This window comes from Balaenoptera physalus, assembly GCF_965194825.1.
Source record: "Balaenoptera physalus genome assembly, chromosome: 3".
NCBI lineage: Eukaryota > Metazoa > Chordata > Mammalia > Artiodactyla > Balaenopteridae > Balaenoptera > Balaenoptera physalus.
Window position 1 is genome coordinate 83181589 of NC_138890.1, and position 144179 is coordinate 83325767.

Below are 144179 nucleotides of genomic sequence, written 5' to 3' on the forward strand. Positions count from 1 at the left end.
TGAAACAGCACTGAATACTGATGGAATGTAATGGGGACAGGTGATATTCTGAAATACTACTTGAGGATGTGGTTTCCCACATGTGCTTGTACCCCAGGCCTTTCCCCCATACAGGCAGCTCAGCCTTGCAGTATGTATGGCCTCAGGGAAGGGCTGCTGCAGCAGACAAAAGATTTCTTAGAATATCATCAATAACTTTGGGGGAATTCGAGGCTCTCTGGTTTCAGGACTAGATATAGGCCCCCCCTGGTTAAGGAAGAAGGAGAGTTGAGGGGAAGTGAGGGGTGCATTAACATTGTATTTCTGAGAAAGGGGCCCTGCTCTCTGCTGCATCTCTGTGATGGTTAATTTTGCTTGTTAACTTGGTTAGGCTGTGGTGCTGAATTATTTGTCAAACACCAGTCTGGATGTTGCTGTGAAGGCATTTTTAAAGTTGTGGTTAACACTTACAATCAGTAGACTTTAGGTAAAGCAGATTACCCTCTGTGGTTTGGGTGGGCTTTATCCAATCAGTTGAAGGCCTTAAGAGTGAAGACTGGGGTTTCCCAAAGAAGAAGGAATTGTGCCTCCAGACAGCAACATAGAAACCTTGCCTGAGTTTCTAGATTTTGGACTCAAGACTTCAAGATCAACTCTTACCTCAATTTCTAGTCTGCCAGCCTGCCTACAAATTTTGGACTTGACAGTCCCCACAGTCATGTGAACGAGGCCATTAAAATCAATGAAAATATCTCTCCGCTCCTCCCTGTATGTATGTATATGTGTGTGTAGATAGGTAGGTAGATAGATAGATACAGGATATCTGTCTATATCTTTATCTGTCCCGTGAGGTTCTCTTTCTTTGGAAAACCCTTACTAATACAAACTTCTTAAAACTTTCAGAGAAAAAATGGTAACTGAAGTGAGTGAAGTAGGAGTGACAGAGACAATGGTGAATGAGGGACCCAGCCTCCTTCTAAAAGGAGTGATGTCTTCTCAACCCCAGGCAAGGGTTCCTGTGTGGGAGTGGAGTCTGGTGTTATCAGACAATGTGATTAATTAAGAGAAGCCAAAACCTGAATTATTGTGAGAAATCACTATAGAAAGGATTTTGTAGAAGAGGTAGGTTTTGAACATTCCCACAGAAGTGCAATCTACCCTGAAGTGTAGGAAATACTGAGTTTGAAGCCATATAAAATAAGCACAAGCCTCCCTTTACACCCGGGGACCTCCCTACCCAAAGAAGAAAATAGGTCCCATGAGTTTGAGCCTCTTTGAAGAAAATAAATAAAGCTAAATTTGGTCAACTGAGGCATTTGTTTTTATTTAATCACCAAAATGTTTCCTTTTTTAAAAGGGAGGAGTGAAGAGGGCTCACTTTCCATTGACTTCATTTATGTCATTTTTAAAGAATCCTGTCAGATATATTTTAAGAAGTCTTTTAAGTGAATAGCGTTTCATGAAGACAAGGTAACTTCCTGAAACTTCAACCGAAGTTATTTCCAACTTGCTACTTTCAAAGGGCATCAGAGCTCACAAAGCAGAGAGAAGAAGCAACAAACAACAGAAGTGAAAAGCAAGCCTTTGCACGTAGGAGGCAGGCTTGCATGGAACATGCGATTATGTGGCAGGAGGTATGGATGTGAATCATGAAATTGTATAGCAATTTTTTCCTAGGAAAAAAGGTTCAGTGAAACAGACAAATCTATCATTGAAAGTGACATAAATGCTGGTTAGTATTATTGAACCATAGAAAGCTCAACTGATTATGATTTTTTTCTTTTAAAAAGCAGCTAATTGCCAAGGATATAGTTCCCCCTGCTTTTCAATGCATTCTGATGTTAGAGCAAATTTGATGATTCATGTAGTTGAACAAAAACATTTGTTATTACATAAGAGGAGGAAAATCATTAAATTATCACTGGGGTGTCTCTCATTTCCTAGTTCATTATGCAACATGGGAAGTACCTTGAAGTTTTCTATTCTCTTAAGAGTGAAAAATATCCTTTGGCTGAAATAGTTTTAGGTAAACCATTTGTACTAAGAATTCACCAAAAATAATAATACCCTGATTCTGGAAACCTGCCCTGGAATATGCTGAGTGCCAGATGGCACTAGACACAACAATAAAAGACAGTAATTTCTAATGCAGTAAGTGAAATGCTCATTGCAGATGCCACTAGCTGCAGGGCCACAATGGCTGCAGACGGGGTCTCTGGGAGCTGTGCTTTGTCGGTTCTCATTTTCCACCCCCTTCAGCTTGCTCTTCCAGAAGATTGCAGAATGAAACAGGATAGTGGTTCTTAACCTTGGCTGCAAATCACCTGGAATCACCTGGGGGAGATTTAAAATATATATTGAGGCCTGCTCCTATCACCAGAAATTTGCATCTAATTGGTCTGAATTGTGGCCTAGGCGTCAGGGTTATTTTTAAATCTCTCAAGCTATTTCTAATGTGCAGTCAAGGTTAGGAGCCACTGCCCTGTTACAGAGCTCAGGAAGTTGTGGATTTTAGAATGCCAGAGCTTAAAGAGAACAAATTCCTTGTTTTATAGATGAGGCAGCTAATGCTCAGAGAGACCAAGTGGTTTGCTTAGAATCACACATCTTTATTAACAACAGCGTGGTGACTAGAACCCACCCTAATGTTTCTTTCTGTAATGCTCTACCACACAGGCTTTGGTTGTTCGGCTGGTGAGAAAGTAGGGACTTAAAAGTGTTTGTGAAATTGTCAAAATTTTGTGTAAGGAGCTACCCAGTTCCCCTATACACAGGACCAGCCACAAGTTCACCACTCAAAAATGTTGTTCTGGGGTGTTGGGTATCTAGTCTAGATAGAGTCAAATCTCCTAGCCTGTTCGGGCTTCCTGTTTGAAGTTAAAATGCCAGAGACTCATTAAAACCTGTGTGATTAAGCTCTGCCCTTTGGTGAGGTCCTTTGTCTTTGCAGACTGCCATGCATGGCCTTTGGTCAGAGCAAACCCCCTGGTTTTTTATTGTTCTGCTGGAGTCAATCAATCAACAAATGGCGTTGAGTACCTGCTAGAGCTGAGGGTCTCTGCCAGCTGCTTTGAGCAGGAAGATGCAGGACATAGTTGCTATTTACAGTCAACATATGATATGAATGAGGGATAAGGCATAATGGTAAACACCTTTTCTTGCTTGCCCAGCATCTCTTGCAGAATCACCCCTTCTCATTCTCAGTTCATGTGTATGTGGGCAACCCCACCTCCAGATTTATGGCTGGAAGTAACCCCAGCCTTGGCCAAAATAGCCTGAGACTAAGGCTAGGGCAAGTGATGCAAGCTGAGCCACACAGGGACAGCCCCAAATCTTACTGAAGTGATGAAGAAGAGGCTCCAGTCTGTGCAATGACCCCAGTGTTCCAGGCAACCAGAGCTGAGGGAAGAAAGACAGGAGCACTGCCCCAGTGGCACCGTTCGAGCCCCTGGATTCAGGCTTGCTCAAAGTCCCCTGACTTTCCTGAAGACCCAGGGGTCCCCATGTACATAAACCATAACCTCCCCTCCTCCTTTCTTTCCTTGTGCTAGTTGGAGTTGGGTTTTTCTCCCTGTCGACTAAAAGAGCCCTAAGACATGGAGCTTTACGTCAGACCACTTGAATTATTTGCACAGTCTGCTCCCATTCATCTCCCGGACGTCAAACCCCCCATTCATCTCTTGGACGTCAAACCCCGCTGAGGTTTTAGGCCAGCATGAGTGCTGATAAATTGGCTGTGCTGCCAGACCTGTCTAGTGGCTATTTTAAGGTCAACTTGTTTTCAGTAGCTGGTAGAAAAACCTGGGGACATTTGTTTGGTGATATGTAGACTAATTTGATTTTTACTGGTAATACCCTCCTTTGATGGGGCTCTGGCATCACAATAACCACCCTTGGTAAGATTTGCCACTTTTTTGTAAAATAAATTCACCATCTGCCTGAATACTAACCAGAGGGCCAAATTTGGAGCATCTTTTAATTCTTTGGCTATTATGTATATTGGGTATAGTTGAATATGTGACTTGGGACTTCAGCCAGCTTTTCAGTTCATAATTCTATGCTGCAAAATGGTCTGTAATCTTGGGTGTGTCACTGATGGCGTTACTGAATAGGCAAACTCAGCCTATGATTAGGGTGCCAGAAAGTAAATATTTTTTGAAATATGTTTGATATTTCAAAAAAGCATCAAAATATGCACAATAGGAAATACTAGAACTTTGTTGTCATTCTACTAATTTTGTGATTTAGAATTGTGTTAGTTTTCAATTATGTATCAGTAGGGAATGGGAAATGTATCATAATTTAGCCTCTGGAGGTTTTAATCTGTCTCTAAGTGCTAAATAGCATAAAAACAAGAACTGGAGAAGAAAAAGGTTTACCAGCGTGGGAAATGAGTGTCCAAAGATGGGGGAAAAGGGATGGGCCATAGACTCTTTAATCAGTGGGCTAAAAATACTTCTTAGTAAAGAATGTTCTAGAAATGTGCGAAAGGTTTGCATTATTTTATGTAGAAAGAGGAGTCTCAATTCTTTTGTAAACAGTTTGAGGTTTCAAAGATTCTTTGGCTTTCTAACTTATTTAAAACATTCATTGCTTCATGAATTGGCCTCAAGCATTCCTTGGTGAATTATTTATGTGATACTTGACTGCTGCTGCAGGTTTAGATCAAGCCACAGCTGTATAAACAAAGACTATAAACCTATGGGTTGGATTTAGCAGGCACTTTGGTCTGTTTAATGCACTGACATTTCAAATTGTGTGTCTACAGATTCTTTGCAGAACAACCACTGAAGGTGACAGGGCTGATTTCTAAATAGCCCTAAAGACAATATGTGTGTTCTAAAGAATGGCCACTGAAGAAATGGGGACTGGGGTTTTATTTACACTCAAAATGATGGAGAGAAATTTCAAAGAGGATGGAAGGGAGTTAAGATGGCTCAGAAAGGAAGGAGGTTTCAGACAGTCTTATGTTAGTGATGCAAACTCTTGTATTTTCCACATAGAGTGAATGATTAATAGCAGTAGTTTATCGGCCAATTGTGAAATATTGGGATTTCCTGCCTCTATATTCTTTTTTAGATAAGATTTTAGATGACTGTTTTTGTTTGGGCTCCCCCCAACCAGACCTGGAGAGAAGGCTGAGGTTAGCCAGCTATTTGGGAGTGGATCCCAGAAAACATCTCTGAAGGGCTGGGACTAGGAAAACGGGATGAAAGCCGGTAATAAGTGGATTACCACTGCAGGCAACTGCGGCCGAGTCCTACCAGGAACCTTCAAGTAAGTGAGTAGAATGAGCTTTACAACTTTCCCAGGGAGGGTCAAGGAAGTTGAGAGTATTTATCCATCAACTCTGCTCTGTTGGTTGAGAATTGCCCCTGGGGTCTTTGAATGCTGAAGAAAACTTCCAGGCAGAAAAGGAGAAAGCCTTGGTGCTTTAGATGAGAAGCTGTCAGGGGGCAAGGAATGGGTCTAACATCTTGCAGGTGAATAGATCAAGAGAAGTATGGGGGAGGCGACATCAATAGGGTCAGTCACACTGGCCATTTTTATATAGTTGGAAAACAGATTTGTCATGAGAAATTCTAGTTATTTTTTCCAACAGGAAGTGGGTCTATTTGTCTGTTTCCTAAAAAGGACTTAAGTGCAATGATTTGGGCAGGTTTCCCAGTCCCACCCTCTAGTAACATTAACATGACATGTGAACAGAACAGTACTAGAAGCCTGGCTAAATTGTCAGAGTACCTCTGTGATAGGAAATATTATGAAGCCATTAACATCATGCTTTTGGAATTTTTAATAACATGAAAAATACTAAGTGAAATGTTACTGCTAAGTGAATCAGGTTGCGAAACTACAATTTCAGTTACGTGAGAAAAAAAAAGACTAGAAAGAAATATACCAACATGTTAATGGTGTTTATTCCTGGGTGGCGAGATAATGGATAATTTTATAACTTTGTGCTCTTTTCTTCATTTCCCAAATGTTCTGTGTTGAACTTTTTTGCCTTTTTTCTGTTTTTGTTTTTTGTCTTTTAAGTCAATGTGTTTTTGGTTTTCTCCGGATGATCAGATTAAGTGGGGAGCTTGCTGGGTAGACAGGTGGGTTTACTCTTAGGCTTGTTGGTTTGAACACAGGAGGCAGGCTGTTACTCAGCTCTGTCTTTGCTGCCCAGTTCCCCAGGGCATTCTGACAGTCTCATTTCAAGGTTAGCTCATGAGACTTTTCTGCATGAACTCGAGAGACGAAGAGGGCAGTTCACAGGTGCAATCTACCCAGCAAGACTCCTGCAAGGGCTGTAGGGAGCCAGTGGCTGTTACCTGCTTGGGTCAGAGGAGACCGCTGGGCAGGCAGTACCTGGGAGGGGTTATCTATGTGCCCTTTTTGGGTCAAGCTGAGGAGCACATCCTGGTTCACTTTATGCCAATTTGTTGTCCTCAGTTAGCAGCCATCCAGGCTAGTGGTGGTCACAGGCAGTGCATTCTCAGCCCCATCTCGGAATAAGCATGGTGCTGGGGGTGGTAGAGGAATACAAACAAAGAGTATCCTTAAGGAGGTAATATTCCAGAGGGAAGGTTTTGTGAACCATTGAAAATGATTGATCATGTAAAGAGGATGTGTTTAAAGACCAACATAACATACAAGTAAAATGTGTGTTAGGATTTCAGGAGGTGGTTGGGGAGGGCTGCTCTAGGAAAGAGTCGCTGTGGACTGGAGTGGTTCGGGAAGGCTTTTTAGAGAAGGTGGTGCTTTGAATAAGGGGTCACTCATAAAATGATGAAGATCCACCGACTTTTGTCTCAGGTCATGGATAGCCCTGAATATCTAGAAGTCCGATCATGGTTCTGCCTCAGATTCCCTTTGTGTCATCAGCAGTATGTTTCCTGGTCCATAAAATGCCAGCATTCACACGCCCCTGCCCTATAGGCCTATTAAGATGAGTAGCTGATGGTAAACATCCTGGGAAAATTTGGTGGTACTGTTGCTAAAGCCTTAAAAATGTCAGACAATTAAATAGAGAGACAGGCACCAGTGGGTCCTAGAGATACAATACAATGATAGTGATAGAAAGCTCAGGTATGCTTGAAGTGGCAACCAGAATCAGCAAGTTGATTCAGGAGTAATTTCTCGTCTTGGGTATTCTAGTTACAAGCTGACTACACAGAGGTGGAATCAATAGAGGCCTATTTATTCAATTCCTCATTTGTGCTTAGCACTAAGTTGGGTAACGTTAGGGGAATTTCAAACATCATTAGCGAGAGTGTTGTTTTGGCAACTTTAAGGCACACAGACCTGAATTGGAAGCTACAATCCTCAGGAGTGCAGACGCTCAGGTAGATTTGTATCGCAGAGGTCACAAAGCCCTCGGGAAGAACCCTAAGAGAGGCTCACTCTTTCCCAAAGATCTGATTCATCACATCTTTGAGCATAAGAAACCTTTATGCACTTACTTGTTCCATTAACGTGAAATGGATTCAAGCGATCAGGAAGCCGTGCACCAAAAACAAACAAACAAGCAAAAATAATAGAGAACTGACCCTAATTCACACAGAGAGCGTACATTTCTTCCTGTTGAACTGTTTACAGTATGGCTGGACCTCCGTTGCCCACAAGCTGCGTAAATACCCACAGCCAGTTCTCCTGCCCTTTGGGGCTGGGGCAATCCTGCTGATGAAGGGACCAAGGAGAGGCCACGGTTTACTTGGTCAGGTCTGGCTTTCCGCAGGGCCTGTGTGGCTTTTTGCTCAGCAGTGAACCATTCTACCCCAAGCTGCAAACCACCTGATAAGATTCCTTATAATGAACCTGGAGTAGAAAAACAATAAGCAAACAATAAAAGCGAGGCCACAGGAACACATTATTAACATTTCCTTGAGGTGATATTTGCAACACTTTTGCAAATATTGACTCCTAAATATGAGGGTGAAAACCAAACCTGGTTTAGAGCTGGGCCAACCATGTAAAGTGCTGGGTACTCCCTTAGGCAGTTTTTCCTTGGCCCGGGGATCAAGCCTAGAAATGAACACTCCTTTATATGCAACCTGTAGTATCTTCCACACCCCATCTAAATTCAAAAAGGGCTTTCTCTTCTGGCTTATAACAGCCTTTTCTCCCAGCCATTAGAGACATGAGGAGGCAAGACCGGCTGCATGTGACCGACTTATAGAAACAATCATTCTATTTTTAGTTTTTTAAATTTTATTTATTTATTTATTTATTTATTTTTGGCTGTGTTGGGTCTTCGTTTCTGTGCGAGGGTTTTCTCTAGTTGCGGCGAGCGGGGGCCACTCTTCAACGCGGTGCGCGGACCTCTTACTATCACGGCCTCTCTCTCTGCGGAGCACAGGCTCCAGACGCGCAGGCTCAGTAGTTGTGGCTCACGGGCCCAGTTGCTCCGCGGCATGTGGGATCTTCCCAGACCAGGGCTCGAACCCTTGTCCCCTGCACTGGCAGGCAGATTCTCAACCACTGTGCCACCACCAGGGAAGCCCACAATCATTCTATTTTAACATGGAAATGTACTGTTTTCTTTCCACTCTTCCTTTTTTGTCTACACTAAAAGGACCTAACATAAAGTCTCCTCTCTTCTTGGGAGTGTTTGCTGATCAGGGCCTTCTACCCCATGCATTTGGTTTGTTCATCCTCAGACTCTGGGTAGAGTAGACCAAAACAATTATCTTAAAAGAACAGAAAAGAGAAGAAGCAAGTGCCTTGAAGGAAGCTGCTTAGTGGAGAGGAGGTTCTCTTGTAGCAGAAGAGGAAAGAGGTCAGTGGGTTTCTGGAGGAGGGAGTGTGCCCGTCGTTTGGTTCAGGAGTGTTGTTGAGTCCAAGCTCTTACTGCTCACCACACAACACGACAAGGCGTTGGGACAAGGAATAGCAGCTTTATTCAGAAGGCCAGCAGACCAAGAAGATGGTGGGCTAGTGTCCCAGAGAGCCAGATTGCCCGGATTTGGATGCTAGTTTCTTTTATAGAGCAGAGAGGGGGAGTTGAAGAGATAAGGTAAAAAGTGATAAGTTGTTGCAAATATTTCCTGGTTCCAGCCAGACTCCAGAGGGAATGTGTTAATTTCTTCTTTCCTGCAGCTCTTCACAGGTGGACTTGGTCAGGATGTTTCCTGTGAGCTAAACCAAGGTATTTTAGCTTGACACTCAGGCTTGGGAGGCAGGGTTCCCCGGAGATGAGCCCTTATGCATACTTTAAGCTATAGGCAACATCCCTTTAGTGATTAACTTGTAGCAAAAGCAGTAGAATACAAAGATTAAAGTAAAAGAAGGAGATCCAATATGGAGTCAGATTTGTTCTTCCCTGTCAATGGAGCCCAAGGAAGTGGCTAATCCTCAAGGAAGAGGGTTGTATGATGTGCCTGAGGGGATGGGGACACAGGCTCTGAGGTTCTCGGTCTTCGCAGCAATTTCTGTGCCTCCAGTATGGACAGAGCAGCCCTCCTCAGGGGTGTGTGTGTGTGTGTGTGTTTGTGTGGGTGCGTGCACGCGCGCACAGCCGCCCAGCAGAGTGGTGCTTCCAGGTGGCACCCAGGTTGATTCACAGAAAATAGAGAGATGTGGTCCTTCTTGCACATTGAAGTGGAAGAGGCAACTCTGAGCATTTCCATCCAGGACCCACATCAGCCTGGCCTACACATGTAACTGTTACAGAATCTCTACCTGGCACACTCAGGGGCTCACCCAGATTTTGTGGGGCTGAATATTTAATCGGGAGAAGGGTGCTTCTTTAAGAAAAAAAATAAATTTATAAACATAAATTAGCTAGAGAGCCTTAGAAGGAGCCTTTTGCAATTGAGGAAATCTGAGCTTATGCTTCACTGGTTTTATGATAAAACCTCCTCTCCGTTATTACATTTTGTCCTGGTTGAGCCCTGGAGGGCTTTTCTCCCACCATCCATGGACATCCTTCCTTCTCTTGAAGGTATTTCACACTCTCTGTTTTTGCCAGCTTTCCATACTGTCCAAACCAAGGGAAGATCTGAAAATCATGTACACAATTTGTTTATGTGAAGGCTTACTCGCTCCCTTAACTAGGTTACTCAACCTTTAATTTAAAAAATCTCTTATTGCAGAATGAAAGGTTTTACTACTTTGATAATCTCTCTCCCTGCCAAGTCTCAGCCTTACCATTTTTAAAAGAAAATTTTGGTATCGGCAAGCAGTCCAGAAGATTGGGAGGAGGGAGGAAGGGGACTTTGTACCAAACCTCACTGGAACTATTTATCTGGGTCTTGAAGGGAGACTGATTTGCTCTCTTGATCCTGAAAGCAAGTATAGCTGAGTCTCTCTCCTAAAGCACAACAGATTTTCTAAGATGGTTGGTTTTCTCAGAGCTGAAAGAATACTCAGGTTCACATAAATGGTCTACATTCTCTGAATCTCCACAGTGGAGAGATGAAGGTGCACAATGGAGTCTTTTTTTCGGTGGCCTTTGCTAGAGAAGGTGCTAAGAATCCAGTTTCACCAAGATGTAGGATCATTTCACTGAAGACATGCAAAGACTCTAAAGAAAATGCTAAAGAAATTCTGAAGAAAATTCCAAAAGAATTCCAAGACATTCTGAGCATGGTGTTTATGCCACTCATTCAGACACTTGGTCTCATTTGAACAAGGAAATCTCATTGTTTAGGAATTAGGCTTCACATATATTTAAAGAAAAATACCACAGAATGTTTAAAGGTGTAGTGCTTTATGTATAAAATGTCATTTTCTTTAGTTGACATCTTCTAATCTTCCTTGCATTGGGCATAATGAGTAAAGGAACAGCAGGATCTTGCATTGGTAAAGGAAGCGCTTGTACTTGTTTTCCACATTTGGGTTTACAACCTTGCCTCCTTTGTTTTTTCAATGCCTTCCTAAAAAACAACGGAAAATCCCAAGTCTTCAGAAGAGGATTAGAAGGTCAAGAAACAGCCTTGGCCTAAGGTGAAAGAGCAGTACACAAGGAGTCAGGAGACCTAGGGCCTAGGCTCCCTTCGGCCACTGGCTAACCAGTCTGGGAATTTGGTCCACGTCCCTCAAGCTGTCTGCCTTGATTTGCTCATTAGTGCCATGAGAAGCTGGGCTAGGTCATCCCTCAAGTCCTTCCCAGCTCTAGTGTTTGTTTAATGATTTCCCTTTGAGAATTCCAGAGCCTTTATATAACTCACAAGGCTAAGAGTCCATTTAGGGAAGTACAGGGGCCTCAGCTCTGCTCTCATCACATACAACTAGTCAAGCTCAGAAAGATACTTTGGCCAAAGGTAGTATGGGAACAGTCTGTTCAGACACAGACTGGGGAGAGCTAAGAGAATTCATCATCCTAGGGATGCAGGTATTGGGATGGGGCTACTGTCCAGCTTGGGGCTTGATAAAGGAAAACTGGCTCTTGGTTAGAATCCTAGTGTAAAGAATAGGTGTAGAGGGAGACCCAAAGCCAAGGGTGGGCCAGCTCTGCCACGAACATTGTCCTACCTTTGGCCAAGTCACTCGCCTCTCTGGGACACTATTTCTTTATAGGTGTGAAGGGAGGGTAATAAGATCAGCCCTGCCTTGCTCAGCAGTTTTGATAAGGTCAAAATACATATGGATGTAAAAGAGTTTGAAAACTGTCCAGTGACACATAAATAGAAGGAATGTGATCAGCTTTGAAAGATGTTTCTGCCCCTGTGGCCGGCCTAGGGAGGAAGCAGGGCAGGGGAATTTCAGCACAGGGATGACGGGGGAAGAGCCTGGGCCAAGGGAGGAGAGGCAGGATTAGGTAAAGAGCAGGCCTGGAGGACTGGTGAATACAGGGAAAGCCTCCTATCCAGCGGCCAACTTCAGGCTGGGGTAGTTGGCAGCTCGGGCCTACTGTGTCCACTTCCAAAGGCCCTCTGTTTATTGATGGTGGCCTTCCTGCTGGAAATGTCTGTTGCACTCTTTCTTCTAAACAGAAAATGCCTGGCTATGGGACCACAGGGGCTGATACCCTGACGTCCCACCCTAGGGCCCTCTTGCCTTGTGAGACTCATGAGATCCCTGTTTGGTGGCTCCTGGCAGCTGCACAAGAAGCAGGTACCCTGATCACTTCTCAGGAGGGGGGTCCATAGACTAGTGAGGCGGTGACAGGGCTGAGATAGAAACCAGGTCAAGTAATAGCAATAATGATAATCATAGTTACTATTTATGGAGCACCATGTGCCAGATGCTGAGGTAAATGTTCTACATACATTTGCTTGCTTAACTTTCACAGCTTCCCAATGAGCTTGTTATATTTTTTTTTTTTTCCAATTTAGAGAGGTTAGGAGAGGTCGTGAGACCCTAAATCTCCTAGTGTACCTTAAGATTTTTTTAATTAAAAAATATTATTTAAATATGGTTAATTTACAATGTTGTGTTAGTTTCAGATGTGCAACAAAGCAATTCAGTTATATATATATATTTTTTTTTTCAGAATCTTTTCCATTATTGGTTATTACAAGATATTGAATATAGTTCCCTGTGCTATACAGTAGGTCCTTGTTGTTTATCTTTTTTATATATAGTAGTGTGTATATTTTAATTCCAAACTCCTAATTTTTCCCTCCCCTTCCTTTTGTAACCATAAGTTTATTTGCTAAGTCTGTGAGTCCATTTCTGTTTTGTAAATAAGTTCATTTATATCATTTTTTTAGATTCCACAATATTTGTCTTCCTCTGTCTGACTTACTTCACTAAGTATGATAAATCTCTAGATCCATCCACGTTGCTGCAAATGGCATTATTTCATTATTTTTTATGACTGAGTAATATTCCACTGGATATATACACCACATCTTCTTTGTCCATTCATCTATCAATGGATACTTAGGTTGCTTCCATGTCTTGGCTATTGTAAATAGTGCTGCTGTGAACATTGGGGTGCACGTATCTTTTTGAATTACGTTTTTCTCCAGATATATGTCCAGGAGTGGGATTGCAGGATCATATGGTAGCTCTATTTTTAGTTTTTTAAGGAACCTCCATACTGTTCTCTATAGTGGTTATACTAATTTACATTCTCACCAACAGTGTAGGAGGGTTCTTTTTTCTCTGCACCCTCTCCAGCATTTTTTATTTGTAGACTTCTTGATGTTGGCCATTCTGACCAGTGTGAGGCGATACCTCATTGTAGTTTTGATTTGCATTTCTTTAATAATTAGCGGTGTTGAGCATCTTTTCAAGTGCCTCTTGGCCATCTGTATGTCTTCTTTGGAGAAATGTCTTTTTAGATCTTCTGCCCATTTTTTTAAAAATATTTTATTTATTTATTTATTTATTTATGGCTGTGTTGGGTCTTCGTTTCTGTGCGAGGGCTTTCTCCAGTTGAGGCAAGCGGGGGCCATTCTTCATCGCGGTGCGCGGGCCTCTCATTATCGTGGCCTCTCCTGTTGCGGAGCACAGGCTTCAGACACGCAGGCTCAGCAATCGTGGCTCATGGGCCCAGCCGCTCCGCGGCACGTGGGATCCTCCCAGACCAGGGCTCGAACCCGTGTCCCCTGCATTGGCAGGCAGACTCTCAACCACTGCGCCACCAGGGAAGCCCCTGCCCATTTTTTGATTGGGTTGTTCTCCTAGCTTATCTTCGTGATAGAATTGACTTTGAAACCACTTTGTTTGGACACTAAATCCTATTCTCAATCATTGTACTGTTCTGCTTCTCCTGGTTCCACAGATTCTTATCAAGTCAGCCCAAAGTTGTCTGGACTTTAGCAGAATCCCAAAGTGATGATTGAGTCAGTTCTGAGCAGTTAAGAGACCAAGACACAACAGTGACCCAAAAAGGGCCTGATTTGGTCCTTTCGGGGGGACAAAGGTAAAGTAAATAAAACCAGTAGTTCTATACTGGTGTAGGAAAAGTGAGATGCCCTGGAAGGGACAGAAGTGATTTGTTGTTGACCATTCCAGCCAGTGGCGTGCTGATGCCACCTTGCACTGGCTCGCATCTGCCTTCAGGAGCCAGTTGTGTGCATCTCCTTCCAACTCTACATTCAGCCAAGTTAGATTAGCTTGGTCTTGGCCAAGGTGGGAGTATTAACAGTGTGGAAAATGGCAAACACTACAAATCAGAGTTTATTTCTCTGTAGAGCCAGTTGTTAAACATGTATCTGTACTGATTCTAGCCTTGTTTGTCGTTTTTTTTTTCTCAGTGAATTGTAGGTCCCTATAAAGTGTTGTTTCTGAAATGTGGTGTCTAAAAGGAAGTCTTAATTCTACATATGTAGATATTATACGTGGATTAAAGGAGCCATTCTAACATGTGCAGGTGAAGACATCACTGAAAGTGGCTCCATAACTAAACATGCTCAAGACAATTGAATAAGAGTGGCAGGACTTTGCTGCCGGTTCCAGAAGAGCATCTTGCTCTCAGAGCTGCCATCTGGGCCTGCAGGGGAAGGGATCTGTGGTCAGTTTCCTTTGGCAAGGTCCGGTGGCTCGGATTATGACAGTGAGACTGCGTGCCTGTGTGAATGACCTTTTCCTTTTTTGCATTTAAAAATAACCTACCAAAGATAGCATGGATAAATGAATTGAAGCACGGAGCTGAACGGATTCATTTGAGAAAAATATTTTTTCAGATCACCTGTCTTTTCAACTACATGTGCCTTCACTGGATATGGCACTTACAATGTTATCTGTAGAATCACCTCCCCTGATTTTCCATAGAAATGGGAACTAGGAATAGAATGGAAAAGTAGAACTACAGGTGACCTCCACATCTCAGTTTTCCTATTGCTTCCCGAGTCTCTCGTATTAAGCCTTTTGTCTGAACTGGAGGAGAAACGTGCATTTCAGCTGTTCTCCCAGCTCCCTCCTTCCTCCCTCCATGCAAGGGCTCCTGGGGAGGTGGAAATGTCTATTAGACACTTACCCTGATGTCCTTTAACTACAGTTATGAGAGAATAGCACTAGACAATCTCTCTTACTAAGGTCCCCTCTAGTTCAAAGAGATTCTGTGCCTAAATAACCGACATCCATGGGGCCTGCAGCACAGACAGTCCCTTGAAATGTGCCGTTCCAACTGCTTGAAGGGGGGACTGGGTTTCAGTCCTAGTTCTCTGGCCAGTTCAAGACATTTTTTTCTTTCTTGATCTGGACTTAACAGGTAGAAGGATACCTTCCCCCAGATTCTCTAGTAAAGTAGCAGCCAGAGCTGTAGTGGAAATAACAAGAGATAAAATTAGCCACCCTGAGCAGCCGAGAGCTCACATGATGGGGTCGGGGAGCGCTGGGCCAGCTGGGAGGCGCTGCCTGGCGCGGTCTTGCTTCTGTTGGGCTCTGCGCCACCCTGGAGGGTCTTACATAAGACATGTCACAGCAGCCTGCCCCTCCCTGCTGGGGCAGTTTGCAGGGCACAGGGTTAGCTGACCAGAGCCAAGCTCTATTTCTGGAAGGCAGAAAGTTCAGCTAAAGGGTAGCCACTGAGAAGATATTCGTTTACTCCATTGAAGGGAGCAGACACAGAGGCTGCTAGAGGGAAAATTATTTTAGGAGATCATTTTGTACAGATACGCCAAGAACATTTGGGAGCAGAGCAGAGGAAGAAAGCAGAGCGTGAACAAACTTGAAAAGTAACTCTGTTCCTCTGTTGTCATCCCTCCTTTGGCTACTGCACTGATTCAACCCCAGGATTTTAGAAGTATGATTTATCCAGTAAGTCTGCCGAAACAAGACTGTATGATTTCATCTTTGCCACCCACCTAAACTTATGTTTGGATGCACATTATATATAATATATTATACAGTAAATTATGATCATTCAACATCCTGGGAAACCTCTGTTAGCCAAATAAATACCAGATCCCCATGTTGGACTGGACATTTGTTATTATATTCAGGTCGTGGGGAGGGGTGTTGCTATCATGAATGCATTTATCCATTTCACTGCCTCACTACGCGATTAATTCCTTCAAGACAGAAGGAAATACGAGGTGTGGTGATAATGTGGCCAATTAAGGAGAAGTTATTTGAACTCATGTCTTTGCTGGTGGTGATGGGTGTGTGTGTGTGTGTGTGTGTGTGTGTGTGTGTGTTGGTGGAGTAGGTGTGTATCGCCTATCGGAAATGACAGTTTTGAAGCGGTGTAGGTCCAAAGCTAGGAAGGGGAGAGCCAAGCTGGGATCTAGGGACAGAGGTTAAAAACTAGCAACCAAGGCAGGCTGAAAGCAGGGACACTGAGGCATGCGGGCAGGGAAAAATCCAGAAGGCAGAAACCAAATCAGGAAAGGGCTATCTGACAGCAGGAAAGAATAGAGAATGTGAACCAGGAAACTGGACTTTAATGAGCCCCAGGACATTCCTGAAGCCCTAGGGTTAGCAAAGAGAGTGCACGCACCAAGGCCCAGAGCGATTCTGTCTGAACAGTTGCACCACTTGATATCTGATATTGTATATTCAGGCAAGCACCCAACATTTTTGGAGGACACATCTTGGAAACTGCTTTCAGAGACAAGTTTTTGAACAACGCAAGAAAAAAATATCATACGTTTTTTGTGAGTGATCTTATTATTTTACTCTATTTAAGCAGAGGGGTGCAAGACCAAATTTGTGCCCGGTGGAAGACGGATGGGTGCCTGGGAATGCCCATTGCGAGGCCATCGCAGTGGTCCAGGAAGAGATGATGGTGGCCTTGACCAGGGTGGGTGGCTGGGGTGGGAGATGGGGGCTGGGGATGCAGAAAAGGTGACAGATTTGAGTACTAGTTAGACCACCGGCTGCTAACTGAAATGCCTACAGGCTTTTATATGTGTTTTACATTTTTCATACTAAGTTTATTTTAATTGTGAGAAAACAAGAGATGGAGAGCTCCAGTAACTATGCTGGAAACCTCCAAATTAAAAGAGACTTAAAAATAGATAGCTAGTGGGAAGCAGCCGCATAGCACAGGGAGATCAGCTCGGTGTTTGTGACCACCTAGAGAGATGGGATAGGGAGGGTAGGAGGGAGGGAGACGCAAGAGGGAGGAGATATGGGGATATATGTATACGTATAGCTGATTCACTTTGTTATAAAGCAGAAACTAACATACCATTGTAAAGCAATTATACGCCAATAAAGATGTTAAAATGAATAAATAAATAAATAAAAGAGACAAACATATTTACCAGTTGCAATACAGGGGCCTTACTTGGATTCTTTGTTCAAGCAAATTGTTAATTATGAGACTTGGAAAGTTGAACACTGACTTTTTGTATTAAGGAGTTGTTATTTTTACATGTGATAATGGCATTGTGGTATTTTTTTAAGAGTCTGTATCTTTTAGAGATATATGCTGAGATATTTATAGATGAAATCATATGACTGGAGTTTTCTCCAAAAAATATGGGGGAGTGGGAAGGAATTAGCTGAAAAGAGATTGTCTCTGAGTTGAATTTTGTTAGAGCTGGATGATGGGTTCATGGGGACTCGTTATTCACGGAGCCAAGGCCTTCCTTGTGATGACAGCTGCTAGTGCCATGTGCCAGAAACTTCTCAGAGCTACATGTCTGCTCTGCTTGTATGGATGAACAATGCTGTTGCTCTAGGATGAAGACATCCAAATGCCCACTTTAATAGAGAGATGAAACAGAGCCACAAGAAGGTGGGAGTTGTAGAGGAGCTTTTTTGTTTGTTTTAAATGTATGTATCCAGCTCTTTCTGCTAAAAGTTGAAAAGAAGAAGCATTTTGGAATTTATCAAGATGAGTAATGATGTGTGGGAGAAGCTAGTTGCCCCCTTTCTCTTTTCCTTCCTTAGAAGCTGAACCCTAATTGTTTGGCAGGCTTCATTGCTGCCTAAACATTTCCCAGCCTCCTTGTTATAAGGTGTGGCCATGTGATTTAGTTCTGGTCCATGAGATGTAAGCAGAAATGTTATGTGGATGTGTAAAACAGAGAGCTAGTGGGAACCTGCTGTATAGCGCAGGGAGCTCAGCTCGGTGCTCTGTGGTCACCTAGATGGGGGGGATGGGGGGCAGCGGGAGGGAGGTCCAGGAAAAGTAACACAACACTGTAAAGCAACTATACCCCAATTAACAAAGAAAAAAAAGAAACGTTATGCGGAACTTTCTGGAAGGCTCTTTAAAGGGAGCTGACTCATCTAGGAGGTGTGTCCCTCTTTTCTTCCCTCTCTTTTTCTTGCTGCCTGGAATGCAGGTGTGAGGTGTAGAGCTCCAGTAACTATGCTGGACCACTGAAAGTGGAAGTCACATACCCAGTGTGGCAGAGCAGAGAGAAAGAAGGAGCCTAGGTCACTGATGACTCTCTGAACTGCCTGTCTCTGGACTTATTTTTCAAAGTGAAAATATACTTTCATGTGGTTAAGCCAAAATTACTCTAGAATTTTAATTAGATGCAAAGAGCCTAAATGCTAATTAATACAAGTAACAGATTGTTTATTGTTAATAAATAAAACATTAGTCAAAAATAAAAGTGTATAGAGTTGTTTTTTCAGCAATTCCAGTCAGGATTTCACCCTGTAGATATGCACGAAGATATAGTATTGTTTGCAAGAGCAAAGAGCAAACACTACAAGCAACCTAAGCATCCATGCATGGGCACTGGTTACACAGACAAGCCTTTAGTGGGTATCAGGGAGCCAGTCGAACAGTGAGATCTGTGTTGCTGTGAAAGAGCCTCAGTTCTTATCATTCAGTGAAAATGAGTAAGTTACAAAGAAGCATGTGTAGTTTGATCTCTTGTGTAAATTATATAAATATAAATTATATTATTATATATTTAATTACTATATTTTATTATACCATATATAAATTATATATGATCTTATATAATTATACGTATGTTTTATCTATTTACTATATTTTATTGTACCATATATATGAATTATATATATAAATTGAATTGAAAAAATGAATTATATACCATATATAAAAATTATATATACATATATTATGTATATATGTATCTGTATACATATATACATATATATGGTATAAGTTATATATGTATATATATAATTTTTATATATGGTATATGTATAGCCATATATATATATATATATATATATATATATATATATATATATATATATATGTATATATTTTTTTCACCTAGAAGGAAATAAAAATCTGCTAACTGAAGGAAGAGAGGGCCAGGGAGTTGGTGTGGGGAGAGGCTTTTATTTGTCACTGTATATATTTTTGTACAGATTGAATTTTCTCTCTACAGTCTTTCTTTATATTAATAAAAGAATTACTTCTAATAGCACACATTCTCTCCAAGCCTAATTTTATAAATTAATAGCACAAAGAGTTTGACTCATTAAATTTCCTTCAGTATCATTATCCTAATATTTAAGGTATAGACTGATTTCAGTCTGTACTAATTTAAATGGTTACAATAAAGGTATTATTGTCCCCCTCCCATCTCCCTGACACTGTCCTTCTCTCCCTCTTTCGCCCTCTCTCTTTTACTCCCACTCCTCACCCTCCTCTCCTTCCCCCGCTCTCCTCCTTCCATAAATATGTAATATTACTGACCAAGGGCCTGGTCTTCCCAAGGCGCATGCAGAGGATCGGGGAGACCAGAACACAGGAAAGCATCTCCCCAGGAATGGCTGAGCTAGCTAGGGATTCTGTCCACCAGTGCCGGGACAGACACAGATACTGAGCACACAGTCCTGGGAACTCTCAGTGGCCTCCAAGTGGATTTCACCAGGTTGTTTGTTTGTTGCAGATGAATGAGGTCACATGTGCTCAGATAGGAGTTGGCACATGTCCAGGAGTTTATTTACTTAGGCTTCAAATGAAGGCAAAGGTTTATTTTGACATTTTCCCGTAGCATCAGAGCTCTGCTTACGAGAGCAGGATGGGAACACAGCAGGAAGACAGCAGCAAGACAGCCATGTGCCACGAGGCAGCTGGCAGAAGAGGTGACATTTGTTTCCAAGGGATCTCAAGGCCCTGTGAAGCCCACAAGAGCCGCACAATTGGTGTTTTCAATTTTAGAACAGATATTTCTACGGGAAATGGTAGAAGTTATATATGTATATATATATAATTTTAGTTATATATGGTCAGGTTATATATGTGGTCAGGTTAGTTCCTGACCACATACTTTAATGATAAAATCTGAACCTTGGCAACCCCGTGAACCAGAAAGGATTACCGTAGGATGATCAAGAAAACTCATGTCTAAAGAATGGCAAGTTCCACGGTTGCTTCAGGGATGGATTCTCACATAGATTAATATGAGTTGATAAAGTCTGAGAGATGAAGGGAGGAGCATGGGGGAAATGAGGGGTCTAGGAATTTGTCACTAGACCAGGTGTATTGGTCCCAACCATTTTGGTTTTGAAATCCATGCCTGAATGTTTGGTGGGTGATTTCAGGCACAGTTAGATCCAGGGCTCTCAACAGTACGTGAAGGACTTTTGTCACTGCCTCTTTCCCTCAGCCCTGCTTTCCTCTGTGTTAGTTTCATGCACAGTCAGGCATTCCCTACATGTTGGCAAAGGGTTACCAAAGGGTTCCATCTACCAGTTTAGCAATCCTGGGGTCGAATACCTTTTTCTCTGTATTTCTAACAATGTCAGGGCTGATTTTCACTGCTCAGTTTGGGACACATGCCCATCTCTGAACCAATCACTGCCCCTGTTATCTTCTAGGTCCAGACCTGGTACCCAGGCCTGGAGCCAGTCACACCAGACTGGGGAATGGGAGGGGAATTTCAAGGGAAAATTAGTGTGTTGTTATCTATCAGAGGCAGGAGGAGATAGATGACAGGCAATTAAAAACCCCCTACACTGGCATAGACTGCCTAGCTTCAAGTTTTTTTTCGGTAGTAAATGAAAGGGAGAAGGGGGACTACCAATGTACCCCCAGTATATGATCCTTCTTGGAAATGATAGAGATCACAGGCTCCCAGACTACAACCAAGGCTTTGGGGCTTACTCTAGAGTTTTTGGGTGTCTTGTAGTTTTCCCAAGTATTGGGGTTGAAAACAGATTGGGACTAGAAAACATAAATGTGTTCTTCGAGGTATTCTCCAAGCCTGGATGAATACCTGGTCTAGGATTTTCCTCAGAAAGGTAGAATATTAGAAAACTTTTCCTAGGGGCTTTATAATTCCTCCCCTAATCCTAAGGAGTCAGCCTGTTTTATTTTTGCCATTGTTCCATTATTGCCTCTAATTAAAGACTTCCAAAGCAGTGAACAAAGGGAGAGCTGGACTCATACTCAGGAGTTCTGCCCCCAAATCAGGGGGCTCTTCTCTGCTCTGCTGTGGGTGGGTAGAAAAAGCAGTAAAGAACATTGGTGCCACCTTCCAGAAATGGCATGTTTGAAAATAAATCTTTGTAAGACTGAGAAATGTTGCCTTTCTTAATACACAGATTGAGTGGAGTCTACAGAGACTTGGAAAATGCTGGATCAGAAGGCAAATGATGTGGTTGAACCAAGCAAGCAGAGAAAAATGCAGCACTGCCAGCCCTTTTCACCATGTCGGAACATGAGAACTAGGTGAAGACAAGTAGCTCACCTGCCAATTGTTTTTCTTACTGGGGAGAGAATATTCTGGAACTCTTCCTACAGGAAAGGCCATCAGGCATAGACCTCTTTCCAAACAAACATTACTAGTAAGGAGGAGTGGTATAGTTTGGAAATGTGAAGAAAGAAGAGAAAGGAGTCAATTTTGGCTGCAGGAACAGCGCAGGTGATTGCCCGGGGGAGAAGCGCCAGCTACAGACCTGTCAGTTGAGTCCCCCTCTGAGCACGCTGGGAAGTTTTCACAGAGCCTCTGGTCATTCCTCATTCCTTTTACTGAGGACGGTTCAGAAAGTCCAGGTTAGACAAACCCTGTGCCTCCTTCTCAGTTCCAGAACATGACCCAAAGAGGAAGCAAGATCTGGAAATGTCAACAGAGGTAACCCAGTTGACCTGCCACACATACTTCCTCACCTACAGCTACTGGAAAGGGCCATCCTACCCACCATGGGACTGGACCAGGAATGGCCCCTAACCAAGCCAGGAACCAACTGAGTGACTCTTTCTGAAATCGGAGACATAGCTAGAACTGCCAACATGCTGGAGGAACGTAAGGAAACAGATGCATGGAACGTAAGCTGAGGCACCAGGGCGACCACTTGCTGCACTGGGGACCCTGAGCCTGAGTGACGAGCACTTTTCTGTTTTAGACCCACTGATTCGTGTGTGTGGACCCCCATAGGCTTTGGAGCCTGTGACCCCTGTGCTAAGTAAGGGAGCTCAGCTCTGGCCGTGGAGGGTTTCTCAGGGATCCCAGTTCCTGTCCCTTCTGAGGTCTCATTTATTAGTTATCCTGAATTCCCAAGACTTTTTCATACATAGAGTGAGCACTCTCTCTTCTCCCTGCTACCCTCACACAATACACAACTTATCTGAGCAAAGTTGAGTGGGTTTCAGACCCAGCTGCCAAACGAGCTTTCGGTAAAACAACTTCTGAGCATTAACCTAGCAGAGGCAAGATGCCATGGGGAAGGGAACTGGAGTGTATGGCACTTCATTTCCATACCTTCACCTGGAGCCATTGGCCCCTCTAAAAAGGTCCTCCACACACCTCCTCGGCGGCCTCCGAACCCCTGTTAACATAGATTCTTTCAGGCTTCACCCCACCCCAGCACCTGGGCGTAGCTAACTATGTCATGGAGACATCAAGCTATAAATGACTTTTTGCTCCTACCTTCTCACTCAAGTTGTCAACTTGTATGTTCGGGAGATAGTTTTAGATATTTGCTTGTTTTTTGCGGAATTTTGGTGACCTCACTCACTGGGTCTGTGTATAGATGCCAGGAGAGGAAAGGGTCCTCACGGTCGGCACTCAGAGACCTGGGTGTTTTGGGGCTGTTGCCCAAGGAAGTGGGTGTGCAGCATGCTTTAAAGCCATCGTGCAGTACTTTGCTCTCTTCTGTGAGTCAGTCATGTGCTGTCTAAAATAGGTGTTGAGTGTGGGCGGGGCAGTTCAAAGACAACAGGACTCATCGAGTTTATTCCCAGGGACAGTGCGACCCCTCATACAAAGGCTTGATGAGGCTCCTTTTGGCTGTTGTAAGGGTCGGATTGAGCATGCAAACCCACTGAGCTGACTGGTTCAGCTCGGCCCTGGTGATCCCCACATACAGCTGCGTGCTGTGTCTTTAGGGAGGTGGGAGCAAGTGGATTTTACCAAATGTCTGGACGTGAGGCAGGCGCATACTTGTGGCTGGGCTTTCCTAATAAACCCTACAGTGTGTGGTTCCCTAAGAATGCACAAGCTCACCAATGGAGCTTAAGACAGGCACGCTAGGGATTTTCACACTTTTAGAACATGTGTTTGGAGATGAGGAACCCTCCCCTGCTCTTGTATGAACATGTTCTCATGTTGGTCATGTGAACGTTTAACCAATAGCTCAGGCTGATACAGGACAATCGGCTGAGTTCTAAGGCTACCCATGGCCCTTCCTGCTCAGCTGGCTGTTCCATGTTAGATCATTGAAAGGGTCATCACATGACTATCAGCAGTCACACGTGAGACCTGAGGAAAGGCGCCTTCTGATTTGAAAAGGCCATGTGGTGATGAGCAAACTCCAGGCAATCTGCAGCTGTAATGCATCAGGGCACGGAATGGACACCTTTTCTGCAGTGCAAGGAGGAGGGGAAGTAGTTGTTTAGAAACATTGCAAATACTGGTGCAAGAAAAGCTAGGAATTTCCAAGGATTACATGTGGCAGGTGCCTGTTGTGTCAGAGAAAACTTTTAGAGATCACTCTGTAGGGGGCGAGGAGGAAGGTTTGCTGGACTAACAAAAATACTTGCTTTCCACCCAGCCTTGCCCTAGGCAGATATGTGGCAGAAGGTTATCCTTCAACTTCCCTTTCTGTACCATTTTCTTGACCTCGCTCTTAGCTTTCACATCCCATATCACCACCATCCATGCTGTAGGCAACCATCACTCTCTCTGCCCTCTTATATCCCTCATTTTTATCCTAGAATAAGTATTAGTCACTGTGTTAAGGCTTCCGAGATGATTCTAAGCCTTACTGTTAACTGTGAAATATTAGAAGAATGTGTCCCCCTTTTAGTGACCATCATCAGAAGAGGAAGGCCCTGTGGACAATAGGAGGGCTTTTGTACTTTCTTGACACTGCAAATCATGATTTAAGGCAAACTCTGCTTAAGGCAAAGACAATAGCATATCCAGCAAGAGTCCAGAAGCAGAAAGTCATCCAAACAGGACAGTGTCCCTGAAAGGGACTCACATTTTTCTTATGTGTTGCTGCTTTATTTGTTGTTATTTTTGTTTGTGTTAATTTGTTTTTTAAATTATATTTTGTTTTAGTTTGTTTTTTGAGAACTTGACATTTTCCCTCCCCTGGTGCCCACAGCTGTGGGAGCAGCATTGGCTGACCCATGGCATCTCTTTGGGACTCAGGAGTCACTACAGCTTCCAGGTAAGATTTCAGGTCCTGAGGGTCCCTCCCTACTGCATTTTGGGAAGACATTTTAAGTAACAAGAGAGCTACTAACAAACTACAATATAGTTGAAAACTTTGCTGTCAGATGGTAGTTATATACAGCCTGAATCTCACCTTGTCATCACTTGTAAAGGCTACCTCTGAGCCCAAGCTCCCAGTACATACAGATACGTCATCTGATTGCCTTATTGCTTAAATTTGTTAACTTGTGAGAGCAATATCATGGAGACTAAGTAAAGGAAGATTCTAGGATTGTTAAACTTGCTAAAGCTTTACACCAGTTCTCAAATGATTTCTGAAATGATCATATTTGGAGACATATTGCATGCAACGTTTCCACCTGTTAGAGCCCCATGAAATGGCCATTCCAAATGGTAATCCAGGAAGTGAGTCCTATTCTTGCTAGATGAAAACCCCATTAAGACTTCATTTGCTTCAAAGTAATTTACCTGGACCTCTTTACTTACCTGAGTTAATGGTTCTTATCAATGTCCCAGTGCTCAAGGGATATAGTAGACATTGTTTTTCTTTTTTTATAAGGAGAAAAAAAATATTGAGAAGGCAGAACTACAGCTCGTTCCCTCTGAGTGTGGGTCTGTTCTTTTTTTTCCTATCACAATTCTGTCAATTCTCTTGCCAATATTTTCTAATTTCTTACTTAGTTCTAAAGATTTTCTTCTAATTTATTCCACCCTCCAATTCGATGTCCCGCCAAGTGACAATTTCCCATTCTCCTCCCAGCGTCTTTCCAGTCAACATCTAACTTTACTTCCTCCTCGTTTCTTTCACCCCATGACTTCTTCTCTTACCCATAATCATAATTGGGTGGGTTTTTGCCATCCATGCAACAGTGGCTCAGTGGGATATCTGATAAATTCCCAAAGCCTTACAGTTTGACAGTAGCCAAATTCTGTATCCACATGGCCTGACCTCCTCTTTACTAAACACACATTCTCATTACCTATAAGTAATCCTAACCCCTTTGGAGTCCTCCACCACCACCACCAATTTTGAATTTTTTTTTTCCAATCTCCTGACATTATGAAGATTTCCTCAGCTTGCTGAAAGGAGAGTAGTCCTACTGTGTCATAATATTCAAAGTTCTCTTATACACATCCCCCATCTTTTCTTCTTCCTAATACCTACTCCCCACCTGCACTCTATTCAAACTCATTTCATTCTGCATACCTGGTGTTTTCCTATTCTTTGCTGGAGAAGGCATCACTGTAAAGCTGTCTAGATGATCAACCACCAAAAATGTGCAAGGATCTCACAAGACCATGATCATAGGCCTAATTGGAGAATAACGACATCCCACAATTGCACATAAACATGTTCCCATTTCAGTTTATGTAAGTTTATGTCAATTACTAATAGAAAATTTAGCTGTTTTTTAGAGAAATGCATTGTGTTTTGGGTTACTTCATCTTCAGAATCCATTTAATTGGCTTTTTCCCAAATTTTTAGTTAGAACTAAACAAAAGCTATTGTAGACTAGAAAACATCAAACAAATATATCATGATTTCATTGCAAGTTGGTTTCACAACCTGCATACTTGAAAAATGAGCATCACCAGCTGAGTTTAAATACAATAGAGATATCAGAGCTCGACCCACTGGCCACGCAGGAAAAGATATTTATGTAAGCAAGCTTCCAAAAATCAGTAACTAGAGTGACATTTGATGTGGCATTTGATAAACAACACAGGTAAAATGAAAAGTGTTAGTTATCCATGGTGATGACTAATGATAAAATAATAATAAAATATCCATTGCTTAAATATTTCCATGTGTGGGAGAAAAAAAATACGACAAGGAGGGCAGAGCCTTTTGTGATGAATGTTCCAGCTGGTGAGACTGCCAGGTGGTTCTGAGTCTCTGTTGAAAACTGTTTAGAAGGCTGGCCCTCTCAGAGGAAGTCAGCTCTGCTGCTTTAAGGTAGTGGTTTACAAAAGCCAGGGAGCTTTGAAAATACAACAAACATAGCAATAACCATGGCCTCCACCCATGATAACCAAATAAAAATATCCAGGATGTCCACGTTCTGTCTTAAAGCTCCCAGCTGATTCTAATGTGCACTCAGAGTTGAAAGCCATAGCTCTAGGCCTGATGACTCATGAATTTTGAGGGTGGACAAGGAAATGTGGTTCCATTTCAGGGTGGTGGACTAAGTATATCGTCCAGCATCTTCATTCCTGCAGCAAGGGCCTTAACTGATGATCCTAAGTAAGAAGTGAAACTTTCAGTGAACCAGAAACCAGGATAAATCCTAAAGTATGGGATGTACACTGGCTTGATGCAAAAACACAGAGCCCAATCTAAAATGTGTACAGAAGACTAGTGCCAAAAAGGTGAAGGAGCACCAATACTCCATCCCCAAAGGTGGCAGACACCCGAAGCAGGAGGGTAACAAGGACAATCAACACTTCGGTCCTTGGGGCACTGCTGCAGGAGGGACCATCAGTTCATCCTCTACTGATGCCTTTCCATCTGCTCTTGAGCCAAACAGCAGTGACAAAGTGTCAGCCTCCAGGTAGGAGTCATGGCCAGGGAGCCCAGATGAGACAGATATGGCTCTGTGTCATGAGGCGGGGAATTGGGCACCAGACCTGAACACCCCAGAGAAATCTCTCCCAGTGGCTTTTCCTTCTTCACTGTCCCTGAGAAAAGGCCAGAGGACAATTTAGACCAGCAATCTCCCCAAGAAGATGACTACTCATTGACAGACAATGCAATTTAATGGAGAATCTCAACCATACAGATTACAGAGACAAGATCACCACACATATGAAGAAGACCAACACTACAAAAGATTACAAACTCAACAAGATGGATGAACTAACAACACTCAAGCAAGATAAATGATAGAGCAAGCAAAGCAGGAATTAAGAATAAGCATAAGTAGATTTTTCTGATAGATGTGTGAGGATAGAGCAGTCACAAATAAATCAACTGGAGGTCATGGAGATTAAAATTTAGTCCTTATAATAAAAAACTGAATAAGCAGATGAAACTGATATTTTTCCTGAAATTTAATTTTATTATAGTAAAGACTAATGATGTCTTATAACCTAGTGACTAGTGATAGTTCATAAGTTTAGTAGTTTACTTTTTGGAAAGCATATAACAATATTCAAATAAGACATTATAGAAAGTATTTTAAAGAATGAAATGTTTTCTGTAATTTTTAAAAGGCTTGGTCCATTTTGAAAAATTGACAATGAATGAAAAATTAAATCAAAAGAAAGAAAAATAAGTTTTCCCCTCAAATACATAAGAAACACTTGCTGGTATTTGCATTTTAAGTGCCTGGAGTAAGATGGGCTGAATTTTTCAAAGGCAGTAATAGCTTGTACAAGGACTTGTTTCATTTGATTTAGCACCAACTAAAATAAAAATAAATATATCATTTAAGTTATAGTCTGGTTTCTCCTCCATTTCTCATACTGCCCCACTACTCCAGGGCACAGTACATAAGCACTCATTCTCAGATTACACACACTGGCAAGATTTTTTCCCCTTAAGATAGGATGTCAGCGAACGCCAGCAGGTATCAACTTCTTTGATCAGGAATAAAGAACTCCACCTTCAGCAAATTCAGTTACTTTCCTGGTCCTGTCATATAAAGCCTTTCTATTGCCACATCCGTTTACTAATTATGATGGTTATTTCTGTCAAGGAAATTTCCCACCAGGCATGCTTGATCTATTTCTATTTCCTAATGATACAGTATTTTATTTTATGCAGTATCACAAGTTTTCTTCTATTCATTCTTCTTTTTAAAATACTTTGTTACTCACCAAGGCATATCGATCAAAAAGAGAACTGGCAAGTAGATCCTAAAACACACTTTTTTTTTTTTGGCCGCATGGGATGTGGGATGTGGGATCTTAGTTCCCCAACCAGGGATTGAACCAATGCCCCCAGCAGTGGAAGCGCACAGTGTTAACCACTGCACCGCCAGGGAAGTCCCCTAAAACACGTTTCTTAACCTGAGTAACATCTGAAAACATAAGACGTCAATTACATTTTCCATTAAAGAAAATTCATTCAATTTTGGTGCTTGTACAAGAACTTACAATGTCAATTTCTAACATGTTATATCCCTCAGTGAACACGTATTTTCAAAAGAAAACAAATCATATCAAAGTAATACTTTCCTAAATTTTTTTTATAGCAAATTGAAAATTCTGAGTAAACTGAAGGTATGTTTAACAACAAAAGTAATATAGCTCATACGGCCTGCTTATAGGTTTCTTAAAGACAACAGTAAACTCGCATTCTGCAGTGGACTGGTAAATCCAGTTATTTTTATCCGGAATTTTATAGAGGTAGCATCTCACAAAACCACATCCCCTGTGCTAGAAATGTCTTTTTTGGTATCTGGCTACACAAAAGCTTCTGATGAAATACTTTCTGCAAATTAGTATAATGTTAATTTTTTACTTTTCCAGAAAAATATGAAACCTTACCAGTCACTTATTCTTACTGAACACAAATTAGATTACTACCAGTTGCTCTTGTACTTTTGGTCTAAAAGAATTTTTTAAAGTTTAGACATTTTTAATGTTTCTGAATTGCACACTCATAGAAGACAGCTGGATAAAACACACTAGACAATTTCAAAAGACAAATCTTTTTTTTATTAATTAATTATTTTTGGCTGCGTTGGGTCTTCGTTGCTGCGTGCAGGCTTTCTCTAGTTGCGCAGGCAGGGGCTACTCTTCGTTGTGGTGTGCAGGCTTCTCCTTGCGGTGGCTTCTCTTGTTGTGGAGCACAGGCTCTAGGCTCGTGGGCTTCAGTAATTGTGGCACTTGGGCTCAGTAGTTGTGGCGCATGGGCTTAGTTACTCCGTGGCATGTGGGATCTTCCCGGACCAGGGCTCGAACCCGTGTCCCCTGCATTGGCAGGCGGATTCTTAACCACTGCGCCACCAAGGAAGTCCCCAAAAGACAAATCTTAGTATTAGACTCATTTGGCATATCCTTAATATCCCGAATAAAATCCACAGAAGTGAAACTAATATAATTTTCAAAGAATTCATTCATGGTGGGGTCTTAGAACAAGGAACTCCATGTGAAGAAAGGAAGAGTTCTGCTCATCTTGCTAATCACAAGGATTTTTCCTCATGGGGTAATTGAGTTTTTTGGTGTCTCTGTGGGACTTTTGTTTGCAGGAAAGCATGCATACAGGACCAGATCTGATTGGTTTCTGTTCCAGAAAATGTTTCCAACACTCCCTTTTTCTCGTAATATTCCAGGACCGGTTTTGTTTGGTCTTCGTAAACCTTCATTCTCTTGATAAGTGTCTCTGGTTTATCATCCACACGCTGAATGAGAGGCTCTCCAGTCACATCATCCACGTCGACTGCTTTGGGAGGGTTAAATTCGAGGTTGTAGCCGCGGCCACTGGCTGGATGAATCCAGCGAGCCGTGAGGCGTTGCCGGATGACTTCAAAGGGCACGTTCAGGTTCATCACCAGGTGTACCTGATAAACTCTATCCAGGGTTTCAGCCTGTGTTAAGTGTCCTGGGGAAACCACACAACAGCCAGTTATACTGGGTGAAATTTTTCAGCTCCTGGAGGATCAGCCGAGTCATGAGGTCGTCTGGGATGAGCTTCCCCTGGGCCATGAAAATGTTGGCCAGCACACCAATTTCTGTGTCCCTCAGCATGTTGTCTCGGAGCACGTTCCCGCTGGAGAACTTCTTCAGCTGGAAGTGTCTGATGATGCGCAGCGCCAGGGTGCGCTTGCCGGAGCCCGGGGCGCCTATGATCACGGAGCGCAGGAGCTGCCTTTACGCTCCCATGGCTGCTGAGTGAGGCCAGGGCCAAGCCCACGGTTGGGCTCCTGGTTGGACGCCGGCTGCGCCTGCGCGCTCGCTCCCAGTCGCGGCGGCCCGACGTCGGGGGCAGAGCCACGAAGAAGCGCCGAGGGCGAGAGGGCGTAACCCACGCGGAAACGGACGGACGCTACGGAAGAAGTACGTATGCGTGAGTTGAAAGATTGAGTCAAGGAATTCTCCCACAGTGCAGTGTGAAGGGCGGAAGAGGTGGGAGGTGCGAAAGGAAAATGAAGAAACAAAGTGTAGATTTAAAGTTCCACCTTTCACAGGAGGAAAAGGAGAGGAGGGAGGGATACAGTACTTAAAGAGATAATTAAAGACAAGAATTTCTGGAATTAAAGAATGATACAAGTCACGGAACTAGACAGCGGAACAGTTCAGACCATCTAGAAGCAAATGTTGGCAAACGTGTAAGTAGGTCTCTCACATTCCGCTGGTGGGGTGTCCCCACAGCTGGTTTGGAAGGCAACTTGGCAGTGGCCATTTTTTAAAAAAATTTCTTCTCAGTATCTTCCTTAGAAAAACACTCTCAAGTGACAAGAAGGCTATAGGGTGTTCATTTCAGCCTTATTTATAACAGCAAAAAATTGTTAACAATTTAACTGTTCATTAATTAGAGAATAGCTAAGTGAACCTTAGCCATACTATGGAATATTATGTAGCAGCTAAAAAGACAGATCTCTATGTGCTACCATGAAAAGATTTCTAAGACGTTGTAAATGCAAATAGTTGCAGAATGATACAATTTAGGTTAAAGAAAGATGTAATTTATGTTTAAATATAACTATTAAGTGAACTGGGAAGCTGGGTTTCAAGCAGTGGAAGGACATGACTTGATTTTTGTTTTTAGATGATTGCTCCATCTGCAAGAAGGAGAGCAGTTAGAAGGCTATGTCAATAGACCAACAAAGAGGTGAGAAAGTACTATTTTAATTTTAATTTCTACAATATAAGTGAGATTGAGTATCTTTTCATTTGTTTATGGACCATTTGCACTTTATTTCCATGTAGAATTTTTAAAGTGACAATTACCTTCTAATCACTTCCCTGGAAAAATACTTGGGGTTTGGTTTACTCAACAAGATGTGAAACAGATCCTCAGCTTTGTCTCAGGTGGTACAAGTGCACTGGTTTAATACAGCATCAGACTGTGCATCATGTGGCGCTACTCTAATTAGAGGCTGCTGAGCCTCCAACCCTGCATCCGCTTCCTTCTCTAACCATTTTTTAAAAATAAATTTATTTATTTACTTATTTAATTTTGGCTGCGTTGGGTTGGGTCTTCGTTGCTGCATGCGGACTTTTCTCTAGTTGCGGCAAGCGGGGGCTACTCTTCATTGCGGTGTGCAGGCTTCTCATTGCAGTGGCTTCTCTTGTTGCGGAGCACGGGCTCTAGGTGCACAGGCTTCAGAAGTTGTGGCCCGTGGGCTCAGTAGTTGTGGCTTGCGGGCTCTAGAGCGCAGGCTTAGTAGTTGTGCCACATGGGCTTAGCTGCTCCGCGGATGTGGGATCTTCCTGGACCAGGGCTCGAACCCGTGTCCCCTGTATTGGCAGGCAGATTCTTAACCACTGCGCCCCCAGGGAAGTCCCTCTAACCATTCTTGAGCCACTTCATTTCTGAAAAAGTTCCATAAAAATGATGTGATGGCTTGTTCTCATTCTATGAGCAAGAGAAAAAGCTATTTACAGAAAAAAGATTTTGGGATTGGAAACCTAATTTCTGTATTTGTATTTTATGGTAGCAAAGTAGAACTGCTGCTCTGATTTCTCAGACTTAAAAAAAAAATAGTTTTTGCTCTTTTAGATCTTTAAGTTAGTCATATAATCTCTTTTATTGTTGCTATATTCTGAAGAGTTAACACTGAATACATAAGGTGTTTCAAAAGGTATATGAATATTTAATAGAAATTTAGCTCATATCTTCCAGCAAAGGAAAAAAAAATCATGTTATAACTTGAAACAGTATTTTGCAAAATACTAACTCCTTTGCATAATAAAACAGTACATTATGACTGTCTTTTAGGATAACTAATTATATACACAAAAAGTGATCCTGCCAAGGCCTTTCTATCCTACTAGATAGATTTAACCTTCTAGTGTATTCAACCTTTAACTGAGATATCTAATTTGGTACCAGACTCTGATCACAGAATATTTTAGAGGAGTGTCTGTGGAGTGTGGTAGGGTTCACTTGGCTGTAGGTGTGAGTGGGAGAGGATGTGTCCCAGAGCAGCTTAGAGCAGGCACAGTCGGTGCTGGCCTGCTGGTAAGTGTCAGACACCTAGAGCACACTGACTCACTTTTGGCTCCTGAGATTACCTCGCCCCTTCCTCCTTTTCCAGACTGATGTTGAACAAGCCACTTGGGACAAAGGGTTATAAAACTTACTCTTAATAGCATCTGGTAAGAGGTTCTTTGACCAAATATATATAAACCAGTAGTAGCCAAGTAACATCAGACAATACATTTGATCTCATTTAGCAAAAAGCATCCAATGCCAACCAGATGTGATTGTGGAAGTTTATGGAAACTTTCTAGATATTTTCACAGTAATGGAATCCAAATGGCATAGCAGTAAAAGAAAAACAACAGGGGCTCTTCAGATTATGCCGGTTTTTATAGTACTAATCATTCATTCGTTGACTCAACAAACTTTAATCAGGCATTTATCTGTGTGACCAGTTGTTCTAAGCACAGAGGATGCAGCCTATGAGATAGAAAGAAGCCTGAGTGTCTGTTCCTGTGCCATGACCTTCTCACGGGTATTATGGGCCAGTGTTTCCCAAGGTGTGACAGTTGCTTCTCTGGAGAATGTGAGATAAGTTTAGGTCTCTGTGAAAGAACATTCCCCTCCCCCACCTCCAGGTTTGATAATTGTGTTTTATTTTATTTTTAAAACTATTTTATTATGAAAATTTCACAGATACCTAAAATTAGAGACGTAATGGTGTAGGCCCATGTACTCTAGTTTCAACAGTGATCAACCTTTTGCTAATCTTGTTCTATCTCATATTTTTTCTTGAGTATGTTAAATAATAACACTTTTAAATTGTAATGAAGAGTATGTATGTTTTAATGTGCATAAGAAAAATATAGCTAGCACATCCAACCTAATACTTCACAGTGTTCTTGCTTAGGACAAAACTAAGCTATAAATTTGTTTTAAAACTGTTACACAGATAGGGCAAAGTTCAACGAGGGCGAACATGACTGACTAAAAGACACTCCCCTTCATCGATTCCTTCCCTCATTGAGGCTGGGATGGTTAGAAGTGATTCCTTCTTCTATAGGAAATGCTTAGCACCATGTGTGACACTTAATAAGCACCTACAAAAGAGAAGCTAATATTGTGTTTGGGAGCCATCTTTGATTCCACAGAACTGGTACTTGCCAACATTTATGAAGCACTTACTGTGTACAGGCACTGCGGTGGGAGATTTACATATGTTATCTCATTTCCTCTTCACAGCCGCACTCTGAGTAGATGTTATGATCTCCATTTTTGGAATTAAAAATCAAGGCTCAGAAAAATGAAGTGACTTAAGGTCACCAAGCTATTAAGTGGCAGGGCTAGGACTTGAGTTGAAAGCCTGTTTTCCTCCAAGGTCCATCATGTTTTCCACCCATTTCCCAGGACAGCCAGGGCCTACATCCCCACCTCTGGGAAACAGCTGGGGAAAGAACTAGATATGTGGAGTTTGGAGGCTTGGTGTAAACCTGATTCTTCCATTTGCTAAACTTGTAACCTTAAACATTTCATTTCACTTTTTCTGGCCCTCTGTTTCTTGTGCATACACTGAGGACAATAATACTAATTACCCAATATTCGAGCACAGAGTACAATCATTTATATGGAAATTTGACACCATGGGCACTAAATAAATGTTTGTACTGTATTCACTAACAGGGAATGTGTTCCCATGCCACTAACAGGGAATGTGATTTTGAACAATCCCCTTCCCTCTCTGGGTCTTGGTATCCTCAGCTGTAAAGATGATGGTGTAGGCCCTTAAAGTCCTGCTAGGGATAGTTGGTCCACAATTGTATTCCAGTTGAACCACAAGAAATATTAGTGACTGAAGTTAATGGAAGTAACCAGGTAAACTTCCATTCAGTGTGATTTTGTTTATAATTATGTATACGTGTCTTAGTCTGATTCCTTAGAAAGCAGAGCCAGACAATGACATGTTGCTGCTGCTTTGTTAGAAGGAGGTACAGTGCCAAGGAGCAGAGGCCAGAGACCTGAGAGACACAGGAGTGAGGCAGGGAAGGAGGGAGAGAAATTGGAGCAGGCGTAACTGAGCTGGTTGCCACCCAGTACTCCTGGTTGCTCTGTCTTAAAGAAACAGCCTCTGAAAAGCTGCATCTCAGTCTTTCTGGAGTGAAAAAAAAGAGAATGAATTTATCTACCAGTTTCCATCTCCTGTTTGGCAACACCTTGACCACGAGGTGTTCATTCCTCTGCAACTATGGGTTGTACAGTTCTGGGCTCTGGGGCAAGATCCCTTGTGTCCCACATCTCAGTGTGAACAGGGAGGCCCAGGATGAGAGGGGTGTGGCCTGGGCACGAGGCTGGGCTCTGAGAAGTGTACCTGCAAGTAGTTGGAACTGGTAGCCATGGTGGTATTTGGAACAAGAGATGGGAGGCTGAGAGGACCTGCAGTGGTGGAGGTGTGTAATACAATAACTTCTGCCCCATTGACTTTTTTTTTTTTTTTATAAATTTATTTATTTATTTTTGTCTGCATTTGGTCTTCGTTGCTGCGCGCGGGCTTTCTCTAGTTGCGGTTAGCGGGGGCTACTCTTCGTTGTGGTGCGCGGGCTTCTCATTGTGGTGGCTTCTCTTGTTGCGGAGCACGGACTCTAGGTGCGTGGGCTTCAGTAGTTGTGGCTCGTGGGCTCAGTAGTTGTGGCTCGCGGGCTCTAGAGCGCAGGCTCAGTAGTTGTGGTGCACAGGCTTGGTTGCTCCGTGGCATGTGGGATCTTCCCAGACCAGGGCTCGAACCCGTGTCCCCTGCATTGGCAGGCAGATTCTTAACCACTGCGCCACCAGGGAAGTCCTGCCCCATTGACTTTTAAACAGAATCTGAAGGGGCTTACTTATAAAATAAGGACGGTGAGGAGGAGGAAATAATTCATAGAAATATGAAAAAGAAATGACCTCAGATTATTACCTGCAAAGGGAGGATAATAATAGTACTTATCCATAAGGTTGTTGTAGTGAAAGAATGATTTCAAGAAGCTAGTATTCGTAGAGCATTTAAAATATATGTGGTATATAAAAGCCGCTATGCAGATGTTTGTTTTAAAAAAGAAAATATTTAGCCACATGAGCTTTGATGGTTTCCGTAACTAAGCATTACATTTATCTCTAAGCTTTCTAGCAGTTAAGGAAAAAGGGAAAGATGGTAGTTTTCATAATTTACATTATCTGATCAAAATGAGCCTGCTAATTCTGAAAGAGAGCCAGGAGTCTATCTGACAAGAAAACCTAAAGGGAGCTGATCCCAAGGGACATTAAAAAGCAGAATAAGTAACATTTTCAAAATGATTACTTCGGTAAGATGTGCTGAGGAATGTCTCACATGGCTAATTCATTCACTGATATTTTACCAGACACAGTATTTCTGGGAGCTAAGATAGAGAGGTTCAGATCTGTAGCCTTCTGATGTGTTACCCTGAATTAGTGGTTCTCAAGCAGGGGCAGTTTTGCCCCCCAAGGGACATTTGACAATGTCTGGTGATATTTTAGGTTGTCACAACTTGGGGATGGACGGTGGTAATGCTGCTGGTCTCCGATGGATAGAGGCCAGAGATGCTATTAATATTGCGTGGGATGTACATATACTAAAAAATCTTGCTGGTTATCTGAAATTCAAATTTAACTGGGAACCCTGTGTTTAAATTTGCTAACTGTAGCAGCTACACTTCCTACATTGCACAGGACAGCCTTCCACAACAAAGGATTATCAAGCCCCAAACGTGAATAGAACTGAAGGGGGGAAACTCTGCCCTAAATGAATATAGATCTTTGCATACTTTCCTGGAGCAAGGGAGACATAGTATGGACATTAAGATATCTTTTGTTTAAGATTAGTTAGCTGACAGTTTCAGGTCCAAACCTCTGGCCTCAGCCTAGCTTATTTATATCTGTGATGCTGACAGAAGCTTGAATCCTGTCTCCAACAAACAAGTGTCAAAGTGGACATTGCATAGGCAGCTTCTTGAACACTCCCATTGCTCTTTAAATATCTCCTCTTCGTGGCACTTGTCACCTGGTGCCTCATCTGGTTACCTGGAGAGATTTATTGCATAAGCACTCAGCTAATCTGATGTTGAACAAGGTGATTCAGGCAGGAAATAGAGCATGCAGTACTTGAGGGGATTACATTTTAGTTGCAGAAGTCATTCAAGGGAAGGATACCCTAGGAAGGCACTGGCAATCCTGTCTTCATGTAAGAGTCAGGAAAGGTTCAGGGGTTGACTGAATGACAAGCTGGGACAGAGAGCTGGGTGAAATCCATTTTCCAGAGGAGGGGCCCGTCTCTTGACTGAGCGGTGCGGGTGGGCCATGGTCAGGCTCCAGGGAGACATGGTCTTTCCACGGAGAAAGCGCAGGCAGGTGTACATCCCTGAAAGAGGATAGCAGAAAAGACTTGGTGGGAAGTCAGGATTTTAATCCCCCTCCTCTGCTTCTCTGGCGACCTATCACCAAGACTCATGTCATACTGCTTTCTTTGGTTTTATTAGACACTCCTACATGTAATAGAAGCCAAATAATTCCCCCATGGTATACATCATAAAGAAAATATTCCCTAAGTAGAGCTGGAAAGGGTCACAATTTAAACTCCCTCCTGAAAATATCAGTGAGTTTACCCCTCACCTCCACCTGCCTCCCAGGCCTGGCATGAGATAAATAAGGATTATTGGGGTCTTCAGTTGTCCAGAGGATACGCTTTGCATTCAGCAAACTACAGAAATTGCGTTACAAACCATGAAAAGGCACAGAAAGGGGAAATCAGCTGCCAGCTGCTCTCCGGCTAAATTGCTTATTTAAGAGGGTGGAAGATGCTCTCTACTCCGTGCTGGCTCACCTGTGGTTACACGAACACCTGTCATATTCTTAATCCGCATCCATCATTTTTGGCCTCTCCTTAGTCATTTCTTAGGTGTGGGGAGATGGCCTCTGCATTTCCAATTCCATGACTCAGTAAAGAAAGCTGAAAGCAGAACCATGCTTGGTATGATGTAATGTAATAACAGACGTTCACACCGGTGACCCTGATTAACCCAGAAAGGATTCAGTTACACTTACTGTTCTCTGCTCAGAGGGCAGGGAACTTTATCATCTACTTTTCAAGGCTTGCCATCAAAAAAAATTGCTGAAAGTAATATTTTTTGTGATTGAAGCGTTAGTTTCAATTTTCTGAAAAATTGACCCCCATGGTGCATTCCCTTATCGATTTGGGTTGGGAAATAAGGTACCACTGTACTTTCATAATGTGCTGCGACTCCCAAAGGTACAGGTGATTTCTCATTGGCTTCATTTTGAGTTGGAGGGTTCTTGATGACATACAGTCATTCTTTAAAAAATAAACTTTTTTTGATGGAATAATGTTAGATTTGCAGAAAAGTTGCGTACGTAGTACGGAGTTTTCCTGTGCCTCATCCTCCAGTTTCCCCTGTTATTAACATCTTACATAACCACCATACATTTGTTGCAACTGAGAAACCAACCTTGGTACATTGTATTAACTAAACTCCAGACTTTATTTGAATTTCACCACCTTTTGGATTAATGTCCTCTTTCTCTTCCAGATTCCAGTTCAGGCAACCACATTACATTTAATTGTCATATCTCCTCAGTCTCCTCTTGTCTGCGACAGTTTCCTCGTCTTTCCTTGTTTTCTGTGACTTTGACAGTCTTGAGGAGTACTTGGCAAGGTATCCCATAGAATGGGTTTGTCTTTTGTTTTTCACATGATTATAAGTTTCTGGAAAGGATACCAAAGAGGTAAAGTGCTCTTCTTGTCACATGATATCAGGGGTACATGATACTACCTGACATCTCTGGTGATAGTAAATCTTTTTGCTTGGCCAAGGTGGTGTCTGCCAGGTTTCTCCACTGTACAGTCAGTACTTATCCCTTCCCCTACTATGTCTAGCCTTAGGAACTGAGTCTAGCCTACCCTTGGGAAGGATGGGGTTAGGCTCTACCTCCTGGAGGGAGAGTATCTACTTATATTATTTGGAATTCTTGCATAAGAAAGATTTCATACAGCCATTTTAATGAGATATTTTAATAAATATATATGCCAGACTCCCAGGTTTAGCAGATGTTAACATTTTGCCAAATATGCTTCAGATCTTTATTTTAAATAGATTTAAAAAAATTGTTACAGATATGGTTGAAGTCTCCTTTGTATTTCTTCGTTAGCCCATTCTTCCTTCTTCCCTTCAGGTAACAATTAACCATGTTTTTACATATATGTGTATATCCATGAAAGGATTTTCCATATTTATGTTTCATTGTGCAACCTGCTTTTTTCATTCAACTTTCTGTTTCTGAGGTCTATCCAGGTTGAAGCAGGCATATGGGAAGGCATCTTTATCTTAACCAGTAAATTGTCTCCAAATCACTTTATAAATTGGATTATTTGTGGAAAAGTTTCCTGCAGACTGTTAATCCTCCCCATGGTGTGTGAATTTGTGGAAAGTGAAAGATACCTCCTAACCTTGGTCTTAGAAGCTGGGCTGGGGGTGGGGTGGCTTCCAGAAAGGTGAGAGGGAAAACAGGAGCTAATTACCCTTTTTGATGTTTCCTACATTCTCTTTCTACTGGCTGTCCCTCTCCTTATTCTTTCTATCTGGCTACCCCTTTCTCCAACATCTGTCTCCTGACTTCCCACCTTCCCACCTTCCCCAGTGTAGGTGAGTCTTCAGACCAAGTACCTGATAATCAGTGAGGATGACTGGAGATGGCCCCATCAGCCCTCTAGAGACAGTGCAAGGCACTATAGGACTGAAGGTAATAGGGTTTCAACACCTGAGCTCCAAACTCAAATGTCTTATGACTCAAACTCGATATGTTTCAAACTAACCTTTTCCCACAAGCTGTTCTTCCACCAGCGTTCCTAACTTCCGTAGCCATCCACTTGCCAAAGTCAGAAACCTGGGAGTTGTTCTTGACTCCTACCTTTCTCTCTCCCGCTAACTCATGCCCCAAGTCCTATTATTCTTATTTCCTAAATAACTTAATTCTTCTGTTTCTCTCTAGCTCCATGCCACCACTCTCATCCAAGTTATATTAACTCACACCCAAATTACTGCAGCACGTGCTCAGCTGGACGCCCTGCCCCCAGTCTTGCCCCCTCCAATCTCTCTTCCTTCCACTCTGCAGGCTAGAGAAATCAAGTCATATTACTCCCCCAGCTCAGCCTTCCCCATTGGCCTTAGGACAAAATCTGAGCTTCTAACAAGATTTACAAACCCCCCAAAGCTCTCTTTTGCTTATGCCTCTAGTCTCACTTCCTACCCTCTTTGCCTCAGACTTTATTGACCAGTCATAACCAGTTTCTTTCACTTTCCCAAATGCACTGTGCTCCCCGAACTCTGAGGCCTTCACACATGCTCTTCTCCCTTCCAAGGATATGCCCTAATCCAACTTTAGTCAGCTTTCAGTTTGTAGCTGAAATACTCCTTTCTGTGCAACAATAACTCTGACAAAGACTTTCTTCTTGACCAAACTTTAGACAGCCTCCTCTGAGCCCTTTTTTTGACTAGACCTTGTCCTTGGGCCCTGTCCTTAGCCTGCTGAGGCCAGTTTTCTCAAGAATCCTGCTAAGACAGGTTAGTGAGAATCCCCCCTTCCTGGATGTCTGACCACCTTTGATATCTCATCAAGTTCCTCATCCCCCACCCTTGATGTCTAAGTCCCTGGCCTGCCTTTAGCAAAAATCCTGTTAGGCCAATTTAGCAAGAATCCCTAACCCTTGAAGTGTCCTCTTAGTAATTTTCCATCCACTGACCTCCCTCACTCTGCTTGTTGGCTGTGAACCCCTATCTGTCTATACTGGCTTTGGAATTGAGCTCAGTTTTATACTGAAGTCTCTTTCCCCTACTGCAGTAGTTACTGAATAAAATCTGCCTTTACTACCTTTAACTGGTGTCTGGCTTTATTTCTTTTTAGCAAGACCCCTAGACTATGTTAGGGTTCCTATCATACCCCTCTTCTACTTCCCCTATCATGATTCTCATTATACTTGATTGTGACTTCTTCTGTAATTGTGTTTTTTAATCTCAAGTTTCCTGAGAACAAGGATTAGGTCTTGTTCACCATCGTATTCCCAGCATGGCCCAAGACTTGCATGTGTAGGACACGATCATTGTGGAATAATGGAATGAATTTTCAGAGTTGCTCACTTGCTCATATGGAACGTTCCACCGTGACAGGCAGTTTCAGGTAGTGTGATACGTTCCGGAGGTAGTGTGGTGGGCCCTCGCCATAGATGAAATGAATCTGTGTCTACTTCTGTACTGTTAGGCAACTCTTTCCTGGGTCTGGTCTGCCCTGGAGCAGAAACACTGAGCTGACTTTCTCTAGCGATGTCTCCAAGTGGAACTGGCAGCTGCCTAACTCATTCATTCACTCAGGCAGACTCTCTCATCACAAGTGCCTAAAACCCATGATTGTACATTCTATGTTTGTTTACCCATCTTTCTCTCTATTTTCTGCCTACCACAAAAAATAGACTAGACCTAAGTTAATCAAATTTAATGCTCAGGCACAAAAGATGATTAAGTTCTTTATTTAATGTAACCATTCCTTATTTTACATCTGTCTCTCTGCTTATTTATTTCATTGATGCTTGGAAGTAATTGGTTTTGATACATTTTGGCTCACTGATAAAGAGTGTAAGACACATCTTAAGTTTGATTGGGGGCTCTGTGCTATCTTGAAACAGAGATGTGGCTGATCATTTTCAAACAGAAATATCTTCATTTTCTAATCTATTTTAATAAAGTTTGGAATGTGGGCAAACAAGACGGTGATTACATTAGGTAAAAATTATCTTTTGTCAAGCAAATAGGTTAAAAGCAAAAGACTATTATTAATACTGATATGAAGAGACCAGAGGGACCACCTGTGACTTCTTCACAGACCACCAGTACTGCCCTCCGAAGGGGGGAAGGTCTCATTAAAACTCCTCTGACTCATGAGGCTGTGTCACAGTTTTGAATGTTCATGGAAAAGGGAATTCTATAACCTTCCTGGCAAACCCTTCTAGGTATTAGAAATGCTGACTCTAGGAAACCTGAGTCTATGGATTTTTCCCTTAAATTCTTCATGCTGCAGGTAAAACCTAATTCTGTTTATCTTTTTGCAGTGTAGGAGGTAACAGAAGCTTAAAGATGGTAAATTACTTGCCCATAATCTTATCTAGTAAGTGGTAGACTTAGATTTGAACCTAGGCCCGACTCTACAGCAGCCCCTCTTTTGTTCTTAGCCATTGTACTGCCTTGCCCAGTTAATGAGATGGTTCAGTAAACAAGGTCATTCAGTTCCTTAGCTAGCTTGGATTAAAGATAGTGCCTACTATTGGCCGTAAACCTGTGTGACTCCAGCTCTATGTCCAGGGCTCAGGTGATCGTGAGGCACCTCACAGGCTCCCTCTGGAAATAGTGGAGATGGATGTAGAAAACTGCTGTGCCGCGTGGCCCAGTGTGGTTCGGGAACAAGCCACAAAGCTCTGGCACTGAGCATCCCAGGCCTTTGGTGCAGTTTTACGCTTCATGTTACTCCATAAATTTAGCTCTGACATTTGAAGAGTGGTAAAGGCTAATCTGAGTTTGAGACTAGTAACTCTGTCTCAGATCCCTTGTTTATAGATGAGGATAATATAGTTCTAGTAGGATCAATGCCATATTACATGTGAAGAGGTTGGAACAGGGCCTAGCGAATAGTAAGCTCTGAATAAAGCTTAGGTATGAAAAATATATTTAAACAGTTGCTATTATTTTTGTTATTATAACAACATGAGAACAAAGTGTTTAAACACAGCCATAGCCAATTAAGCAGTGACTAGGCCCTCTGTACTGAGGTTCCTGACTGACCAGTGACTAAGCCAGTAAAAGATGGTGACCCCAGCAGCTGCTGCTACAACACATATGCTTACACAGGTGACTAGACACCTTGAGAATTCTGTGTATTCAATATAGCTCTTCCCAGAATTACATACACTCTTTGAGAAAACGTTAGTGTTTACTAATAAAAAAATACTGTATTTAACTCTTGTCCCCAAAGCCTTACTTTGTAGTACTCCTGTTTATTTACTCTTGGGTTTCTGTTTTTCATTTCAGCCCAAGATTGTTTTCATTAGTCTTATATTTATTCTTCACATTTTTAACCATCCTTTTTACTGAACTCTTATTTTTATATTCTTCTTACTGAATTCATCTTCCTTTTCTCTCTTCATTTGTGTAGTTTTATTTGTTTCATACTCTGACATTTAATCTTTCATAAACAGTTCTTACATATAGCTCATCTGTTTTTTAACACTTCTTAAAATAAAACTTAAAACCTTTGTTTAAGTGCCTAAATGCTCAAACTGCACAGGATTATTTTCTTGCTGTAAAACACCTAGAAATGCATAGAATTCTTATAGGCACTTGTCCAGCCTTTATTAGCTTCAAAATACTGAACATCTGTTTAAAAGTTATAATTGTAGAAACTCTATGTTTTACTTTAAAACATGTAACAAACAAAGCTCAGAAATGCATAACATGATTATGAAGTGTCCCCTGACATTGTTAGCAGTTCTTTAATTAACAGACATGGTCTTATGAGCTCACTAGATACTTGCGCATTCATTAGCTGGAGAGGTCCCATGAGGAACTGTTTCAGAGGAATTAGGAGGATGCACGTCTGCGTTCTCCATTGTCACCTTAGCCCACAGGTAAAGCTGATGGGGTTCCCCTTCCGCCTTATACACAGACACAAACACGCCCGCATGCCTTGGGCTATCCTGAAACTTTCTCCTTGAAGACCACATTAGATGTTCATCTTGATCAGATTTTATCTCCCCGTAAAGGAAAGGAGGGAGACTGTGTCACACAAACGTACCCACACCCGTGTCTGCAGCCGCCCCCCCGCCAACGCCGACAGCCCTGTATTTGTGAATGAGTGTACGTGCATGGACCGAGTGGGGTAGAAAATACCTAGAGGGAGTTTGTTAGGAGGAGAAACCACATGTTTCAGTTCTTCCTAACATTCTAGCTGCTGATGAATGTAAGGCCACTGTCATTCATGTCCTTATCTTTCTCTAAGCAAAAACCCTGTCATGAAAATGACAATGTGACCCGTGCAGCTGGACTCATGCAAATATAAAGAGGTTATTGAGAGGTTAGGGCCCTAATTTAGGAAGATTTAGTGGGACCTGCTTACAGGACCTTCTGGGTACCTTGCTAGCGCATACACACTAATCATGTACATCTGCCCAGGGCCAGCTGCCCACGCGGAAGGTCCTGAGTGTCCACATGGTAAGTCAACAGGTGGCTGCCACCTCCCAGGCATGTAAACGCTCTACCTCTTTTAGCTGCTTCTTCTGGCTGCTGGTAGCAGGAAGTCGCTGCATTAATGCAGATGCACCCTAAGTGTCAAGGTTGGAGAAATAACAAGTATCAGAAAGTGAAGGGTTTTTCAGAGATTTAAAGTTCCTATATGAACTAACGTTGAATTTGTAGGAAATTTTGCTTTGGAGATTGAGGTAAAGAGAGTCTGATTTCTGAAGTCTAACTATGACTCAGCAAACCACCACAGGCACCAGATATCAGAGGAATGCACCCCTCGCTCTTTGTCAAGGCCGCAGTTGGAAACAGCTGCTCGGTGCAAATTTATCTGGATGATCACAGCATCAGAAAGAGACCCAGGTTTATGTCAGGACCTGGGCCAGAGACCAGCGAGACTTTTTTCTAGGAAATGGCTGCAGCGCCAGCAAACTTTTTGTACGAGATATAGAAACAATACAACGTCAAGCTCTGAAATAATTGTTTTTTTTAAAAAAGCTCTAAGACTGTTTTTTCTTTTTTTAAAAAAATCTTTTATTTATTTATTTATTTATTTTCACTCACACACACACACACACACACACACACACACTGTATTTTATTTTTACAAGAGATAGGCTGACACCAAACATTGTACATGGATGACCACAACAAAAGCAACAATGATTGCAATTACCAAACATGAAACACACTCATACTATGTCATAATATTGACATTCAGTCCAGTAATCCTCCTCTGTAACAGCTCCTTTACTTTGCAGTGAAAATTGATTTGTATATTCTTTGCCTCTGAGTCCTTGTGGGATTTTTTTTTTTTTAAATTCAAACAGAAAGTCACAAAAATTACACTCATCCTCATCAGTTCACTCAGTCCCATGTAATTAATTTTTTTTTTCATCTTGATCTTTTGTTAGCACTTTTATGAGTTCATCAGTTTTTCATTAGAGTTCTGAAAGTGCTTATTCATTCAGTTCAGCAGTACAGTCAGTTACCAGAAACCTGTACTTGTCAGAGTCTTTTCCATGAATTTCTTGAAGATGAAACCCTTTTATAGGAACATATTTGCAGAAGCATCAGAGTACACCCAGAACTGTCTGTAAATGACAAAAGACTTAAAAATGACCATGGTTAAAGATTTGATGAAAGTTCATAATAATGCAGTTGACAAGAAAATTAGTTATTTCTGAGATATACATTTTAAAGTAATAACTAGGATTATGACTTATAACATTATACCAGAACATATAAGATTTTTAGAAATTTCATGTAATGTCTGAAACATTTATATTAACATATTTCCATACAAATAACCCAATGAAAGTTTAGTATTAGTTGTTTTGTTTGTTTGTTTTTTTATACTGCAGGTTCTTATTAGTCATCAATTTTATACACATCAGTGTATACATGTCAATTCCAATCGCCCAATTCAGCACACCACCATCCCCACCCCACCGCAGTTTTCCCCCCTTGGTGTCCATATGTCTGTTCTCTACATTTGTGTCTCAACTTCTGCCCTGCAAACCGGCTCATCTGTACCGTTTTTCTAGGTTCCACATACATGCGTTAATACATGATATTTGTTTTTCTCTTTGTGACTTACTTCACTCTGTATGACAGTCTCTAGATCCATCCACGTCTCAACAAATGACTCAATTTCGTTCCTTTTTATGGCTGAGTAATATTCCATTGTATATATGTACCACATATTCTTTATCCATTCGTCTGTTGATGGGCATTTAGGTTGCTTCCATGACCTGGCTATTGTAAATAGTGCTGCAGTGAACATTGGGGTGCATGTGTCTTTTTGAATTACGGTTTTCTCTGGGTATATGCCCAGTAGTGGGATTGCTGGGTCATATGGTAATTCTATTTTTAGTTTTTTAAGGAACCTCCATATTGTTCTCCATAGTGGCTGTATCAGTTTACATTCCCACCAACAGTGCAAGAGGGTTCCCTTTTCTCCACACCCTCTCCAGCATTTGTTGTTTGTATATTTTCTGATGATGCCCATTCTAACTGGTGTGAGGTGATACCTCATTGTAGTTTTGATTTGCATTTCTCTAATAATTAGTAATGTTGAGCATCTTTTCATGTGCTTCATGGCCGTTTGTATGTCTTCTTTGGAGAAATGTCTATTTAGGTCTTCTGCCCATTTTTGGATTGGGGTGTTTGTTTCTTTAATATTGAGCTGCATGAGCTGTTTATATATTTTGGAGGTTAATCCTTTGTCCGTTGATTTGTTTGCAAATATTTTCTCCCATTCTGAGGGTTGTCTTTTCGTCTTGTTTATGGTTTCCTTTGCTGTGCAAAAGCTTTTAAGTTTCATTAGGTCCCATTTGTTTATTTTTGTTTTTATTTCCATTACTCTAGGAGGTGGATCAAAAAAGATCTTGCTGTGATTTATGTCAAAGAGTGTTCTTCCTATGTTTTCCTCTAAGAGTTTTAGAGTGTCCAGTCTTACATTTAGGTCTCTAATCCATTTTGAGTTTATTTTTGTGTATGGTGTTAGGGAGTATTCTAATTTCATTCTTTTACATGTAGCTGTCCAGTTTTCCCAGCACCACTTACTGAAGAGACTGTCTTTTCTCCATTGTATATCTTTGCCTCCTTTGTCATAGATTAGTTGACCATAGGTACGTGGGTTTATCTCTGGGCTTTCTATCTTGTTCCATTGATCTATGTTTCTGTTTTTGTGCCAGTACCATATTGTCTTGATTACTGTAGCTTTGTAGTATAGTCTGAAGTCAGGGAGTCTGATTCCTCCAGCTCCGTTTTTTTCCCTCAAGACTGCTTTGGCTATTCGGGGTCTTTTGTGTCTCCATACAAATTTTAAGGTGATTTTTCTAGCTCCGTAAAAAATGCCATTGGTAATTTGATAGGGATTGCATTGAATCTGTAGATTGCTTTGGGTAGTATAGTCATTTTCACAATGTTGATTCTTCCAATCCAAGAACATGGTATATCTCTCCATCTGTTGGTATTATCTTTAATTTCTTTCATCAGTGTCTTATAGTTTTCTGCATACAGGTCTTTTGTCTCCCTAGGTAGGTTTATTCCTGGGTATTTTATTCTTTTTGTTGCAATGGTAAATGGGAGTGTTTCCATAATTTCTCTTTCATATTTTTCATCATTAGTGTATAGGAATGCAAGAGATTTCTGTGCATTAATTTTGTATCCTGCAACTTTACCATATTCATTAATTAGCTCTAGCAGTTTTCTGGTGGCAGTTTTATTACTGGAAAAGTAGAGATATTCTTTCTTTCTATAGTTGCTGTAATCTGTAGCAGGCAAGGGAAGCTGCAGGGTTCCTAAAGGTTCTCTAAGGGAGTCTGTTACAGTTCCCCACTTTTGTGTCCATAGGACAGAGAAACATTAGACAGCAGGCTACATAGGGGCTTACAGAATCATGGTTCTCAAACATCCAACCTAACCACAAATCTGTTTCTATATAATTGGTTGAAAGTTCATTTCTTAGACTATGCAGTCTTTTCTTGAGCGATTTGTAAAGTGAAATCTTAACTTCACCTATATAGAATTTTTCCTGTATTTCGTCCAATCTACTCAATATCATTGAATCAGATCCCTGTCTTGGAAGAAGGACAAAGGGAGATGGGAGAGAAAAACAGTGATGTTGGTTGCCAGGTGTTTTGGAAATGGACCAATATGCCTAAAAGTTCATTTTTCAGAATCAATCTTGGAGATAACCACTAGCTACTCTATTTTATCAGATAGCTTTTGCCACATAATAAACTGCCTCCAAAGCTGTGGGTTAAAACAATAGCAATTTGTGTGGCTAACAATTTTGTGGATCAGCAATTTGGACTGAGCTTTGCTGGGCAGTTCTTCCGGTCTGGGAAGGCTCAGTCGTGAGTCTGCTGGGTTGGCCGGGAACTGTAGGGTGGTTCCAGGTTGGTCAGCTTGTCACTGCTTTACATGGTCTCCAACCTTCCAGCTGGCTAACTTAGGCTTTTTCACATGGTGTCTGGATAGGGATCTGAGAGAGAGCAGAATTGTTCCAGGCCTCTTCAAGGGACTGCCTTGGAACTGCACAGCATCATTTCCACCACATTCTATTAGTCAAAGCAAGTCACAGGGGGTACTCCGGATTCAAGGGCTAGCCTGCCTGTTGATGGGAAAGGTTGCAGTCACGTTGCTAAAGGCTCAGGTACAGGGAGGGGAAGAATTGTAGTCATTTTTGCAATCTTTTACACCTACCAAGTAAAAGTAAAGTGGATCCGAATAGTTTTATCCATAGATGAACTTCCCATAGAAGAAAAATGGGCTGATAAGTTGTACCTTATTTAAAATAGTAAGCAGTCATTCTTGCTAGTATTGACACCATCAAAAGAGGAAACACAAATTCTCAGTTAACTCTAGTCTAGCTTCCCAGATTTTATAGACAATAAACGTAAGGCCCTTCCACTTAATATAATAACTTTTGTTTTATAACAGTTTGTGTAGATGTTGTTACAAGCTGGGTTCTTTGGTAGGTAGGCTCTGAGGTGGAGTGTAGTGTGAAGGATGTTTATTAGATCCCATCCCTGGGATCAACACCTGTGGGAGAGGGAAGGTGGATCAGAGGGAGAAGTTGAGTGGCCATGCAGGTCCACAGCCTCCGTCAACCCCATGGAGAGCTCTGGATCTGATACAGCCTGTCAGAGTTGTCCCAGTTTGGGCCAGTGTGGCTGGGCCTTTGTAAACAACCCTTCCTCCATCAGTGACTGGATGTGGGCTTCCTCTGGGAAGGACATGACCTTGGGCAAAGTGGCTTTCTGCAGCTGAGGCATCTCTGATGGTGCCAGTGGATGAGGAGTGTCTGCTGACAGCAGTTCTGCAGCTGAAGGCCCTGCCTTGCAGATGCAGCACAATGCTGATGGAATTATGGTAAGATTCAAGCTACACACCGCTGATTTCATCTGCAGGAGAAGCAGCATGGGCACATAACATGATGATATTTATTGACTCTTGTTTTCCTCAGAGGATTTCAAATAGCTTCATGAAGGGTCTCTGACTCACAGCACCGCTGAGTTCATTTTGCTGCTGGAGCTGAGCAATATGTAGTGGGCTAACTGAGGAATTAATTAGCCGTCATGCAAGGCTGCTTTCATGCGTGTTTCAGGCTACCTCCTTCTCCTCCTCCCCCTTCTCCTCCCAAAGGAACACTGATTCCTGCCACTCTACCCTCTGGCCAGCAATTCTTGGCCATTGGGGATGTGGGTTTTCTCTCTTCTTCTGTCTAGATTACAAGTTACCCACATTGTCAGCAGGGAGTGAATTGGGGCTGAGGGGGGTCAGGGACCAGCAGTTGAACCTAACTCTAAGGTAGTCGTATCCATAAAAATTAAAGCTCACCAGATAGATCATTTGGAACTAATTGTATTGCAATAATCACATTTTTCTTCTCTTTGTGAAGGAATAAAGCAAGCTTCCCTGGTGAATTTAGAATAGGATTTGATTTTTAAAAATTGGATTTGCATACGGCCATTCAATCATCTGCTGCACTACAGCTGGATTAAGAGAGCCGTAGCTGTGCTTCCTGTCTGAATATGGGACTGCCCTTTTAAGGGCCTTAGAGTGGTCTTTGTAAGAGTTTGACCAGCCACAATGGGAGGCAGTATTGCCTAGTAGCTAAGAGCCCAGATGCTGGAGTCTGACTGTTCCGACTCTGATGCTTTCTAGATGTGTGTTCTTGGACAAGTCAATCTATCAAAGCCTCAGTTTCCTCATCTACACAGTGGAGACTATAACAGATGTTCCCTCCAGGAACAACTATAAGAATTCAGTAAGGTGATGCCCTTGAAGAGCCTGGCATAGGCCCTGGCACCAAAAGTGTTAGCTTTTCTTCTTTAGGAGGGGGAAGATAATGATAATGGTGGGGGTGATGATGGTGAGGCATTTGGTCTTTGCCCTCTGTCACATCGCCCTTTGTCACATCCCCACAAATCCTCACTCTTTATGGTCTAATTAATCTGCTAATTCTTTGAAGCAATAGGTAGTGGATAGATGTGAAAGAATGAAGAGGAAAGAAATGTATTTTTGAAAAATATCTAAAATACAGATTTGCATTTAAAATAGTAAGGTAGCTTAACATGAATTAAGTCTAGGAGAATTACCTAGAAATAAACCACTATGGCTACCTCAGTGATGCCTGAGAGCAGATACCCAAGACAATAGAGGGAGGTATGTATTTATGGGGTGGTGGCAACACCGGGAGTGAATTGCTTGGGTTTAGGACCAGGGGGTGGGGAGTGGGATCAGCAAGCAGAGCCTAGGGCCCGTGGTTTGTGGGCACGTGGGAAGCACACAAAGCCACAGGCTTCTCACTTGTCGGCTCCACCAGTGTCTAGCCAGCAGTGACTGATGAGGGGGCTGACAGTGCACAAGGTAAACTGAGCAAGGTTTCTAAATAGAAGGACTTTTGATGTAGTCCACGAAACCTCAGCTCTTCTGTAATAAGCTTTGTCCACTGGAGCAAGATTTCACAAGAGGGTGGTTTCCTCTTCCTTGGCCTCAAGTCACAACAGTTTGTTGCAGAGAGGGACATTGCTGAATTTATAAACCAGAAATATAAAGATACTTGTTTTTAAAGTGTGGGTTAGCTATGAGCTTAACATTCTACAGTGGAAAAGAAGATCTCTGTCTCTGGCAGTAGTGATTTAGTAGTGTACTTCTAGATTTGGTAAACTGCTATTTAGTTGGCCTGATAAGGATCTGGTGTGTTCTGATTAATCACTCTGCCTTACTGAGTTATTTATCATGGTTATACTCAGGTTACCAACTTTCCAAGAACTAGAATTCAGCGAAATGCATTGACACTGAAGCAAGTAAAATGAGTTTACCCTTTCTTTGGCAATTTACAAGAGCTTTAGGATCTTCGAGGACCTCATTGCTGTCATTATCACTGTGCAGTCCTACAGGTTAGAAGATGTAAACTGTTGGGCCCAACATATGCCCTGAACCTGTCTCGTGACTGTGTCCTCAGTATCTGATTCTGGACAGCTGCTACTTTTTTGCAAAAGGACGTGCTTAGGGAACTACTTCCGGTTGTTTGAGTCTTCTGCTTGTCTGGGTTCTGAGTCAGTGGGGTTGTCCTGTTGGAGAAGCCCTCAAATATCTGCCATCCCCGAGACATGCTAAAATGGAGCTACAGGCAGAACTCCTCTGGAGGGAAAATGTTGATGGGAAATACTTTGCCTGGGAACTCCAGACCCTTTGCTCTCTCCAGGCCTGGTGACAGGCTTGAATATGGGCTGCCTGATGTTTTGGTCTGATTTTGATGGCCCCTTAATGAAAGTAGCCTGAAGGACTTCTTAAGTCATCAAAGAAAATGTAAATCCCTGTTCAGCTAATTAGTTCATGGCCATAATCAGACATGATCTATAACCTCTAAGGGCCTTATATCAAAGTCTTTTTGTTGTTTTTGTTCCAGTTGTTTTAGTCGTCTTTAAAAGGAGGGAAAAGCTCTCACTGAATTCTTGATCCTACCGTGTGTACAGTTTAAAACAAGGAGACTGTTCTTGGATAACGTTAAATGGATTGAATTCAAGTGGGAGTCCGGGGGGGCTTTGAAGAACACACCAAGTGTGCAGCTGTTCCTTTTAAAACGTGTGGTTTGGGACTTCCCTGGTGGCGCAGTGGTTAAGAATCTGCCTGCCAATGCAGGGGACATGGGTTTGATCCCTAGTCCGGGAAGATCCTACATGCCGCAGAACAACTAAGCCTGCGAGTCACAACTGCTGAGCCCACGTGCCACAACTGCTGAAGACCGCACGCCTAGAGCGCGTGCTCCGCAACAAGAGAAGCCACTGCAATGAGAAGCCTGCGCACTTCAATGAAGAGTAGCCCCTGCTCCATGCAACTAGAGAAAGCCTGCGCACAGCAATGAAGACCCAATGCAACCAAAAATAAACAAATTAGTTAATTAAAAAACAACAACAACGACAAAAGCAAACAAACAAAAAAAGTGTGGTTTGCCCAGACACAGGCTATACCACCCATCACTTGGCCTGGCGCTCTCGGGTGAGCTGGCCAGGCTCTTCCCCAGCTAGACAGCCACGGGAGCAAACTCCTCAGCGCCCTTCCTTGGTTCCCATCCTATCTCCTGAGCACTTCTCTTACCCTATCTGCTATTCCTCTCTAGTTCTTGACCTTCTTGGCATCGTAGCTTTTGCCTCACCTGTAGTTTCTGGCCTCACTCTTGCCCTTCAGCCCTGGTGCTTGGTGACCTGCCCTTGTCACCTTCCATGTGCTCTGGTTTGCACTCACGCCTAGGGTTACCTCTCCTCCCTGCTGCTCTTGGTCACACCTTCCTCCAGTCCTGCTGGACCCTGGGCCCTTGCCCCGTGGCTAGTGCATATGTGTGTGTGCGTGTACTCTTGCCTCAAGAAAAAGGTACTAACAAACTTGTTTTACCACAAACACCTTTTAATGGGTTCTAAACAGCTTTTACCAGTTCTGCAATATGTTTGTTCCTTAATTCTATAGGTTCAACATTTTTGGTTATTGATAAGTTGGCAAATATCTGTTGAGACCTACTCAGTATCTATTGATGGCTCGGCATTGAGAAGTTGCCTTGTTACCTTCAGTCTTGAAGAGGATGTAAGGGCCATCTGGCTGTGAGGTCTGTCTCCCCACACTTAGAGGAGTTGACTACACTTACCTCCGTGGTTGAGATAGACCATTTTCCCTCCTAGTCCACATGGGCATCTCCTGAAGCTGTCAGAAGAGAGACATTGTTCCCGGATAGACCATTCTTCATAAAGTGCATACACATTGTCAAGTGCAGAAACAGGAATTTTGTGTAGAGTATATTTATGTCAGTTGAAAAAGCAAGGGAGAAACTAAATATATAGTAGCTCTGGAAGAACATGCAAGAAAATGATAGCATAGAATGCCTCTGAGGAAGTGAACTGGGCATCTGGGGAGTCAGGTGAAGAAGGGAAAGTTCACTCTTTGTGCTTTTGTAACTTCTGAATTTTAAACCATGTGAATATTGTGGCTGTTTTTTAAAAAGAAACAAGTAAAATCTATTTTTAAATGTTAAGTCCTCAAAGAGGAGGTGGGAGAGTGTTAGAATATGGGGAGCCTGCAGTCCTGTGCTATAACCTGGAATCTTGAGCAAACTGATGAGAGAGGTACACAAGTGTAGATACAGAAAGTGAATCCATAGGAAATCAGAAGAAGGAAGCAGAACTCAGCTTTACAGGATTAGGTGTGGTTGTTATTGTTGTTTTTTCTGAAAAATATATTAAGATACCTCTCACGAATGTGCATGTGCTGGGCCCCCTTGGTGCATGGCTGGGAAGGGCCAATGACAGGCCAAAGTAAGATGCTAGAGGGAAGCATCTAGAAAGCGGTATTGAATCTGAGTGGTTTATCCAGCAGAGATTGCCAGCTGCATTAATTCTGCATAAACGCAAGTGTGGGTTTCTGTGAGGGCCCAGCACCAATTAGGGATTTGAAAACTCACAAAGTGTTTAATTTTGTGAGGCTCGTTTGAATTTTAGGCAGGAAGATATTGGGTTTTGATGATATCCTGCACAGTATCTTCCTTAATGAATGTCTGTTCTCCTCAAAACAAAATAAATTTGTGTTCCCTGGTATAAACAATAAATAATGTTCACAGAAAGTGCCTTACGATATTGGCCAAGGCTTTGTCTACAATCTGCTGTTTACATTCCCATCACTTTTTCTTGATGGCAAATGAGCTTAATACAGTGAAGAAGCTACAACACAGTCCTGTGCAGCCCACAGAAGGGAAGTCACAATTCACCAAACACCCAGTTTGGTTATCAAATTTGTAAATCAATGACAACAGGGCACCAGCACTAAAACTCTTCAAAGCAATTTACAAATGTTAAAAATTAGAATTTACTTATTAAGGATACTGAAAGCTGTACTGTAATAGCTTCTATGCACAGTCTTTAAAACCTGGGCTTTTTTTTTTAGAAAAGCAAAACATGCACAAGATTTATTCTTTGGGTCACGTTTGATGGACATTAAAAAGGTTCATACCCAAGTAGTCTTATTGCAACTCTAAACCATGGGAAATTGGAACAAAGGCAAATCCCTGAAGTGGGCAGAATTCTCTGCTGAGCTAAAATCAAATGAGCCACCCCTTCTGGGATCACAAAGCAGGACCAGAGCGCTTCATTTTGTTTCTCTCCTTACAGTCAAGTTGAACATGTTTGGCTGCCAACTCATCTTCTTAGTTTCACAGATTAAGCAATTTACGTGGATTACTTCATTAAATCTTCACAACTACCACTTGAGTTGTAATTATTCTATTTTATGGATGAAGAAGCTGGGACACAGAGAGGCTAAGTCATTTGCCCAGAATCACAACGTGAGCCAGTGGTCAGACCTAGGCAGCATGACTCCCAAACCTGCATTCTAGGTACCAGATTAAAGAAAAATACTTGTGTTCAGTGGGATCATTTTATATATACTATGTTTAATAGAAAAGTATTAACCTTAACTATACTTGAATATTAGAAGAAAAGAAAACTGTAGTAAACTTGGGTGGCCATGTACAGTTGTGCAAGTGAGTGCTGCACAACTGCAGGGGCCCATCCATGTTACAGCCCCTGTGAAGGGCACCTGTTAGTGCTGTGCAGTGCAGAGCATACACAGGCACGTGCCATGACCCTGAGTGCCTGAAGGATTGATGAACTTTGGGTAACTATTTCTTTACCATGAGCAATATTAGTTCCTGAATGATCCCTATAAAGTTAGGAAAGTTGATTATAGAAAAAGAAAAGCAGGAGAGGGAAAGAGATTATGTAAACCATTAAGAGACTGGCAAATTTATTTTTTAACTATATGCTTCAAATTTGACAGACAGTGAGCTCATTCTGCTATGAGAAACTTGGTAATTTGAATTATCACTATCTTCCCACATCTCTTCCCTCTATCTTCTGGATTTTGTTTGTCATGTCATTATTTTTACATGATCAAGATTTATAGTATTTACGATGTGCTAGAGATCATAATTCCCACAGTCACTTAGTCTTAATCCCACATCTTAATGGACCACCAGACCTTATATCATGCTCTTTCCATTATTCATATTGATTAATTTCTTAATTGGCCCCCAGATTATCACTGGGTACCTATAATTTTGTGATTTTAAGTATTTCTGTGGGATGGATTCCAAGGACTTGGAATTCTTGGGTAACAGGAGACACGCATTTAAAAATTTCATAGGCATTGTCAAATTGGTCTCTAGAAAGGCTGGACCATGTTACGCAATCACCAACAACAGTCTTTGAGAATATCTTAATTTTTATGCCCTCATCAACCTTGAAGATTAACACTTAAAATTTTTCTTAATTATTCGAAGGATTGAGAAGAGTATCCTACCCCAGTACCTAGAGATAGTGACTATTCATAGTTTCTTGTATATTTTCCACAACATTTTGCTGATATACAAGTATAAAATGTACACACACACACACACACACGCGTCTTTTTTTAACATAAAAGGGCATATACTATACAAACTGTTCTCCATCTGGCTTTTTTCCCCTTTAATGATCTTACAGAAAATTTCATATCAGCACAAATACATCTAATTTTTAAGAGCTGTTACAATATGTAGTTATAGATTACTATAATATAGCTGTTCCAGTATTTATTCAGTGTTTTATTAATGGTCTCTTAGGTTGTTCCATACTTTTACTTCAGAAAAATGCTGCAATTAATACCTTTTATCTACATCTTTGAAAACATGTATGAATATGTCTTTTGACTAGATTCCTAGAAGTAAAATTTCTGGGTGGAAAGGTCTGTGCATTTAATATTTCGACCAATATTGCTGAAATGGCCTCTAAAGAGAGTGCACCATTTGCAGCTCCCCCAGCAGTGCATGAAATTGCCTGTTTACCCACAGCCTTTGCAGAATAGTGTGGTGTTAGCCTTTTGGAACATTGCCAATCTAGAAAGCAAAACACATGATATCTCAGTTTAATTTTAATGTACACTTGTCTTAAGGATGACAAACATTTTAGCATGTCTAACAGGCATTTATTTGTATGTCTTTTTTTGTGTCTTTTTCTATGAACTCTCTTTTTATGTCCTTTGCCCATTTTTCTGTCGGGTTTTTGGTAACTGCTATTTCTTTTTGATTTGTCAAGTTATTTATGTATTGAGTGAATTAGCCTTAGTCATCTGTTTTAATATTAGTTCCCATTTGTAGTTTGTCTTTTGTCTTCCTTTGATGTATTCTTGACCATGAGGAATTTCTTTTTTTTACTTTTATGTAGACAAATTATAAATAGTTTGTTTCTAGGTTTTGTGTCTTCCTTAGAAGACCTTTTTAAAAAATTTTTTTATTGAAGTATAGTTGATTTACAATGTTGTGTTGATTACTGCTGTACAGCGAAGTGATTCAGTTATACATATATATATATTCTTTTTCATTACGGTTTATCATAGGATATCAAATATAGTTCTGTATGCTATATAGTAGGACCTTGTTGTTTATCCATTATATATATATAAGCTTACATCTGCTAACCCCAAACTCCCACTCCATCCGTCCCCCAACCTCCCCCACCTTGGCAACCACCAGTCTGTTCTCTGTGTCCATGATTCTGTTTCTGTTTCATAGATAGGTTCATTTGTGTCCTATTTTAGATTCCACGTATAAGTGACACCGTATGGTATTTGTCTTTCTCTTTCTGACTTACTTCACTTAGTATGATAATCTCTAGGTCCATCCATGTTGCTGCAAATGGCATTATTTCATTCTTTTTTATGGCTGAGTAGTTGTATATATGTACCACATCTTCTTTATCCATTCATCTGTCATTGGACATTTAGGTTGTGTCCGTGTCTTGGCTGTTGTCAATAGTGCTGCTGTGAACATAGGGGTGCATGTATCTTTTTGAATTAGAGTTTTGTCCAGATATGTGCCCAGGAGTGGGATTGCTGGATCATATGGTAATTCTATTTTTAGTTTTCTGAGGACTCTCCATACTGTTTTCCACAGTGGCTGCACCAACTTACATTCCCACCAACGGTGTAGGAGGGTTATTTTTTCTCCACACCCTCTCCAGCATTTGTTATTTGTAGACTTTTTAATGATGGCCAATCTGATCAGTGTGAGATGGAACCTTATTGTGATTTTCATATGCATTTCTCTAATATTTAGCGATGTTGAGCATCTTTTCATGTGCCTATTGGCCATCTGTATGTAGAAAGACCTTCTTTATTCCAATATTGAAATTTAAAATATTTCATATTTTCTTCGAGTGCTTTCATGGTTTCATTTTAAAATATTTAAATATTTGACATCTGCTACTTATTAGGAGTAAGGTAGACATTCATTTTCTTTTTTGTTCCCATTGTTGGCCTATTGAATATTGAATGATCCATCTTTTCCCCACTGCTTAGAAATACTACTCTCAAGAAAATTATAGAATTTCCATACAGTATCCTTTCAACTAGTTTCCAGCCTATACATACTTTGCTCTTGCCTGTCCTCCATCTCCCCAGCCATGGTGGCAACAGTATAGAGTCGAGTGGAAGTTTTACTTCTTATTAATTGGGTATTTTAACAGTCTAGGACAACCTTAGGATATTTTTTTTGAGAAAATTAAAACTAAACATCCCTGTAGTACAGGAGTCCACCCATTTCAGACAGGGGGCAACATCTGTGCCACTTGCCCAGAGCTCTCCTTCTCTTCTTGGTTTTTTGTTTTAGTATTTTTTTTTTTTTAACATCTTTATTGTAGTATAATTGCTTTACAATGGTATGTTAGTTTCTGCTTTATAACAAAGTGAGTCAGCTATATGTACACATATATCCCCATGTCCCCTCCCTCTTGAGCCTCCCTCCCTCCCTCCCTATCCCACCCCTCTAGGTGGTCACAAAGCACCGAGCTGATCTCCCTGTGCTATGCGGCTGCTTCCCACTAGCTAGCTATTTTACATTTGGTAGTGTATATATGTCCATGCTGCTCTCTCACTTCATCCCAGCTTACCCTTCCCCCTACCCGTGTCCTTAACTCCATTCTCTACGTCAGCGTCTTTATTCCTGTCCTGCTTCTAGGTTCTTCAGAACCTTTTTTTTTTTTAGTTTCCATATATATGTGTTAGCATGCAGTATTTGTTTTTCTCTTTCTGACTTACTTCACTCTGGATGACAGACTCTAGGTCCATCCACCTCACTACAAATAACTCAATTTCGTTTCTTTTTGTGGCTGAGTAATATTCCATTGTATATATGTGCCACATCTTCTTTATCCATTCCTCTGTCGATAGACACTTAGGTTGCTTCCATGTCCTGGCTGTTGTAAATAGAGCGGCAATGAACATTGGGGTACATGACTCTTTTTGAATTATGGTTTTCTCTGGGTATATGCCCAGTAGTGGGATTGCTGGGTCATATGGTAGTTCTATTTTTAGTTTTATAAGGAACCTCCATACTGTTCTCCATAGTGGCTGTATCAATTTACATTCCCACCAACAGTGCAAGAGGGTTCCCTTTTCTCCACACCCTCTCCAGCATTTCTTCTTTGTAGACTTTCTGATGATGCCCATTCTAACTGGTGTGAGGTGATACCTCATTGTAGTTTTGATTTGCATTTCTTTAATGATTAGTAATGTTGAGCTTCCTTTCATGTGTTTGTTGTCAATCTGTATATCTTCTTTGGAGAAATGTCTATTTAGGTCTTCTGCCCATTTTTGGATTGGGTTGTTTGTTTTTTTGATATTGAGCTGCATGAGCTGCTTGTATATTTTGGAGATTAATCCTTTGTCAGTTGCTTTGTTTGCAAATACTTTCTCCCATTCTGAGGGTTGTCTTTTCGTCTTGTTTCAGGTTTCCTTTGCTGTGCAAAAGCTCTTAACTTTCATTAGGTCCCATTTGTTTATTTTTGTTTTTATTTCCATTTCTCTAGGAGGTGGGTCAAAAAGGGTCTTGTTGTGATTTATGTCAGAGAGTGTTCTGTCTGTGTTTTCCTCTAAGAGTTCTACAGTGTTTGGCCTTACATTTAGGTCTTTAATCCATTTTGAGTTTAGTTTATTTTTGTGTATGGTGTTAGGGAGTGTTCTAATTTCATTCTTTTACATGTAGCTGTCCAGTTTTCCCAGCATCACTTATTGAAGAGGCTGTCTTTTCTCCATTGTATATTCTTGCCTCCTTTATCAAAGATAAGTTGACCATAGGTGCGTGGGTTTACCTCTGGGCTTTCTATCCTGTTCCATTAATCTATATTTCTGTTTTTGTGCCAGTACCATACTGTCTTGATTACTGTAGCTTTGTAGTATAGGCTGAAGTCAGGGAGCCTGATTCCTCCAGCTGCATTTTTCTTTCTCCAGATTGCTTTGGCCTTTCGGGGTCTTTTGTGTTTCCATACAAACTGTGAAATTTTTTGTTCTAGTTCTGTGAAAAATGCCAGTGGTAGTTTGATAGGGATTGCACTGAATCTGTAGATTGCTTTGGGTAGTATAGTCATTTTCACAGTGTTGATTCTTCCAATCCAAGAATGTGGTATATCTCTCCATCTGTTTGTATCATCTTTTTTTTTTTTTACTTTATTTTTATTTATTTATCTATTTTTTAACATCTTTATTGGAGTATAATTGCTTTACAATGGTGTGTTAGTTTCTGCTTTATAACAAAGTGAATCAGCTATACATATACATATATCACCATATCTCTTCCCTTTTGCATCTCCCTCCCTCCCACCCTCCCTATCCCACCCCTCTAGGTGGTCACAAAGCACTGAGCTGATCTCCCTGTGCTATGCGGCTGCTTCCCACTAGCTATCGGTTTTACATTTGGTAGTGTATATATGTGTTTGTATCATCTTTAATTTCTTTCATCAGTGTCTTATAGTTTTCTGCATACAGGTCTTTTGTCTCCTTAGGTAGGTTTATTCCTAGGTATTTTATTCTTTTTGTTGCAGTGGTAAATGAGAATGTTTCCTTAATTTCTCTTTCAGATTTTTCTTCATTAGTGTATAGGAATGCAAGAGATTTCTGTGCATTAATTTTGTATCCTGCTGCTTTACCAAATTCATTGATTAGCTCTAGTAGTTTTCTGGTAGCATCTTTAGGATTCTCTATGTATGGTATCATGTCATCTGCAAACAGTGAAAGTTTTACTTCTTCTTTTCCGATTTGGATTCCTTTTATTTCTTTTTCTTCTTTGATTGCTGTGGCTAAAACTTCCAAAACAATGTTGAATAATAGTGGTGAGAGTGGGCAACCTTGTCTTGTTCCTGATCTTAGTGGAAATGGTTTCAGTTTTTCACCATTGAGAGCAATGTTGGCTGTCAGTTTGTTGTATATGACCTTTATTATGTTGAGTTAAGTTCCCTCTATGCCTACTTTCTGGAGGGTTTTTATCATAAATCGGTGTTGAATTTTGTCGAAAGCTTTCTCTGCATCTATTGAGATGATCATATGGTTTTTATCCTTCAGTTTGTTAATATGGTGTGTCACATTGATTTGCGTATACTGAAGAATCCTTGCATTCCTGGAATAAACCCCACTTGATCATGGTGTATGATCCTTTTAATGTCCTGTTGGATTCTGTTTGCTAGTATTTTGTTGAGGATTTCTGCATCTGTGTTCATCAGTGTTACTGGCCTGTAGTTTTCTTTTTTTGTGACATCTTTGTCTGGTTTTGGTATCAGGGTGATGGTGGCCTCGTAGAATGAGTTCGGGAGTGTTCCTCCCTCTGCTATATTTTGGAAGAGTTTGAGAAGGATAGGTGTTAGCTCTTCCCTAAATGTTTGATAGAATTCGCCTGTGAATCCATCTGGTCCTGGGCTTTTGTTTGTTGGAAGATTTTTAATCACAGTTTCAATTTCAGTGCTTGTGATTGGTCTGTTTATATTTTCTATTCCTTCCTGTTTCAGTATAGGAAGGTTGTGCTTTTCTAAGAATTTGTCCATTTCTTCCAGGTTGTCCATTTTATTGGCATATAGTTGCTTGTAGTAATGTCTCATGATCCTTGTATTTCTGCAGTGTCAGTTGTTACTTCTCCTTTTTCATTTCTAATTCTATTGATTTTAGTCTTTTCCCTGTTTTTCTTCATGAATCTGGCTAATGGATTATCAATGTTGTTTATCTTCTCAAAGAACCAGCTTTTAGTTTTATTGATCTTTGCTATTGTTTCCTTCATTTCTGTTTCATTTATTTCTGATCTGATCTTTATGATTTCTTTCCTTCTGCTAACTTTGGGGGTTTTTTGTTCTTCTTTCTCTAATTGCTTTAGGTGTAAGGTAAGGTTGTTTATTTGAGATGTTTCTTGAGATAGGATTGTATTGCTATAAACTTGACTCTTAGAACTGCTTTTGCTGCATCCCATAGTTTTTTGGTCATCATGTTTTCATTGTCATTTGTTTCTAGGTATTTTTTGATTTCCTCTTTGATTTCTTCAGTGATCTCTTGGTTATTTAGTAGTGTATTGTTTAGGCTCCATGTGTTTGTATTTTTTATAGTTTTTTCCCTGTAATCGATATCTAGTCTTATAGTGTTGAGGTCAGAAAAGATACTTGATATGATTTTGATTTTCTTAAATTTACCAAGGCTTGGTTTGTGTCCCAAGATATGATCTATCCTGGAGAATGTTCCATGAGCACTTAAGAAGAAAGTATATTCTTTTGTTTTTGGATGGAATGTCCTATAAATATCAATTAAGTCCATCTTGTTTAATGTGTCATTTGAAGCTTGTGTTTCCTTATTTATTTTCATTTTGGATGATCTGTCCATTGGTGAAAGTGGGGTGTTAAAGTCCCCTACTATTATTGTGTTACTGTCGATTTCCCCTTTTTTGGCTGTTAGCATTTGCCTTATGTATTGAGGTACTCCTATGTTGGGTGCATAAATATTTTCAGTTGTTATATCTGCTTCTTGGATTGATCCCTTGATCATTATGTAGTGTCCTTCTTTGTCTCTTGTAATAGTCTTTATTTTAAAGTCTATTTTGTCTGATAGAGAATTGCTACTCCAACTTTCTTTTGATTTCCATTTGCATGGAATATCTTTTTCTATCCCTTCACTTTCAATCTGTATGTGTCCCTAAGTCTGAAGTGGGTCCCTTGTAGACAGCATATATACGGGTCTTATTTTGTATCCATTTAGCCATGTCTTTTGGTTGGAGCATTTAATCCATTTACATTTAAGGTAATTATCGATATGTATGTTCCTATTACCATGTTCTTAATTGTTTTCGGTTTGTTATTGTAGGTCTTTTCCTTCTCTTGTGTTTCTTGCCTAGAGAAGTTCCTTTAGCATTTGTTGTAAAGCTGGTTTGGTGGTGCTGAATTCTCTTAGCTTTTGCTTGTCTGTAAAGGTTTTAATTTCTCCGTCAAATCTGAATGAGACCCTTGCTGGGTAGAGTAATCTTGGTTGTAGGTTTTTCCCTTTCATCACTTTAAATATGTCCTGCCACACCCTTCTGGCTTGCAGAGTTTCTGTTGAAAGATTAGCTGTTAACCTTATGGGGATTCCCTTGTATGTTATTTGTTGCTTTTCCCTTGCTGCTTTGAATATTTTTTCTTTGTATTTAATTTTTGATAGTTTGATTAATATGTGTCTTGGTGTGTTTCTCCTTGGGATTAACCTGTATGGGACTCTCTGCGCTTCCTGGACTTGGGTGGCTATTTCCTTTCCCATATTAGGGAAGTTTTCAACTAATCTCTTCATGTATTTTCTCAGTCCCTTTCTTTTTCTTTTCTTCTTCTGGGACCCTATAATTCGAATGTTGGTGTGTTTAATGTTGTCCCAGAGGTCTCTGAGACTGTCCTCAATTCTTTTCATTCTTTTTTCTTTATTCTGCTCTGTGGTAGTTATTTCCACTATTTTATCTTCCAGGTCTTCTCCGTTCTTCTGCCTTAGTTATTCTGTTATTGCTTCCTTCTAGAGAATTTTTAATTTCATTTATTGTGTTGTTCATCATTGTTTGTTTGCTCTTTAGTTCTTCTAGTTCCTTGTTAAACGTTTCATGTATTTTCTCCATTCTATTTCCAAGATTTTGGATCATCTTTACTATCATTACTATGAATTCTTTTTCAGGTAGACTGCCTTTTTCCTCTTCATTTATTTGGTCTGGTGGGTTTTTACCTTGCTCCTTCATCTGCTGTGTGTTTCTCTGTCTTCTCATTTTGCTTAACTTACTGTGTTCGGGGTCTCCTTTTCGCAGGCTGCAGGTTCGTAGTTCCCGTTGTTTTTGGTGATGCCCCCAGTCAGTAAGTTTGGTTCAGTAGGTTGTGTAGGCTTCCTGGTGGAGGGGCCTGGTGCCTGTGTTCTGGTGGATGAGGCTGGATCTTGTCTTCCTAGTGGGCAGTACTGCATCTGGTGGTGTGTTTTGGGGTATCTGTGACCTTATTACGATTTTAGAGAGCCTCTCTGCTAATGGGTGGAGTTGTGTTCCTGTCTTGCTAGTTGTTTGGCATGGGGTGTCCAGCACTGGAGCTTGCTGGTCGTTGAGTGGAGCTGGGTCCTAGCATTCAGATGGAGATCTCTGGGAGAGCTCTCGCAGATTGATATTACGAGGGGCCGGGAGGTCTCTGGTGGACCAATTTCTTGAACTCGGCTCTCCCACCTCAGAGGCTCAGACCTGACACCTGGCTGGAGCACCAAGACCCTGTCAGCCACACGGCCCTTTCAGCCCCGATTCATGCGCTTCCCACCACTCCACCAGCTTCTGCCTCCACGCCTCCCTCCCTTTCAGTTTGATCTTTACTTCCTACACCGGGTGGTGGGTGGAGGGCAGTGCAGAGGATGTCAGCGGGCAGCTGCCCCGCCACATCCTCGTCCGCACCCCCGCCAGGCTTGCCAGGTCCCTCCCAGTTACGGGGCAGGGTCCGCAAAGACAGCCCGACCGCCGGACGGACCCACAGACCTGGCCAGGAGGGAGGAGGCGGAGCAGGCATGGCTCTCTTTTTGTTTAGAGCCTGCTCTCCAGTCCCGTGCCTACACAGCATCATGCAGCTGCAGCAGCTGCTTGAAAGCAGGTTGTGCATGACAATTTATATCAATCAAGCTGTAGAGAATGCTGAGGTCTTTTATTTTATCTCCTGGAGGTTTCAGGGCAGACAAAAGAAAACGATCAACTGGAAGTAGCTTGGCGTTTCTTGATAGACTCATGTAACAATTCATAGTCAAAAAGACAGTTCAACTTTGCCATAGCAACAAATCCATTTCCTCCAGTGAGGTAGGCCCTGGCAAGGTTATTAGCTGCCCTCATAGCTCAGCATACACTTGGCCTCCGGGCTGCAGGCTCTGTGTGAGGTGCCCTATGCAATTCCAAATTCAGGCCCAATGAGCTCCTGAAGTGTCATTTGGATTCCAGGCTTGTCAGATGGTCCCAAGGCTCAGTCCTACCCCAAGGAAGTCACTGAGTAGGTGGTGCTTCTCCCCGTCCCCCTCAAGGGTGATGCTCGGTTTGGGGGATGTATGGGGAGGCTGCAACAGCCTGGATTCATCCGTGCTCCTTGGAGAAGGTTTTTCTTTTCATGGAGCAGGCAAGGGCAAAAATAATCTAAAGCAGGAAAGAGAGGAGTCCAGAGTGAGTAGAAGAGAAGAAGTTCAGAGCATCTAGGGCCTTGCATGGGAGCCAGTCTCTCTGCTTCTCCAGAGCATGACCCCCTGCACCCAGCACCCTGCAGAATGGGCTGAGGGCAAGGAAACAACTCTCACTGCCCCAGCCTGACCCCCTGCACCCAGCACCCTGCAGAATGGGCTGAGGGCAAGGAAACAACTCTCACTGCCCAAGCCTGACCCCAGACTGCCACTGCCTTCTCTAGAGCTCTCCAGCTTCTCCCAGAGGTAATGCAGCCCCTCAGGTCTTAAATAAAAAGATGACTGCTGTTACTGAGGAGAAAGAGCAACCAGAAATCTCCAAGGACTCAGGGAAGAAAAGGGGTGGCCCTCAGCCCAGGCGTGAAGAAGGGGTAGGCCTTCAGCATTATTTGGGCCCAGCCTGATCCTGCCAAGGCCTGGAGAGTAACAGTCCAGTTCAAGTTGGAGGTCAGACATTCAAGAAGAGCCCCAGGAAGGAGGTTAGGGAGAAGGACCCAAGATCCTGAGAGTAAGGCCTCCTCCTCCACTTGACCCCGCCATCTTCTTTCCTACCATCATCCTCGCCTGAGGTTATGCCTGGGTGAGTTGGAAAGTTAAGATTCTTTCCTAGGGGGTGGGAAGGAGACACTGAGCAGAAAAGGCATCAAGGAGCTAACGCTCTGGGCCCCAGAGGCTTCTCCTTCAGTCCATCTAAATGTGACAGAAGCTTTCCTTCTTCATTCTCTTTGCGTGTAGATTGACTTCTGCCCTGTAAGATAGTATTTTCCTTCTTGTGACAGGCCTCCTACGTATCACTCCCTTCCAGGCAACCAACCCACTCATTTGGGGGAGGTTATTTTTGTGCCCAATTTGCTTGTTGGAAACTACTGTGCTTCAGTGTGTGCAGTGCAGATGGAAAGGAAAACAAAAAAATCCAGTTCTCTGCCTTGGTGATGAGAGTGGAGAATCAAAGCAGCATTACTTGCAGCTAACAAACATTTAGTGGTGAGGGAAGAGGTGAGGGAGGAAGGGTAGAGGGCCAAAGGTCATGGCCAAGATATGTTTCCTCTACTCAGTATTTGGTCTAGGTCTGGCCGTCTTTCTATACACCCGGTTCTGTCCTCCAGAAATAGTTGGGGTGACCCCAAATAAAAAACACTAAAAGCAAATGGGGTGCTTCTTTAACCCTTTGATGAGTTTAAAGTTGTCTTTGCAGATCAGTTACAGTCAGAGCAATCTATAGAGAAAACTTTTTTTTTGAGATGATGAGACTTAGCACCATGATATAAAATTGACAAATTGACATAAAATAGCCTGGGATTTTGTGAAATGAAAAACAACAGAAACATTAGCCCTTTTGTTGTTAAGGAAATGAAAGAAATGGAAAGGGAGAGGCCACTATGCCTTGAAGAGGGAAGTGCAGAGTCTCCAAGTGCATGCTGAGAACCATGAAATACTCTGCCTGAGCATGTAAGAATGTGGCTGTAAGATTCTCTGCACAGAAGTACTTTCTTGACATGCGAAGCATATGAAGTAAACAGATGGCCGTGGAGACCTCACCCACTTTACACTGTTCTAGTAAATACTATGAGAAAACACTTGGAGCTTAAACATTCTCCCTTCCATGACACTGCCCACCATCTTGGAACATTTAAAGCAGTGCCTATGGGAAGTTCAGAATGAGCTGGAAAATTCCCTGCCAAAAGGGGAGCACTCCAGCTCCAGAGCACTCCCACTTCCCTGAGCTGAGTGACGTCAGCTCCCCTACACTACACTCTGCAGAGGCAAGGGAGAGGAAAGGGGGTGGCAGCAGCAATGAAAGATGGTCTGATTTCAGCCTTTTGGTATCTATCCCAGGATGCAGAAGCCCTCCCTGTGTGACCATCAGTGGATGAAACCATTAGACAAAATGTTGATGGGAAATTTTACAAAGGAGTAATTAAGATACACCCACCAGAACCCATCAGGCCCTACCTGATGAAACTTGACATCTGTAAGGGTAGGACAACCGTACATGTGTCCCATGGTATTGTGCACTAGGAAATACACAGCATCACCTATCACATATTCTTGCCAAAAAAGTTAAACCTAAATTCAATCAATCCTGTAAGTCTAACCTGTAGGAACAAAGTTAATTGATCCTATCAGGAACCAAACAGTCAAAGGCAGATCATGGAACATTCTACAAGACAGTTGGCCTTGTTTTTTTCAACACATCATTGGGATTAACAGGTAAGAAAAAGAAGGAAAAGGAGAAGATGGAGAAGGAGAAGGATCTGCTCTGTATTAAAAGATACTTAAGGGACAAAATAACCAAATGTAACATATGGATCTTATTTGGATCCTGATTATAACAAACTGTGGAGAGAATATTTGAGATAATCATGGAAACTTGAATATGGACTGCCATTAAGTAACAAGGAATTATCATTAATTTTGTTGATTATGATATTGGTGTTGCAGTTATGTGAGAAAACGTCCATAGTTTTAAAAGCTACAGCTTTTAAAGTTTGTAGGGGTGAAATGATAAGGTATATGATATTTGCTTTAAAATACTTCAGAAAAAAAAGGATAGGTAAGGCAAGAGTACTGTTTAGAATTCTTATGAGGTGCTTTTATTAATGATTTTATATACATGAATATACAATGTGCACCAGTAAAACACATTTTCTCTGTGAAACACACATGCACAATGAAAAACATGTTACGCCTGTTATTACTCACTTAAGCAGGATAAGTGTTTTTCTGAGTCACTGGTAATAGGTCTGTTCTTTCTCCGTCTTTCAAAATAACCAAAACCAAAAGAACTTCTTTAGGACAGAGATGGACGGCTCACATACAAAGAAATATGGATGACTTTTGAAAAATATGATTTCTTTGAAAACCCACTGATTTCTAAGAAGCTTAAGGAAAGTTAACCTCAGATTTGCCCCTTGGGACAAAACGGGGCTGGATTCGGTCTGGTGCCCAGGCTTTCTCCAGGACGGTAGTCTTCACAGCATCACCTGGGAACTTTCAGAAATGCAGTTTCTCCGGGTTTACCCCAGACCTACAGACTCTGAAACGTTTGGAGATGGGGCTGAAATGTTGTTTGAACAAGCCCTCTGGGTGATTCTCTGCACACTAATGATGAGACTCAGTGCTCTAAGAGCAGCAGATTAAATGTTAAGAAGGTCCATCAATTCTGGGAGCCGCTGAGAGGATGTTTACTGCAATGCAGAAGTAATGCACTAAATGATTCGTGGCTCTTATTTGCTAAATGGTGGGGGTTTATCCAGCCGTAATATCCCACATCCCCTCTTAGGAACCTAACTCAGCTGTATCGCTGGCGTCAGGAAGTGTGGGTTAACAGTTCTCTTTGAATCCAGACCTGGCCAGGAGGTTAACATTCTCAAAGGATTTTGAATCTGGTTGCCAGTTGTGTCCATTTAACATCTCATTCCTTGTGCACATCTCAGCCCCTGATTTGATAAACCTCATCCTTGAAGTGTTGTCAGCTTCAGAATATTTGGCAGAGTCCTTCAGCCTCAGGAGACTGACTGTATCCTCTCCTTGAAAGGTTCCCACTCAGGCATTTATATTTCTTCAGCTAGTTGGTTTATGCAAAAGTTTGAAACAGAGGTAGAGAAAGGAGCAGAAATCTGTGCTTACACCAGAAACGTTTTCTCTCGCTTAATCTCAGTGAGAAGTGAGAAGTCTTTGTTCTGCAAGAAAAATATCATATTGTTCAAAGAGATTAGAAACTCTTCTTGGAAAATTTAGTTGTACTTCTAAAATGATCATCTGAATGCTGTCGAGTGAAAGCGGGACAATGGAAAGTCACCTGAACAGGCTGAGGCCGAGTTGCTGGAGGGTCCAAGGAACCAAGTCTTCACCTTGTAGAAAAATCAACTGGCACCAATCTTTAGTTTCAAAGACAGTACTGACTGTGCAAGTCCAGTCTCAACAGGGTCATGACTGCTTACCAACTTGGAGATGTAGGTCTGAATTTCTAAATGTGGAAGCCGGTTTCCTAGTAAATGACGAGACAAGATGGAAAGAGAGTAGATCTTAAAACCTGAAAGTAAAAGCTTCAGATCTCAGCTTAACACTTACATCTGTTTGAACTAGGTCAAATTTGTTACTCTGAGCCTCCACTTTCTCATTTATGAAATGAGAATAACAATAACACCTGGCTTGCAAAGGTTGTGTGAATTCTCTCTCTCTCTCACACGTGCGTGCGTGCGTGCGCACATGCACATACACAGAGAACATTCTGTTCTGCTACAGCCAGGCTTCTGCAAACATGAATGAGCTCATACATGATTGGTACAGAGTGGGACAGTGGCAGTCTAACATGGAAGTCCTGATGAATTTCACCAGCATGCTAATGTTTTCCTCTGTGGGTACCAGCAGCTCGTCACAGGGAGTATCTACACAGCTGAACATGGCAAGTGTGAGGAATACAGTATTGTCCACGATGTCTAGGCACCCCTTATTTTTTTGGCTCAGTTCAATCCACTGCTCTGTCCAGAAAGTGCTTGTTGTATAGATTCCCCCAATCTTGGGGCATGTTGCCCTTGCTGCCATAACTCAGCAGCCTCACACTCCCTTGTACCCCTTCCCTCAAGGTACATTCACTTTTTAATTATTTTAAGTAAAAATTTTAGATTTATTGTAGTACTTCTTTATCAGGAATTTAACTTTTTTTGCTGTACAAATATTTTTATTAGGATTGTTATTATTTATGTTGATGCTCTGGTTACAAATTTGTATAGATTTTAAGAGGTATGCTCCTAATACTATTTTTCCTGTAAGCCCTGTTAGTTTTGATATGAAAGCTAATTTTAGTATTAATTTTATAGAATGCTAGGTTTATCAGGAAGACAAATATTGTAATAAAGCAGAAATTGCATAATGTAAGTACACACACACATATAAATATATACACACATGTTTTGATTCCTGGTAGCAGTGGAGAGCTCTTGTCACTCATTTTAATTTAAACTTCTGTTTTTGGAGAAGTCACCCTTACCCTTATGACTTTGATGGCGACAAAGACTACCTCTCAGTATAGAGTCTGAAAATGCTGAATACTCACTCATTTGCTCAGCCCCCTTGCAGCAAGGGCAGAGGCCTGTGCCTCAGGCTCTGCCAGTCATAGCCACGCATGAAAATACTGACGTGAGAGAGAGTGACACTGAAACCGAGGGGCCAGGTTTACCATCATTTTTGTGGTAATGACGTCAATAATTTCCTCCCCAGAATGGTTTTGGGCCGTAGCTTTGGTGTTCTTATTTCCTGCTTAGCCTGGAGCTAGATCTTCAGGCCTTCCTATGATTCATGACTTACCCACTGTGTTTTCAAAAAACTTGTCTGTTGGGCTTCCCTGGTGGCGCAGTGGTTGGGAATCTGCCTGCCAATGCAGGGGACACGGGTTCAAGCCCTGGTCTGGGAAGATCCCATATGACGCAGAGCAACTAAACTCGTGCACCACAACTACTAAGCCTGTGTTGTAGAGTCCGCGAGCCACAACTGCTGAGCTGACGTGCCACAACTACTGAAGCCCGCGTGCCTAGAGCCTGTGCTCCACAACAAGAGAAGCCACCGCAATGAGAAACCCGTGCACCGCAACGAAGAGTAGCCCCCACTCGCCACAAGTAGAGAAAGCCCGCGCACAGCAACGAAGACCCAACACAGCCAAAAATTAAAAAAGAAAGAAAAGAAAAACTTGTCTGCTTAACTCAGCCAGAATTAGCTTGTGTTGCTTGCTATGAAAAACTCTAGCTGATATGGTAGTTATTATTATAAAAATGTTATTATTTTTTTAAACATTTGCCTTATCTACTATACTTTAAGGGATACCCAGATCAGCAAATTACCTGTCTCTTCCAGATATCTATTGCTGCATTTAACAAACCACCCCCAAATCTTAGTAGCTTAAAACAATTACTCTCTTACATGGTTCTGGGGGTTGAGTGGACTCAGGTGGGTGATTCCATCTTGGACTCTCTTTTGTAGTTGTAGTTAGATAATGGCTGGCACTGGAATTATCTGAAGGCTGGACTGAGTTGGTTGCCCAAGACGGTTTCTTCATTTGCATGTCTGGCTCCTTGTCCTCTCTGTTTACATGGTGTCTCATCCTCCAGGGTCTCTCCTTGTGGCTTTGGGCTTTTCACAGCATACTAATCTCAGAGCAGTTATACATGGTAGCTGGATTCCAAGAGGCAGGAAATTAACACTTTAGGGCTACACCTGGAATTGACCTGTAACTTCGTGTTCTGTTGGTCATTGGTCGAAGTAGTCACAGGGCCTGCCTAGGTCCAAGGGGGGTGGAGAAATGGAGAAATGAACTCTAGTTCTTAAAGTGAGAGTGGCAAGGTCAGGCTGCTACTGCCAGAGATATTTTTGTGGCCACCTATAGAAAATACAATCTGTCAGGCTACCCTTGAGGGGATAGGTACTGTCAGAGAATAATGTAGAAAACATTCAGCAATATGTTTTTTATTTTTTATTGAAGTATAGTTGATTTACAGTGTTTCAGGTGTACAACAAAGTGATTCAGTTATACATATGTATGTAAATATATGTATTCTTTTTCAGATGCGTTTCCATTATAGGTTATTACAGTATGTTGAATACAGTTCCCTGTGCTATACAGTAGGTCCTTCTTGTTTACCTATTTTATATATAGTAGTATGTACCTGTTAATCCCAAACTCTCAATTTATCTCTCCCTCCCTTCCCCTTTGGTAACTATAAGTTTGTTTTCTATGTGTGTTAGTCTATTTCTGTTTTGTAAACAAACTCATTTGTATAATTTTTTTAGATTCCACATATAAGTGATATCATATGATATTGGTCTTTCTCTGTCTGACTTCACTTCATATGATCATCTCTATGTCCATCCATATTGCTGCAAATGGCAACATTTCATCCTTTCTTATGGCTGAGTAATATTCCACTGTATAAGTACACCACGTCTTCTTTATCTGTTCATCTGTTGATGGATATTTAGGTTACTTCAGTGTCTTGGCTGTTGTGAATAGTGCTGCAGTGAATATTGCAGTGCATGTATCTTTTTGAATTAGAGTTTTCTCCAGATATATGCCGAGGAGTGGGATTGCTGGATCATATGGTAACTCTGTTTTTAGTTTTTTGAAGAACCTCCATACTGTTTTCCATAGTGGCTGTATCAATTTACATTCCCACCAACGGTGTAGGAGGGTTATTTTTTCTCCACACCCTCTCCAGCATTTTTTATTTGTAGACTTTTTGATGATGGCCATTCTGATCGGTGTGAGGTGATATCTCACTGTAGTTTTGATTTGCATTTCTCTAATAATTAGTGATATTGATTTCATGTGCTTGTTGGCCATCTGTATGTCTTCTTTGGAGAAATATCTATGTAGGTCTTCTGCCCATTTTTTGATTGGGTTTTTTTTTTTTTTTTATTGAGCTGCATGAGTTGTTTGTATTGGCAATATGGATTTTAAAAGGAAAAGTGCCCATTCTTCAGGAGTAAGATTGGCTGTCCATGGAATAATACATAAAATATACAAGAGTATGGTCTTTAAAGAAAAGTATTAACTTCTCAGTGGAGAGGGTCCCCCACCCACTTCACAAAAGGTCCTAATCTCTATTTTGTGGCAAATAATGCAGTGCAATTTGAAGCCCTTTTAGAGTTTTAGAATTCAGGAGAAAAGTTCTCTTCCAGTTTTTGCCTTCTTTCATTACTTGGGAAAATCTTTCAGGTGAAGAAACTGATCAACAGTCTCCTAGCTAGCAAAGCTTTGGAATTAAGTGTTAAAAAAAAGTAAGTGAAAAAGATAGTAAATAAACTGCTGAGCTCCAGGCCTTTCCCTGAGGTACATGATACATGAGTGTGCCGTTAAGGAAGAGGGACAGCACTTCTGAATTTCATTATAGTGGTTAGAAACTGGGAATATGTCTAAACACAACTTGATTTAACATAGTGGCTGCCCAAATAATAGTCTGTTTACTTTCACACTAAATAATCCTTCCTTGTGGTTATGCTTCAGGGATGCAAGAAAGTGTGCTTTGTCGCTGATCTCTAATACCTCTGACTCTTAAAGATTGTTTTTCTTATTTATCATTTGACATTATGGCTTAGGGCAACTTGCACTCTTAGTAGCCAGTACCTGACAGAAATACCTCTATTGGTTGCACGAAGCTTCTGAATCTAGCTTTAAAAAAAATAATTTATTTATCGTGGGGCTTCTCCAAGCTTGACTAGGAAAGCATCCTGCTGTTCTGGAGCATGAGGGGTCTAGGGTCTGGTGTATAGTTTTTGTTTCATGTACCTCACTGGGGCTAAGGTTAATTCCATTTGATAAACAGAATGAGCCAGAAGTTCTAAATGATGTTTCCCTGGATCTTAGTTCACTAATTTCTGCTTTGCTTCTGTCAAGGCAAGGTTCCTATAAGATCTATAGAGTCCTATTGTCTAATATTATCTTCCCCGTCACATAAAGTTTTCATGGGCTTCTCCCCATTATCCTGGTCTTATCATTATTATCAGCATTATCATTTGTATGAGTTAGTTGTTTCTTAGTTTCAAGTGATATAGAACCAAACTATAGTTGGCTTACAACAAAAAGTACATTTATTCTTTTTTTTTTTTTTAGTTCCTCTATTAATTTTCCTTTACTTTTTTTTTTTTTAGTGGTTGCTGTCAAGATTGTAGTATGCTTCTTAATTTATCCCAGTCTACTTCAGAGTAATTCCAGTGGAATGCAGAAATTTTGCTCCACTATAGTTCCATTCCTTCTGTCCTCCTTTGTCTTTTACTGTCATTAAATACTATATGTTACATCTATATACGTTATAAACCTACCAGCACAGTGTTACAAGTATTGCTTTGTACAACCTTCATTTATTCTTTTTTTTTTTTTCTGTAAAGACATTTTAATTCTGCTTTCATAAAGGAAGAGAGCATTTACAATGACATCCCTTTAACAAACACTGTTTATTTATGATAAATTTTAAGTTCAGCCAGTGTTGCCAAGAAATCATCCACATGGGTGATGCATTACTATTGCACTAAGCAAAGTTAAGAGATTTAATTTTCTTGGATAATGGATTTAAATTATCTTGAATCACATACCTGTTGTATGTTTCTCATCTAAGTATTGCTTTGATAATTACAGTAAGGAAATTTCTCCTCTCACCTCCCCACACACATATAAACCAAACACAGACAGAAGAACGTGTATGTACACCCCAGAAGCACACTACCATAGCTACAAAGTTTGGTTTGCTGTTTACATATGAATAGAGTAGTTTTTGAAATGCATTATTCTAAAAAAGACAATGCATGATACCAAGATGGCAATCATATATTTTGAGGACCAACTGCATAAAAAAAAAGTGCTCACTTTCTTTAGTCTTATTAAATTTTCTAACTATACAGAAAAAAAAAAATAGGTATGAGACAACTGGAACTGATAAAGTCAGTTTCTCTGTTAAGAAAAATGTTTTTATTTCATTCAGTCCAATATATGAGTTTCACGCACTTAAAATGTACGTGACAATGCAGCAGTCTCCCTTTACCTGTGGGGTCTATGTTCCGAGACCCCCAGTGGATGCCTGAAACCAAGGATAGTACTGAACCCTATAGATGCTATGTTTTTTCCTATACATACAAAATTATGACAAAGTTGATTTTATGCATTATGCACAGTAAGAGATTAACAAAAATAGGTAATAATAAAATAGAACAAGTATAACAATATACTGTAAAAAAAGTTATACCAATGTAGTTTCTCTCTCTCTTATTGCACAAATTTAATTCCTGTTCTGTCTTAACTAAGCACATGTCACACACTGTGGCGGTAACTTTTGAAGTGTGACAGCAAAACTAGCACCTTCATTTATTCTTACAGGAAGGTAAAAGGCCCAGAGTCTGGGCCAGCTTCAGACAAGGCTGGATTTAGTGCTTCAACCATGCCATTAGGACTCAGTTTCCCTCTATTTCTTTACTTTGCTGCCTAGTGTTCTGACTTCATTCTTAGTCTCCATTTAGCTCCAGGCTAAGTAGTGACAAGATTGCTGGGGCAGCTCTAGCCTTACATTTTCTCAGGTTCAAGTCCAGCTCAAAAGAGGTCTTTTATGGTAGCTTTTGAACGAGTCATGAAATTTATTCTGATTGGACTAGTTTAGGTCATGTGCTCATTTCTGAACCAATCACTGTGGATAGAGGAATATGCAGTACATTCAGTGGCTTACGCCTGAGTCATGTGTTCTGTCCTTAGAACCGAGGGAAGGAACCTCACGGGACAAGGGGCACATCTGCAGTGGGAGTCAGGAGCTGTTGTTGGAGGAGGGAAAATGAATTCTAGGGAGGCAAACAACAACTATTAGTGTTCTATTACTATCATAATTATCTTTAGGCTACCATTATATATACAGTTCCATTTAGTCTGTAGTACCTGGCACAGGAGCTGCATAATACGTGTGTTTTTTTAAAGGGAACTTTATTATTTTTATTTATTTATTTTGGCGGCGTTGGGTCTTTGTTGCTGCGCACGGGCTTTCTCTAGTGGCGACGAGCGGGGGCCACTCTTCATTGTGGTGTGTGGGCTTCTCATTGCAGCGGCTTCTCCTGTTGTGGAGCACAGGCTCTAGGCACGCAGGCTTCAGTAGTTGTGGCACGTGGGCTCAGTAGTTGTGGCTCGCGGGCTCTAGAGCGCAGGCTCAGTAGTTGTGGCGCACGGGCTTAGCTGCTCCGCGGCATGTGGGATCTTCATGGACCTGGGCTCAAACCTGTGTCCCCTGCACTGGAAGGCGGATTCTTAACCACTGTGCCACCAGGGGAGCCCATAATACATGTTGAAGGAATGAGCTGTTTAGTAATGATAAACATGAGTTCGGTCTCTCAACCGCCAGTCAGACAGGGCTGCTGAAAGTCAGGTGCATAAAATGAAGAAAACATTATTCCCTTGAAGCATAAATAATATATCAGATTTTAAAGCTGTTCTTCAGATCTTTGTTATTAGATTATTTTGATTACATAGGCAGTTTTTGCACATATTATAAAATGAAATACATTTTATATTGCTATATAAATTGATGGTTTTAAGTCTCTCCCTAAGTGAGTGAATCTGACACACTTCACTTTCAGCCGAATTGGAATGCTTCCAAAATGTGCTTTCAGATATTGCAAATGCACCTCCATTCTGGTGCCTCGCTGTCTAAGCAAATGCCTTCCCACCCCCTGGGCGAGGGAGGGCGGAGGCGAGAGGGGAGAGGAGGAAACTGCCAAGTCAGCTTCAGCAGTGCAGAGGGATGTGTTCTTTCTTTTGCATCTTTCCACTCCTACTGCTTACTTTTTCTACCCTCTAAGCAGGGAAAGGCAGGACCAAGACTTTTGGTAGAGGAGAAGACACAGAAAATTATGTAACTATTTCTAAATTCTCCCAAGCGTGGTACTAAGAATGACATATAACCAGTACAATTCTGTATGCATAGAGACAAGATAATTCATTACTAGCACCATTGTATAAGCATAGAGCAGAATTAGTTCATTATATATATATGCATGTTTTAGGGCAGTAGGCAATAATCCTCTCATAGAACTCTGCTTGAGAAAGGCTGAGTTAGATCTTGGTATATCATCATCTTGTTTTATTTGAGTACCCTATTGTCTGTTGAAGAAAAGAAGGTTAATTTTGTCTCTGGCGATGGACAGGAATGCAAATCAGGATCCATCAAGTACGCACATATACACACATGCATACACACACATGCATGTATATGTACATATATAACATATATTTGTACAACACATATTGTGTTCAATATATTATGTATATAATATATATTCAAGGTCCAATATATATTTCAATATGTGTTTGTATATATATGTATGTATGTGTGTATACACACTTATACACACACACACACATGAAATTCTTTTTTAACTTCAGGAAGGAAGGAGCAGTATGGCCTCCTGAGTGTGAAGGAGAGAAACCCTTCCTCAGTACCCATGGCTCCCCCCTTGGAGATGCAGAAATTGCTGCTGAGGCACATCCCAGCAGCCCAGAGTGAGCAGAAAATGACAGTGTAGTCAACTCCGTCCTTGGGCCCTGCCCCCATCATTGGACTGTGTAGGTCTGCTCTGAGAAAGGCAGGTGTCTTTCCCCTTGACAACACTGTGTGGGCACCCTGTGCTTTGGTGGCTGTGGTGGGTTCCCCGCACTTAGGGAGGAGAGCCGGGTGAATCTCATGGAGAAGCACCTTACGTGTTGCCTCCATTCTGCCCAAGATGGCAGCCCTTCTAGTGGGAAGAGGCTCCCTCCATTCTGCATGAGGCTAAGCTTTGTCACTGTCTTGCCCTTTGGCCAAGAAGTAACTGAAAAGATTCCTTCTACGTATGTATCTTCAATTTCATTGCCTGGAATGAGAGCTCTGGAGAAGGGTATAGAACCATGAGTCTTCTGAGGAGGTGTCAGAACTATGGGGCAGAGACAGCTGGTGCCTTATGCGCGTTTGGCCATGGCTCCACGCAGCATACAGCCCAGAGACTATGTAAAGGAGCAGCCATAACCCAAGTCAGATATGCAAGTGGGGTAGGTAGGGTTAGAAGGATACTCCTCTCTCTTCCATGAAGCACACAGAATAACCCTCCTTCTTCCCTATGCACAGACCACATATGAGTTGGACACCTTGAGTTTGCATAATGCTTTTCATCTAGATACTTCAAAACACTTCCTTGGAGAGAATTTCTGAAGAGTCAGAGAAATGGGAAGAAAATCAAAGCTTGATTGTTACAGCCTTACTCTGATTTTATAACACACTGAGCAGGAACGGTCTGTCACGTCAGTTAATATTCCTCTGCATTTTTTCCTTCTCTCTCCACTGACTGCTTCCCAGGGGTAACTTAGCAAAATCTAGCAAAGGACTTCATCAGTCAGGGCTACATTATGAAATTTTGACTCACGGAAGGCAATTTGGTGAGCAGTTTTTCAAAGCTGATTTTCCATTAGGAAGAAGATGGGACGTTGGGAATTAAGTGGGAACAAAATAAACTGGCAAAGATATGTATTGCGACTGCTACATGAGACAAGTAGTGAGTCATCTGGTTTCGCCACATCCCTTCTCTGTGAAAGCTGCCGTGCTTGTGGACTTTGCTGCCTTTCTGTATTTGTAAACTGCAAATAGGTTTTAAAACATTATTCTGATAAAGGGTGGATTCACTTTATTCTTGTTCCCTAAGGTCTGCCCTAAGGGTTGGACTTAGGAGTAGATTTTCTTAATAAAAACTGTTCAAACATTTCATGATTTAAATATTTATTTAATCCTTCACTTTTAATTAAAATTAAACTGACCTGTTTCACATAGCCTTAGCCTAGTAAAAGGTAAAGTTTACCTTTTATTCAGGTGGCATTAGTGTGAAATATTTGCTTCATCACAAAACAAACTGAGAGAGCAATTTGAAATCAGGTCAAATAAAATCAGCAGTCAGTTTGGATGGTAGTCTTTTCCTCTACCCTTGCATTCTATTTCTGCAGCCTTAAATTTTCCATAAGGGAAAAAAAATGTAACAACAGAGAAAAAGAATAAAAGAGGAAAATAATAAGAAAAACAGAATACTATGAAAATGTGTAAAACTTTCTGTGACCAAACTGCTGCTGCTGTTAATAAAGGACCCAGAGTGTAACTGCTATAGAAGGGATGCAAGCAAAATGATTTGAGAAGGTCATGGTTCATAAACTCAAACGGCAAAGGATCTAAGCAAGAAACAGAAATGAGTGATTGCAACCAAGGCAGTAGGGGTGACCAAGCCAACAGGAGAATGCTTGTTCAGTCTAAAACATTCACATTGAATTTAAAGACTACTGAGGGCCTGCTGTGGACTTCCAGTTTTCCATCCCTGGAACATGGAGGAGGAAGTCAACTCTTGCAGAAAAGCTTTCATTTATATTAAACCTTGCAGAATGTGTAAAATTTCAAGAAAAAATAGAGAAAGAGCAGGAAGGGACATTCAAACCTGAAAAGTTTCACAAACACAAGCCTAGGTGGCAGTGGGAGAAGAGCTTTTGTGAGTAGAATGAGGTCTTGAGTGCCAGTGTGAGGAGTTTAAACTTTATTTAGTGTGTCCAGAATAGAATTCTACATCCCCTCCAAACTATTCTTTTCCCAGGGTACCGCGGCTCAGAAATGTTGCTACCATTCCACCTGTCACTCTGGCCAAAACCTAAGAGCTACCATATTTTACTTTCTTTTTCTCTCAGACCCCAGGGACAGAGTCAGGTTTTGTGTAAATGAATCTCACAAATTGGTGGAGGGTTCTCTTTAAGGGAAAGGCTGTAAAACTAGGTGCAAACATGAGTATTTATTTTGCATGGCCTGTGCAAGTGGCAGGAAACCCACTTCTGCAGAACTTACATCAAAGCCATCATTGGAATCTGCTGCCTCTACCTTCAGAAGTACATTCCAAATCCAACTGCTTCTCCTGACATCCACTGCTACTTCTCCAGACCAAGCCTCCATCAGCTCTGGCATAGATCCCTATAATTCTGGTCCCCTAACTGGCCTCCCTAGTGACACTCTTGCCCTGCTGCAATCTATTCCAGACACATCAGGCAGAATGATCCTTTTAAAATCTAAATCAGATCACATCATCTCTTTCCTCAAAATCCTTCAGTGGCTATCTATCATACACAGAATAAAATCCAAAGTTCTTCCTCTGGGCTCCAAGGTTGTAGTATATAGACTCTACTTACTTCTCGGGCAACATCTTCTGCCACCCTTCCCACTGATCACTCCCCTGTAGCCACACTGGCTTCCTTGCTATTCCTTTAACCAGACAAGCACTCCACTGCCTTAGGGCCTTTGCATTTGTTTTTCCCTCTGCTTGGATCACCCTTTCCATAAATATTTTCACGTCTCTCCTCATCACTTTATACAACCTTAGCTCATATGTCACCTTCTGATCACCCTGTCTAAATGTCCACCCTTTAACCTCTATCCCTTTACTTAATTTTCTTTATATTCTTTATCACTGCTTACTTTATTTTTATTTTTTCATGTTATTGTCTATTGTCCCCACTGCATGTAAACTCCATGAAGGCAGAGATTTTATCTGTTTTATTCACTTCTGTTTTCCCAAAGCCTAGCAAAGTACCTGCCTTAGAGAATAGTGTAAATCCTTCTCTGGAGGTATATGGCATTCTCCAAAGCCTCCACAATTTTTCAAACCCAGTGTCCAGCATTTACTTTTAAAAAATTCCAGGCATACCGGGAAACAGGACCAAAAGAAAAGAAATAGGCAATAGAAAGAGACCTGCAGATGACCCAGCTATTGAAATTATCAGGCACAAACTAAATTAATATGTTTTTAAAAACCCAGATTAAACATATGAGACATGATGAAGATACAGATGCAATATGGTAAAAAGATCTAACATGAGTGCAGTTGGACTCCTAGGGAAAAAGAGAAGAAATAAGATAGAAAAAATATTTGAAAAGATAATAGCCAAGAATTTTTCAAAAATGATATAAAAAAAAAATCCATCCACAAACTCAGTCAGCTTTCCAAGCCCCTAAAGGGATAAATACAAAGAAAACCACAATGAGGCACATCATTGTAACACTGCTAAAAGTGACAGAACACCTTGAAGAAGAAGGAGGAGGAGGAGGGGAAGGGGGAGAAGGAGGAGAAGAAAAGGAAGCTGGAAAAATAAGGCACTGCCTTCAAAAGAATAACAACAAGACTGACAAATTAGGTCACATTGGAAGATATGGCAGAAGAGAGATGGTGGAAGTCAGAAGGCAATGTAATGGCATCTTTAAAGTGCTAAAAGAAAACAATTGTCAACCTAGAAGTTTCTACCTAGCAGATATATTCTCCAAAGATGAAGGCAAAACAGTAATTTCCAGACAAATAAAATCTGAGAGAATCTGTCATCAACAGACCTGCACTGAAAGAAATATTAAAAGTTTTTCAGACAAAGGGAAGATTATTTCAGACAGATGTACAGAAATGTAATTGATAACCTCTCTGTGATCCTCTCAACATGGAAACCAGCTCCTCCAAGGACTCCTGCCCACACTGGCACTCTGATTTCCTCTGCAGGCCACCCACACCTTGCCTTGGGGCTCCCATTAAGGCCCTGCTCCTTCTGCACACCCTCATCTCCAGTTGCTGATCCCCTACCCCCCACCTGCATTCCAGAGAGTTGCTTCCTGCTTACCCAGTGACTGCAGACCAGCTCCGGCCTGGGCAAACCAGTGGACTCCTCTACTATCCAGTAGTCTAAGCTACACCTTCTCCAGCAAGGTCTGAACTCCTTCCATGTTTGTCCTTTCTTGAGTACTCTCTCAGATGTAGGATACCATGTAGATTTTCCTTATACTTTATAGTCATTCTTATCAGGGTGTAATAATTGTTTATTAAGCCTATTAACTTTATTAAACTTCTACTGTTTAACCCACTGATTGGATTCAGATTAATACAAAGGACTATGTCAAAATGATAAAGAGTCATTCCACCAAAGAGACAGAACAAATTCTAAATTTGAATTCAGCTAATAATATAACTTCAAATTATACAAAGCAAAAATGGACATAACTAAAAAGAGAAATGAATTAATATATAATTATAGTGAGAAATTTAATATCTCTCAGTAATTGATAGAAAAAGCAGAGGTAGCTTCACTAGATATAGAAGATCCAAACAATACAACTAACGCACTTGATCTAATTGATATCCAGAGTACTCCACTTAAAGACAACAGAATACACACTCTTTTAAAGGGCACATGGAACATTTACCAAAATTGACTGTATGTCAGCTCATAAAGGACACCTCAACACGTATTAAGGTATTGAAGTCATTTAGAGTATGTTCTCCTACCACAGTGGTATTGAGTGAGAAATAGATCATGAAAAGAAAAAATTTCCAAATATTTTGAAAATCAGCAATATAGTTCCAAATTAGGTGTAACCTTGTAAGGTTTTGGACCCATTCTAAATAATGTTCTCTTTGTTTAATGTAGTTTAAAAACATTGCCTTTAAGTTATACTTGGATCTACCATATCAAAATCACAGGCTCATTACTCATATTTTACAAGGTTACATGTTAATTCAACTTGATCTATGTTGTACTCCCTGTCTTTTATTCACATGTCACACTGAGTGACTTTGCATATTTCAAAAAAAAAAAATCAAATATGCATTTAAAGGACAATGGCTCGCTAAGATTAGGGTATTTTTAAAGTGGCCTGCCTTCACCACTTAACCTCTCCATGCCACAGTTTTCTCACATATAAAATAAAAAAGTTTGAATTGGAAGTCTTTAAGAGCTTTCTAACTCTTAACATTTTATGAGTAAGTGAGCTCTAAATATGTACAAGTATTTTATTTTAAGAAGTATATATATTAGATTACCAGAAAACACTGTCAAAGACCATTAATTAAGCTAGATGCAAATGTAGTCTTCATTTACATGGTTTCTTTTTTTTTCTTTCTTACAAATTTATCTTATTTATTTTTGGCTGTATTGAGTCTTTGTTGCTGTGTGCAGGCTTTTTCTAGTTGTGGTGAGTGGGGGCTTCTCTTCGTTGCGGTGTGCGGGCTTCTCATTGCAGTGGCTTCTCTTGTTGAGGAGCACGGGCTCTAGGCGCGCGGGCTTCAGTAGTTGTGGCATGCAGGCTCAGTATTTGTGGCGCACAGGCTCTAGAGTGCAGACTCTGTAGTTGTGGTGCACAGGCTTAGTTCCTCTGCAGCATGTGGGATCTTCCCGGACCTGGGCTCGAACCCATGTCCCCTGCATTGTCCGACGGATTCTTAACCACTGTGCCACCAGGAAAGTCCCCATTTACATGGATTCTTGATTGAGCAAAGAAATATGAACAGTCCAAGTCATTTTTTTTCCAGAACAGTGGTTAATTTTTGGACTTAGGGGTGACTGTGAGATAAAAAAGAAGTAAATCTAGGAGGTGTTAATGATGATGTGACATACTAATGACAGTGTTTAAAATATCCTGGGATTAATCTTGAACGTGCTCATGTATGCTCTCAAGATGATGTTAATGTGAAAGGCCTTTCCTGGAACAGGTTTCTGGTCATCTAGTCTGACTTGAGCTGTCAGATCTACCACCAGTAAATAATTTGAACATCAGATATATTTTATTATATATTTTTTCTCTATGTTAATATTATTATTATTAGGCTATATTGGTATGTTTCCTAGGAGGAGTGGGGAGAACTCTCAATGATATACAGAAGGGTTAACACTGATATTACCTTTGCATTTTCCTTGGAGTTCTTAGTAACTAAAATTTGAATGCAGCCTTTGCAGTGAGCACATAACTTCTTCATATTTATTTGATACTTGGGAGCATTATGATGCATCAGAAAAAGCAAGGACATTTAAGCCAGACAGACAAAAGCCACACTTTTCAGTTCTAGTGTGGCTATTTCCTTACTCTGAGCCTTCCAAGTATTGGTTTGGCCAAAAACGTGCCTTCGGTTTTTAAGTGAAAATAAAAGACACATTTTTAATTTTCACCAAGAACTTTATTGAACAATGTATTTACCCTTTTTTTCCCACTACCTTCTGCCATTTTTGAGGCAACTTCATAATTCCATCTTCCCAAAACTTAATCTTTTTGAGCAAAGAACTGTTCCAGATGCCTTTTACAGTCTTCCAGGGAATTGAAATTTTTTCCATTAAGAGAATTTTGTAAAGACTGAAATAAATGGAAATCTGAAGGTGCAATGTCTGGTGAATACAGTGGATGAATCAGAACTTCCCAGACAAGCTGTAACAGTTCTTGCCTGGTCATCAAAGAAAGATGCGGTCTTGCATTATCCTGACGGAAGATTATGCATTTCCTGTTGACATTCCGGATGCTTTTCATCAAGTGCTGCTTTCAGTTGGTCTAATTGGGAGCAGTACTTGTTGGAATGAATCGTTTGGTTTTCTGGAAGGAGCTCATAATAGAGGACTCCCTTCCCATCCCACCATATACACAACATCACCTTCTTTGGATGAAGACCGGCCTTTGGTGTGGTTGGTGGTGGTTCATTTCACTTGCCCCACGATCTCTTCCGTTCCACATTATTGTACAGTATCCACTTTTCATTGCCCGTCACAATTTATTTTAAAAATGGGACGTTTTCATTACATTTAAGTAGAAAATCGCATGTGGAAATACGGTCAAGAAGGGTTTTTTCGCTTAACTTATGTGGAATGCAAACATCAAAGCAATGAACATAACGAAGCTGGTGCAAAAGCATTTTCAACACTTGATTTGGATATTTTGAGTATGTCGGCTATCTCCCGTGTGGTATAATGTTGATTGTTCTCAATTAATGTCTCAATTTGATCGCTATCAACTTCAGCTGGTCTACCCGACCACGGAGCATCACCCAATGAGAAACCTCCAGCACAAAACCTCGCAAACCACTTTTAACATGTTCGATCAGTCACAGCACCTTCTCCATACGCTACACAAATCTTTTTTTGCATTTCCATTGTGTTTTTACCTTTCTTGAAATAATAAAGCATAATATGCCGAAAATGTTGCTTTTTTCTTCCATCTTCAATATTAAAATGGCTACACAAAAATTCACCAGTTTTGTTAAGTTTTTTTTTTAAATGCACACTGATATGACAGCTGTCACAATACAACTGAACAAAATTGTTTCAAATGAAGTTAAAGACAACTAAGCCCTACTAGAGCCATCTTACGGAAAAAACCGAACAAACCTTTTGGCCAACCCAGTAGTTACTTAACGTTTCTGTGCATGCTTTTGACTGCAGGTAACTGAAATCCAGATCGAAACTAGCTTAAATGAAAAAGGCATCTGTAGTCTTTTAATTGAAAAAGTCTAGAGAGGGCAGCTGTCAGGGGCTCTCTCGCCGTCCCTCTGTGACTGTTTTGGCTCCTCCCTCCTCTGTGTGAGCTTCTTCCTCTGACTGGTAGGGGATGGATGTAGCAGTTTCAGGCATCACACTTGAACATCCTAGTACAGCCTTACCAGTTATTAATGTATTAAAGTACTTTGGTACCAGTTGATAAGTACCTGCTAAGTGCCCCCAACATCCAGCTGCTGCAGCATCACGCCCCAGGACTTTCCCACAGTCTAGCACCTAAGGGGGTGATATAGGGCACAACAGGGAACTCCAGACCCTGCTTCAGTATTATGTCCAGCATTCATTCTGATTACCCTACTGGCACATATCAACATTTGGAGGAAGAGAGTCTATCTTTCCCTATGGCTTTGTGTAAGAGCAAGAAAACTTCTTTCTCAGAAGTTCCCTAGTTCACTGTCCCCCATTTCCCTTTGCCCATACTGGATAATGTGTTCATTTTCTGACCAGTTTCTCTGGCTAGGGGAATGTCATGCCCTTATTAGCTTAGAATAAAGTTCAAAAATGGAAAAATGGGATAGGCTCACCCTTAAAGTTAGAGGAAGGGATGACTTCCTTCCTGGGTGCAAAAGGGGTGGATATCAGAATAAAAGTCAGAATATAATTGAGAAGGGGGAAATGGCTAATAGAAAGGCAGCCATCAGTGCCTGCTCTTTTAGTCTCAGTATCATCAGCTATAAAATGGTGTTAATGTTATCTACTTCACAACAATGTAGTAGGAATTAAATGAGGTCATATGGTACATTACTTTGAACAGAGTTTGGTTCATTGATTCACATTAGGTGCTCAACAAATAGTTACCAACAGTACAAACAATAATAATGATTTGCTGTTGTCAAGGACTCTGAAGGGTCTGAGATTTCTCACCATTTGCAAGCCTAACAAGTTAGCCTGCCATAGTTTAATGGATCTTGGCCGAAGATACAACACCTCTAGGTCAGAAATAAAGAACTTTTTCACTCCTGGCATTAACAGTAGCCAGAGTATCAGCATTTTCTGTGCCAGTTCCTTGAGCCCCAGTTCCCACGTGGTGATTCTAAGAAGGCCAGGTGACACCTCGAAATGCAGTGAGTGACATTATAAGGGAGAAACTCTGAACTTAGGGAAGCCAAATATTTTATAAAGGGCAGTAAGCATGCCTGTTTTTTGCTCCAGAGGGAGACATGATCTCTGTCTTCCAAGGCTGTTCTCTGTATAAACATTCTTGAAAAGATATCTCAGAACAAAAGCAGCCTGTGCCACTATTCACAAGACAAGCAGAAATTCAAGAGTCCCATGGAGAATTATCTCCCAACAGTTGTTTGCCGGTAAATGGGTAAAAAACTTTAAATATTTTTCCTTAGCAGGCAAGTTTAATTTTTCTTACTTGAAGCATTTGACTAATATTCTTTTAATGTAAGATTTGCCAGGTGTATAATATGTTGGTGGGGGACCAAATGTTCCTGGGCATTTATATGAGAAGTCTTAATAGATGAAGTGAAGCTTATTATGTATAATCATTATCCATGTCCACTCACAGTTTAGTGTACACTGATAACTGGGCAGCTCTAACTGGAATGCCTTAAAAAGAACACAGGTTAGTATAAATTCTACCATATCCCTGTAAAACCCAGCACAACTCTCATCTGCAACAAGATAATGTCTCTTCACTTTAAATTAAGTGGACAGGCATTGGTTCAAGATGGCAGACTAGAAGGACGTGCTGTCACTCCGTCTTACGAGAGCACTGGAATCACAACTAACTGCTGAATGATCATCAACAGGAAGACACTGGAACTCACCAAAATGATACCCCACATCCAAAGACAAAGGAGAAGCCACAATGATGGTGAGAGGGACGCAATCACAATAAAATCAAATCCCATAACTGCTGGGTGGGTGACTCACAAACTGGAGAACACTTATACCACAGAAGTCCACCCACTGGAGTGAAGCTTCTGAGCCCCACGTCAGGCTTCCCAACCTGGGGGTCCGGCAACAGGAGGAGGAATTCCCAGAGAATCAGACTTTGAAGGCTAGCGGGATTTGACTGCAGGACTTCGACAGGACTGGAAGAAACAGAGACTCCAGTCTTGGAGGGCACACACAAAGTAGTGTGCGCAATGGGACCCGGGGAAGGAGCAGTGACCCCATAGGAGACTGAACCAGACCTATCTGCTAGTGTTGGAGGGTCTCCTGCACAGGTAGGGGGTGGCTGTGTCTCACCGTGAGGACAAGGACACTGGCAGCAGAAGTTCTGGGAAATACTCCTTGGCGTGAGCCCTCCCAGAGTCCACCGTTAGCTCCATCAAAGAGCCCGGGTACGCTCCAGTGTTGGGTCCTCTCAGGCCAAACAACCAACAGGGAGGGAACCCAGCCCCACCCATCAGCAGACAAGCAGATTAAAGTTTTACTGAGCTCTGCCCACCAGAGCAACAGCCACCTCTACCCACCACCAGTCCCTCCCATCAGGAAACTTGCACAACCCTCTTAGATAGCTCTGCCCACCAGAGGGCAGACAGCAGAAGCAAGAAGAACTACAATCCTACAGCCTGTGGAACAAAAACCACATTCACAGAAAGACAGACAAGATGAACAGGCACAGGGCTATGTACCAGATGAAAGAACAAGATAAAACCCCAGAAAAACAACTAAATGAAGTGGAGATAGGCAACCTTTCAGAAAAAGAATTCAGAGTAATGATAGGGAAGATGATCCAGGACCTCAGAAAAAGAATGGAGGCAAAGTTCGAGAAGATGCAAGAAATGTTAAACAAAGACCTAGAAGAATTAAAGAACAGACAAACAGAGATGAACGATACAGTAACTGAAATGAAAAATACACTAGAAGGAATCAATAGCAGAATAACTGAGGCAGAAGAACGGATAAGTGACCTGGAAGACAGAATGGTGGAATTCACTGCTGCGGAACACAATAAGAAAAAAGAATGAAAAGAAATGAAGACAGCCTAAGAGGCCTCTGGGACAACATTAAACGCAACAACTTCCACATTATTGGGGTCCCAGAAGGAGAAGAGAGAGAGAAAGGACCCGAGAAAATATTTGAAGAGATTATAGTTGAAAAATTCCCTAACATGGGAAAGGAAATAGCCACCCAAGTCCAGGAAGTGCAGAGAGTCCCATACAGGATAAACCCAAGGAGAAACATGCCGAGACACATAGTAACCAAATTGACAAAAATTAAAGACAAAGAAAAATTATTGAAAGCAGCAAGGGAACAACGACATACAAGGGAACTCCCATAAGGTTAACAGCTGATTTCACAGCAGAAACTTTTCAAGCCAGAAGGGAGTGGCATGACATATTTAAAGTGATGAAAGGAGAGAACCTACAACCAAGATTACTCTACCAGGCAAGGATCTCATTCAGATTCGATGGAGAAATCAAAAGCTTTTCAGACAAACAAAAGCTAAGAGAATTCAGCAGCACCAAACCAGCTCTACAACAAATGGTAAAGGAACTTCTTTAAGTGGGAAACACAAGAGAAGAAAAGGACCTACAAAAACAAACCCATAACAATTAAGAAAATGGTAATAGGAACATACATATCGATAATTACCTTAAACATGAATGGATTAAATGCTCCAAGCAAAAGACACAGGCTCGCTGAGTGGATACAAAAACAAGACCCATATATATGCTGTCTACAAGAGACCCACTTCAGACCTAGGGACACATACAGACTGAAAGTGAGGGGATGGAAAAAGATATTCCATGCAAATGGAAATCAAAAGAAAGCTGGAGTAGCAATACTCATATCAGATAAAATAGACTTTAAAATAAAGATTGTTACAAGAGACAAGGAAAGACACTACATAATGATCCAGGGATCAATCCAAGAAGAAGATATAACAATTATAAATATATATGCACCCAACATAGGAGCACCTCAATACATAAGGCAACTGCTAACAGCTGTATAAGAGGAAATCAACAGTAATACAGTAATAGTGGGGGACGTTAACACCTCACTTACACCAATGGACGGATCATCCAAACAGAAGATTAATAAGGAAACACAAACTTTAAATGACATATTAGACCAGATAGATTTAATTGATATTTATAGGACATTCCATCCAAAAACAGCAGATTACACTTCTCAAGTACCCACAGAACATTCTCCAGGATAGATCATGTCTTGGGTCACAAATCAAGCCTCAGTAAATTCAAGAAAATTGAAATCATATCAAGCGTCTTTTCTGACCACAGTGCTATGGGATTAGGAATCAATTACAGGAAAAAAACATAAAAAACACAAACACATGCAGGCTAAACAATACGTTACTAAATAACCAAGAGATCACTGAAGAAATCAAAGAGGAAATCAAAAAATACCTAGAGACAAATGACTATGAAAACACGACGATCCAAAACCTGTGGGATGCAGCAAAAGCAGTTTTAAGAGGGAAGTTTATAGCAATACAATCCTACCTCAAGAAACAACAAACATCTCAAATAAACCATCTAACCTTACACCTTCTCTAAAGGAACTAGAGAAAGAAGAACAAACAGAACCCAAACTTAGTAGAAGGAAAGAAATCATAAAGATCAGAGCAGAAATGAAATAGTAACAAAGAAAACAATAGCAAAGATCATTAAAACTAAAAGCTGGTTCTTTGAGAAGATAAACAAAATTGATAAACCATTAGCCAGACTCTTCAAAAAAAAGAGGGAGAGGACTCAAATCAATATTAGAAATGAAAAAGGAGACGTTACAACAGACACCGCAGAAATACAAAGCATCCTAAGAGACTACTACAAGCAACTCTATACCAATAAAATGGACAACCTGGAAGAAATGGACAAATTCTTAGAAAGGTATAACCTTCCAAGACTGAACTAGGAAGAAATAGAAAATATGAAGAGACCAATCACAAGTAATGAAATTGAAAAATCGAAAAGTGATTAAAATTGAGAAGTGATTAAAAATCTTCCAGCAAACAAAAGTCCAGGACCAGATGGCTTCACAGGCGAATTCTATCAAACATTTAGAGAAGAGCTAACACCCATCCTTCTCAAACTCTTCCAAAAAATTGCAGAGGAAGGAACACTCCCAAACTCATTCTATGAGGCCACCATCACCCTGATACCAAAACCAGACAAAGATACTACAAAAAAAGAAAATTACAGACCAATATCACTGATGAATATAGATGCAAAAATCCTCAACAAAATACTAGCAAACAGAATCCAACAACACATTAAAAGGATCATACACCATGATCAAGAGGGATTTATCCCAGGGATGCAAGGATTCTTCAGTATATGCAAATCAATCAATGTGATACACCATATTAACAAATTGAAGAAGAAAAATCATATGATCATCTCAATAGATGCAGATAAAGCTTTTGACAAAATTCAACACCCGTTTATGATAAAAACTCTCCAGAAAGTGGGCATAGAGGGAACCTACCTCAACTTAATAAAGGCCATATATGACAAACCCACAGCAAACATTCTCAATGGTGAAAAACTGAAAGCAATTCCTCTGAGATCAGGAACAAGACAAGGATGTCCACTCTCACCACTATTATTCAACATAGTTTTGGAAGTCCTAGCCATGGCAATCAGAGAAGAAAAAGAAAGAAAAGGAATACAAATTGGAAAAGAAGAAGTAAAACTGTCACTGTTTGCAGATGACATGATACTATACATAGAGAATCCTAAAGATGCCACCAGAAAACTACTAGAGCCAATCAATGAATCTGATAAAGTTGCAGGATACAAAATTAATGCATGGAAATCTCTTGCATTCTTATACACTAATGATGAAAAATCTGAAAGAGAAATTAAGGAAACACTCCCATTTACCACTGTAATAAAAAGAGTAAAATTCCTAGGAATAAACCTACCTAGGGAGACAGAAGACCTCTATGCAGAAAACTATAAGACACTGATGAAAAAAATTAAAGATGATACAAACAGATGGAGAGATATACTGTGTTCTTGGATTGGAAGAATCAATATTGTGAAAATGACTATACTACCCAAAGCAATCTACAGATTCAAGGCAATCCCTATCAAATTACCAATGGCATTTTTAACAGAACTAAAACAAAAAATCTTAAAATTTGTATGAAGACACAAGAGATGCCGAATAGCCAAAGCAGTCTTGAGGGAAAAAAACGGAGCTGGAGGAATCAGACTCCCTGACTTCAGACTATACTACAAAGCTACAGTAATCAGGACAATATGGTATTGGCACAAAAACAGAAATATAGATCAATGGAACAGGATAGAAAGCCGAGAGATAAACCCACGCACCTATGGTCAACTAACCTATGACAAAGGAGGCAAGGATATACAACGGAGAAAAGACAGTCTCTTCAGTAAGTGGTGCTGGGAAAACTGGACAGCTACATGTAAAAGAATGAAATTAGAACACTCCCTAACCCCACACACAAAAATAAACTCAAAATGGATTAGACACCTAAATGTAAGACCAGATACTATAAAACTCTTAGAGGAAAACATAGGAAGAACACTCTTTGACATAAATCACAGCAAGATCTTTTTTGATCCACCTCCTAGAGTAATGGAAATAAAAACAAAAATAAACAAATGGGACCTAATGAAACTTAAAAGCTTTTGCACAACAAAGGAAACTATAAACAGGATGAAAAGACAACCCTCAGAATGGGAGAAAATATTTGCAAACGAATCAACTGACAAAGGATTAATCTCCAAAATATATAAACAGCTCATGCAGCTCAATATTAAGAAAACAAACAACCTAATCCAAATATGGGCAGAAGACCTAAATAGACATTTCTCCAAAGAAGACATAGAGATGGCCAAGAAGCATATGAAAAGCTGCTCAACATCACTAATTATTAGAGAAATGCAAATCAAAACTACATTGAGGTATCACCTCACACCAGTTAGAATGGGCATCATCAGAAAATCTACAAACAACAAATGCTGGAGAGGGTGTGGAGAAAACGGAACCCTCTTGCACTGTTGGTGGGAATGTAAATTGATGCAGCCCCTATGGAGGACAGTATGGAGGTTCCTTAAGAAACTAAAAACTGAATTACCATGTGACCCAGCAATCCCACTACTGGGCATATACCCAGAGGAAACCATAATTCAAAAAGACACATGCACCCCAATGTTCATTGCAGCACTATTTACAATAGCCAGGTCATGGAAGCAACCTAAATGCCCATTGACAGATGAATGGATAAAGAAGATGTGGTACATATATACAGTGGAATATACTCAGCCATAAAAAGGAACGAAATTGAGGCATTTGTAGAGACGTGGATGGATCTAGAGACTGTTATACAGAATGAAGTAAGTCAGAAAGAGAAAAACAAATATCGTATATTAATGCATATATGTGGAACCTAGAAAAATGGTACAGATGAACCGGTTTGCAGGGCAGAAATAGAGACAGAGATGTAGAGAACAAATGTATGGACACCAAGGCGGGAAAGTGGCAGGGGTCGGTGGTGGTGGTGTGATGAATTGGGAGATTGGGATTGACATATATATATACCAATATGTATAAAATGGATAACTAATAAGAACCTGCTGTATAAAAAAGTAAATAAAATAAAATTCAAAAGAAAAAAAGAAGGAAAAATAAATAAATTAATATATTAAGTGGACATTTAAGGTCTTGGAAGAATATGGAGAAAGGGGGATTGGGGTTGTCTGGGAAAAGAGAGAAGGGCTAAGAATGTACAACAGGAAGAGATCCATAGCTACTCAATTGTATTATTTAACCATACACAAAGAGATATAAAATTTTCTCTAAATGTATAGCAGCACTAGCTCTCCCCTCAAGTATCACGACATAAGCTGACCTTTGCTTCATCAATTCCAGTGTGTAGGACTCTAGTGGACTTTGGAATCAAACAAGATGTTCCAGCCTCTGCTGCTGACTAACTTTGTGAGTGTCCACAAGTTTCACATTTTTGCTTCTTAACTGGAAAGTAGATATAATAATAGCACCTACCTCATAAGGCCATTATGAAGAGTAAATTCTGAAAATTTACTCTTTAGCATAGAGTCCAGTATACATTGTCAGTAAATGGTAGCTGATATACATGTTGAAAAAATTTTAGTGATGATAGTCTTAATGATATATGAAAAAAAAATACGTCCTGTCCTCCATCCATATCCCTCATACATGTGGGACAAAAGCCATTTTATAAACCAACTACACATGACGAGTGTAGACTGGTCATCTAAATGATGAGGCATCCCAGAGACTCAGTGCCACCTCCAGGCCACCATGAGGTGTCTCTGGGTAATGTTCATCTGTCCATTTCCTGTACTCTGTGCAGTCATAGAGCCTGTTCCCAGCTCCAGAAGATGGGTGTAAGATGCAGTAGTTAAATTTCAGAATGTTCTTTATGCATTCTGGTTCCACTTCTTTTTTTATTGAATTATAGTTGGTATACCATGTTGTATAAGTTTCAGGTGTACAACATAGTGACTCACAGTTTTCAAGGTTATATTCCATTTATAGCTGTTATAAAATATTGTCTGTATTCCCTATGCTGCACAATATATACTTGTAGCTCATTTATTTTATGCATAGTAGTTTGTACCTCTTAATCCCCTACCCCTGTCTTTCCCCTCCCCCCTTCCCTCTCTATCTCTGTCTCTCTTTTTTTTCTTATATTCACTAGTTTGTTTTATTTTTTAGATTCCACATGTAAGTGATATCACACCTTATTGTCTTTGTCTGACCTATTTCACTAAGCATAATACCCTCCAAGTCCACCCATGTTGGTGCAAATTTTTATTCTTTTTTATACATACATATACACACCACATTTTCTTCATCCATTCATCTGTTGATGGACACTTAGGTTGCTTCCATATCTTGGCAATTGTAAATATTGCTGCTATGAACATGGGGGTGCATGTATCTTGAATTAGTGTCTTGGGGTTTTTGGGGGGATATGTACCCAGGAGTGGAATGGTTCCACTTTTTGACTGTAAACTGATAAACACCTCAACAAAAAGTTGTAATATTTAAATAAATTATGTTTATAAATTTCTAACTAGCACCGTTTCTGGCACATTTTACACATTCAATAATTATTTATTCTTTCTTTTTCTCTCTGTTGTATCAAGGTGGACCAAGTATTTTCTCCAAGTGGTTGTCAACTGACACTTTTGGGGTCTAGAAGGAGCAACTCGTTCAGCAAATCTTAAAGTCCTTAAATTTTAGTGAGCATCAGAATCACTCAGGGAGATTGTCAAAAATGCAGAATTCCCAGGCCCCATCCACAAAATTTTTGAATGAATAAATCTGAGGTGGTGCCCAGTAATCTGCATTTTTAACAAACTCTCCAGGGGATTCTTCTGGTGTCAGGGATGCGTGGACCACACTTTGAGAAATATTTCCTCAAATGTACCAAACTGTTTTGGGCTCAATTATCTACGTAATATTATGTATTTCTATTTCTCTCTTACCATATTACACCATAAAAATTTGCTTTTTGGAATGATGTATATAGAACAGTGGTAGAGAAGATCAAGTAGGGTGAGGGAGGGCAACTCTTCTATTTCCACCCCAGAGCACTTATTTGTCAAACCTAGAGTTGACACTACAAATAAAAAGTGAATTTTCCACTGATTAGGAGACTCTGTCTTGGTTTGAGAGAAGGGAAATGGAGAAATTTTCTAACTTTAAGGGTACAGAAACACATGAAGGAAAAAGGTTATCAAAGAATAATGAAAAGGGTTTTTATTAAGTAAAAAGAACACCATCCGTTAATGTGGTTGGTCAGTGAGGATTCAGGTTATTATACAGCTAAATACAGAAGTGGTTTATATGTTTTCAGTAACGAAAACAGACCCTCACGTTCTAATTATGTTAATTAATATCTGCTGAACTTGAGAAGAGAAAAATCATAGGATAAAATTGATAATAAATACTCTGCACTCTTCCATGGTATCGTGTTGCACATGGAAATACCTGATGGGGGGTGGCTGTCAGTTTTTCCCTATAACGCAGGCCTGGGGACAAGTGGGGTATTGTGGCCTGTTCCCAGCTGGCTATTTCTAAGAAATGAAGGATTTTTGTGACAGAGACTCTGTGTTCCTGCAGGAACTTCCCTATTCATTATTCAAATCCATACAAATCCCTGGAACAGGTTCAGCAGCAGAAGTTCCTTTGCTTCAGGACGGTGAGGTATAAATAGTTTTGTAAGATTGAATGCCTAGGTCATCTCATAATATTGAGAACATTGGAAGGTAACTGTGAATCAGGTTTCAAGCTGTTGTACCATTTCTTGAAAAAAAAAAGTATATTTTAATTTATCTCTCAAAGGTCTAATGAATTTAATTGCTCCTATTTTGAGCCTGGCTTCAAACAGTACACCCAGTTAACCTGGCTGTGTTTAAAGGAGGAGGAAAAATCATCAAATCAAATAAAAAGGCAACACTCAGAGATACAAAACTGAAGACAGTGTTACTCTTTATCGAGTCATTTTTTGAGAGGAGTTGTGTGACCTGGAGGCCTGAAATCTCCAGGCCACCCTAAATTTGGAGGTGAGCATGGACACAGTGAAATGGAATGGTTGACTTTCTTCACCAGGAGGAGGAAGCTGATCTACAGCCCAGAGAAGGGAGAAGAACCTTTCTTCTCTGCCTCTGACATAGGCAACATCACACCCCAACACCTTCCTAGGAAAGAAAAGCCTTCCTCCACCACCTTCCCAAATTCTATCACAAAGGACGTGATACATGCTATGAGAGATGCTGATCCAAAAGCTTTCCTACAGTATTTTTAAATGAAACAGAACACCGTTTACCAATTATTTTCAATCTATAAGACAACTGTGACTTACTGTACATACCTCTTTTCCCTTGCCCTTACTTAGATATAACTGTCCAGCTATACGTCCATCTCTTCCCTCCCACTCTCAGACTCACTGTTCAGAGATCACTTCCCCAACCCTTTCCACCGTGGTCACTGACTTGTCTCACTTCTTATTCCCTCTGTACAGAAATTATCAAAGAAGATTGATGAAACACAGAAAGCAGTAACTGCATCTTTAAGATGCATCACAATTTCTCTGTGCGTTTGTGAAAAGCACTGGGTTTGAGGAAACCAGATAACAATAACCAGCTGATACTTCAGGAGCGCTTATCATGTGCCTGGCCTTGTTCTAATTTAAATACTTCATCCTCATGTCAGGCCTATGTTTATTATATCCATTTTACGAAGAAGTAAATCAAGGAGGAGAAAGGATAAATGACTTGGCCCAAGGTCACAGTTCACAAGGCTTGGAGCCAGGATTGGAATGCAGGCAGTATGGCTGTAGAATCTCTGCCGCTAGCCACTGTCTAAACAAGAAGATTAACCAACAGTGTGCCGTCAATCCCCATTCTCCTGGCCAGACCTTCAGTGGACCATGTGACTTGAATAAAAGTGGGGAAGAGGAGGCACTGCTGCTGTCCCTCAGAGTCAGGAGGACCAGCCTCACCCCCAGCTGGAGAACCCTCAGAGGGAGCTGACGGTAATGTTACGTGAGCCCCCTCAGACGTGGGCTCTGGAAAACAGGCCTCCCTCTTTCCTGAAGCCACAGGACTCTAAAGACCAGTTGACATTGTGCCGAGCAGACTGTCTCTGAGAAAAGGGAAAAGTTTCATTTCCCCTTTAGGTGTCAAGACCCCTATCACACGTGTCGGTGGGGAGGGAGGCCACTGTCTTCTGCCCTGGCTCTGTGGTCTTGAGCCTGCTCAGCTTCATTCCCTAAAGCAGAGGTGCCAGAGCTCCCCTCCACCGCCCCTCTGGTTGGACAGAGGTCCTGCACTGTGAGGATTTGGTGCACATGGAGGGGTTTCCTCCCGTGAGCAAACAGGACCCTCAAGGCCCCGGGGGTGGCAGTGGGAGGTGCTCACCTGAGAGAAGGAAGACACGCTTCTGTTAGGGCCTGGTCCAGCGTGGCCCCTGGGCACTCACACAGCGAGCGACACTCACGGGCATCTTTCCCTTAGTCCACTCACTGGGCAGCCCCTTCTTTAGTGTATCCCAGGATCAGATTCCAGGTGCAGAAGAGTATGTAAATTATACCTGTTTTAACCACTTCAGATATATATATAAACTCTCAGAAAAATCGCTAGATATTGTCTTCCTTTCTGTTTTTCCTTTCTCTTCTCCTCTGTTTTTCTCCCACACGATGAAAGCACAGAGTATCTTCTGCGATTTTCGACAGCAGTTCACTTGGCTTATATCCCCTCCACTGTGTTTTCATAATAGTGCTTCCAGTAATTTCTAAACTTCAACATAATGCGAAGCTTGCTTATCTTTGACAAGTAGAAAACCACTTTTAGAGAAACAAAAGTGCATACTTATGTTGACATATGTTTGCAATAACATGGAAAAAATATGTGAAAAGAATACACCCCAGGTTATGAGCATTGGTTATCTTGGAAAGGGGGTAGTAATAGGGAGGTAATGGAGGCAGAGTTTATATTACAGTTTTCCTTATACATATTTTTATTGTTTCACTTGTCAGAGTAAACATGGTTTTTTTTGTAAATTAAAATAGAGAACATTTTAAGAGGAAAAAGTGGACTTCCACTTCTAGAAGGATGGAATAGACATACTTTTCTCTATTCCTCCCGCTAAGTGCAACTAAGAACCCTAGACATTATATATAAAACAAAAATTAAAATACTCTGAAAGGTGGAGAGAGAAGGCAGACCGTCCACGGACAGAGGAACCCACAGAACAACTTGGTGTTTAATTCTCTGGGTTCTCCTTCCGCCTCCTTTATCCCTGACCTGGAGCTAAAGAAGCCAGCCACCCAGAAAAGCCAGTGGTTGCAGACACAAAAAAAGCCCAACAAAAGCCAGCACTCTCTAACCAAAGGACCCGGAAAAGGGCAGCCTAGTAAGACAGAAAGCCTTTAGATAATAACCACTCTCCTCCAGCCAGACACCCAGCGAAAGTTAAGTGGGGAGCCTAGACTTCCACCCTCAGCAGGCTGGAAGGAGATGGTGTCAGAACAGGCCAGGTCGGAAGCCATCCCTGTCAGACAGTAACAGGCCCTTCCCTTGGCGGTGTCAGGTGAGAGCGTGGGGGGGCCTGGCAGGGTCAGTAACGAGGCACTCCTCCTGCTTCCCACCGGGGTGGCGTCAGGGAGTCAGTCACCGCCACCCAGTGGCACTGAGACTCCCTCCCTCCCCAGTCAGTGCCAGTGGAGCAAGGGACTTCCCACCCCTCCCAGCCAGGGAGGTACCCACGGAGGCCTAGTGAGAGCCAGAACTCCATCCCTGCCTAGCTGTAGCTTCTATCACACCAATTTTTAAAAGCTGTGAGACTCAGAATAAGCACAGTGAGAAGTTGTATGTTTACTTGACTAATGAACTACTAATCAGCACTTCATTAAATCTGGTGCCTTGGATGTTTGAAATATCTGGTTTCCTCTTTGTTCTCAAAACTTGAATATTTAAAAAATTTACATAAAACAAGAATATATTCTAATTTGTTTTAAAAGTTCAAAGTATATAGAGGTATATAGAAGAAGAAGACAATCATGGCTAGCAGTTTGATATATATCCTTCCAGATGATTTTATATCCATTTATATAAATACACATGTATATATTTATAGATCTACGGATAGAAAAATGTCCATTGAAAATTTTAATGTAAGTGGAATTAGGTTTTATGGGTTGTTTTACTACTTTTTAAAAACTTAGCACAATATCATGGAGACCTTTACATATTAGTACATGATAGTTACATGTCAGTACAGTTTTTTTCTCCACTGTTGTGAATATATCATATGTGTATATCATAACTCCATCATTACCATAATGAATATCTTTGTATTCTTTGGGCACATATATATATATGTATTTTTCTAAGGAAACTAGCTAGAAGTTCAATTTCTGGTTTGAAAATCACGCACATTTAAAATGTTTGACCCATACCGCCACGTTGCCATCAGTAACACCTATACCACTGTGTACTCCCAGCGTTGTGGGACCCTCGTGTCCCCGTATCTGGGACCCAGCGTCTGTGATCCGGGAGCACTTGCCCTCTCCAGCAGCGTCCTCTATCAGCCAGCCCTGTCTTCTCGCTGTCTTTCAGGGAATTTTCAAAATGTCTAGTCCATTAGTGGCAGTCCTTGTTTTTTAGCATGACTTTATTATTTATTTTTAAAATATGTATCCTGTTAATTGAAAAGATTTAGAGAGGTAAGTGTGTGTGCTCAGTCTGACATCTTGTTCTGATCTTTCAGCTCTGCATAAAGGAAGATGAGTGGTTCAGAATTGTCACAAGAGAAAGACTTGCTAAGAATCTTTACATAGAAACTCTCTAGGAAATTTTCCTCTTTTGGAAATCTCTGACTCTGAAATCTGCCAGTGGGCTCTGTGAAACATCATCTGTCATGCTAGTTTTTTTTTGGTTGAATGCCTCTAGCTGTGGGTCATGGGGGCAGAGGACATAGATTTTTATATCATCCTAATGGATTAATGGCTCGAAGTCAAATCCTGGCAGAGTATCAAAGACTCACATCAGAAATGCAAGGGTGAAAGTTCCCTCTCTTGAAAATGTATAATTTGGGACTTGTGTTTTAAACGTTGAATATATTTATCATTTTCTTTTAATCTAAGAAATCAAAAGAAAACCACATGGTGCCAAAGTAGGAAAGAAAGCCTGCAAAGAACACAATAATTTTGGAAGCAATAAAATCTACTTTAAAAGATTTGCTTCTTTTGAAGAGCAGCTAAATGACCTCATGTTTCATATCAGATTCTCAAATCTGAACGTTTGTATTCTGTCTGCTTAAAAGTCCTGTACAGGAGTCCAAGCAAATGCTTTGTTCAGCTGCTTTGTTCCCTGAGCTGCGTCTGCTGTGACAGGATTTCACCTGCTTCAGTTGGCAGGAAGGTTTCTGGCCATAAACTCCACACTCAGGACTGGATCTCAGTAATGCTGTGAAGTGAAGAGATTTTTTTTTTAGCCCCCGGCTTCCCAGTTTGAACAATCTTTTTCTTCTTTCTCTGCATTTTCTTCTGTCTCCTACCTGTTAAAAAACTTTGGTTCTTTGTTAGATTTAGGTGCAAATAACTGACAATAGCTTAAACTTTTACCCCTTTAAAAGTACCTGCATTTGATCATTGGTGCTGTAACTGTGGCATCCTGGTGTCAGCAAGCAGGTGAGGGGCAGGTGAAGCAGGACTCTGTGGGCACCAGGGCCTTCCAAATCCCACATAGGTGAGGGGGAGGCTCTTTCATCTGCTGCCTGGGTGCCATTTCTCTTCTCACCAGGACTCTCACCCCATTGTGGCCAACAGGGTAATACTTTTATGCCTCTTCTGTTCAAAGGAGAGTCAAAAGTCAGCAGGGCTTCATATAGTAACTGCTTCAGTATGAACCCCTTGGAGGCTTCCAGGGGAGGGAATTGGTGAGAGCAGGTGGGGCTCTGGCCCCTCCCCAGCCCTGTTCTTCAAGCAAAGCAATTATTTTTTCCTTTTCTTCAGTGTAAAATGTTTGAAAATGGGGTTCTGTGGCCAAAAGAAGGAAAACAACAGTGAAGGAGAAAAAGTTCTCTGGAATGGGAAAGATCTGGGCTCTAATTCCTGCTTCCTGAAGCTCAGGTGAGTTCAATATGCAGTGGCTGATATGAATGAGTCTCAGTGCCACGTCTGGCCAAAGGAGATTGTGCCCTACAGCCACATCCCAGCTCAGGACGCACATTTGTAGAGAGGGGATCTCTTCACTCCATCCTTGGGGCAGGAAAGATAATATACATGAGAGGGACATTTTCAGTAAACATGGAAAACCAGACTGTGGTAAATGACATGTGGTATTTTCACTAACTCTCCAAGCCTCAGTTTCCTCATCTGTAAGATGGGAGTGATGGCAGCAACCTCATAGGATTGTTGTGAGGATTGAGTAACGAGTAACATGCAAAGCTCTCTGCCCAGTGTTTGGCCCACAATCAGTGTAAGTGCCAGCTATTACCATTAAGTATATGCTGTTCTATTTCACTCTCCAGTCTCTTCATGTGGGACCATGTGTCTCCCAGCTGGACAGGAAGTGTTTGGATGGCATTATACTTCTTATCCTATATTTTTAAACTTCCATTTCCCTACAACACCTAGCGCAGTGTCTGGCATATCATGGATTCTCAACAAAAACCTGTCAGTTGAGTCATTAACGTTGCAGCTGAGATCATCAACTCTTTTTTCTTCTGCAGTCCATGAAATTGTGTCACCTTGGCTGCCCTCATTTCTGTTTGTTCTTTATATATAGAATGCTACCTTTACTTCTACCTTTACTTTTGATTTTTTTTTAGAAAAAGAAGTTTCTCCAGTTTGATCTTTTGGTCTACCTACATGAAAATGTAAAGGAAAAAAAGGGATAAAAATCAACTTCTGTGTTTTTTTAAATGTACTTTTAAGTCAACTCAATAAGAGCTTATATTTTCTGCTCTTAAACTGCAGGATATTGGAAGAATCTTTTGGTTTCACTTTGCTTTATACTCTCCTCTTGTAAAAAGAGGAGAAAAACATATTCTTGGGTGCTGCGGAGACTGTCTTGTTTTTATAAGATTAGAGAGGTAAACATCAATAAAGATCAACTGCATAAAGTGTATTCAGTAGTAGGGACATGAAGAGGATTACATTCTCTTCCATCATTGGGTGGATTTTAAGTTAAAAATAGATCTGATATAAGGTTAACTTTGTAATTTATGAGGTGGCAAAGTAAATGATTTAAGTTTTTAAAATATGAATAATAAATATTGTAGCTAATATTGAATAACAAAGGAGTTTTCTTATTTAATGTACGCTTTAAAAACAAATAGGAACAAAATGGTATAGTTACTCCAGAATACAGTTGGGTAGTTTCTTTAATACTAAACATGCACTTATCACATGACCCAGCAATTGTACTTTGGGGCATTTATCCCAGAGAAATGAAAACTTACGTTTACACAAAAATTTGTACATGAATATTCACTGCAGCTTTATCCATAATAACCCCAAACTGGTAACAACCCAAGTGTCCTTCAGTGGCTAAATGGTTAAACAAACTGTCGTCCATCCATACTCAGCAATAAAAAACCCAACTATTGTTATACACAACAGGAATTATGCTGAGTAAAAAAGCCAATCTCAAAATATGTGATATTACATACTATATGACTCCATTTGTGTAACGTTCTTGAAATAACAAAATTAGAATGATGGAGAACAGATTAGTGGTTGCCAGGGGTTAAGGAGGGAGGGCATAGCTATAAAAGAGTAGCATGAGGCAGCCTTGTGTTGATGAAACAGTTCTGTGTCTTGATTGTGGTGGTGGTTACATTCATCTGCACGTATGATAAAATTGCATAGAGCTGTGCACACACACATACAGGCACACACATAAGGGCATGTGAAGCTGGTGAAACTGAATAAGCTCTGTGTATTCTACCAATGTCAGTCTCCTGGCTTTGGTATTGAACTATAGCTGTGCAGATGATACAGTTGGAGTAAACTGGGTAAAGGGTATTTAAGACCTCCCCGTGTATCTAACTCCAGATATGTCTATTAATCTCTTAAAAATCCAGGAGCGTTCCCCAGCATGGCTATTAAAGAGCACACATACTTATCCATATTTTTAGAGAAATAAAATGTCTCACTGGATGTATAGTTTATGCTACCGAATTTCTGTTATGCCAGAAATTCTTTATTCTCCACAGTTCTCTATATTTCTTTCCCTTTTATTTGATCTTCACAATAATCACATGAAATATGTAGGGGAAAAAACAGAAGTAGAAACATCTTAGGCTGCTAATATTACTGTTCTTCTGTGAACTGCCAAGATGATCTCACACATACCCAGGCACAGGTGTCCTCAGTAACCCAGAGACCCCTGGTATCCCTCAAATATTACATCAGAAGGGCAAGGACACAAAAATGTGGAGTGACTTGACCACTCCTCCGAAGCACTGTGCTGATGCAAGCATCGTACTGTTTGGTTCATTCCGTTCCCCAGCAGTTTGTTCTTTCACAGTCCTATGAGGTAGGCATCTTATAAAGAATCCAGGTAACTTGTAAACTTCGATGAAGTCTGTAGACGACTGAGTGCAGGGCTAGTCCTGGCCATGGCACACTTGAGGTGCCTCTGTGCTCAGTGCCTGGAGTCACTCTGTGTGGTTATGAACTTCAGCTCTGCAAGGTATGAGCTGTGCCATCCAAGCCAGTTACATGGCCCCTCTGTGCCACGGTTCATTTGTAAATTAAAGGCTATAGAGTGTTTTGAAGATCAAATAAGTTAGTACATGTAAGTCACTTAGACCACGGGTCATCAGTAAGTCATTTAGATCAGGAGCCGTCAAGCTGTGTCCTGTGGGCCACATCTGGCCCCACCCCTGTTCAGGAAAATTAAGTTTCGCTGGAACACAGCCAGACTCGTTCCTTCCGTATTACCTGTGGCTGCCGTCTTACTACAGCAGCAAAGTTGAGCTCTGCTAGCAACAAGACCAGATGGCCCACAGACTAAAAACACTTCCTGTCTGGTCCTTTACAAAAGTTTGCCAACACCTGAGTTGGACGAATGCTTGGCGAAAACTAAGTGCTCAGGAAGTGGTGACCATTGTTGTCACTGTTATTGTTAAAGTTGACCCTGAAGTCTTGGAGAACAGGCTTGCGCCATCCGTTGAGGGCTGGCACAGTTCATACTTCAAGTAGTTTATCCTTCAGTCATAATTCTGAAGTCTCTCACTTAGAAAACCTATACAGCTAGCCATGTTTTAGGCCTGTGTCCTGAGGGCAGTAACCTGGTAGAACTGGTTTATACTTTCAGAGAAAACTACAGTCACTCTAATTAATCAAGTACAGCTGACCTGTCAAAAATTCTTGGTTTTTGGCAGAGTTGCAGCATAGCTTTTCCAGGTCAGACAAACAAATGTGTTTGCTAGGAAAGCATGAGGCAATGGACTGATTTTCTCCTATACTAGGTCATGATGGTCATGTTCTCTGGTGCTAGGAAAGGTCATCACCTAGAAGGCCCTGCTGTTTCTGGAGGTCAAGTCTAAAGATAATAAGGAGAAACATCAGAAGCTAATATGGATTTGCAAAAAATAGGAAATAAAAGTAACACTGACCCCAGTAGAACTCCTGGATGAATTGGGATCAACCCAAATTATAAAGCTAAAATAGATCCACTTGTCACATAGCATTCAGCTCCATCTTTGACAACACAGAGCAGATTACATCCCTTCCTTGACTAAAATCTTCCACCAACTTCTCCTTTTAGCATAAAGTCAGAATTCTATGATCTTACACTGCTACTTCTCTGACCTCAGTCTGCCACCAGTCTCCCCCTTGCTCACTTGGACGCATCACATAAGCCTTCTTTCCTTCCCAGCACGTCCAGAGGCTCCTGCCTGAGCTGTTTGCACTTGCTTTCCTCTCTCTTCTCTCTGCCTGGAACCCTGTGTCCCACATCTCCACAGGGCTGGTTCCTGCTCATGTTTTGGGTCTCAGCTCAAATGGCACTTCCCCAACCAATTTTCTCTCAAGATCACCCACTCACATTCTCCATTACATCTTCCTTTTCCATTCTGTTTGTAGCCCTCCTCACTAACTGAAATGATCTTATGTATTTGCTTACTTGATAACTGTCCCACCATTAGTATACACGCTCTGTGATAGCCTGGAATTTCCCTTGTACGTAACCGGTGCTTAATGAATAGTTGTTCAATGAAGAATGAATGCTCCAGCAAGGTTTTTACCTTACAACTTACCAAAAAACTCTGAGGTAAAAAAAAATAACTCTCTAGGGAAAATTAATTTAGGTGAAAGAGTAGGGTGTAGTTGGAGTGCAGTAAGGTAGCAGAGACTGTGTCAAGCAGAGCTCTTTGGGATGTGCTTTCGAAACGTGATCTACTGATGCATGCATCCTGTCTCCTCCCATTTAGGCAGGACTTTCCTGCTTACAAAGTCTGTGGAAGTGTGCTTTACCTAGCAATTCCATTCCTCCTTGTTAATCTTCATCAAGCTGCCTTTAAAGCCAGCAGACAAATGGAATGTCCCTGAGTGTTGAGTTCACCTAAATGCCTGCAGGTAATTTTTCCTTTCAGGTAATTTTTCCTCTGGCATCGTGGTCAAAAGGTCATGTCCCTCTTTCAGTACAGAACAAAAATCACTTATAAACACTTTTTGAACTTTTTGTTAATCGTTCCATTTCCAGTTTTTTAAAAAATGTGAAAAGTTATTAACACATAAAAGCCCATTAAGGAAAACAATTTTGTATCTGAGAGTAGTTCTCTAATATTTTCACAAAAAGTAAAACTGGATTGTCATATGGAAGAAATGATGTCATTAACCCTTGGAAAGACCTCTAACAGAAGTTCTTTTGTACTACTACCAAAATTAGACAAACATTCCACCCAGAATGAGAGATCTAAACAGCCCCTTAAATTATCTATACTGGCAAAATAAGGCTGCTGTGAAAGCAGGCATCCGTTCTTCAGGAATCTCTCTTAGGACCAAACATGTCTAGTTCGTTTGTCAATAGCACATGGGTATTATCATTGAAAATGTATTTAAATTTTCATACAAGGTAAAATGTACACAGTTCATACATGTGAAAGGTTCTAGATTAACTTTAGAAATGAAAAAGAGAGGAGAGTTAAAAATAATTAAAACTACTGGTAAAACTCAGTGCATTTAGATGAAAAAAGCTTAGCCTAGTACAGATCTTATTTTCTAGCCCAGATATTATTTTTTTAGTTGTGTGGTAAAAAGCTTGCTGGTTCATTCACCGTTCATGCATTCATTCATTCATTCAACAGTTACCTATTAAGTTTCTATTATGTACCAGGTGAAATTCTAGATTCTCACAGGACTTATATACTAGCAAAGGGAGACAAACAATTATCAAGAAAGAAATTTAATTTCAGATTTAACACTGGAAGTTTTAAATGTCAAGCAAACTGTCTGAAAGAGTTATAGTCTTGACCAAGCTTTAATATTCTTCATGTAAGTTATTGGACATCGATCTGGGCAGGCTTAGGGAACATTAATTCTAGCAAGAATTCAGAATTTCACATAGACACAGATTTGAGTGAGAATTTCAAAGTGGGACAGATGAGAAATGTGTCTTCCAGTAGGATTTTATTTTTATTGAATTGAAAGAGGATTGGGCCCAGATTTTACTGAAACAAATTAAATATTGGACATTTGCTCTAATTATGTAACTAAATGCATTTTGTAAATGGAGTTTATAAAATAAAAAAAAGCTTTTCATCTATTTGGTGGATTAGAAAGACCAGTCTTTCATGGAGCGATACGTTTTGCTGTTCTCCACGGAGCGCTCCTCTGAGATGGGTCTCTGAAGGGGAGCCCACGTGTGTAGGAAAACTCAGGGCCTTACTTGCTGACTGCTGGGGCTCTGCCATGTGCAGAGGGCTTTATAGCCATCACCTCATTTAAACCTCACACACAGCCCACCAAGGCAGGTAAAGGAAATGGACGGAAACAGAGAAGTAATTTGCCCAAGGTTTGCACAGCTAGTAGGTTAGTGGGAGGATCTAGATTCAAATTTAGGTCGGACTCAAGAGCCCGTAAGCCCTCAACCACTTCATTGGGACCTCTCTCAGTTGAGAAATGTGTGGTGAACTTGAATTTGAATCGAGAAAGCGTTATGGGCTGTTTGACTGTTTCCCTAAAGTGAACTGCTCAGATCCCCTGGACAAACTCCAGGCATTTGACAGGCTCATTTTGACGATGCCTGACAAAGATATTTGGTCCCAGTACATAGTTTTCACTGTGGATCTTCACTGTGGGTTTTGCCTTAAATTTTTGTATTTCCTACAAATTTATTAATAAACCCTATCAAAAGGAAATTCGTGACATAGTTAAATGCTAAGAGACCAGGGGACAAACTTAGCCCTGGAAATAGTGACCTGATTTCACTAGATATTACAGGAAAATTACTGATTTATAGGTCACTGGTTTTTTTCTACCAGAAGTGTTTGACTAAATTAGGTTACAGCCTGCAGGCCCTTCACCTGTCTCTCACATAAATAAAATTTCCCAAGAGTGCCCTCTCAGCTCTACTCACTGCATGGCTGACACAAAGACATTTCAGCTAGTGTAAACTACCTTTTGTTTGTTTGCTTATTTCAGAAGAAACTCGGTTCCCTCAGATGGATGTGGGAGTGATAGGAAGATTTGCTTAAAGCCAAAGGTGAGTGATAAAACGTAATAGTCTCTAAAAGGATCCTTCTATGATTCTAGAATTCTTTGATTATAGGATATGGAATAGAAATTAATGAGTCATGTTTCACATAAATGAGCAAATCTAAGATTAGAAGTATGTCATAATTTAAAGACAACCCCAAATTTATTTTTAGGCTGCATGAATCCTTCAGGGTCCTTGATTTAAAAAACAAAAACAAAAAACAAAACACATTCTAGCTGGTTTAAGGAAAAAATAATTTTTTTTATTAAAGGTTTTAAGTAGTTCTCAGAATCCTGGTGAGGGCCAGAGAATCAACTATGGATGCTCTGAGACCAGGAGCTACATGCAGGTTACATAGGGGGATGGCCCTAGGGGACACCTCACTGTCCCTAGGCCTAGACAGCTCATCTCTCGCCCCCAGTGGCTACTGCTAGGACCTCTGGTCATGGTCTCTCGAAGGTGCTGCTTCTCCCTCCACCTGCCATGATGGATTCCGTGAGGAACCTTGCTCACTTCCCCATGGAGTTCTCAGTCAAGTGGGTCTGATTGACAGAACCTGGACCCTATAGTTGGACATTCTCCAAATATAAAATAAGCCCAAAGATAATGAGTAGCCAAAAAACATGACAAATGCCCACTTCAGTAAAGCAGTATAACCTCAGCTTCTCCTCGGTGCCTGGAGACACTGAGTCATGGCTTTCCAGGGTAGTTAATGCCCCACAGGGCAGACTTATGACCAATGGGAAGTGAGGAGTGGGAAAGAGCTGACAGATAAATTCCTTTCCCTTCCCTTCTCCTGATGGGCTGCCTTGAGATGCAGTAGCTTATCTGGTCTTACTGAACACATCGCATGAGATGGAGCGTTAACTATACTCGTTACCAACCACAGGCTGACTGAAGCCTCCCTCACGTTGCCTCTGCCTCACTCCTTTTCCCCTCACTCTTGTTTCCCTGAGATTATACCACCCTAGAAAGTGGCAGCTCATCAGCTTTTCCCTTAGGCTCTGGATTCTTGCAACCCAGGCTACAAGAGCATCTCTTGCAGTTGCAGTGTATTCTCACTAGAGTCTTTGCCTGGTCTCTAAGACCAGCTTCAATTATTTTCTCTAGAAAGCTAGTAATAGTAGCTCGTGCTGATTTGAAAACCTGCGTTTGCCATAACTGTCACTCATGTGGAAAACTTTTCTACTGTCTCTATTTTTTCCTTATGCACAAACAAAAAAGAAAGAAAGGAAGGAAGAAAAATTCACTGGGAGGTTGGGTTGTGAGAGTGGGGGTGGAGGAATTAACTTGTCATTGAGAGTATCCTAGCTTCTAGTTGACGCTCTTCTAATTCCCTAAACAAGCCATTGTGTCTCATTTTTCTGCGCCCTCCCTCAGATTATTTTCTCTTCTGAAAAGCTATTTGGGGCTTCCTGGTGGCGCAGTGGTTAAGAATCCGCCTGCCAATGCAGGGGACATGGATTCGAGCCCAGGGCTGGGAAGATCCCACCTGCCGCGGAGCAACTAAGCCCGTGCCCCACAACTACTGAGCCTGCGCTCTAGAGCCCACGTGCCACAACTACTGAGCCCGTGTGCCTAGAGCCCATGCTCCGCAATGAAGAGTAATCCCCGCTCACCACAGCTAGAGAAAGCCCGCGCGCAGCAACGAAGACCCAACGCAGCCAAAAATAAATAAATTAAATAAATAAATTTATTAAAAAAAAAAAACTGTTTGCCCTTTCTTTATTTTTACAGTTAAATATTTCTTGTCCTTGAAGACTAATCTTGGGTGTCTCCTCTTTAAGGAAACTGTCTTGACCCCCGACCCAAATCTAATTTACATTGAGCTGTGTATTCCTATGGTATCCTGTACATCGTATGTATGTGGGCCATGCTGGACTTCAGCTATTGGTCTTCCCTAAAAGCCTGTCTTCCCTAAAAGATGGTAAGCTTCTTGGGGACAAGGACCATGTCTCACTTGGCTTTGTAGCCCTGGCTTAAATCAATATAACTGGCACATAATGATTACTCAATTTAAAAAAAGCTGTTGAATATGTGATTAATATATGTGGAATAACTGGTTGAATAATTCCATTCAGGATCCCTGTGCCATGTTGTGGCAGTGCCTGGAAAAATCCCCCATCTAAGCCCTTGGCTGGGTGGAAGAGTTGTTCCACCCTTGCACCCACCTAAGAGATAGTCAATAATTGCACTGCACTGTTCTACTTGACAAATCCCAGTAATTTCCCCAGGAAAGAAGAAAACCCTATGAAAGGGTTTAGTGTCGTATTTTTTCTTGGCTCCTAAGTGAGTGAGTAAGGGTAATAAGAAACAAAATTTCTACTAAAAAAAAATAAGTAAAGTGTAATTTCACCTAGAACTTGCCTCATAGGTGACCAGTGTTTTTGTCATCCACATACCACTTGGTCAGTGGACAAAAATAGCTGTTAAAAAAAGACATTTAATTGTTCCCATGTTTGGCAGCCCTGTCTAAAGTTAATCCTCATTTCATATATGTGTCCAAATGTGTTCTAATTTTTTGTGTAGAAGATATCTACTCATTCATTTATTCATGGATCCATTTAACAAATATTTATTGATGCCTGCAATGGGCTTGTGTTGGGCTAAGGATGCAACAGTGAGCAGAACAAAGCTCATTTCTCATGGAACTTGCATTCTAATAGGGGAGGTGTACAAACATTGTAATCCATATTCAATAATTCTTTCTTTAAATAAATAATTTTTAAACATTATTTATTTATAAATAAATAAAAATAAATAAGTAAATATAAATTTATTTTTATTTTATTTTTATTTTATGTATATTTATTAAGCACTACTGATGACTAGATGGTAAAGATATAAGGGCGCCCCATGGAGGCTACTCTCTAGATCAAATCAAATGCTGACAACTGTTAATGAAGGAAAAACAGATGAGAAGGGATCCAAATTTCGGTAGGGGTGGAGGTGGCCAAAGAAGGCTTCCTTGGGAACTGACATTCAAACCGTGTGCAGAAGGATCGTGACTAATAAGATAAAGGGAGGGTTAGAGGTTCACTCTACATTGCACTGCTAACATAGGCAAGGGGATACTTGGCACATTTGGGGATCTGAATGAGGCCCAGGGTAGCTGGAGAACCAGGAGAGAAAGAGTGGGAAACAAGAATGGTGGTCAGGGCCAGATCACACAGGGTTTGTAGATCATTTAAGGAGTCTCGTCACACACACCAGGGGATAATAGATTATCGAAGACTGAATGAGATTGTTGGTAAAAAGGAGTTTGTGAACTTCAGAGTTACTAGTCTCTATTCTTTTGGCTTACATTCTAGTATGAGTAGTTGAGCTTTTTAACTGTTTACATCATGTAGAAATTAGTATTAAAAGCTGTTCTAACAATTTTCACTAAAAAGAACTCTTAAATTTAGTATAAAATTTGGGAAACTCAATCTGTTTAAAAGACTTGAATGTCAGTTGACTATATTTGAGAATCTGAATATGAGAGTAAATGTTTTTACTTTTCTGTCTGGGTTTTAACTGATATGTGCCTTCATATCCCTACTGCTGATATATCCTAACAAGAACATTCTAATTTTTATGCATGAAAGATGAAAATATTATTCTTTTGCAAAGAATCAAATATAGACTCCCCACTGTTGTTTATTGCTTCTTAGGTGACATCTGGTGGATAAAAACTGAAATGCAGTTCTCTGTAGTTTCGGAAAGGTGAGGTTCTCAAATGTCTTTGGGAGGAAATCATTAAAGAATATGAGCTGAATTGGTTGAAGATTAATTTTGCTTTCACTTTTGGCATAATATTTTCGGCATTATGGTATCAGATGTAATGGAGAGAACACTCCAGTGCTCTGCTGGATTTGGCAGGCTTTGAGTTTTGCTCAAACCTCTGACAGCAAATAGCAATGTGATTTGCTTTTGTTTTTGCTTTTTTAAAGAGCTTCCAAATTAAAGCAAGAGATTAGCTACAGATGGACAAGAATCAGATTGCTATTGGACTTCTCAGTGGCAATACTGGATAAAAGAGACAAGAGAACAATATCTTCAATGTGCTGAGGGAAAATTTCTTTCTATCTAGAGTTCACTACTGAATCAGGCTCTCCTTCAGGTATGAGCAAAATAAAAGCATTTTCAGACATGCATGGGTATGAAAGTTATCCTTTTGTGTAAGTCCTCTCTGAAAGAGTTACTAATTTAAAATGTTGTCTTTGTTAGGCACTATGTTTCAGTTTATTTTTAGATATTTTCTTTTTTGCTATTGCAATTTTGGTCTTTATTTCCATTATGTTTTCTTTTTTTACTTTGAGATGTAATTGACATATCCATGATGTTTTCTAACTGGTTGTTTGTATAGATGAAAGCAATTGATTTTTGCACACTAATTTGATACCCATCCATCTCATAAGTCCTCATACTGTTTGCAACAGATGTTTAATTGAGTTTATTGGGTTTTCCAGGTATACAATTATCTATAGATAGTAATAAATGTACCTCTCTTCCAATGTTTATACCTCTCATATCTTTCTCTTGTCTTATTGCATTGGCTGAACATCTAGAGTTATGCTGAATAATAGTGGTGACTGTAGACATAATTGTATTGCTGTTGATTTTAATGGGAATGCTTCTAATGTTTCCTCATTAAACATAATGCTGGCTTTTAAGAAATATGGATCTTTCCTATTTTATGAAGATTTTTAAAAATTAATTATGGATACTGAAATTTATCAAATGCCTTTCCCACATATTTGAAGAAAATTGTACATTTTTTCTTTCTTTTAATCTGTTTTATCAATCAGAGTTCACTTGCAGAAAACAGAAAGGGATTTAATACAGGGAGTGAACTGCTTATAAATCAGTGGAGAGCTAGAGGTTCAAGCTCTCTAGAAATAACTCCCAAATCCACACTATAGAACTGGCCCACCAAGAGACCTGCTCCCTCTGCCACAGTAGAAAGTCATGCTCCCACCGTTAGCTCCAGGAACACACCATCTTAATGTGATCTGGGAACGAGAAGTTGCCACCAGAATTCTTAGCTGCTGGAACACACCTTCTTATTTGTCACCTCTGAATCAGAAAACTAATGCTAGAACTGTCAGCTCCAGAGTTTCACTATGTCTGCTATAATGCATCCCAGTAAAATGTGTGCCTTGCTACTACGTCTTCCCCTATTTAAATGAGTTCTGAAATCGAATTTCACACAAGTGTATCTGATTGGCAAAACATAATTTACATTGAGGACCCTAGCTGCAAGGGAGCCTGGGAAATGAGGGTTCTGAGCTTTCCAGCCTCCGCAGTATACATGGCACACTAAAAAGAGGCTGAAATAGATGCTGAGTGAGCCAACCAACTGTACCCAACCACTTCCTAACATAGGAAATGAAACTGAATCATTCTTATGATACTGGGAGTGGGGGGAACTAGTTTTCTTTTAATTCTTCTAATACGCTGCTGGATTCAGTTTGCTAAAACTTGGTAAACATTTTCTGCATCAATATTCATAACTGATTTTTGTCAGTAGCTTGCTTTTTCGTGTTATTGCTGTCAGTTTTTGGTAACAAACATATGCTACTGTTATTAGAATTTGGAAGTCTTCCTCTTTTTGTCTCTGCTCTGGAACAGTTTAAAAAGCATTAGAGTCTGTTTATTCTGTAAGATTTCCTAAAATCAGCCTATGAAGCCCTCAGGGACTGGTACTCTTTGGGAGCCTGCCATTTTAACAATTTCTTCCTTTTTCTTAGGTTTTTAATATTTAATGTTTAGATTTTTAATTTGCCAACTTCAGTAAACTGTGTTTTCTTAGAAAAATGATTCATTTCATCTGGATCTTCAAATTTATTTGCAGATAATCGAAAAAAATAGTCTCCTGTGATTCTTTTTTTTGTATTTTTATTATGTATATTTGTGCTTTCTTAATTTTAATTCTTGATCAGGTTAGCTAGTGGTTAATCTGTCTTAACTGGTTAAATTTATTCATTAGGATTATCATTTCTCTGTTTTTTATTTTATTATTTTTTTCTTTCACATTTCTTAATTCATTTCTCCTTTTTTCCATTTTTGATTATTGATTATTTTTTCCCCTATCTTCTTGAGCTAGGTGGTTAGTTCATTTATTTTTATTCTTTCTTATTTATTAAGGTAACTACTGAAACTGCTAATTTTCTGCTGAGGATGGCTTTAGCTGTATTACATGGATATTGGTTTGTAATATTACCAATGTTTTCTAATTAAATTGCAGTTTTAGTTTTGATATCCTCTTTGACTCAGGATTTTAAAAATTTTATGTAATAGGGACTTTCTGTCTCCTCAGTTGATTTCTTTCGTGACCAGAGAATTATATCTGCATTATTTCTGCTTTTTGACATTTATTGAGGTTTTTGTGGCCTAAATATATGGTCATCTTTGTGAATATTTCATGAGTGTTAAAAAAGAAAGTATAGTCCCTGTGTTCAGTGAATAGAGTTCAGGATATGTCAAGTAGAATTACCTTATAAATCTATCATCTAGTCTACTTTTTATTGAAAGCCCCTTGTCTGTGACCTTCTCCAGGTAGTCTCCCCATGGCTTGGCAGCCTTAAAGAAGGAGAGCAATTCTGATATAGGTGTCTGACAGCTACAGTCCCAAGCTCTGCCAAGAAAGTGAACATCCCTGCCTCCCCAGCTAAGAACTAGTCCTTGCAGAAATATTGATAGGCAGGGGAAAGAAATCTGCAAGAACTAGTCATTATGTCTTATTCATTTACACTGACCAATAGCCAAGTCAGGCACACACTTGGCTTTACATATTTGTACAAAACCAAAACATTTCCTTTTTTTTTCTTTCTTTCTCTTTTGATTCCACTGAGGTTTCCACCAAGTACTTCCTGCAGACAGATGTGTAACACCCTCTGAGCAGTCTTTCAGTGCTGCCTACTTCCATGCCCAAGTCAGGATGGCACTTCCTTGTATTTCCCTGTCCTTGGAAACCTGGTTTGGTGTCTACAGTCTTTCCTTGATAATGGCCCAACGCTTGTTGATTTTCCTTCCAACGTGAGCAAGCCATACAGTGTCTCTGTGCTCCAGATTATGCCCATCACTAGACATTTACTGGTGTTATAAGCACCAGCTAGTGTTAAAATGTTAAGTTTATCTCAGTCTATGTATAACAAAAATTTAAAAAGCACTGGTTTTAAAAATAGTTCTTTTTCTCACATAAAAGGAAGCCTGGAGGCAGCCGGTACAGCTGCTCAAATTAATACATGATAATTGTAAAAAAATCTCAAACATTACAGAAGTCCCAACCATTCAGTAATATTTTCTTTATCATTTTCATGATGTACAATTCCTTAACTTCCACATTTATATACAGAGATCTGTTTTTGATTTAAAATTCTCAAGCAAGAGTGTAAATACTTAATTGAACAGTTATTTTGTTCCTGTGAGCTAGGAGTTCCTGAAAATTTTCCCATAAATCCAAGGGAATATATAGATGATATATGAGTTTAATTTTCTATAACTGTAGAAGAATGACCCTGTGATAACTTTTGAAATTAATTTTTTAACAATAGGTTCATGTTCATCAAATGGGTTTGAACTTTCAGGGAAAAGTGCTCTATTGGGACTAAGTGGTGTAGTCATAAAACTGTCAACCATACTGAAGATTTTTCATTTCCCTGAGTCTGATCTGAAGGATGTAAACCTGGGACTACCTGCAAAAGAATAATCAACATCCATTCAAACGCAAGTGATTATCTTCTTTATTTTCTACTGGCCTCCAGGAAAAAATTACTTTTCAAGAGAAGAAAAATAGACTTGGAGGTTTTTTGCTTTACGAAAGTAAGTTTTAACTATTAAGTCAAATCCAGGCTTGATGCTTGGCTCTGCCATATTCTAGCTGTATTATCTTAGAAAGTTTATTGACTAAGATTCTAAAACTTTATTTATTTACAGCAAAGAGTAGCTATGTGTGTTGTTAAGAGTGTTTGGCACACGATAGGCCATCAAAAGTAAGGATTATTTTTAAAGTAAATATTCACATTTTTTCCTTTTATCTAGACCTACCTTTAAATTGTCTTAACAGCTACATTTGGTGTAGATTCACTGTTGTTGCTTTGGCTGTTGTTGTTGTTATTGTTCAACAATAAATATTTTTGCCCCATCAGGGAACTGACAATCTGTTGGAGAGTATCTGGTTAAGGAACTCTGATATTACCGAGGAACTATAAAAAAAGAGCTGAAAGACTGGGAAGTCTTTACACCACTTTCTGTTTTCAGTTTCTAGAAATATAGTTAAGTTTAAACAATTGAACATTTTGTATGGGGATAGTCATTTAAAGGTCAGTGGAAGGAGTTCAGCTGTTTTTATTTGAGAATAAAAATTGTGGAGGAAGTTATCACCCCTTACATAAGTAATACTGATTAGCTTTTTTTTTTTTTTTTTCCGTTAGGGATATCAAGAGGTATCCTTTTTTTTTTTTTTAACATCTTTATTGGAGTATAATTGCTTTACAATGGTGTGTTAGTTTCTGCTCTATAACAAAGTGAATCAGCTATACATATACATATATCCCCATATCTCTTCCCTCTTGCATCTCCCTCCCTCCCACCCTCCCTATCCCACCCCTCTAGGTGGTCACAAAGCACCGAGCTGATCTCCCTGTGCTATGCGGCTACTTCCCACTAGCTATTGATTTTACACTTGGTAGTGTATATATGTCCATGCCACTCTCTCACTTTGTCCCAGCTTACCCTTCCCCCTCCCCGTGTCCTCAAGTCCATTCTCTAGTAGGTCTGCATCTTTATTCCCATCCTGCCCCTAGGTTCTTCATAACCTTTTTTTTTTTTTTTAGATTCCATATATATGTGTTAGCATATGGTATTTGCTTTTCTCTTTCTGACTTACTTCACTCTGTATGACAGACTCCAGGTCCATCTACCTCATTACAAATAACTCAATTTCGTCTCTTTTTATGGCTAAGTAATATTCCATTGTATATATATGCCACATCTTCTTTATCCATTCATCTGTTGATGGACACTTAGGTTGTTTCCATGTCCTGGCTATTGTAAATAGAGCTGCATTGTGGTACATGACTCTTTTTGAATTATGGTTTTCTCAGGGTATATGCCCAGTAGTGGGATTGCTGGGTCGTATGGTAATTCTATTTTTAGTTTTTTAAGGAACCTCCATACTGTTCTCCATAGTGGCTGTATCAATTTACATTCCCACCAACAGTGCAAGAGGGTTCCCTTATTGATTAGCTTTTACTCTGATTTCAGAAGTCAATATGAAGCAACCTTATTCCAGCCCTGTCAGTTTATACTGGTGAATTCTATAGCTCACCATAAAATTATCCATTTGTTAGTGTATTTAAGACAGTAATACAAATATTTTGTTAATAATTAAGCCTATATAAAAGAATAAATCTGGTGCCCAGGCATAAGAGTATATTTGATTGTGCCTAACTGTCTGGAGCAATTCCACACATTTTCAGCATATTATTCTGTAGCTTTGGGAGGGATCATAACTGCTTCACCATTGTTCAGTTTGCAATAGTGATCTCTACATAATTATTAAAACAAAACATTTACCTCTTCTAAGTCCTAGTTTCATGATCTGACTTCAGGGGAACCCAAATTGACAGCCTTTCTTTTTAAGTTAATTTTTATTGGAGTATAGTTGCTTTACAATGTTGTGTTAGTTTCTACTGTACAGCAAAGCGAATCAGCTATATGTATACATATATCCCCTCTTATTTGGATTTCCTTCCCATTTAGGTCACCACAGAGCACTGAGTAGAGTTCCCTGTGCTATACAGTAGGTTCTTATTAGTTATCTATTTTATACCTAGTATCAATAGTGTATATATATCAATCGCAATCTTCCAATTCCTCCCACCCCCCCTTCCCCCTTAGTATGGATACATTTGTTCTCTACGTCTGTGTCTCTATTTCTGCTTTGCAAATAAGATCATCTATACCATTTTTCTAGATTCCACAAATATGCGTTAATATACGATATTTGTTTTTCTCTTTCTGACTTACTTCACTCTGTATGACAGTCTGTAGGTCCATCCACATCTCTACAAATGACCCAATTTCAATCCTTTTTATGGCTGAGTAATAGTCCATTGTATATGTGTACCACATCTTCTTTATCCATTCCTCTGTTGATGGACATTTAGGTTTGACAGCCTTCTTCCATCTTCCTGTCTGGAAGAAGTGTGAGAATTGGAAAGAAAGTGATAACATGATCTCTGTTTGCAGATAATGTAACAGAATAAAAGGAAACCCTAAGATAATCATTCTAAAAATAAAACCAAAATTAAGAGAATTGATTAAAGTAGCAGTATAAAAAACTAATAAAGAAAAATCAGTAGTTTCATATATCCAAAGATTAACTAGCTAGATGATATCAAGGGAGGGGAAATCACACTTGTAGTTGCAAGAGAATGTTTTTTTTAAGCTTAGGAATAAGCTTAAAATGTTTACTCTTCAAAGATGCAAAAGTAGACTTGAACAAATGTAAAGGCATCCCTTGTTTATGGGTAGGGCAACTCTACATCATACTTATGTTAATTCTTCCCAAGTTAATAAAGAAATTTAATGTGATTCCATTAAAAATATTGAGATTTTTCTCTTAAAGTAGACTATTGATTCTAAAGTTCTTCTGGGAAATGAGTAAGCAGGATAAGGAAGGGAAACCCAAAAACAAGAACAATGAGAGGAACTAGCCCTGTAAGATATTAAAACACTGTATAATTTCCCTATAAATAAAAAAAGCATGTTCACTGATACATAACTAGATATACAGAATGATAGAATAGACAAAAAATTCAAAATGGAACAATTATATGTGAAAAGTTAAGTGACACCTCAAATCACTGGGGAAATATACTTTTTTAAATAAATATTTTTGGCATAACTAGATAGCCTTTTGGGAAAAAGTAAAATTGAATCCATATCTCATCCTGGATATCAGAATGACATCCAAATTATCCAGATATCTAAATGTAAAAAGTAAAACTGCACAAGAACACAAGGATTCATTTCTTTATAAACTGGGAGTGAGAAAAGCCTTTCCAACTATGATTACAAATCCAGAAGCATCAAAGAAAATACTAAAACATTGACAAACTTGACTACATAAAAGTAGAAAGAACTTTTTCAAAGCAAAAAAAAAAAAGCAAAAGTCACTAAACAAATTAAAAACCTAGAAGAAAATATTTTCAATTTATATGAAAAAATTATATCACAATCACCTAATTGATAAAGAGCTCTTAAAAACTGGGAAGACCATACACAAAAATAAACTCCAGATGGCTTAAAGACTTAAATGTAAGACCAGACACTATAAAACTCTTAGAGGAAAACATAGGAAAAACACTTTTTGACATAAACTACAGCAAGATCTTTTTTGACCCACCTCCTAGAGTAATGGAAATAAAAGCAAAAATAAACAAATGGGACTTAATTAAACTTAAAAGCTTTTGCACAGCAAAGGAAACCAAAAACAAGACAAAAAGACAACCCTCAGAATGGGAGAAAATATTTGCAAATGAAACAACAGACAAAGGATTAACTCCAAAATATACAAACAGCTCATGGAGCTCAATATCAGAAAAACAAACAATCCAGTTAAAAAATGGGTGGAAGTCCTAAATAGACATTTCACCGAGGAAGACATACAGATGGCCAAGAGGCACATGAAAAGATGCTCAACATCACTAATTATTAGAGAAATGCAAATCAAAACTACAATGAGGTATCACCTAACGCCGGTCAGAATGGCCATTATCAAAAAATCTAGAAACAATGAATGCTGGAGAGGGTGTGGTGAAAAGGGAACCCTCCTGCACTGTTGGTGGGAATGTAAATTGATACAACCACTATGGAAAAAGTATGGAGGTTCCTTAAAAAACTAAAAATAGGACTACTATATGACCCAGCAATCCCACTACTGGGCATATACCCTGAGAAAACCATAATGCAAAAAGAGACATGTACCCCAATGTTCATTGCAGCACTATTTACAATAGCCAGGACAGGGAATCAACCTAAATGTCCATCGACAGATGAATGGATAAAGAAGATGTGGCATATATATACAGTGGAATATTACTCAGCCATAAACAAACGAAATTGAATTATTTGTAGTGAGGTGGATGGACCTGGAGTCTGTCATACAGAGTGAAGTAAGTCAGAAAGAGAAAAGCAAATACCATATGCTAATGCATATATATGGAATCTAAAAAAAAAAATGGTACTGATGAACCTAGTTACAGGGCAGGAATAAAGAGGTAGACATAGAAAATGGACTTGAGGACATGGGGTGGGAGGGCGAAGTGAGAGTAGCATCGACATATATACACTACCGAATGTAAAATAGTTGGCTGGTGGGAAGCAGCCGCATAGCACAGGGAGATTGGCTCGGTGCTTTGCGATGACCTAGAGGGGTGGGATAGGGAGGATGGAGGGAGGCTCAAGAGGGAGGGGATATGGGGACATATGTATGCATATGGCTGATTCGCTTTGTTGTGCAACAGGAACTAACATAGTATTGTGAAGCAGTTATACTCCAATAAAGATTTATTTAAAAAAAAAAGAAACTGGGAAGAGGAAGACTAAATACCATTGGGGAAAGATGTGAACAGAGTTTAAAGAAAAAGCTGACATTCTTCAACTTACGAAAAAAGGCTTCATTCATAACAAAAGAAAGGTATATTAAAATTACTGAGAGATACTATTTTTCACCTATTCAGATTGCCCAAAATACAAAAACTTGAAGAAATACTGTGATGGCAAATAATAAGGAAACAGGCACCCTCAGGCATTGCTAGTTGGAGTACAACTTCTATGGAAAGGAATTTAACAATATCTAACTACATTGCCTTTGCATTTATCACTTGACTCAGCAATTCCACTGAAGATACACATCCCCAAATATGAAATATTAATCATTACTTGTGATGGGGTTCAGGGCGGGCCACCCCAAAATGGCATATTGATTGCTTTGAATTCAAGTTACTTGAGAAACAGCCAGTGCAAGATGGACACCCTGACCCTGCCCTCTTTCCGCCTGAAAGCAGGAAATAAATCTCCCATCTGAAAGGCAACCTCTGAGCACCAAGACGTAGGGACATTTTTACCTCCAGGGATAGAAAATTCAGGGTGGAAAAGGCTATGTAAACTAATTCTGCTTAGTTTCTTCACTAATTAATACCCAAGCCTAAGTGTCTTTGTCAGTTCTTCACAAATTTATTGTTTCTTTGTCTAAAAAGTATAAAAGCTGCCTGCTTTGGTCATTTCTTTGAGTTTCATGTTTCTGTGAACTCCCATATGTATGAAATTAAAATTTGTCTCCTGTTAATGTGTCATGTCAATTTAATTATTAGACTCTCAGAAGAACCTAGAAAGGTAGAGGAAAATTTTTTCTTCCCCAATACTTGTAACAGCAAAAGATTGGAAATAACCCAAACATCTGTCAATAGATGCCTGGTTGAGTAAAATAGAGTATTATGCATCCATTAAAAAAATGAGGAAGGTTTCTGTGAACTTACATCAAGCGAGTTGTAAGATATATTGTTAAGTGAAAAATGTAAGGTGTAGAGTATTATATATGTGTTATGAGTTGAATTGTGTCCTCTAAAGAGATATGCTGAAGTCCTAATGCCCAGTACCTGTGAATGTGACCTTATGTGGAAACAAGGTCTTTACAGATATAATAAAGTAAAGATAAGGTCGTACGGGATTAGGGAGAACCCTAATTCAATGACAGGTGTCCTTATAAGAAGAGGGAAATTTCGACACAGAGACACAGACACATAGGATAGAAGGCCATCCAACCATACAGGCAATGACTAGAGTAATGCTTCCACAAGCCAAGGAATACTACAGGGTGCTAGTGACCACAGATGCTGGGAGAGGGGCATGGAACAGATAACTCACTCTGCGAGGAAGGAACTCAGGAACCAACTCCTTAGGAACCAACTCTGCCGCCACCTTGATTTTGGACTTCTGGCCTCCTGAACTGTGAGAGAATAATACATTTCTGTTGTTTTAAACCACCCAGTTTGTGATACTTTGTTATGGCAGAACTAGGAAAATAATACAATATGCTACATGTTTTTGTAAGAGAAAAGGAAAAATAAGAACACATATATATACTCATTTTTGCAAAAAAAATGTAAAAGAGCAAGCCAGAAATTAATAAAAAATGGTCACATATAGAGGATCAGTTGAAAAGGCCATGGAGAGGATGTGTTTGGGGGCAAGACTTCCTTAAATATGTCATATCATTTTGACTTTACATATATTACATATGTTTTACATATTTTTTAAAAAGGATACCAAAAAGAAAAAAATAGAGGAAACACTAAAAGTGAAGACAAATACAATCAAAAGACTCTGACTCATAAAAATTGATTCTTTTACCACCCAGAAAAGAGAAATTTCAGAAAACTCTTGAACACAACACTCTGACTGAATATCCTGTGCAGGACATATTCTAAGGGCAAAAAGAACTACAAAATGATCTTAAACTTCATTCATTAGGTTTACTGTTAGTGGTAATATCAGAATTGTAATTTGAAACTACATAATTGTTGCAAGAAAAAGCAAATAAGTAAATATGTTGATATTCTAAGGAAATTCTAAGATTTTTAGTGTTTAAGAGAAAAGAAATACAAATATAAAAGAAATTAAGGAATGACAAACTTCTGATGTAACGTTAGAATTAGTACAAAATGTAAGAAATGAAACTATACAATGAAAATATATTCTGTAGCTCTGGCCACTGAAAGGGCCCCAAAGTGAGGGCCCAGGCAGCTGCCTAATCTTCATGTTGCAAAGGCCTGCTCTGGTTTTCTGTTTATGAGATTCTTAATCGTTTTTTGGAATTTTTCATCCTAATAAAACAGTAAAAATCTTAAAGCGGCCATCTTGCGTGTTGTTACTATTAATATATTCCCTTATAGTGTCCAGTCCAGTGTTGTTCCCGGCAGAGACCACTCAATTCAAGTAATTGGTTGACTGTTTTCCCTTGAGGCTACCAGATTATTCTAGACTAACAGTTACAGGAACTCAGACAATGCTGTGAAAACAGACCTCATTTTGGGTGAAAGGTAAGTACATAAATTAAAGAGGTCTTACCTTCTCAATACCCTGAAGCTTCCCTCTTCCTTCTAGTGCATGGGGAAAGGAGAGCAGCCCATCTTTTGTCTCCAAATCTACCAATCACCTTGTGCTGCAACCCTCCAGTAAGGAAGAGCGGGTGCCCCTCTCAGAGACCAAACTTTCCATTTGTGACCTAGACTCCAAGGTACAGATGCCCTCCACTAGTCCCCAGCTTGAAACATACACACACCCACCCAGCACATGTATCTTCTTTGATCACACATCTTCAAGCTACCACCTCATCTCACTGGTCACCTGCATCACAGAATCATCAAAATAGTTGTCTAAAGACACCATTTCTACTCCTCACCTTCATCATCTCCTCAACTGTCTCAGCCAGGCTTTGGCCCTTACCACTCCACTGACAGTGCTCTTGTCAGGGTGGCCAGTGGCCTCCTCATTGTCAAATCCAACCATCAGCTGTTTTCATGTCATGCAACCTCTGGGCAGCAGACCACACAGTTGATCATTCTTGAAACACTTTCTTCCATAGGATTCCGGCTTTCCTCCCTTCTCACAGACCTCTCCTATCAACTTCTCCTGTCTGTGTCATCTGTGTTGGAGGGCTCTAGGCCTCAGTTCCCAGACTTCAATTTATACTCTCCCTGAGTGATCTCATTCAGTCTTTTAAGATGTTTTCTACATGGAGATGAAGACCAAATTCATTATTTAGCTCTAGTCTCTTTCCTGGGCTCCATCTGCCTGTTTAACATCTCTACCAGGATGGTCTCTGGAGTTAGGCCAGCTAGGCTTGTATCCCAGTTCCGACTTGTATATAGTCTTGTGTTACTTAACATTATCCGTGAAATGAAAATGATAATAGTACCTACTTTGCTAGATTGTTTAGAACAGTGCTGGCACAAAGTAAGTGCTCGATAAATACCCTGTTTGTTTACTTGTTTGAATTCCCTGGTAGAAGTTTGGAGAGAAGGAACTTCGTGTGTGTGTCTAATTCAACAGTTCATTCTCAAGGTCTGGCATATAGTAGCAGCTGGATATTGATTGAATTAATGAATCGATGAATGGATGAATACATTCGTTTAAAGGAGGAAAACGCAATGCATCCACAAATCAGCTGAATTGCCACTGGTTGCCAATGCCTTGACTGCAGGAGTCATCTCTGGCTCTTTTCCACCTTCCCAACACTGTATCTTTGGAGTCTCTCTTCTCAATGGCCAAGTCCTAGGAGTGTGACATCCCTGCGTCTGATACCTGATAGTGTAGGGCATGCTCTGTTTTGTTTGAAAATGTGAAATATAGTCTGTCGTTCAGGCTCATCAATAATGTTTTTTCATTTAGACTCAGTTTCACCAGAACTTAGCAGAAACCTAGAAAGAAGTTCTATTATGTAAAGTATATCTCTCTATGGATGTATAGATATCTATGTATATCATATATCTATATATAACACGAATAAATTTAAGTAGGACAGTGAAAAACAATGAATTTTCCAGGCGGTTAAGGGACAGGGGCCGGGGAGAAAGATTTTTTGCAAAATAAAGAGTAGATAACGTGCACTGTAATACAACCGCGCCGCAGAGCACAGCGAAGCCGAGCCCGCCACCGGCCTGCGCTCCCGCCCGCGCTCGGGCCCCGCCCTGATCCCGACCCCGCCCCGCCTTGCACCGCGGCCCACCTCCGCCCTGCACTCCCGCCCCGCCCTGCGCTCCGGCCCCGTCCCACATCTCGGCGGCGCTCTCCCGCCCGGGGGAGCCTTGCCGCCCCGGCGGAGCCAGGCTCTCCCCACGCCCGAACCCCTCCACCCCGGGCCTGGGGGGCCGCAGCGCACCGAGCGGCTCGGCGTGGAAAGATGGCCGCCCTAACGACGGTCGTGGTGGCGGCGGCGGCCACAGCTGTAGCGGGGGCTGTGGCGGGGGCGGGCGCGGCCACCGGGACCCGCGTGGGAGCAACGCCTGTGCCGCAACAGGTAAATGGAGGAGGCAGACGTGGGCCGGGGGGCTGCAGGCGCCGGAGGCTGGACGGGGCCCCAGGCTGAACAGGTGTGCTCCGTTAGCGCGGCCCCGGGCGGCGGGAGGCGCGGTGTTAGCCTCCCTTTGCTCGGGGCCTGGCACACGCCAGCGTTTCGCTTTGTTCGCTTGTGGGTTTAACTGCTTTTACGGAGCCGCCTGTCTTGTGGTTTTGGAGTGGAGGAAGATCTGGGTGGAAACGCTGGCTCTGCCTCTTCCTAGCGTGTGATAGGAACATATTTAACCTCTCGGTGACTCAGTTTCTTCTCGAAACGTTGGAACTGATAATATGCACCTTCCCGAGCCGTGCACATTGTCTGGGAAGCCCCTGGTACAATGCTTGGTTGGAGAGAGATTCGGTGCCCAGTGACTGGTGGCTGCTGTATTATTGTATCAGCGCTGGGAACACAAGGAGGAGTCAAACATGGGATGGTCTGAGGCTGCCAGAGATCTTCTCAGGACCCGTTTCTCTGCAGTGAGGACCAGAGGATCCCCCAAGGAGAATTGTTGGATCTAGCTGCTCAGGTCAAAGATCTTGACTCCTCTCCTTCTCTCACAGCCCACACCCCAGAGCATGGGCAGTTCCTGTCTGCTCTACCTAAGGAATAAGTGCAGAATGCCACTCTTCTCACCACCTCACATGGTGGTCCACACCATCATTTCTCCCCCAGCAGAAATACTTTCCTAGTTGGTTTCTATTCTTCCACTCTTGCCTTCCTGAAATATTCTCAACAGTCAGGTGATTGAGTCCAGTAATGACACTTGTCTGCTCAGATCCCTCAGAGTAAAAGCAAATGTTTTTACCATGGTCCACAGGGCCTCTGAGCTGCCCCTACCACCTCCCTGTCACCTCATCCCCAGTCCCCTGCCCTGAGTCTGCTGCAGCCATACTGGCTTCCTGGTGGTCCTTCAGACAGGTGGAGCACACTTCTCTCTCAGGATTTTTGCAGTTGCTGTTCCCTCTGCTTGGAATCTCTTTCCTCATGGTCTCATGGCCAGCACCATCACCACCTTCAGATATCTTTGTTCAAATGCCATCAGCTCAGTGATTCTTTCCTTGACCTCCCCTTACTGAATCCCCCTACCCAGCACACCCTGTTGTCTTTTCTGGTTTTGTTTTTCTCCATAGCACTTATTACCATATAATATATTACATATTTTATGCTTACTTTTTAATTTTTCTCCACCCTGCCTGGGAACGTAAACCCTGCCCTCTATGAGGGAAGAAACTTTTGGAAGTTTATTCACTCTTGTATTCCCAGCACCAAAAGCTGTGCCTCTTTAGTCCAGGAACATAGTAAATGCTCATTAAATATTTGTGGCTTAGTCCAAACCTGAAAGAAGGCTGTTAGGAGCTGAGGACAGCTTCTATCATTTTCTTCCTCTAAGGAAATACAGTGTCTTTACCTGTTTCAAGAAATTCAAGAAATTCCACCTCAGACAAATTTTCTCACACATCCTCTGTATTTCTTTTTATTATTCTAACTCTGGCCCAAATGTCTCAGGAAAAAAATATAAAATACAGAAAAATACATAATAGATATATATTTTTTTCAGATATATTTTAAATACCTTAAAAATATTTTTTAAAATGTATGGCCCTAGTGTTTTAGCCCTCTTGGTGGCTCTCTCCATGAAACCTTTCTGGCTTACTTTAGTTGAAAATGATTTGTTCTCTAAATTCTTATAACCATGTTTTACCTCCTGGTTTGCATTTCTCACAAGTTGCCTAATACTGTTATTGATGCACACTCTTGCCTACTACAGTGATTCTCAGAGGTTTGCCTTCCTTGGTGTTGGATCAGAATCACCTGTGGAGCTGTTTCAACTGTGACATCGGTTTCTCACATTCAGCAATGTCTGGAGACAGTTTTGGTTGTCACAGCTGCAGGTGGACTGTGGGGTGTTTGTGTGTGCTCCTAGCATCTAGTGGGTACAGGCCAAAGGACAGCCCCCCCCCCCAAAAAAAATTACCTGGTCAAAAATATCCGTAGTGCTGAGGTTGAGACACCCCACTTTATACGCTTTCACCAGTTTAGGGAGGGCAGAGCCTCATGGTTGACAGTCACAGCAGTAGCGAGGTAGAATTTCTCAAGGGTGTTTGGGTTTTAAAAAAAAAGAAAACAATTAGAATCTCTACTGTACCATACTGCTTTTTGAGGAGTTTAACTATGTGTTATCCCTCTGTGTATTCCCCCCAACGTACCACATACACATACACAAAGACACACACACATACGCACTGTACACTGAAATTCTACAGCCTCGCACTGAACTTGGATATTTGTCATAGGATTTCATGAATGAGTATTCCTATTGATTCTAACAGTGAAACCAACTAATGTTTTCCTGAGAAGAGATAATTTTCCTCATGATATTAGAGATGTCCTCCAAAATATCTGAAGTTCCTATATTAGCCTGCTAGGGCTTCCATAACAAAATACCACAGACTGAATGGCTTAAATGACAGAAATTTACTTTTTTACCATTTTGCAGGCTGGGAAGTCCAAGATCAAGGTGCTGTCAGGGTTGGTTTCTGGCTTGTAGACAGTCACCTTCTTGCTGTGTCCTCACATGTGCACACTCAGAGAGAGAGAGTTTTCTGGTGTCTCTTCCTCTTTTTATAAGGACACCAGTCCTAATGGATTAGGACTCTATCCTTATGATCCCATTTAACTTTAATTACTTCCTCCAAATCTAGGGCCTCAACCTGTGAATTTGGGGGGTGATAATTCAGTCCATAACTGTTCCCTTAAATTATTTTGGAATAATTATCTTTGAAGTTTTAGAACTATTTTATATTGTGTTTTATTTTACAACCTCCATAGAGTGTGGAATCCCATAAATTTCTCATTCATTTTGAAAAGAAATAATGTACCCTATCTATGCATTTTAATACTTGTATATTATTTGTTCATAATTCTCCTCAGCCATTGCCTTTCAAGGCCGAAGACTATGAATCTCTTGATTGTCCTCTCAGATGCCTTTTCCCTCTTGATCTTTTCAGCAGCTGAATTATAACTTTTTTGAAGTATCTCTAGCAGTATCACACTAGTGTATGTTCTGGTTGTACCAAGATAGAGCTGTGTCTTCTGTTTGTTTTGTTTCTAGTGCCCTTCCTGTGATGACTTGTATTTTATGGCATTTGGCTGCCTGGAGTGGTCCTTCAGTAATAAGCACATTACTTTTCTGACTTTAAATGATTACTCAAACTGGATTTCCTCTAGAAGATCACACACATGAATAGGGCTGTGTGTATATGGTAGAGTGCAGAATCCCCTTCTCCCCTCAAGGATAGTCACATCCTAATCCCCAGCACCTGTGACTATGTGACCTTACATGATTGAAGGAACTTTGCAGATACGATTAAGTTGAGGATCTTGAGATGGGGAGTTTATCTGGGTGGGCCGATATATTCACAAAGGTCCTTGTAAGAGGGAAGCAGGAGGATCAGAACCAGTAGGAGAGGTAACAGTGGAAGCAAGAGGGTGAAGTTATGTGAGGAAGGGGCCATGAGCCAAGGAATGAAGGTGGCCTCTAAAAGCTGAAAAAAAGGTAAGGAAGTAATAAATTCTCTGAATCTCCAGAAAGAACACAATCCTACCAACACCTTAATTTTAGACTTGACCTCCAGAATTGTAAGAGAATAAATTTGTGTTGTTTAAGCCTCTAAGTTTGTGGTAAACTAATTTTTGGTAAGTTAGTTATAGTAGTGATAGGAAATGAATGCAACCAGAGAAGGCCTGAGCTCTCACCTTTGGCTGGTCTTGAAACTCTGTGCAACAGGTAGTGAAGGCTAAAGTAGAGTTTTAAACTGCTTGCCCAAGTACTGATGGCACGCTCCAGCATGTACTCAGACCACCTCAGCAAAGACTGGGGACTTAATTGGTTCAAGACATATAAGAAAATCTTTGACCAACCAGTTGTTCACTGACAACTAAGCTAACGAAACAGGGATTTCAGTGCCACACAAACAAAGAATACAGACTTTACGGAATTGGTTCAGAAAAATGACTAAACAAACAGTGACAACAACAAACCCTGGAGAGGGGAAAGAATCTCATTTTCAGAGTTGCCACATTATATTATTTAAAGTGTTGAGTATTTGACAGACAAATTATGAGATATGCAAAGAAACAAGAAAGTATGGTCCACACACAGAAGAATTAAAAAGAAAAAAGAACAGTAAAAAGAAATTGTCCCTTAAGATGACCAAATGTTGGACATAATAGACAAAGACTTAAAATCATCTACTTTCAATATGTTCAAAAATCTAAAGGAAACCATTTCTAAAGAAATAAAACAAACTATGAGAATGGTGTCTCACCAAATAGAAAATATCTATAAAGAGAAAAATTATAATAAAAGAATCAAATAGAAATTTTGGAGTTAAAAAATACAAGAACTCAATTCACTAGAGGGACTCAACACTAGATTTGAGCTGCCAGAAGATAGGTCAATTCAGTTTATCCAGACTGAGGAACAGAAAGAAAAAAAGAATGAAGAAAAATGAACAGAGCCTTAGAGACCTGTGAGATACCATCAAGTGTCACAGCTAATGAGAGTCCCAGAAGGAGAGGAAAGAAAAAAGGGGGGAAAAGAATATTTGAAGAAATGATGGGTGAAATATGAATCTACACATTGTTGGAACTCAGTGAACTCCAAGTAGAATAAACTCAAAGAGATCCATACCTAGACATGTCATAATCAAACTGTAGAAAAGACAAAGACAAAAAGAAAATCTTGAAAGCACCAACAGAGAAGCAACTCAACATATACAAGGGATCCTCAGTAAATACTGGTTTCTCAACAGACACCTTGGACTCCAAAGGCATGGAATGATAGACATAGTCAAAATGCTGAAAGAAAAGGACTCTCAACCAAGAATTCTGTGTCCAGAAAAATAATTGTCTAAAAATGAAGGAGACTACATCAAACTAAAAAGATTCTGCACAGCAAAGGGAACATCAACAAAATGAAAAGACAACCTACTGAATGAGAGAAAACATTTGCAAATCATATAAGGAGTTAATATCCAAAGTATATACTCGTACAACTCAATAGCAGGAAAAAAATCAGATTGGAAAATGGGCAAAGGAACTGAATAGACATTTTCCTCAAGAAGACATACAGATGACCAACAGGTACTTGAAAAGATGCTCAGCATCATTAATCATCAGGGAAATGAAAATCAAAACTGCACTTTTTAGAATAGCTGTTATCAAAGGGACGAGAAATAACAAGTGTTGGTGAGGATGTGGAGAAAAGTGAACCCTTGTGCACTGTTGGTAGGGATATAAATTGGTTTAGACTCTCTGGAAAACAGTATGGGGGTTCCTCAAAAAATTAAAAATAGAACTACGATATGATCCAGCAATTCCGATTCTGGGTATTTATCTGAAGGAAATGAAAACACTAACTTGAAAAGATACATGCACCCCAGTGTTCACTGTAGCATTATATACAATAGCCAAGAAATGGAAGCAACCTATGACCACTAATGATGAATGGATAAAATATGATACACACACACACCACTGGAATACTATTTGGCCATAAAAAGAAGGAAATCTTGCCATTTACAAAAATGTGGATGGACCTTGAGGACATTATGTCAAGTGAAATAAGTCAGACAGAGAAAGACAAATACCATATGATCTCACTTAAATGTGGAATCTAAAAAAAAAAATTAAACTCATAGGTACAAAGAACAGGTTGGTGGTTGTCAGAGGCAGGGGATAGGGGCTGGGCAAAATGGATAAAGGTAGTCAAAAGGTACAAACTTAGTTATAAAATAAATAAGTCCTGGGGATGTAACGTACAGCATGGTGACTAGTTAACAGTAGTTGCTAAGAGAGTAGATCTAAAAAGTTCTCATCACAAGAAAAACATTTTGTAACTCTGGTAATGGATGCTAACTAGACTTGTGGTGAGCATTTTGCAATATATACAAATATTGAATCATATTGTACATCTGAAACTAATATAATGTTATATGTCAATTATATCTCAATTTAAATATCAAAGGAGATTGGAATTCAAAGGGAGCTTGGAGTTTATCTAATAAAATATTTTCATAAAAATAACTTTAAAAATAAAGTTGAGACTTAAAGATATTAAATAATTTGCCTTGATTTCTGTTATTAGATATACATCTCAATAGATGCTCCGTTTCCAGCATAGTGTTTCTGCCAATGCAACATGCTAACTCAAGCTCTAAGTGAGTTGATTTGTTAAAAATATAGATAGTATTATCTCTTACAGCATAGTAAAACCCAAAGACTTTATTGTTTGCCAAGTTACTTTTCATAAAAAACATATAAAATGGAAACCTAGGTTACAAAATTTGCTGCCACTAATTATAAGGACATCTTCACTCTATTGTCCCCAAAATATAATGGCAGTAAAATATAATGGATAATGGTAGACTATGGAAAATTGAATACATATGCACAGGTCCTCTATTGGCTCCCATGTAAATTCTCCTAGAAGTCCACATCCCTGGAATTCACATAACTAGAACAAGTAAGTGCACTTGACCCTTAAACAACACGAGGGTTAGAGGCACCAACCCCTGCATAGTCAGAAATCTATATATAGCTTTTGACTCCTCAAATACCTAACTACTAATAGCCTACTGTTGATCTTTTGGTCAATTAACACATATTTTGTAAGTCATTATACTGTATTGTTACAATTAAATAGGCTAGAGAAAGTAAAATGTTACTGAGAAAATCATAAGGAGGCAAAAATACATTAACAGTACTGTACTGTACTTATCGATACTGTAAGTTTACGTGATTTGTTTATAAGATGAATTGCCAGTCAGTATCTACATCAGTATTGTCATATACAAAACACTATAGATGTTGTACATATTACTAACACTAGACATCAAAAATGAAAACATAATGTGAAGAAGAAATTATTTACAAATATAATGGTCCATGCACTGATAATGAAGAAGCAGCAATATGATTGCTTTATGGTAGCCTAATATAGTCGATATGTTTGCTTCACAATAGCCTAGCCTGTACACGAATGAATCATTATAAAATTTTTATGGCATACAATATTATCATCATATTCATAATGTAACACTGGGAACATTGTTCCGTTTTTTTCAAAAACCACTTACCTGTGATGATAGGCTGCTAGGCACTTTCTCCAATTAAGAGAGAGAAAAGCATACTGTACAGTAATGTAATTCTTTGAAAGCAAAGTTATAAAACAGTAAGAAAACTAATACATTATTAATTTTATATGACTATCACTCACCTTATACCTATGTAAGGATAGACTAGTATCTACATATATTTCATGCATTCATGACATACCTAACTTTTTCTTAATTTTTTTGATATTTCTAGGCTGTGTGATTCATCTGTTTTTTCAAATTGTCACAAATCTCCAAAATTTTTTCCAGTATATTTATTGGAAAAAATCTGTGTATAAGTGCACCTGCTTCAAATCTGTATTGTTCAAGGGTCAGCTGTATAGTATTTCTCAGAATTGGAGTGTATTTTCCTCAGCTAAACATAATTTCCCCATATGATCAAGATTATATTATACTTATAAACTAATGAACAAATTTTTAAAAATTGTATTCTCTACACACATTTCTCAAGTAAAATGTAAAAATCTTTAGTGAAAAAAATGGAGAAATTTAGACAATCCCAGATTTTAAAAAACTGAGAGGATTCATTGCCAGCATATCTGCCCTACAAGGAATACTAAAGGAAGTCCTTCGAGCAAAAGTAAAAAGATACTAGGTAATAATTCAAATCCAAATGAAGAATAATATCAATAAAGAGTACTGGTAAAGGTAAATATAGAGGTAAATATAAAAGTCAGTATAATGTAAAGGTATATAATAATAAAGGTAATGTATGATAATATAAGATAATATTATAATAAAGGTATATATAAACATATTTATAATATATAATAGTAAAGACAAATGTAGAGGTAAATATAAAAGTCAGTAAAATGTAAAGGTATATAATAATAAAGGTAATGTATGATAATATAAGATAATATTATAATAAAGGTATATATAAACATATTTATAATATATAATAGTAAAGACAAATGTAGAGGTAAATATAAATGTCAGGGATTTTTTTGTTCATAACAAATTTCTTTCATAAAATAGAGAAGGGAACACTTCTCAACTCATTCTATAAGGCCATTGTTACCTTGATACCAAAATTAGACATCACAAGAAAGAAAATAACAGATCAGTATCTCTTTTGCATACAAATGCAAAGATTCTCAACAAAACACTATCAAGCCAAACCTAACAACATAGGGGAGGATTTTACACCATGATTAGTTGGGATTTATTCCAGGCATATGAAAATCAATCAACATAGTAGAACTTATTAATAGAATAAAGGACAAAAACCATATGATCATCTCAATAGATGCAGAAACAGCAACTGAAAAAATCCAGCACTCTTTCATGATAAAAATATTCGACAAGTTAGCGATAGAAGGAAACTCCTCTGCCTGATAAAGGCATCTATGAAACACCAACCTTTAACATAATACTTAATGATGAAAGATTGAAAACTTCCCCATAAGATCAGGAATAAGACAAGAATATCCACTCTCACCACTTTATTCACTGGAGATTCTAGCTGGGCAACTAGGCAAGAAAAACAAAAAGCATTCAGATTGGAAAAGAAGAAATAAAACTATCCTTATTTGCAGATGACATGATCTTGTATATAAAAAATCCTAACTAATCCTCCAAAAAAACTATTAGAGCTAATAAACAAGTTCAGCTGTTTGCAGGAACTTGCAGGAAACAAGAGCAATGTACAAAAATCAGTTGTACTTCTATACAGTAGTAATGGACCATTCAAAAATGAAATTAAGAAAATAATGCCATTTTGGAGTATTACTCAGCAATAAAAAAGAATGAAATATTGCCATTTGCAACAACACAGATGGACCTAGAGATTATCATACTGAGTGAAGTAAGACAGAGAAAGACAAATAGTATATGATATCGCTTATATGCAGAATCTAAAAAATAATACAGATGAATTTTTACAAGACAGAAACAGACTCACAGAAAAAACAAAAACAACAAAAAAAGTATGGTTACCAAAGGGGAAAGAGGGGGAGCAGGGATAAATTAGGAGTGTGGAATTAATAGATACGTACCACTATATATAAAATGGATAAACAACAGAGATTTACTGTATAGCACAGGGAATTATATTCAATATCTTGTAATAACCTATAATTGAAAAGAAAGTGAAAAAAATGTAAGAATCATTTTGCTGTACATCTAAACTAACACAATACTGTAAATCAACTATACTTCAATTAAAAAAATTTAATATTCCATAGTATAATGAAGAATAAAATACATAGGAATGAATTTAGCAAAAGAAGTGCAACACGTTTAAGTTTTTGAAACATATGTTTCGAAAACTCAGAAACATCGTTGAGAGAAATTAAAGAAAACCTACCTAAACGAACATTTTGTGTTCATGAATATGAAGACTTAATATTCGTGAGATGGTAGTACTCCCCAAATTGATTTACAGATTCAATGCAATCCCTATCAGAATCTCAGCTGCCTTTTTTTTGTTTTTTTTGCAGAAACTGTCAATCTGATCCTAAAATTCATATGGGAAATTCAAGGTACCCAAAATAGTCAAAACAATCTTGAAAAAGAACAAAGTTGGAGAACTCCCACTTCTTAATTTCAGAATTGACTATGAAGCGACAGTAATCAAACAGTATGGCACTGGCACAAGGATAGACATACCAGTGAGAGTTAAGAGTAAACCCTTACATTTGTGGGCAGTTGATTTTCAACAAGGGTGCTAATATAATTCAATAAGGAAAGAATGGTCTTTTCAACAGATGGTGTATTCACATACAAAAGAGTGAAGTTGGACTTCTCCCACACACCACATATAAAAATTAACTCAAAATGGATTAGAAACCTAAATGTGAGAGATAAAACTGTAAAACTCTTAGAAGAAAACTTAGATGTAAGTCCTCATGACCTTTAATTAGGTAATGGTGTCTTCTATATGACATCTAATGCACAAGCAACTGAAGATAAAATAAATTGGACTTCATCAAAATTTAAAACTCTGTGCTTCAAAGGACATTATCAAGAAGGTGAAAAGACAGCTCAGAGAATGGGAGAAAATATTTACAAATCATATTTTGATAAGGACATATCTAAAATATGTATATAACTCTTATAACTCAAAAATAAAAACACAACCCAATTTTAAAAATAGGGAAGGATATAAGTAGATATTTCTCCAAAGAAATAGCCAATAAGTACATGGAAAGATGCTCAGTATCATTAGTCATTATGGACTAATGAAAAACCACTGTGAGATACCATTTCACATCTATTAGGATGACTGTAATAAAAAAGATAGACAATAACAAGTGTCGGTGAGGATGTGAAGAAACTGGAACCCCCATATAGTGCTGGTGGGAATGTAAAATGGTGCAGCCAGTGTGGAAAACAGTTTGGCACTTTTTCAAAACTTTTGTGCTTCAAAAGACATTATCAGGGAAGTGAAAAGGCAACTCAGAATTGGTGAAAATATTTGCAGATCATTTACCTCTTAAGGGACTTATAAGAATGCTTACAGCTTAAAAAAAAAAAAAACTACGAAAATTTTAAATGGGAAAGTAAAAAAGAGTTACCTATGATCCAGAAATTCCACTGCTAGGTATATACCCAAGAAAATTGAAAACATATATTCATACTTAAACTTGTACACAAATGTTCTTAGTAGCATTATTCATATTGACCAAATAGTGAAAGTAACCCCATTGTCCATTAACTGATGAGTAGATAAACAAAATATGCTAGATCCTTATGGAATATGACTTAGCCATAAAAAGGAATGAAGTACAGATTCATGGTACAACGTGGATGAATCTTAAAAAACATTATACTAGGGACTTCCCTGGTGGCTCAGTGGTTGAGAGTCCGCCTGCCAATGCAGGGGACATGGGTTCAATCCCTGGTCCAGGAAGATCCCACATGCCACGGAGCAGCTAAGCCCGTGCGCTGCAACTACTGAGCCCGCACTCTAGACCCTGCGAGCCACAACTACTGAAGCCCATGCGCCTAGAGCCCGTGCTCCGCAACAAGAGAAGCCACCGCAATGAGAAGCCCGCGCACCACAACAAAGAGTAGCCCCCGCTCCCCGCAACTAGCGAAAGCCCGCGCAACAACAACAACCCAACGCAGCCAAAAATAAATAAATACATTAAATAAATAAAAAAAAAATTATACTGAGTGAAAGAAACCAGACAGAAAGGTTGCATATTGTATGATCCTGTTTATATTAATTGTCCAGAATAGGCAAATCCATAGAGTTGGAAAATAGATTAATGGCTGCCTAGGGGTATGGGGAGTGACTGCTTAATGAGTACGGGGTTTCTTTTTGGTATGATGGAAGTATTCTGGTACTAGATAGTGTTGATAGTTGCACGATTTTGTGAATATACTAAAAACCACTGAATTGTAAACTTTATGTATACATTTTATGGTATGTGGATTATATCTCAATTTTAGAAGTATTCCCTAAATTCATTACTTTATTCTTGCTTGCTTCTCGAAATTTAAAGGCTTGTTTCCTTTTTTCTTTATCTCCCACATCCAGGCTGTCAGCAACTCCTCTTGGTTATACCTCCCAGATATATTTAGTCTTCTTACTTTTAATCTTCACCATCACCCTGGTAGCCCTGAACACCATCTTTCCTTGTCTGTGTTGCTGCGTCACCTGCCTCATTGATTCTCCTGCTTCCAGTCTTGCCTCACCTCCTCCTCCACCTTCCATCAATTTATTCTCCAAAAAAATAGCCAGAAGGATTTCCTTTAAAAATTAAGTGTATTGTGGCATTCTCCTACTCTAAACCCTTCAGTAAAATCCAGACTCCCCTAGTGACTTAAAATGCTGGTGTGATGTGCCACTTGCCTACCTCTGTATCCTCATCTCCTACTTTACTCTGCACTTTACTAATCTCGTGTCACAGCTGCCTTTTCTCTGCTTTAACTAACCAAGGTTTTTCCTGCTCTAGGGCTTTTGCACGGGCTAGTCCCTCTGCCTGGCACACCTTTCCCTATAGTTTTTGGCATGGCTGGCTCCATTCTTCCTTAAACATCATCCCCTCAAATAGACCTTCTGTGGCCATTCTAACTGAAAAAAAAAAACAAAAACAACGCTTTGCCCCATTATCTTCATCTCAACATTGTTTATTTCCTTAATAGCACTTACCATGTTTTGTTTTTCTTTTTAATTTATTGCTTATTTACTCTTTTCTTTTTAAGTCTGTTCTCCTCACTAGACTTTAAGTCAAGGGCCATATTATCATGGGCTATCATCGTTTCTCTAGTGTCTAGTGCAGCACCTGTCACATCATAACTGTTCAATACATATTGGTAAATGACTGATTGAATGAGAGAATTAGATCTTTTTCTGAAAATCCCTGAAGACTTTACATATCTTACTTACTAATTTAGCATTTTAACATAGATATTCCTTCTTCCACAAAATGTATTTTTAAAAATTAAATAAGATTGGCCCCCAAATTATCCCCTGAGAAACTCCATCATTGATGTTTTTTCTCTGAAAAAAATTCCACGTTCATCTCCTACCATTTTTATTATTGAGGATAAATTTATTTTTGTTTTCTATTCAGAATGATGGCTGTTTTGGTACTTCAGGTGGAATTCGTCCTTTTCAGCTTCAAAACTGGAAGCAGAAAGTTAGTCGGACTAAGAAAGCAGAATTCATACGTACAGCAGAAAAATTTAAAAATCAGTAAGTATAAAAACATTATCTTCAAATAACATTACTAGCCATTTTATGGTGAACAGTATAAAAATTCTACTCCACCCTATCCAATCCCACACTAAGTTATGAAATTCTAGTCACTAGTCTTTCAGATGTAAAACAAGAGAAAGGGAAGAAGTGTGAAATAGACAAATGATAATAAGCTGTTTAGTATAAAGTTAATTTTAAGTAGAGTTATTTAATTTTTATTTATTTATTTTTACCATTTTGAGACAGTGTATATCAACAAAAACAAAAGTTATTTCTTTAGATCACATATATCAAGTAACAGATTAAATACATTTTTACTTACCAAGGTTAGTAAATCTTTTTGCGTGAGTGAATAATTTCAATGAAAAGTCTGTGCTGTACCCTTGAGTTTTTTTTATTGGCCTTTTCATTGGTTTCCCTTCCTTGGTCTATGCCCTTTCAGATCCATCCTGCACATTATGACTAGAATAATTGAGAAGTTGGCATTTAAGTTTAGCGTATATATATTTTTAAAATAACCAGTGATAGTTACTGAATGTTTAACATTATCAGTAGCACCATATGATATGATGACTATCATGAGTAAAGATAAAAGAATTAGTATTCAGAACACCCAACCCTATCCTATAGTTGGAGGCTTTGTAAAAACACCGCTCTGAATTTATACAATATCAGTTTGCTAAGGAACCAAGAGAAAAGGAGTCATTTGTAAGAAATAGTCTCTGTACCAGAATTAGTGGCAGTTGGGTCTGTTTAGAAATTCTACCAATAAAAAGTGTACTGTTTGAATTTTGAAAAGTTATACCGTACTGTAGTCTTGTGAGATTGAATTCTCACTGTATTTGTATAATTCTTATATTTTTAATACTCAGAATTTGATAAAATACAAATTTTTTAAAATTTCCAAAATGCATTACCTTAGATAGAATTGGACTGTAGGTTAAGAATTCTGGTCATGTTTCTCTCTAGATAGGGTAATCCACCAGGCGGTTAATGTCCATATACATAGCAAACCAGTAGATTACGCCTGTATAGATAGATACCTTGTCTATCAGTATGTGTAGGTTTTGTAACTGATTAATCTTCCTTCATCTGTTGTAAGGTTTTAGAAAAACTCATTGAAAGAGTATTAGAAAAATCCATTGAAATTGAATCCAACAATTCTCATTGGATACAAAGGAAAGAACACCATTTGTAATATAATTGTTTTATTTTCAGAATAGGTTATACATTCACATAATTCAAAAATCAGTTCATATCAAAGAGTCCACAGTGGAAGGTCTTTGTTTCAAACACTTCCCTTCCCCTCAGATAGCCAGTATTTTTAGTTTCTTGTGTATCCTTCCACAGATATTTTATGTACTTATAAGGAAATAAAAAGATATTCAGATGGTTCCTTTTTTATATAAATGGTAGCATACTGTATACGCTGTTCTGCATCTTGTTTTGTTTTGTTTTTTTAACTTAAGAATATATCCTAGATACCAAGGAATTATTGATTTTGTCAGGCATGATAATGGCATTATAATTATATACGTCAAGTATCCATAATCTCTAGAAATGCACACTGAAGTATGTTGGGGTGAAACTACATAATGTAGTAGATTTACTTTGGAATACTTAAGCAAAAAAAGGAAGAGAAAAGATAAGAAAAGGTAGCTGAACCAAGAGAGGAAAAAGGTAAAATTGTTGAGTGAATCAGAGTGATATGAGGTATATATCATATGAAGCTATCTGAGGGGAGTCAGTTTACCATTCTCTACTTTTGGGTATATCTAACATTTTCATATAAAACCTTTGTTAAAAAAGAGTGTATCTTGGAGTTCTTTCCTTATCAGTACGTAGAACACGGTACTACTGCATTGTATTCCACTGTAGGAGTGTACCATCATTTATTTAACCTGCCCCTTAGTGATAGACATTTAGGTTATAGCAAATCTTACGTGATAACAAATAATGCTGAATTAATTGCAGTTTCAAAGGTTCACATTATTTTGCACATGTGTGAGTGTATCTTTAGGAACAATTCCTAGAAGTAGAAATGCTGGGTCAAAGGTATATGAATTTGCAAATGTGATGAATATTGCTAAATTGTCCTCCATAGGTAATTTATGATTTCACCAACAATATATGAGAGGACCCATTTCATCACAGTTTTGTCATCAGAATATATTATTTAAAGTTGTGCTTTTTTTCCCTAGTCTGATAGGTATACAGTGTTACCATGGTATAGTTTTAATATTCATTTCTCATGCTATGAGTGAGGTTGAACACCTTTTCATATGTTTGGCGAGTTGTCTCCATTATTACGTTTTGAATGTCTTTATAGGTTAATATTTCTAATCCAGGAATATCAAAACATAACTTACTTACTGTCGTCGCATATCCTGTGTCCATGACAGACATTTCTATTTGATCACAGTAACTTCCCCCACCCCAACCAGAGACTAGATGGGCTGGAGTCCTCAGCGCAGGACTCCAGTAGCCACCCTCAATCTGTTAGAGTTGACCTGCAGACTGACATCTATTTGACGTCTCTGTTCTACCCCTTCCTTCCTTTCCCAACATACGTGCAAGTTATGACCTCCTCAGCCTTTGAGGCAGCCAGGTAGGGCCTGTGACATTCTCATCTGTTTACCCCAGTATGCCTTATGAATATTAAATTTTTCTCTATGTGTGGCAAGTGAAAAAGATTGGGAAACTCTACCTTAGATAGTTGCCCCTCGGGTTATATGAAATTAAATCAGTGGCCAGAGATACTCCACCACTCATTAAATTCAGGATTAGTGGAGAAGTAGTCATATTAATTTCCACCTTGTGGGAGAAAGAAAACACGTGTTGAGGAAGTAAATTTCTTTGTCCAACTAAAAAGTTTCTTGATGGTAATTGTTTTGTTTTACCCCAGGGTTCAAGCTCACATTAAAAGTCCTACCTACCAATAGGTGGATGGACTAAAGCCAAGGAACAAGGATGAGATGAAGGAAGCTTTGAAGTAAATGTAGACAGTATCCCTTAAATATACCAAAATGCCTAGATTGTTTGCCTTTTTTTTTTTTAAGATTTATTTATTTTTTTATTGATTGATTGATTGCTATGTTGGGATTGTTTGCCTTTTGAAGTTTTAGTTTTACTGATATTAATAATCTGCATTTCCATAGTGCATTTTACTGTGTAAAGATCCCTCACGTATATCATCTCATACAGTATTAATCACAGCCCTGTTGGGGAGTGGTGAGTTGTTATTACTCACTTTTTAGTGGTGAGGATGTTCATGCCTGGAGAGGTTAGATGTCTTGGCTGCAAAGTTAACAGTATCTCCTATTGAAAGCAGCCATCCACAGTGGTGACAGTTTTCAGCCCACGGTGAGACTGAGTTGGAATCAATAGCCAAAAGTTTATGGATTTTCAAAGCAAGTCTATGATTAAATTTTCTTAAATTAACATTTTGTAACTTAAGTAACAATTCAAATTACTCTTGATTTTAGTTGAACTTAACAGTTTTCTAACTACTATAGAAATAGTCCAACTATTTTGACTCCTTAGCCTTATTGATCCAAGTAATTATATTTTGAATCCTTGGATGAATTAATCCAAATATAAAGTACAGATTGTAAGTATCTTCATATTTTAAACAATTAAAAATATATTTAAATCATATTTACACTATTTGTTTCTTTCCCTAAAGAGTTATTAACATAGAAAAAGATAAACACAATCATTTCTACAACCAAAAAAGTGACTTCAGAATTGAACATAGTATGCTGGAAGAATTGGAAAATAAATTGATTAACAGCCGGAAAACAGACAGTAAGTTGAGTTTATCATGAACAAAACCTGAGATATAAAGTTATAGTTTTGCCCTGTGCTTTGTCTTTGTTCATTGACTGTGTTATTTTCTCTATCAGGCTACTTTCTAGCTGGTAATGAGTTTATCTTTTAGGGATATATATTTATTTTTTCGGGTCACTACTTAGTTATTCTGACTAGATTGTTTTCTGTGTATATTTCTTTAATTTTAATAGCAAAAAGAGGGTTTTGTTTTCTGGTTGTCAAATCAATTAATGCTATTAAATTTTTTTAAAGTAAAGGGAAATTGATTCCTGGGCTGTCTGATCTTAGCTCATCACCACGATCTTACTGACTGAGCCCCGGATTAAGTAAGCATCAACAGATTCAGAACCTGTACTTAGTGGTATGAAGTGGTCAAGTCACATAATTGCTTAAACTGGAGTTTACTTGTCTGTGATATAAAACCTACCATTTCTACCATAGTAGAGCTGTCTGTGCATCTGATGAAATAATATATAAGAAAGTGCCTTAGAGGTTGTACAGTGAATATGTTCTGTTTGTTATGAATATTAATCATTGTTAACAGTGTACTAAATGTTGGCCTTAAAAAAGAATTCTACAAGAATACTTTGTTTCCTTGTAGAGTAGATTTTATATGTTGCAAAGTCCTGATGTTTAAGATAATAAAAACATCTTAGCTTTGATTAAAGGAAAAATAATGGTTATCAACCCACTAAACTTTATAAAATATTAAGACTTATTATATAGAGATTATACTGCTCATGGGACTCCCTATAGTCAATTAAAAGAATATTTTAATAAGTTTTTCCTTTCAGAATGTAAGATTGTGCTATTTTAAAAAGTCGTCTTTTGTGAGATAGTGGCAAGAATCATTCTCCCTCTTCTGTTGGAATGATAAGACCTAACATAAATGCCAAATTTCCAGTTCTCCTCTTTGATTCATAGAGGAATCTAAACATCCCTTGTTTAATATTTCTTAATGTCCCTCAGTTCTTTTACAGACAACAGCAAGGCTGATCTTTCTGTCTCTCAGTCATGCCATTAGGTCTCCATTCTGAGCATTTTAAGTTATTTGATTTTCCCCCTTTTAAGACAACTTTATTTTTATCATTTTATTTCCCTTCTACAATTTTGCCTCTCTTTATTCACACTTTGTGTTTATCTTATCTAGGAGAAAAAGGAATGCACTGTGTTAGTATAAGGATATAGAAATTTCCCCTTCACATATTACAGCTCAGGAGTACTAAATACATATTCCTTACATCAAATATCATGCCACAATTTTAGCCTGAATTTATGTAATATTGTACTTGAATGGTTTGCCTACAGTGCAGAATGTCAGTTCCAAATGAATTAATAAAAGATCATTTGCCTGGACTTCCCTGGTGGCGCAGTGGTTGAGAATCCGCCTGCCAATGCAGGGGACACGAGTTTGAACTCTGGTCCAGGAAGATCCCGCATGCTGCGGAGCAACTGAGCCCGTGCACCACAACTACTGAGCCTGTGCTCTAGAGCCCGCAAGCCACAACTACTGAAGCTCGCACACAGCAAAGAAGACCCAACGCAGCCCCCCAGACAATTTAATTAATTAATTAATTAAAAAAATAAAAAGATCATTTGCCCTATAGCGGTATCACTGTAGCTGATCAAACTATGGCAAAAATAAAACAACAAAAAACACTTTCCTGATTACTAGGGAAGTTTCTTGACCTAAAGGTTCAACAGTAAGACTCTATAAAATACATTGGATAAAGTTTCTACTTTTATGGAAACTTGAATTTTAATAAAAAATAGAACAAGCCAAAGTCACATACACATATTTGAGGTTGGTTTTGAATATTAGCACTGGCTTCGGGCCTAAAGGTAAACTTTTTAAAAAATAATTGCTTTTAAGGACTTTTGAACAGAGCCTTTTGGTGCTTCATGTTCATTTGTGGAAAAGTTGCAAAAAAAATAAGGGGGGTGCATAAGTAAAATACCCAAAGATGATAAAATATTACTATTAATATGAATGTGTATGTGAATGTAAATATTTGACTTTAGCCTAATAATTTAAGTAAATATTAAAGTAAGATTACAACTTCAGAAAGAAAATATGAAAGAAGAATCCAGTCTTCCTGCTGCTGATACGGAACATCTGAAAATGGCTTTGAGACCCTCTTCTGTTCTTCAGGCTTTTATTGTGGGCCTAACACTTTACTTCAGACTGGTCCTTTGGCTGAGCTTGGCAACCTGTAGCATACATACCAGTAAATGGCACCTGAGACATCTCCTCAAGGCCATGACTGTGACACCAGTGGGTATCACCAGCCCCATCTTAGAGGATGTGGTTAGATGAAGTTAATTCTCACTAGGAAGTTTGTCAGTATTCATAGAATTAATATTGGTTAGATAGTTTTAATATTCCAACAATAGTTGAGGTCAAAATCTATGTCCATAAATTATAACAAATTAAAAGAGAAAGAGAAAAACTGTTAAAGAACAAAACATGACTAAACCTACGCTACTGATCCATGTATTTGAGTGTCCAATAACTCAGTCTCTAGAGTTTAAAAAAATATTTCCAAGGACATTTCCTTGGCACAGGTTATAGTAAGATTTAGCCTATTGTGCTTTAAAACATTAGAGGAAATTGAGAGATGCTTTAGTTAGAGCAAGAGTTTGTTCAGGCTGTTTTGACACTTATAAATAACCATCTTTTGTTCATTATTTAATTGCTCTTCACTATCATTTACTAAATGGTGGTGATCAGTCTTGTGTGAAGATTCCTGAACCACATTTGTCATAGAGTTATTTTAAAGTACATACTTCTCCCTTACAGGAGTAAAAATCCAGCAACAATTGGCCAAAATACACAACAATGTAAAGAAACTTCAGCATCAGTTAAAAGATGTGAAGCCTACACCTGACTGTAAGTAAATTTAGATTTTATATTTTTTCTTATGTATTAGTTTTTTCTTTTGTTCATTAGAAAAGTTTATACTTTTCTAGTAAGAATTTTTCTATTTGGCATTAATGGAGGAGCTAAGCCCTACTTTTTGGTTAGGGATTAATAAGGATACAGCAGAAAACTGTAATATCTGGTGTTTATGTATTTTTTTTATCTTTAAGATGCTATCAAACCCTTATAAATTATGAAGTAGACAGAACAGATAATAGTGTCACATACAGGATGAAGAATCTGTGGTATGCAAAGATTCAGAGTCAGCTGATGAAGAGGAAAAAAAGACTGATTTCTTGATTCTTAGCCTAGTGTTTCCCCATCATTTGCTTTTTGGAATTATTGCCTTTCAGAGGCATTTCAAATACCTAAGGGAATGGCTAAGTAGTATTGGGGCAAATTCTAGTCATTTGTGAAAAACAAAATTGTATCCTTACCTCCTTGCTTAAGCCAACATTCATTCCTGAGAGATCAGAGCAATACAGTAAAGTGCTCAAGTTGTATGGACTTAAGAATCAGACACATGTTGGGTCAAATCCTTGAACTAGCAGTTAAGTGATTTTAGGCAAGTTACCTGATCTCTTTGAGCTTTCATTTACTTAGCTCTAACATGGAGATAATCATACAACCTAACTCATAGAGTTGTTGCAGGAATGAAGTGAGACAATGCACATAAAGCATTTATGTACTGCTTATAACATAGTAAGCAATAAAAAATAGTAAATATAATTATTATTTATTAAATTAATACATGAAACCATTAAAATATTAGAAAGGAACATGGGTTAATATTTTTATAATTGTATTATAATTTAAAAGAATGACAAAGATCAGAAACCATAAAGAAAAAAGTGGACATAATTGACCATTAAAAAATACCTCGGGGGCTTCCCTGGTGGCGCAGTGGTTGAGAATCTGCCTGCCAATGCAGGGGACACGGGTTCGAGCCCTGGTCTGAGAGGATCCCACATGCCGCGGAGCAGCTGGGCCTGTGAGCCACAACTACTGAGCCTGCACGACTGGAGCCTGTGCTCCGCAACAAGAGAGGCCGCAATAGTGAGAGGCCCGTGCACCGCAATGAAGAGTGGCCCCCGCTTGCCACAACTAGAGAAAGCCC

General features: G+C 39.9%; 1 protein-coding gene, 1 long non-coding RNA gene and 1 pseudogene across 7 annotated transcripts in view; 2 read left to right on the forward strand and 1 right to left on the reverse strand.

Annotated features, from left to right (window-relative positions):
- Positions 1-18973: 18973 nt before the first annotated feature.
- Positions 18974-30370, reverse strand: LOC309657841 (GTP:AMP phosphotransferase AK3, mitochondrial pseudogene; annotated as a pseudogene). The gene has a single exon. The product of its transcript is annotated as a GTP:AMP phosphotransferase AK3, mitochondrial pseudogene (transcript).
- Positions 30371-30383: 13 nt separating this feature from the next.
- Positions 30384-113744, forward strand: LOC309657865. The gene is made up of 4 exons (XR_014261932.1): positions 30384-31149; positions 99677-99793; positions 106319-106379; positions 110306-113744. It is a non-coding gene; the product is annotated as an uncharacterized lncRNA (long non-coding RNA).
- A 9412-nt stretch (positions 113745-123156) lies between these two features.
- The window catches only part of CCDC112 (coiled-coil domain containing 112), a 31336-nt gene continuing 10313 nt past the window's right edge, over positions 123157-144179 (forward strand). For 2 of the 5 annotated variants that reach the window (XM_082455788.1, XM_082455791.1), the window contains exons 1-4: positions 123157-123444; positions 136187-136308; positions 139997-140118; positions 142943-143032. In XM_082455788.1, coding sequence (XP_082311914.1) covers positions 123328-123444; positions 136187-136308; positions 139997-140118; positions 142943-143032 — 451 coding nt within the window. In that variant the 5' untranslated portion in view covers positions 123157-123327. Of the gene's footprint in view, positions 123445-123881; positions 124010-136186; positions 136309-139996; positions 140119-142942; positions 143033-144179 lie in introns of all 5 variants that reach the window. The other 3 variants (XM_082455792.1, XM_082455789.1, XM_082455790.1) reach the window with 3 other exon arrangements.